The sequence below is a fragment of the Trachypithecus francoisi genome, unplaced genomic scaffold, assembly GCF_009764315.1.
Source record: "Trachypithecus francoisi isolate TF-2019V2 unplaced genomic scaffold, Tfra_2.0 Lachesis_group4, whole genome shotgun sequence".
Classification (NCBI taxonomy): Eukaryota; Metazoa; Chordata; class Mammalia; order Primates; family Cercopithecidae; genus Trachypithecus; species Trachypithecus francoisi.
The window spans coordinates 147,430,797-147,574,975 of NW_022681469.1; the positions used below are offsets into that span (position 1 = coordinate 147,430,797).

General features: G+C 36.2%; 1 long non-coding RNA gene across 3 annotated transcripts; it reads left to right on the plus strand.

Annotated features, from left to right (window-relative positions):
* Positions 1-40,931: 40,931 nt before the first annotated feature.
* LOC117073492 lies at positions 40,932-104,506 on the plus strand. Of its 3 annotated transcripts, XR_004433253.1 has the most exons (6): positions 40,932-41,222; positions 69,377-69,500; positions 99,064-99,153; positions 101,273-101,343; positions 103,407-103,463; positions 104,454-104,506. It is a non-coding gene; the product is annotated as an uncharacterized LOC117073492 (long non-coding RNA). The 3 variants fall into 3 exon arrangements; XR_004433251.1 differs by lacking the exon at positions 69,377-69,500; XR_004433252.1 differs by lacking the exon at positions 69,377-69,500 and having other exon boundaries at positions 104,457-104,506.
* The last annotated feature ends 39,673 nt before the right edge of the window (positions 104,507-144,179 follow it).

The window sequence follows — 144,179 nt, forward strand, 5'->3', positions numbered from 1 at the left end:
TTGTTAATTTTTTGTAGAGATGGAGTCTTGTTACATTGCCTTGACCTTTTGAAGTGCTGGGATTACTGGCGAAGCCACTAGCCTAGTGTTAATCTTTGACAGTACCGATAAAGGAAAGAGACAAAGACACAGAGACCAAAGGAAATGGAGCATTTTTCCAAAACCTACCATGTCCATGACATCTGTTTCTTTCTCCTTTTTCTCTTAAATGCCTCTCTTAGTTGGCTGTGATTTCAGAGGGCAGGGCACCTCCTTTCAAATAAGAGTTCCACTTCTATTTTACTTTATCTAATATTTAATAAAATATTACATACAACTGCATGAATAATACATGTAACATAAAATTATATTAAAACAATTACAAAAAATTGATAAAGTACGACAGAAAACAATGGAGCTTGAAATGTGTGTGTAAATTTATATTATATATACACACATATAAATTATATATGATAAACACAAACACAATTCTTTTACCTGTTACTGTCAACGTTTTGGATAAACTGAACATTTTGCTTAAAAGGAGGTATCACAAAGAAACATATTGTTTTAACTTTTAATATAAAGTTATAGTTATCAAATTTTAAATAAGAGATCCAGGTTTTGTGATGCGAAGGAGTCTGCTAATCAAAGTTCTGCATAACCCATACCCCCCAATATGACACCTTTTAAATCCTAGTTTGATTTATTTTAAAGTGAGACCAGAATTTAAGTATTTACAAAACAATATGAATGCAGATTACTTATAGATATTTTCCCCCAGTGTTTTATAGGTAACTTGCTCACATGTAATTCAGAATTGTTTTTGGCAACTCTACTTAAGTTATCCCAAATTGTTAAACTAATTTAAAGAAACAACAACTCTTTCTGCATTTATATTTTATTCTTCTACAAAATAATTAACTAAAAGTTTTGTCATGGATCAGTTTGATGGAACATTTAACTGAATTTCTGTTAAAAGTGTAATTAAATTGATAGAAGTATAAGAGTAGCTAGATACTAAAGAGAGCCTTTCACAAAGGAGAAATGAGTGTCTAATTAGATACTTTTATTCTCGTATATGTAAATAGATTGTGATCTTGATGCATGTGTGTGTGTATATATATAATACTTTTGAAGTAGAGGTACACTTAGACATGTGTAAACAGAACATGTACCTATTACATATATATGAGGGATCTTCAAAAAATTCATGAAAAATGAATAATTGTGGAAAACTGTGCATGCATTTCAATTTTGTTTTGCACCAAAATGAATGCATACTAACTTATTAGAACATGTCTGTACAAGATCTAGTTTGAAGCACTGAGAAGGATAAAATATCAGTTTTAAAAGAGCCGCTATCAGAGTAACATGAGTTCTGCTATTAATTGAAATAAGTATAAACATCCAATGTACGATGAACCTTTAGTAGAAGAATGGTGAACTCATTAATGCTTTATGAGAAGTTTGTGTGAACAATACCCTGCAAAATGGCAGTTTACAAATGGAGAACTTATCTTAAGAAGGGAGGAGATGATGCTGAAGATGAAGCCCAAAGTGGCAGTTCACCCACATCAGTTTGCAAAGAAAAAATTTGCTTTGTTCATACCCTAATTGAAGAGGACCAGTGATTAACAGCAGAAACAATAGCCAACACTATGGACATCTCAATTGGTTTAGCTTACACAGTTCTGACTGAAAAATTAAAATTGAGCAAACTTTCCACTCAGTGGTGCCGAAACCACTGAGCCCAGATTAGCTGCAGACAAGAGCAGAGCTTTCAATGGAAATTTTAAAACAAGTGGGATCAAGATTCTCAAGTATTTCTTCAAAGAATTGTTACAGGAGATGAAATGTGACTTTACCAATATAGTCCTGAAGACAAAGCACAAACCAGCATGCTGGCTGCCAAGAGATGGAAGTGGTCTTAGTCAAAGCAAAAGTGGACTTATCAAGAGCAAGCTCAGGGCAACGGATTTTGGGAATGCTCAAGGCATTTTCCTTGTTGACTTTCTGGAGGACCAAAGAACAGTAACTGTTGCTTATTATGGAAGTGTTTTCAGAAAGTGAGCCAAAACTTTTAACAGAAAAATGCTCAGGAAAACTTCACCAGGGAGTCCTTCACCATCAGGACAACACTCCTGCTCATGCCTCTTATCACACAAGGGCCATTTTGCAAGTTTCTATGGGAAATTTAGCTTATGGTCCTGATTTGGCTTCTTCTGACTTCATTGTGTTTCCTAATCTTAAAAAGTCTTTAAAGGACGCTCATTTTTCTTCACTTAATAATGTAAAACGATAGCATTGACATAAATTCCCGAAAGTCTCAGTTCTTTAAGGATGAACTAAATCACTGCTATCATCACTTACAAAAGTGTCTTGAACTTGACGAAGCTTATGCTAAAAAATAAAGTCTCCATTTTTTAAAGGTTTTATCTTTTAGTTCCATATTTCCCAGGAACCTTTTGAAGTCTCCTCATATATGTGAATAAGTTAATATAGCAGTATGTATTTACAAACGTACTTACACATACACATAATGTATTATGGATATTAATATAGATTGAAAGCAAGCACATTAGCATAAGAAGAAATTTCAGAATCCTCATGTAATGAATGAGAGTTATATCCACAGAACTAAATAAGTTAGTAAAGGAAAGAGTGAAATTGATGAACAGGGAAAAAAAAAAAAAAAAAAAAAAAAAAACCTTAAAACAAATTAAAGTAGCTAGAATACAGTTCCAGGGATTAATTCATAGCTATTGATAAAAAATAACTAATAGAATTTCTTACAGAAAATGTATTATCACAATTTAAAGTTGTGTTTTGAAGATTACTTGGGGTTTCACGTGTTTGCTAGGACCAAATATTTCTCAGATATGTAATGTTTTAGATATAATTGCAATGAAATCAGCAAAAAGAGCAGAAAGTATCATCTTAATATTTGATTATGCTATTAACTCAAAATTAATTTTATTGGTTATGAGTTTTTTCAAATGCAAGTGAAAGATTTAGTATAATTTTATTGGTATATTCAGTCATTCCACCAGTGACCATAGAGCAAATCTCAATCTTACTTATGAAAAATAGGCACACTTTTGTAGCTGTATTTTAAAAGTGTACTTAAAGTTGTAGTTCTTTTTCCTTTGCAGAATTTTTATATCCAATTTTAGCACTCTCTAGAAAAACAGAAGTTCTAAAAAGTAGCATTATTATATTTTAGAAAAATGTAAAAATGGTTTTTATCAAAAATGATTTCTCTCACATGCTCTTAAAATGTGATATCCTTAGCTAAATGTATGACATTTTCCCATGATGTGAAATAATTCTATTGAACAGCAAAGACAATAAAAATTCTTTAAGTAATCATAATCCTCCATATTTCGTGATTGGGAAAAATAATAATTATGACAACAGGTCACATCACAAACTTGAAATCTTATGCTATAATAATTTAAATATTTTACATTAAACTTTCAAAAAAGAATTATTTGAAGTAATATAGCAAACTGTTGGAAGTGCACTGTTTTTGAACGTAGAACTACATTTAAGTCAATGGTCCTTTGATAGAACATGGCCTTGCTTTCTCGTTTCTATCTTTCCCAATCCACACCAGCAGCAGCAGCCCTGCACTAACATCTGTTGACAAGCGTGAGTAAACAAGGAGAGGGTCCAACCCAGCCTCACCAGAGCGGAGAGCTCAACAATATATTTGTCTTTGCAGTTAGTCTACTCAAAATTCACATAGGGTGTTAAGTGTTCTTGAGACAGAGACATGCAGACAAACAGATGGTCAAATTATAAACTATTTTAAAAAGGGACAAGGAGTGCATGCTCTGAAGGAAAAGGAAGATCATTTAAGATGAGCATTTGTCCCCCAGAATTAGAGCTCAACTCTTCACCAGAAAGACACTATCAGAAACAAACCCTATCCAAGGACATTGCTTTCAAAATGCCTGCTTTTAAATTCTCCTTTCTGTCTCAGGTCTGATCATTTGTTCTTGAGATTTTGAGTCCAGATTGTCCCAAATATTCTCCTGCTGGGCCTAGGTGTTGCTATCTTGCTTCCCGGTCACCGCCCAATCATGGCCCTGACCTCTTCACAAGCAGACTCCGTGCTCACAGCACAGCCTTCTCGTCTTTTCCCCGAGGACTCGTAGATAGTTTTCTACTCTGTTTTTTTTTTTTTTTTTTTGCTATAAAATGTTTTTCCTTTATTTTTTTTTCTTTTTTTTTTTTTTTTTTAATTATACTTTAAGTTCTAGGGTACATGTGCATGACGTTTATATCATGTATAACTCCCCAATGCAATCCCTCCCTCCTCCCCCCTCCCCATGATAGGTCCCAGTGTGTGATGTTCCCCTTCCCGAGTCCAAGTGATCTCATTGTTCAGTTCCCACCTATGAGTGAGAACATGCGGTGTTTGGTTTTCTCTTCTTGTGATAGTTTTCTAAGAATGATGGTTTCCAGCTGCATCCGTGTCCCTACAAAGGACGCAAACTCATCCTTTTTTATGGCTGCAGAGTATTCCATGGTGTATATGTGCCACATTTTCTTAATCCGGTCTGTCACAGATGGACATTTGGGTTGATTCCAAGTCTTTGCTATTGTGAATAGTGCCGCAATAAACATATGTGTGCATGTGTCTTTGTAGTAGAGTAATTTATAATCCTTTGGGTATATACCCAGTAGTGGGATGGCTGGGTCATATGGTACATCTAGTTCTAGATCCTTGAGGAATCGCCATACTGTTTTCCATAATGGTTGAACTAGTTTACAATCCCACCAACAGTGTAAAAGTGTTCCTATTTCTCCACATCCTCTCCAACACCTGTTGTTTCCTGACTTCTTAATGATTGCCATTCTAACTGGTGTGAGATGGTATCTCATTGTGGTTTTGATTTGCATTTCTCTGATGGCCAGTGATGATGAGCATTTTTTCATGTGTCTGTTGGCGGTATGGATGTCTTCTTTTGAGAAATGTCTGTTCATATCCTTTCCCCACTTTTTGATGGGGTTGTTTGTTTTTTTCTTGTATATTTGTTTGAGTTCTTTGTAGATTCTGGATATTAGCCCTTTGTCAGATGAGTAGGTTGCAAAAATTTTCTCCCATTCTGTAGGTTGCCTGTTCACTCTGATGGTAGTTTCTTTAGCTGTGCAAAAGCTCTTTAGTTTAATTAGATCCCATGTGTCAATTTTTGCTTTTGCTGCCGTTGCTTTTGGTGTTTTAGACATGAAGTCCTTGCCCATGCCTATGTCCTGAATGGTACTACCTAGATTTTCTTCTAGGGTTTTTATGGTATTAGGTCTAACATTTAAGTCTCTAATCCATCTTGAATTAATTTTCGTATAAGGGGTAAGGAAAGGATCCAGTTTCAGCTTTCTACTTATGGCTAGCCAATTTTCCCAGCACCAGTTATTAAATAGGGAATCCTTTCCCCATTTCTTGTTTCTCTCAGGTTTGTCAAAGATCAGATGGCTGTAGATGTGTGGTATTATTTCTGAGGACTCTGTTCTGTTCCATTGGTCTATATCTCTGTTGTGGTACCAGTACCATGCTGTTTTGGTTACTGTAGCCTTGTAGTATAGTTTGAAGTCAGGTAGCGTGACGCCTCCAGCTTTGTCCTTTTGACTTAGGATTGTCTTGGCAATGCGGGCTCTTTTTTGGTTCCATATGAACTTTAAAGCAGTTTTTTCCAATTCTGTGAAGAAACTCATTGGTAGCTTGATGGGGATGGCATTGAATCTATAAATCACCTTGGGCAGTATGGCCATTTTCAAGATATTGATTCTTCCTATCCATGAGCATGGTATGTTCTTCCATTTGTTTGTGTCCTCTTTGATTTCACTGAGCAGTGGTTTGTAGTTCTCCTTGAAGAGGTCCTTTACATCCCTTGTAAGCTGGATTCCTAGGTATTTTATTCTCTTTGAAGCAATTGTGAATGGAAGTTCATTCCTGATTTGGCTCTCTGCTTGTCTGTTACTGGTGTATAAGAATGCTTGTGATTTTTGCACATTAATTTTGTATCCTGAGACTTTGCTGAAGTTGCTTATCAGCTTCAGGAGATTTTGGGCTGAGACAATGGGGTTTTCTAAATATACAATCATGTCATCTGCAAACAGGGACAATTTGACTTCTTCTTTTCCTAACTGGATACCCTTGATTTCTTTCTCTTGCCTGATTGCCCTAGCCAGAACTTCCAACACTATGTTGAATAGGAGTGGTGAGAGAGGGCATCCCTGTCTTGTGCCAGTTTTCAAAGGGAATGTTTCCAGTTTTTGCCCATTCAGTATGATATTAGCTGTGGGTTTGTCATAAATAGCTCTTATTATTTTGAGGTATGTTCCATCAATACCGAATTTATTGAGCGTTTTTAGCATAAAGGGCTGTTGAATTTTGTCAAAAGCCTTTTCTGCATCTATTGAGATAATCATGTGCTTCTTGTCTTTGGTTCTGTTTATATGCTGGATTACGTTTATTGATTTGCGAATGTTGAACCAGCCTTGCATCCCAGGGATGGAGCCCACTTGATCATGGTGGATAAGCTTTTTGATGTGCTGCTGAATCCGGTTTGCCAGTATTTTATTGAGGATTTTTGCATAGATGTTCATCAGGGATATTGGTCTAAAATTCTCTTTTTTTGTTGTGTCTCTGCCAGGCTTTGGTATCAGGATGATGGAAGTAAAGCACTCCTCAGCAAATGTACAAGAACAGAAATTATAACAAACTGTCTCTCAGACCACAGTGCAATCAAACTAGAACTCAGGACTAAGAAACTCAATCAAAACCGCTCAACTACATGGAAACTGAACAACCTGCTCCTGAATGACTACTGGGTACCTAACGAAATGAAAGCAGAAATAAAGATGTTCTTTGAAACCAATGAGAACAAAGATACAACATACCAGAACCTCTGGGACACATTTAAAGCAGTGTGTAGAGGGAAATTTATAGCACTAAATGCCCACAAGAGAAAGCAGGAAAGATCTAAAATTGACACTCTAACATCACAATTAAAAGAACTAGAGAGGCAAGAGCAAACACATTCAAAAGCTAGCAGAAGGCAAGAATAACTAAGATCAGAGCAGAACTGAAGGAGATAGAGACACAAAAAACCCTCCAAAAAATCAATGAATCCAGGAGTTGGTTTTTTGAAAAGATCAACAAAATTGACAGACCGCTAGCTAGACTAATAAAGAAGAAAAGAGAGAGGAATCAAATAGACGCAATAAAAAATGATAAAGGGGATATCACCACCGACCCCACAGAAATACAAACAACCATCAGAGAATACTATAAATGCCTCTACACAAATCAACTAGAAAATCTAGAAGAAATGGATAATTTCCTGGACACTTACACTCTCCCAAGACTAAACCAGGAAGAAGTTGAATCCCTGAATAGACCAATAGCAGGCTCTGAAATTGAGGCAACAATTAATAGCCTACCCACCAAAAAAAGTCCAGGACCAGATGGATTCACAGCTGAATTCTACCAGAGGTACAGGGAGGAGCTGGTACCATTCCTTCTGAAACTATTTCAATCAATAGAAAAAGAGGGAATCCTCCCTAACTCTTTTTATGAGGCCTACTCTGTTTTTTTGACGGAGTCTCGCTCTGTCGCCCAGGCTGGAGTGCAGTGGCAGAATCTCAGCTCACTGCCAGCTCCGCCTCCCGGGTTCACGCCATTCTCCTGCCTCAGCCTCCGGAGTGGCTGCGACTACAGGCGCCGCCACCACGCCAGGCTAGTTTTTTGTATTTTTTTAGTAGAGACGGGGTTTCACTGTGTTAGCCAGGATGGTCTCGATCTCCTGACCTCGTGATCCGCCTGTCTCGGCCTCCCAAAGTGCTGGGATTACAGGCTTGAGCCACCGCGCCCGGCCTCTACTCGGTTTTTCTTAGTCCAGTTATGGCAGTCCATAGCTTTGAAACAAAATGATAACTTAATATTTATTAACTTTATATTTTAAAATAATTTTAGGTTTATAGGAGAGTTTCCACATATCTTTTTTTTTTATTTTTTTTTAAGAGGAAGAATAATTTTATTTTTTAGAAATTCAGCAGGACTGTTACCTGACCCTGAGACAGATGGAAACCCAGAAAAGATCACAGAATAGGCGGCAGCTAGGATGTGGCTTCTCAGATGTCTGAGCACTCTGCACAGTGTGGTTAGGGAGAGCTTCTGACAACCTCCTTTGGACAAGCAACAAACCACATGGAAAGGTGACTGGAGCTACCAAGAGTCATATTTTTCAGAGGGTAAATGTTAGAAATTATTTAGTAATATCTGAGTTTTGTGTTTTATCAGTTCTGGGTCTTTCTTTTTGTGTGTGTGTGTGTTGTCTTCTTTCTTTCTTTCTTTCTTTTTTTCCTATTTTTTTATTATACTTTAAGCTCTAGGGTACATGTGCACAACGTGCAGGTTTGTTACATATGTATACATGTGCCATGTTGGTGCGCTGCACCCATTAACTAGTCATTTACATTAGGTATATCTCCTAATGCTATCCCTTCCTCCTCTCCTCTCCACAATAGGACCTGGTGTGTGATGTTACCCTTCCTGTGTCCAAGTGATCTCATTGTTAAATTCTTTTACTCAGTTTCCCCTAATGTCAGCCTTTTCCAGAACCATGGGACATTTATCAAAAGTTAAGAAATTAACCAGCCATACCCTAAAGCGGTAATAACTATAAATGACATCAAGACACCCTTTAGGTGTCACAGAAAAACTACAATGAAGAAAATATTATATGAAAGTGAAAATGTAAAGAAAGCTGAGCAGCAATATTTTCAGAAAATGTCAATTTTAAAATATGAGATAGTTAAATTGATCATAGGCAGATTGGTATAATGAATGAAATTACCATATAACTAAGGTATATTATTATCAACATGTACAGAATATCATAGCATTCAAACAGAGAAACTAGCAATGATTAGCTGGAGAATGTATGCAGAAACATGAAAAAATAATATAAAAAATAAAACATAACCAAATAAAAAGATAAGTAAATAAAAACGATTTAAAAGACTGCAGTAGAAACACTGGAGATGCTTTTTTTCTTCTACTAGATTAATAAAGATGAAAAACTGCTGATCCACAATGTATTTATGGATATGGTGAAATGCATCCTTCCAAGTACTTCAAAGATTTAAAATCTTCCCAGTAGGCAATTTAGCAGTATGCTTCAAATATCTTTAAAAGGTCAATACTTTTAATGTATTCTTTCTAATTCTAGGAAATTATTGTAGGAAAAATAATGGGGATTAAACAACTACAAGAGTATTTTTAATATCCTAATCTCACGACAAATGTATTGGTTTGAATCAAAGATTTAAATGCAAAAATTGAGGCTGGATGGGGTGGTTCAATCCCAGAACTTTGGGAGGCCAAGGGGGATGGAACACTTGAGGTCAGGAGTCTGAAACCAGCCTGGCCAACATGGTGAAACCCCGTCTCTACTAAAAATACAAAATTAGCTGAGAGGGGTGGTGTGTGCCTGTAGTTTCAGCTACTAGGGAGGCTGAGGTGGGAGGATTGTTTGAAGCCCGGGAGGTGGAGGTTGCAATGAGCCTAGATGGCACCACCACACTCCATCCTGGGCGGCAGAGCAGAGCAAGACTCTGTCTCAAAAACTAAACTAAACTAAACTAAACTAAACTAAAACAAAATAAATGAATCTTACTCTCGAAATGCTAGAGAAAGATATAGGAGAAATTTTGCATAATCTTTAATAGTGTATGAAATAAATGAAATGCCTGAAATATCTAATAAAATAAACTTATTTCTCTTAAGCACTTTTCCATTTTCTGTTTTCTTTCCTGGAACTCTGCTTCCCTATCCCTACATAGGTCACTCACACTTAACTCAAGTCTCCACTCAGAGATCAGCTTCCGTGCCCACCTCGTCTGAAACCCTGGCCCCTCCTCTACCCTGCCTTGCTGTACAACCACCCCTCACCTTGCTCTCTTTTTCTTCATAGGGTTTGTCCATGCTTTGGTTTATAATTGATATTTACTTTTGTGTTGCTCTCCCACTAGAAAATAAACCCTGAGAGAAGGGATATTTTTATTCATGATTATGTCCCCAGAGTCCAGAACAGACACCTGAATATTTGTTGAATGCATGCGTGAATCAAATAATGAAACACAGTATTAAATAGTGATCAAAAATGAGAATGTGGTTACACATTTATAGGCAAAGCACAATATATAAAATGCATTGCAATTAGAAAATATAGAAAATTGTTACAATAAAATAAAACTTTACACATAAGAGATATAAACTCATTCTCATAAAGCCAACATTTATTTTATTTATATATAAGAAACTCCAAAAAGTAATTGTGACTTAATCGTAAGAAAACAAACAACTTGATTAAAAATGGGCCTTCATCAGAGAAATGCAAATCTAAACTACAGTGAAATATCATCTCACCCCAGTTAAAATGGCTTTTAACCAAAATGTAGGCAATAACAATTGTTGGCAAAGACGTGGAGAAAAGGGAACCCTCATACACTGTTGATGGGAATGTAAATTAGTACAACCTCTATGGAAAAGAGTTTGGAGCTCCTTATAAAACTAAAAATAGAACTAACATGTAATCTAGCAATCCCACTGCTGAGTATATACCTAAAAGAAAGGAAATCAGTATATGGAAGAAATATCTGCACTCCTATGCTTTTTTCAGCAGTATTCACAATAGCAAAGATTTGGAAGCAGCCTAATTCATCCATCAATAGACGAATACATAAAGAAAATGTGGTACATACACAAAGTGGAATACTCTTCAGCCATAGGAAGAATGAGATCCTGTTGTTTGCAACAACATGAGTGGAACTGGACGTCATTATATTAAGTGAAATAAGCCAGGCACAGAAAGAGAAGTATATTTTCACTCATTTGTGGGAACTAAAAATTAAAACAATTGAAGTCATGGAAACGGAGACTAGAGTAATGGTTACCAGAGGCTGCGAATGGTAGTGGGGGTTAGAGGGTTGGTTAATGGGTACAAAAATATAGTTACATAGAATGAATAAGACACAGTATTTGATAGCGTAACAGGGTGGCTATAGTGAGCAATAATTTATTGTACATTTTAAAACAACCTTAAGAGTATAATTGGATTGTTTGTAATGTAAAGAAAGGATAAATACTTGAGGTAATGGATACTTCATTTCCAGGATGTGATTATTATGCATTGCATACCTGTATCAAAATATCTCATGTACCCCATAAATGTATACACCTATTATGTTCCCACAAAAATTAAAAATTAAAAAAAGTGCCAAAATCTTAACAGACTGCTCACCAAAGAAGATACGCAGGTAGTAAACAAGCATATGAAACAATGCTCCACATCATATGACATCAGAAAAATGCAAATTAAAATAATGATGAGCTATTACTACACATGCATAAGCATGACTGTAATCCAGTACTGTCAGTACCAAATGCTGGCAAAGATGTGGTTCAAAAGGAACTTTTATCATTGCTGGTGGGAATGCAATAGGGTACAGCTATTTAGGAAGGCAGTTTGTCAGTTTCATAGAAAATGAAACATAGTTTTATCACAATCCAACAATGATATTCCTTGTAATTCCTTTCCTTTCCATATTCCTTTCCCAAATGTCAAATTTATCCTCAAAAAGCGTGAAAATCTATGTCTGCACAAAAACTGCACAAATATGTTTATTTGTAATTGTCAAAATTTTGAAGCAACCAAATTCTCCTTTAGCAGGTGAATCGATAAACCTTGGTGCATCCAGACAATGGAACGTTCTTCAGCATTAAGAAGAAATTATCTGTCAAGTCATAAAGAGACATGGAGGAAACCTAAATGCATATTTCTAAATGAAAGAAACCAATCTGAAAAGGTTACATACTGTATAATTCCAACTGACATTCTGGAAAAGCCAAAACTATGTGGACAGTTAAAACATTAGTGGTTGCCAAGGGATGGAGAAAAGGACAGATGAATACACAGAGCACAGAGGATTTTTAGGGCAGTGAAAATACTCTGTATGATACCATAATGGTGTATACATGTCATTATACCTTTGTCCAAACCCATAGAATCCCTACCACCAAGAGTGAACACTAATGTAAGCTGTGGACTTGGGCTGATGGCGATATGTCAGTGCAGGCCCATCAACTGTAATCGATGGAGCACTCTGGTGGGAAATGTTGACAATGGGGGAGGCTGTGTTTACAGAGGAGCAGGGGACTGTAATCCAGTACTGTCAGTACCAAATGCTGGCAAGGATGTGGTTCAAAAAGAACTTTTATCATTGCTGGTGGGAATGCAATAGGGTACAGCCATTTAAGAAGGCAGTTGGCCAGTTTCACAGAAAATGGGATATCCCCGTATTACACAAATCTCTGTACAATATTTCGCTCAATTTCCCAGAGAACCTAAACTGCTCTAACAAAATAAAAGTCTTAAACAGTTTAAAAAAAAAGAAAAAGTAATATGGGTACAGTATTGTAACCTAAGCTACAGATTTGATTTGGATTTTTTTCCTTTTATTTTCTTTCTTTTTTTTTTTTTTTTTTTTTTTTTTTTTTTTTTGAGACGGAGTCTCGCTCTGTCGCCCGGGCTGGAGTGCAGTGGCCAGATCTCAGCTCACTGCAAGCTTCGCCTCCCGGGTTTACGCCATTCTCCTGCCTCAGCCTCCCGAGTAGCTGGGACTCTTTTTCTTGAGATGGAGTCTCGTTCTGTCATCCAGGCTGGAGTGCAGTGGGGCGATCTTGGCTCACTGCAAACTCCGCCTCCCAGGTTCAGGCCATTCTCCTGTCTCAGCCTCCCAAGTAGCTGGGACTGCAGGCGCCCGCCACTATGACCGGCTAATTTTTTGTATTTTTAGTAGAGACGGGGTTTCTCCGTGTTAGCCAGGATGGTCTCCCGCCTCAGCCTCCCAAAGTACTGGGATTACAGGCGTGAGCCACTGCGCCCAGCCTTGATTTGGATTTTACCAATTTTTGCCTTAATATCTTTTCCTTCTTCAGCATTCAACTCAATATTCCGTTGTTGCATTAAATCATCACCTCTCTTTACACTCCTGCAAGCTGCGACAGTTTCTCAGTTTTATCCTGTTTTTCACGACCTTTCGCACTTTTGTAAAATGTCTCTGTATTTGGGTAAAACAACGTTTAAAAAATTTAAAATGAATGAAATATATCTTGGAGGCGGACGATTATATAAAAGGTCGTTCATTGTTTAAAGTTTTTGGTTAAGGTACACTTTTAAAAATTATAGCCACATCTATATGAGTGGTTTTGTTATGCATATTAAGTGTGGCTCTATTTCAGTGAGAATGCAACCCCACTTCATGAGGGATGCTGCTAAATGAGAAGGGAAGCGGAAGGAGTGAGAACAATGCATTACCATTGACAGCACAGCACAAAAGCTGGCTAGGATAGCATTGTATTGAGTCCAGTAAAGGAATTGAAATTTAATTAGGTTGAAAGAGAATTTAAGTATCTGGGCAATTGTATCACTCCGATCTCTGTCAGTATCACATTCATTTAACATTCCTAAAGTAATTTTTTGAGAGTCTATATTGACCCAAGTATTTTGCTAGACACCAGGGATATGATGGTGACAGAGACACCAAGGAAATTAAAGATTAGTGGGAAGATAGCTAAAAGAAGAGAATTCAACACAATTAGATAAATTCTGTTGTAAGGGCTAAAACAAATTTCTATGTGAATATATAAAAGGCATGAAAAAGTTTTTTGCTGTAGATGATTTAGTAAAATAAACCCTGAAACTTTTAAGAAAAGTAAAAGTTAACTGGAGAGGAAAAGAGGGGAACAGAAAGAAGCTAATTTTGGAAGACACTATGTTTAAATGGCTGTGGCACAGGATTGGGCAGTGCTGGGCTTCGGAAGTACAGGTCTAGAAATCTGAGCACAGAGCAGTTTAACATGTGATGGCTTGTCTGGAACAGTCTCAGTTGGCCTTCCTCGTGCCTAGCTGATCTGTGCCCATTTTCCTTCAAGTGTCTTGATATAAATGAGAGACTGCACAACCCTCTGGAAAGAATACAGGTTATTCCTTGTGCATATTAAGGGGATGTGGACTTGATTGGGTGAGCACAACTAGAACTACAAGGAGGTACAGGAGTCTCCTGACATCTTCATTTTGGTTGGTTGAGCTGGAGGCTCTTATGAGACATTCATGCAGAAATAACCACTGGGTAATTCAATATAGGACAATACTGAGAAATATGTGGATGTGTGTGTATATATGTATGGAGAAAGAGACAGGTAGAATTTATCAAAAGTAGGGTGCATTCCAGAGAACACTGTGATATATAATGATTTAGCAAACATATTTCTATTCTGTTTAATTGCATCTCTAGTTCCTCATCTATAACTAGGGCTAATATTACTCACTTCTCAGTGTTATGAAGATGAAATAAAATAGTATATAGTATATAAGCACCTATATCCAGCAATCAATGTCCATATAGAGAGAGATATATAGCTATTACAATTTATTCATATTTATGTATTTTTTGCTAAATATACATGGCTACCATTCATTTTCCTGTGTTACTGTAGTAGAAGAAAAAGGGAAGCTCTCATAAGAACACTTTACTTGAGGGCTATATTATGACATCAGGTAACGAGGTATTTGAAGTGATGGACTTCTTCCTTTTAAATTCCCATAGGATAGTTTAGGGCAGGCCAGTTTGCCTGAAAGCAGAATGACAAGAGGAGAATAATAGACCCATGAAATTGTGTTTTCCTTTTTATTTGTGAGAAGTTAGAATTCTGCCTTTGATTATGCCCTATCTATGTGGCTGGCCTTCAGGGATCTTGAAGATTCTGGGTCTTCATAGTGGCTGTAACACCTTGTGCTAGCTAAACCTGTCATAGGATGCTTAATAAGGCTTAAAAAGAATGACCTGAATTCCTCAAACAAAACAGCTCTATTCAGAGGTGGTATATGGATTTTTCTTTCAAAAGATAAGCCAAGAAGAAATAGATGATTAAAGGCAAAATAGATCCACAGGTCACTAATGGTGTAGAGACATACAGAATTACAAAAAGCAAGAACTAGTTAACAGAATTTATATCTAAAGGAAATAAAACAGGGACACATAGCCACACAAAGGTTGAGCAAAAAGAGCCCCTGTCTTCTTTTGGTTGCTCACTAACAAGGGAGCCTGGTGTTGGATGCTGATTCAGCAACTGCAGAACTTGGGGAAATTGGGTCAGGTGTGCTCCCTAGCAGCTATAATGATTCCACAAAAATTAAACTTGAAGAAGTCGAATTAAGAATTCAGACATTTCTATAGGTAACCTTGAGCATTCTTTCTAACAGTAATTTGCTAAGAAGTAATGTATTTAACCCTAGGAATTTGTTAGTCTCATTTTGGGACCAAATATCTTTTCTGTGGAAACTTCACGATGAGCATCTTCTCACTGGTGCCTCTCCCTAGAGAATGAGGGCTGGGAGCTGTGAGGCAGGGAAGCTAGATCAAAACAGTCAGTGTTCCTTGGAGGAATGCTCCAAATTTATCCTTTCCAAATTTATTTATCTACTTCATTTACAGCTAGGAAGAGTAACAAGTGCGCAAAGGTTGGGAAACTTTCAGCCAAGTCTGTCTCTCTGCCTGTGTTTATAAAACAATAAAGAAATAAAAGAAGTGTTATTGGGACAAAGCCCTGCACATTGATTACACATTTTCTATCGATGTTGTGATGCTGCTGGCATGGGGGAACTGACCTCGCACCCTCTACTGCCTGAAGTGTTCACTTTCTGTTTCTTTACAGAAGTCTGAGGATCCTCAAACTACACCAACTGGTTTATTAAAAAAGATATGTGGGCCAGGAAGGCAACGCAGCTTATTTCAGCTTCATCAAAATGAAGATGTCAGGAGACTCGTGTACCTTCTTCTACTTCTAGTTGTGCTCGCCCAATCAAGTCCATATCCCCTTAATATGCACAAAGAATAACCTGTATTCTCTCAAGAGTATTGTGCAATCTCTCATTCACACCAGGACACTTGACGGGAAATGGGTACGGATCAGCCAGGCACGAGGAAGGCCAACTGAGACTGTCCCAGACAAGCCATCACATGCTAAAAGTTTAGGAAAATGAATGACAGAAGGACTGGGTAATCAAAAGCCAAATGACTATTTTTTTCTTATGACCAGGAGACCCTTCCATGAGGAAAACATGGGGGAGGAAATTCATTCTTAACTTTAAAATGTTAAACTAATTTTAAACTAATTTATGCAAACTTGTGTAGCATAAAAATCAAAAGATAAAAAGGTCCTACACTAAATTATTCTTCTGAGTCTGTCCCCCAGCTCCCCAGAGACATTCGGAGTTGTATGTTATTTATGTTTCTTCCAGAGTTAATGTACGGCATGCCACACACACACACACACACACACACACACACTCATATGCAATTATATATGCATACATCTGAAAACAAACACATTTTAGGCTACTTGATATTTTGCTGTAATAAAGTCCAATTTTCACTGTCCCATAATGATGTATTTTTAGATTTTTCTAATATATTTATTTTACAAAAAATGATGAATGGGGTATTTTTGTTCATATAACATTCTGCTCATATGTGAGTGTAGCTGTAGGATAAATTTCTAGAAGTGGAATTGCTGAGGCAAAGGGCATGGCATTTGCATTTATAATTTAGAGATATTACCACATTGCCTGCAAGTTTTCCACAATTCAAGCTCTCACCCACTCTGTAGGAGAGTGGATATTTCCCTGCACACTCACCAACACGGCATTTCACCACAGATGTGAATGCCAGCATGAACGATGAGCAGAGACCCCTTTCCTGCTGCTGCGAAGGCAGTGTGCCTCCATCTTCCGTGCTTTTATCTATCATAGGAAAAAAACAGGATTTAAATGTAAAAGTTGGACAAAATCACCCATCACAGACTATTTTAACCCAGTTTAGGAGGTTGTTAAAATTAGTATGGACAGAATGTCTGGATGGAAAGAAATTTTGAATAAAATTTTAAAAACCCTGAAGAAATAGTCCTTGAAAAGTGTAAATGTGCCCTGAAACGTATCTGGGTTATAATAAATGATAAAGCATCTAAGAGAATGTAGAAGGTACATTTTTATTGAATGTCTGTGTTTTAGTATGATTATATTTGCAATCCTGATATCATCAGGGTTTGAACAGTAAAATAGAGGCCACTCTTTGTGTACAAGGAATGAATGATTTTAAAGAAGGGACTTAAAAATTTGTACAACAACTGGAAGGGCTGCAGAACTGCAGGTCAGGAGGTCATCACCAAAGTAGGTGACTCTGCAGAGCTGGCCTTAAACCACCCTGGACAGTTCACCAGCTCAGGCCAAAGCACTCATACATAGCATTGTCAAGAAACTCAGCTGGGCTGCTTTAAGATTTAGGCCTGTCCCATCTTCTTGCAAGTGTCTCTGTAAAATGAGTCTCTTCTTCTCCATCTTCCACATTGGGTGTAAGAGCTTCTCATTGGACATACCAACCTTAACCCATATGGCGAGTGGAATTCAGGAACTGTTGTTCTCAACTTTGGGGTAATATGATTTTTGAACCATACTGCGAAACTGATTTTTTTTTCTCTTAACATTGTATCATGAACATCTCCCATAGCTTTTAATATATCATAAATATTTTATAAACACATGATTTTTATAGGCTCTTTTATCCTATGGAATATTGTCAGACTTTTTTCTCTACTATAAATAGTTTTGCAAAGTATATTCTGATATATGAAGTTTTTATATCCCTGATGATGTCCTTCTTGGCTATTCCTAAAATTGAAATTAAGGAATTAATTAATTTTTTAGGGGGAAAATAATTCAAAGATTTGGATCAGAATAATTTATAATTCCCTAACGTGTATCTGTAAATGACTGTTATCCTTTTAGAAACACTATATATTTTCATCAAAATAATTTAAAACACATACATATAAACACACAAGAAATGCTGCCAACTTGATAGAGAAATAATGGCATCCCATGTTGATTTAAATGTTTATTAATGAAGTTGAGCAAATTTCTTATACATGTTGCTTCCACTCTGCTCCAATATCTTAAAAGTGTTCTGCCTTCGAGGAACCTCCATCCCAATTTGTGTAATGACTTTACTAATTTATATTCCCACCAACGGTGTATAAAATTTCCCTTTTACTCATATCCTCATCAACATTTGTTACTTTTTGTCTTTTTGGTAATAATTATTCTAACAAATGTGAGGTTGTTTTTCACTGTGATTTTGAATTCCATTTATCTGATGATTAGTAACGTTGAATATGCCTCATATACATGTGGCCGTTTGTCTTTTTTGAAACGTCTATTTAGGTATTTTGTTCATTTTAAATCTGATTTTTGAAGTTGTTGCTTTATTTTTGAGTTATTTGTGTTTCTGTATATTCTGGATAGTAACCCGTGCAAATGCATAGTTTGCAAATGCTTTCTCTCATTCCATAGGTTGTCTCTTCATTTCATTCCTTGTATTGATTGTTTTCGTTTCTGTGCAGAAGCTTTCTGGTTTGATATAAAGCTTTTTCTTTGTTTAGTTTTTTTTTTTTTTTTATTTTGTTGACTGTGCTTCTGAGATCCTACTCAAAAATCTTTGCCCTGTCCAATTTCATGAAGCATTCCCCTGTTTTCTTTTAGTAGTTTCAAAATTTCTGACCTTACAGATATGTCTTTAATCATTTAGGTTAATTTTTGTATATGATGAGAGCTAGGGGCCTAGTTAAATTCTTCTACATATGTATATTCAGTTTTTCTTACATCATTTTTTTTTGAGACTGAGTCTCACTCTGTTGCCTAGGCTGGAGTGCAATGGGGCGATCTTGGCTTACTGCAACCTCCGTCTCCCAGGTACAAGTGAATCCCTTTCATCAGCATCCCAAGTAGCTGGGATTACAGGCACCTGCCACCATGCCTGGTAATATTTTTTAATTTTTATCTTTTAGTAGATATGGGGTTTTACCATGTTGGCAAGGCTGGTCTTGAACTCCTGATGTCAGGTGATCAGCCCACCTCGGCCTCCCAGAGTGCTGGGATTACAGGCATGAGCCACCGTGCCTGGCCCTCTACATATTTTTTCTTTTAAAAAAGATTGCCCTTTTCATAACGTTAGTTCTTTGAGCCTTTGTAGCAATCCCATTACTGGTTATATATCCATAGGAAAAGAAATCAGTGTGTCAAAGAGATACCTGTACACTCATGTTTATTACAGTGCTATTTACAGTAGTCAAGATATGGAATCAAGCTAAATGCCTATCTACAGATAAATGAATAAAAAAATTATACACACACACACACACATACACACACCACACACACACACACACACACACTAGAATACTATCCAGCCATAAAACAGGAGGGAATCCTGTCATTACAACAACATGAATGAACCTTGAGGGCAACTATGTTAAGCGAAATAAACCAGGCACAGACAAATACCACGTGATCTTAGTTATATGTGAAATCTAAAAAAATGTTGATTTCATAGAAATAGTAGCATGGTGGTTACCATAGGCTGGGGATGGGAGGCTGGGGGAACTGGGAGAAGTTGGTTAATGGATACACAGTTACAGTTAGACAGGAAAAATAAATTCTGGTATTCTATTACAAGGTAAGGTGACCATAGCAAATAACAATGAATAATGCATATTTCAAAATGGCTAGAAGAGAAGATTTTGAATGTTGTAACCACAAAGAAGTAATAAATGTTTAAAGCGACGAAGGTGGTAATCATCTTGACTTCATCATTATACTAAGTATACCTTTGAAACATCACATCATAGCCCACCAATATCCAGAATTGTTTCCTGTCAAAAAATAAACATAAAACATGCTGTACTATAAATATTATCATGAAGTGTTGGGATAATTGATAATGAAATTGGATTTTTAAATGTCTGTTTCTATTTTTTTGTGAAATGTTTTTCTTGCACACGATTCTCAGGCTATTCCTTCTACTGAAAGTGATAGTGACAAGGGCATAATCCCATTTCATCACTGATGCTGGAGAAACATGGCAGTTATTCTCAATGTGTGTGTGGAACTACAGTAGTGAGGAAAAATATCTGTCCTCCCCCAAGAGAATCTGGGGTACCTTTCAAGGGAGTGTACACCCTCAGAGTTACATAGCATAGCTCCATAGCTTTGTATAGTAGCAGGTGTGCCTTGCAGGCTGTGTGCCTAGGAGTGCGAGCATGTGTTCCCACTACCATAAACAAAAATAAGATGTATATTTTATATGGCTCCACCTTCTTTTTGAGGCATGATAGCTTTGTACATTTACTTATGTATATTCATTCAGTTGTTATTCATTCATTAGATCCAATATGATAAGATTCAGTTGTTGAGTAATTACCAGGAACATTTTTCAATATAGTTCAGTTAAAGCTGTAAAATTCTTTGAGCTCAGAAACGTGTCTATTAATATAATATTCTTATTCTTGTAAGGAAATTTGGGATAAGCCAAAAACATTACTGGGTGTCTCCAGTGGAAAATCATACATTGTTTAGAACACACACTTTCACGTTGCCCTTTAACACCTTTGAACTATTATACTTTTGTAAGTTGTAAATAATTGCTAGCAGTGAGAAAGAATTCTTGCCCATAGATCTGCAAATTAATTCTGTTTTCTGGAGGTCCATTAACTTCCCATTCAGGTATCCTGCCACCTCATCCTCCCTTACTCCTATGCCAAAAAAGGCAGTTGTGAGTCTACCTAAAATTGCATTTCCTCATTTCTCCTCTCTCTGTCTCTCTCTCTCTCTATATATAGATACATATATATACATACATATATACATATACATATATACACATACACATATATTTATATACATATACACATAGCTGTATGTATACATACATGTATGTACATACATATGTATATATATGTATATGTATATAGAGAGAGAGACACAGAAACAGAGAGAGGAGAGATGAGGAAATGCAATATATATATGTACCTATATATGGCTATATTTATATATACATATGGCTATATTTACATATATAAAGACTTCTTCTTTGAACCTATTATAACATTTTTCTGATTCCTTCCTTAATATAGAGTTAAAATCTCTCTGCTTTGTGTGTGTATATATGTGTGTGTGTGTGCATGTGTGTATATGTATATGTATGTGTGTGTGTATATATATTTAAGAGTCATAATTTATCACTTTTGCAAATTGTATTTTAGAATTCTATTTTATTATTTTTATTTTTCTGGTCTTGTGATAAAGTTGTGAGTATGGTCATATGTCAGGAAATGATTCAAATCTGTCTTTTGGGAAAGAGTTTCTTATTAACATTATCTATGCCACAGGTTATTATTAAGGTAAATGCAAATCAATAATTACAAAACAATTAAAATTATCACATAAGCCAGTGTGGTGACACGTGTCAGTAGTCCCACCTATTCAGGAGACTGAAGCAGGAGGACTGCTTGAGCCCAGGAGTTCAACTGGAGCTGGAGCTCCATAGGTGAAGCAACATAGGTGACACCTTGACTGTAAAAAAAGAAAAGAAAAACCCACAATGAAGATTTATCTAGGATCTCCCTCTGTACTGTTTCCAAACTATATTCGTGTATAATCAAAAACTAGATACTATTTTATGGACTCTCCCAAAATTGCCCCAAAAGTTACCATTTTCTATAGACTCCTACAAGAGTCGTGGACAAGTATTTCCTAAAGTGAATTAAACAAGTGAGTTCACAGAATATAGATATTTTAAGACATTGAGGTAGAACCAAAGAACAAAAGAGAGTACACATACTCTTTAAGAGAGGGATATATACAGAAAGATCTCCATAAATAAGAACTATGTGGGAGATGCTCCATTCAGGAGGGGGATGGTTGAAGGGAACTTCACCAACAGGGACTAGCCTCTTACGGTGGAAGGACAAGAAGACTGCCAAGGGTGCACGGTCAAAGGCAGGCCTTTTGTTAGAACTATTATACAGGAAGGAGAGGCTTTGGGTCCCATACCTATTAATAATAGCTGACACTTCATTATGTAAACAATTAAAAGAAGCAAATTTAAAATAACCTGTTGGTGAGACAACAGACTGGCAAAATGATTGAGGAAACCAAGACAAGAGCAAAAAGAAAAAAATTACTTAGGAGAATTTGTAGAAAGATGCACAGACAAATCGGGAAGATTTGGGGGTAAAAATATAATCAGATTAGGTGAGAGAGAGTGACATTTGGCATGGAATTTGAAATTGGTCAATTTTATTTAGAGAGGGAGAAAGCCCAGAGTCCTCTGGCAGAGTCTTGTTTCTTTAGGCCAAAGGCCAAGGCCTCAAGCAGCTGCAAGTCCCAACTCCACTACCTGGGGCTGACCCTGTCCAGGCTCCTCATCAGACCCTATGCAGCACACTGATTCCCCTTGGCCAACCTCTCCAGGGATAGGCAGGGCTGGTGCTTCATTTTCATGTAGCTCAGAAAACTGCAAGACAGTATCCTCACCATGAAGGTAGACAATGCTGTCCTCTGTCCTCTGAGAGCTTTCTCTCTCTCTCACTCTGTCTCTCTCTCCCCCACTCCCTTCCTCCCTCTTTCTCTCTGCCTCTCTGTCTCTCCCTCCACCCTCTCTCTTTCTGCTTTTACTTTTCAGATAAAGTGACAAACCAAGGTTAATTCAAATCCCTCATTATGCAAATGTGTTAAGAACAACACCTTGCTTGTTTGTTGTTTAGCTCACCTTTTGTTTTGATAGGACTTCCAGGACATATTCATTTGATCTTTCAGTAACACTAACTTATGAGGCAACATTTAGATGCATTCAGGTCTTGAACAAGATTATCATTTTCTGCCAGGTGCGGTGGCTCATGCCTGTAATCCCAGCACTTTGGGAGGCGGAGGTGGGCGGGTCATGAGGTCAGGAGATGGAGACCATTCTGGCTAACACGGTGAAACCCTGTCTCATACAAAAAATTAGCCGGGCATGGTGGCGGGCACCTGTAGTCCCAGCTACTCGGGAGGCTGAGGCAGGAGAATGGCGTGAACCTGGGAGGCGGAGCTTGCAGTGAGCGGAGATGGCACCACTACACGCTAGCCTGGGCAACAGAGTGAGATTCTGTCTAAAAAAAAAAAAAAAAAAAAGAAAATTGCCATTTTTTCTGCCTCTCTCAATAATCAGAAAACAGGGATATTTTGGAGATTATTTTTTTCTACTTCTGAACACGTCAGCATTTCCAATGAAAATAAATTGGAAATACTTTCTTAAAAGATGCAATTGTTCTTAAATTTATCCATTAACATAAAAATAGTTATTCAGCATATATTTTGTGTTGGCAGCCCAACACACTGTAAGTAAATTAAGCAAAATAGACATTGTTTCTCAAGAAATTTGTATTCTTAATGATGCAAAAATAATGAAGTAGTTACACAAATTAAAAACATAATTATAAGATGCTCTCAGAGTTAGTAAGCATTTGAAGTGGGAGAGGCATAACGATACCACATAGCTTAAAACAGTTTCTGTGTTATGTAACAAATTTCTTGGGAGACTTCCAGATAGGACAGGAACTCCATTTCTAACCCAAGCTAATTTCTGCATGGCTGTATGGAAAAATGAGTACAAACAGCAATAGGGAAAAATCAGCTCATTACAAAAGAATTTTATAAGTATATTCGGAGGGGAAGAGTAGTTGATAAAGATAACTGTATTCGTCCATTCTCACACTGCTGTGAAGACACACCCAATATTGAGTAATTTAAAAACAAAAGAGGTTTAATTGGCTCATGGTTCTGCAGCCTGTATAGGCTTCTACTTCTGTGGAGGCCTCAGGAAACTTACAATCATAGCAGAAAGCGAAGGGGAAGCAAGCACGTCTTACATGGCCTGGCTGGTAGTTGGAAGAGAGAGAGCAGGGAGGTGACACACACTTTCAAACAGCCATATCTCCTGATAACTCTGTCAGAGAACAGCAAGGGGTAAGTCCGCCCCCAGGATTCAGTCACCTCCCACCAGGTCCCTCCTCCAACATTGAACATTACAATTGGACAAGAAATTGGGTGGGGGGGGACACATGCCAAACCATGTCAATAATCATGCATTTAGATGTGACCTGTATGTGAACATTATTTGAATTGTGTGCAGTGGGGTAGGAGGAACAGCAGGGTGGGTGACATATTTAATTCTCCTGGGCAGTCTCAGATTGAGAGTTTAAAGAATATTAGTCCAATCTGCCAGTGGATAGCTTTGCTCAACATTGTGAATAACATGGTATTTATCTTCTTCCTGGATTATCTTCTTTTGGAAAATGTCAGCTGTGAGAGAAGGCAGGTTGGGGAAAAGCACTAAGGCCTGTTCTCATCTACAAGGAAGGTTTCTGCCTCTGCCTTTTCCTTACTGAGCAAATTTACCAAGTCATGGAGAGGAAGCAAACAGCTGTGAAGGTGACAAATACCACATTTGCCCCTCGGCTTCTGGTGATCCCCAGGCTGTCAGCAAAGCCGGAGTAAACCTGTGTGCTGGCTTCGGGGAGGCATTTGGCATGTAATGGATGCAGCCAGCTGTGAAATATTACAGGTCATTACAGGTCATTGCTATCTACATATTGTATTTTACATCTGGTTTAGGTAAACGTCCTATTCTTCATTTTAGGTTTACCAACTAAAGGAGCTGAACCATGGATTACAATTGCCTTCCGAATTTATTTGTGGGCAGCAACTAGACCTGTGTAAGTGTGTGTGTGTGTGTGTGTGTGTGTGCTTGCTAAGAAAACATATTCCTGAATTCTTCCTAAATTACAGGAGACTGTCTTTTCTGAAAGCAAAAGCATTAAATTCTAGGCCATCCTTTTTCATGCAAATGAGACAGTTTTGGGAATATATTGTGGTATAGTTTGTACACATTTTGCTCTTCTTCAACAATGTGAAGATAACATCCAGAGGCTCTGGGTTTATGTAATGGCTAAGTCAGATGTGATGAAAGAAATATATTAAGAATGTTGAAAAATAGTGTAAATATTTAGTTACAGAAGGAACAAGATTTATATACCTTCTATTATAAAATTCCACTGACTAATTTCAGCTCTAAGATCCTAGCCCCTCGTTCACTCTAGAATGCACATCTCAGTTTGATTCTGAAATATGAAGGCATTTTCATTTAGCAGGTATTCATTCACCATATTATCTTCCAGGTACTGTGCTAGTTCTTGTAGATACCAAAGATGTTAAGAGAGACACAACCCTCTGTAATGGCATTTGTAGCCTAGAGAGAAAACAAAATTAAATAAGCAATTCCTTTAAAAAGTGATGTACTAAGTTTCTTGTATGGAAGGTGAAGTCGATTATGTGAACCCGTAGTAAAGGTTGTTAACTCAGAGGAGAAAGCTTCTGGAAAGCTTTGCATCAGAAGTATTTTCTTAGATGGAATTTGGAAGAGCACCAAAGAAGATTTGGAAAAGGCATTTTTTTAGGCCAGTGTGATGGCATGGATGTTCAAAGAAAAACAAAATTGAATAAAACAGAATTTAAAGTCAGCGTTGTAAGATAAGGTTGGAGAGTCATGTTAAGCAATTTGCAAGTAGTTTTAAAGGTAAAGGAAGGCCACTGTCAGGTGTCCTGTGCTTATGTCACAATGCTCAGGATCCATGAGATTAGGAATGAGTTCTGCAAGAGCAACCTGCAGAGGGCGTGAAGAACAAGTGGTCAGAGACCAGCCAGAAAAGCACAACAGAAAGATATCCTCAGGAGCTCCAAGTGGGGGAAAGAACTTCCAGAGGTCAAGGGTAAATGAGCAGTTCTATGGGAAGGTCTAGCAAAATAAAAAAGCTACAATTTTTCTGCTGGAATAATTGTTCCAAAGAATCAAAAGTCATCTCAGAAAGACGGTTTCACTGAAGTGGCACGATTATGTGACTAAGCCAAAGAGAAGAAGTCAGACACATACTGAAGTGGAATGCAGGCACACAGGGATTAATGTGGGGTATAACCAAACACACAGACCCAGAGAAGCCAGGTGGGGTCAATTCCAAAGCACAGGGAAGGGAAAACTCTTCCATTGAGGAAGGCATATCTGAAATGAGATTGGTTCCAAAGCACATGTATGTCTGTTACTGGGGATATGAAATGGGAACTCCATGTAGGTGACTCCTCTTGTCTGTCAATAGAAAATCAGATGATATCCTAAGGATAACTGTGGATATAAGTTGGAATGGAGAATTGAAGATATTGCAATTGAAATATATTTGTGGAGAAAAGGAAGGAGGTCAAAGTGAGAAAATTATATCTAAAATACATATTCAGTCAAAATAAAAACAACTTCATTTATATACAGGTGCCTTTATCTTTTATGTAATAATTAATAATGCTTCTCCAACTATCAATGAGGAAATAATTTTTTTGATCCAACATAGAAAGGTAACTTTGTAAAAAGAATAAATGTATCTCAGCAATGTCAAGTTGCTGTAAGCATTTCTAAATGTTACTCTCACTTGCTTACTAATCCACCATGGACAGACCCCACTTGTCTGCAGATTATGTCAGGCATGCATAGCTAGGTGGAAACAATCCTGAAGGTGGATGGTACCTCTGCTCTACCAGTTCCTGCAAAGAGCCAAGTTTTTTCTCTCTTGGGGCACTCCATCTCATAGACACACTGACTCATGAAGAAAGCCAAGTCTTGTGGTTTTTAGTGATAGTTCACCTTAAGTGAGAATAATCTCTCACTCTGAGAGGGAAGATATTTAAGGACAAATGCAAGCTCTGGCCCAGAAACACAATAGGCTCGTAAACCAGTGTGCAGTATCTTCTCATGCTGGTGCCCATGAGTTTACGGTGGCTGTATTTTCATGAGCATGAAATTTTCATCAGCTTTGCTCAGCATTCCAGGTACCAGCATGTAGTTCACTGACCACTGGAATCCTCCAGGGCATGAATATTGACAGATGTGTCAGAAAGGCAATGAGACAGGAAAGGCTGAGATAGTGGCAAGACAGGATTAAATTTCTGAATTTGGAGCTGTAAGTAGATATGGCAGGAGATGGCTATATAAGGTTAAATGGAGGGTTGATAGACTGGTACTCACAAAACTTAAAAAGCTAGTATGTTGGGAATAAATTATCAAGTGATCTGGAATAGAGGAGGTTGTGAACAGAGAGTGGATTGTATGGATTTACTATTTTGGGGGATGGCAAGAACAAGAGAGTAGGAGGTCGTAGTGTGGGTATATTGGAGAGGTTATAGAAATTGAGTAAAATAGATTACTGGAGTTATCTCTGGTAACAAAATTAAAGTTTCTGAAGATGGTGAATGGGTCATGAATGTGGGTCTTAAATTGTTTAGGATGATAGAAAATGTGTAAGTACAACAGAGAAGAAGTCTAAGAGACACCTGCCAATTTCGCAGCAACTGAAAAAAAAAAAAAAAAAAAAACCAGCCAAGAATGCAACAGAGAACAGTAGCAAAGAGGAGCACAGAGTGGTAAATACAAAATACAAAAATTCAGAATATTTATTTATATACTTTTTGCTTGTTTGTTTAAGAGAATGATAGAGAAGTCAGAGTCTGACACAGGCAGCAATGAGCAACAGGCAGTCTCACTCCAGGGAAAGGCCAAAGGCAGAATATAATTCTTGGCACTTTTGTGTAATTGAGCTGTGGTAGAAAATGTCAAATTAGGGTTTTCTCTCCTTTCTTGGACTGACAAAACAATGATTCTTTCATTGGGTGATAACATTGAGACAGAGAGTTTCTTTTTTTTTTTTTTAGTTTGGTATCTATTAAATGCAGTGACTAAGCAATGTCCAGCTATTACCTGTGCTAGGAGTATACACTAAGAGATTTTAGTCCTGGAGCCAACATTGTTCTTTCTGTGAATGTGGTTGAAGAACAAGAGTTTTGGTAATCTACACTGATGATCATATAGGGATTGCTCATATCTCTTAACAGTAAATGAAAGTGTTTTTCCTGATATCCTTATTGTTCTTAGCAGAGCTAAATCCAGTTAGTAAATTGAATTATATTTGTGGCATAAATAAACAAGCTACATACATGCAAAAAACCACACACACACACACAGGCACACACACAGACACACACACACAGACACACACACACACACACACACACACACACACAGAAATTCACAGAATCTATTCGAATGGGAATTCTCCCTTGTCACAGGCAATAAAAGTTTTTAGTAAATGTTAGTGTTAGTAAATGTTTAACAACTGGTTCTCTAGAAAAAAACGAGTGTGTGTGTGTGTGTGTGTATACCCACACTAGTGTGTTAAAAAAAATGTTTACTGATATTAAGAATGCATAGCACTGAATTTACAAATTACTCTAAAATGTATCATACCTTTTACTGTAAATTCTTACAGCCAATTTATTTTAAATGAAAGCTTTCATTGATTTTGGCTAAACTCTTGCCTATGTAACCAATCTGTGGTAAAATTGTATCATTATTTGTTAAAATCAGACTACAAATAAAGACTTGATTACTATCTGATTCAGCAAATAAGTCACTAGTGTCGTCAATGAATGAGTGCAAGTCTGCCATGAAGGTTTTCCTTATGCTAAAGAGTATGGTGAAGGTGCAACAAGGCAGATGGATGTCAAAAGTTCCCTCCCTTGTCAAAGATGTGAACAACTTCTTTGTCGAATCAGATAATAATTTTCAACACTGAAATAATATTTTCTCACATTTTTGAGCTATCTGCAGTGTAATGGCTAAAGACATGACACAATTTATTAGTATTTATCAATAATTACTAATATTTTCTCTTTCACTTTTTAAAGTCCGGACAATCTACAAAACAATCTACAGAGCAATAAATGAAGCCCTTGTTTTTAACCTTTGCATCTGGTAAAATACTCCAGTCATGACTGCTTTAAGTGACCCACGAAGCTACGCCACATGTAGAGGTGAGAAAAGGCTCCTATGAGTACACTATTTGGTAGGATTTCCATCCTACAGAGGCCACAGGCGTAAGCAGTCTCCAATCTCAAGAGCATACCTGCTAATGTATGCCCAATGATTAGAAAGTAATGTCTTGAGTATTCATGACCTTTGATTTTAGTATAATTTATTTAATTTTATGTTTCTGTAATTGACTTTTTAATAATGCAAAATGTTTTCAAAATTCTTGACAATTTATCAATAGTCCCTCTGAGCTGGTGTGAACTAGCTCTATCCCATCACTATTTTAAGAAAGAGTTTAAGAACACTGGTTGATCTTACTTAAAATGTTTATAATCTAATAAGTGTTCCAGTTGACAAAAGAGGAAAATGGCGATAAGATGGTATACAGTGCTCCAGGTCTGTGTTGTCCCAGGAATTCCCCAACATAAACATATCGCTAACATAAAGGGTGAGTGGGGAAGAATGGCTGAACATGAGGTAGAGGGATCCTGATCTAAGTTAAGGACTACCCTTTATGGCATTAGGAATCATAGAGAAATAGTTAGTTTTTAAGAATGCAAACTCTGGACTCCTGGCTCCACCACTTGCCGGCCAACTTAGGGTCTTGTTCAACTATTCAACTTCTGTCTCTATTTTCTCATCTATTAAATTGGAGTATTGATAGTGCAAATTTATAGGGTCTTGTTAAAGTTATATATGTAAAGTGTTAGAATAGTGCCTGGAAGATACTATGTGCTAGCTGCTACCGTGAAATTTTTTTTAAATTTAAATTTTAATTTTGAGATGGAGTCTGGCTGTGTTGCCCAGGGTGGAGTGCAGTGGCATGCTCTTGGCTCACTGCAACCTCTACCTCCCAGGTTTAAGGGATTCTCATGCCTCAGCTTCCTGGGTAGCTGGGACTACATGTGCACACCACCATGCCTGGCAACTTTTATCTATTTTTAATAGAGACTGGGTTTCCCCATGTTGGCCAGGCTGGTCTTAAACTCCTGACCTCAAGAGATCTACCTGCCTCAGCCTCCCAAAGTTCTGGGACTACAAGTGTGAGCCACCACACCCAACCTGCCATGAAATCTTTAGATCAGTAAAACACCTAAACTTTCCTCAAGTTCTATGTGCGTTTCTCTTCTTCCTCCCTGATTCTGGCATTCAACAATTATTTTTACAAGGAATGCAGTTTGAGTATGGAATCATTGTATATATAATCCATGCTAATGATGAAGTTAATTTGACCAAGAAATAGGCTTTAAAGAAAATCTCCTGAGAGTAGACAAATATTGTAAATAAATTCCTCATAGAACATTGCATGGAGCAGTGCAAATATGATAGTGTAGGGATTTAGAGTAAACCATGTTGAATCATGTCACTGATGCATAGTTGTTTGATTTTAAAAGTTTTGCCTTTTCTCTCTAAGCTTTAGTTTTCTTACTTGTAACATATAAAGATTTTATCTGTAAATACATTAGTATTTATCTCTAAAGTTGATAAATTCTTTTTTTAAAAAAGATATGTAACAAAGATACCATTATCATATATAAAAAGAAAATTATTGATGACCTCATAATGAAAATTTCATAGGATTCCTCAGGGGATTGGAGGTAATACGTGCAATGTCACTCCACACCATTAACCTCTGGAGAGTTTACTAATACAATTATTGTTGTTATTAGGAAAAACTGTTTTACTTGTGCTATGATCTGAATGTTTGTGTACCTCCCAAAGTCCTATGTTGAAATCCTAAAACCTGAGACATTAATATTAGGAAATGGGGCCTTCAGGGTGATCAGCTCCTGAGGGTGGAGCCCTTATGAATGAGATTAGTGCCCTTGTAAAAGGCCTGACAGATTTTTTCATTCTGCCATGTCGAGACACAGAGAAAAGAGAGCTGCCAATGAACCAGAAAATCAGCTCTCAGCAGACACTGATCTGCAGATGCCTTCATCTTGAACTTCCCTGCTTTCAGAACTGTGAAAAATTAATGTTTGCTGTTTCAAGCCACCCAGTTAATGGTATTTCATTATAGCAGGCTGAATGACCTAAGACAATCCCTTTGTGTCTAGAGTATAGTGACAAGTGAGTCTACACTTACTTTACTTAGGTGAAATGATAGTTAACAAGCGTAATATACTTGAAATTTCCCTTTTATTTTTCAATGGATTATGTTTCATTATAGATATCATTAAGTTAGTACTAGAATTTTAGGTAAAGATTGTAAATAGTACCAAAATTTCCTAAAACAAAAAACTCTCATACACTTATGTTTAAGTTATGTTTAAGTTAATTGCTGTCCCTGACAAATTTTATCCATGCAAAATGTATGAATTGCTTACCTATGTTTTTATATGACATTTAAGACAATCAAAAAGGATGTTCCTGAGTGTTTTATTTGCTATACTAGGAGACCATATAGTTTAATTACTTTATTAACTACTATAAGACTCATTGAATTTTTCTTCCCATGAACAAGTTTACGTTTACTCCCCAAACAGCATGAAACGTCTAATGATTTGAACCTGTTCCCAATTTGGTTTCTATGTCCCTTATAAACTGCCTTCCACTCTTGACATTGGTATTCAGTAGTTTAATTTGCCCAGTATTATCAAAACCAGAAGACAGCATTTGCATCCTTAATTATAGCCTATGATGTTGTAACAATTCGTCCAACTGTTTCATGATGAAGTTAATGTAGCAAATGGAACATGTGCTATGGTCATGACTCTTGATTGAGGCTACTTATTGTTGCTGATGAAAGGAACAGAAATGATTACATTACTTCATATTTATAATTGTAGCTATCTTTGACTTACTTGATGCCGACATTAAGAGCTTATTAGATTTGACCAATAAAGACTCAAAATTTGTCAGTCTCACAGATTTTCCCTGAAAATTTATCCCCTTATGGCCATGAGTGCCATATACAAAGTAACATAGGTAAAGATGGACAATATAAATGTTGTTCATTGTTTTTGTTTTCATCTGTTTTGCTTTACACTTCCTTGTGAAGAGGTAGAACAAGAGCAAGATATGGGGGAGCAAGGGACAGGGAAGAAGAAGAGAGAGAGAGGGAAAGAGAAAGAAATAAGAATAGGAAGAAAGAGAGGGGGAGGAGTAGGAGAGAGAGAAAGAAAGGGGAGAGAGAGAGGAGAGAGAGAGAGAGAGAGAGAGAGAGAGAGAGAGAGAGAGAGAGAGACTCTGACTATTTTTTCTTCACAACTTAAGTTATCTGGTAAATTTCCAAGGCTTTTCCAGGCTACCCAAGATATCAAAACAGTTCAAACAGTTCTAAAACAGGGTTGTAAAACCTTGAATTGGTAAAAATGTGTTTCAGAACATAGTTTTGTAAAGATCGCTATCTCTTAAATGTGATTTTTTTCCCATAGGGATTTCTACTACCATTCATAATTAAACATTTCTGCCTCCTAGCCAGCCATCAAAAATTCATAATTAATTTAATGACTGATTTATCTACTTATTCCAATAACTGGGTCAACTATTCACTCCCTTCTTTATGCACTATTTATAATGGAGCACATTTGATTTCACTTGATAACCAAACTAATGATGTACAGTCTCATTAGTAAAGTTAGTCAGCTACTATTGTAGGTATGTACTATTGTTTCCAAATATCTGTGAATCAAAAAAAAAAATGGCTGTTATATTCAACAACTATTATTTACTGCTCAGATCAACCCTTTGGAAAAAAGGGTGAAGATGGAAAAAAATACTTCACCCATATAAGGCATGAAAATCCAGTCCACTGACACGTACTTTTTCTACTTCTAAGAGTAAAGCACTCACTGAAATTGTGGATAAATTCAGATGCCCAAATCAACCAGCTCCTATTTGTAAGTGGTCTTTATACACACTGAATATAAATGGCTGGGTTCAGACACACAACACAACCTGTGTTGTTTTTCTCAGCCTCACTCCGTACCATGTGCGTCACGTCTTTTCCTAACCACACAATCACGTGGCCAGCTTCATGACTTGGAGGGTTTCCAGCCCCCTGAACTGCAGTCATTGGCTGGATTCACAGATATATCTCTCCCTATCACTTAGGAGTCTGCTATGCACAAAACCTAGGAACAAGCACAATCCTGAAAACACAGGTAGCAAAACAAGTGAAAGCGAAAAATCCAGTCTTGGGGACTTCGTTTCAACACAAACCTATTCGTGTGACATCAGCTTAGGTTGGCATCTGCATGAGTTAATCTCATGCTTGTGCACCAGGGCACAGGGAACAGAAAGTAAAAAAATATCTCATATCTCTTATAGAAAAACAGCGATTGAAAGGAGAAATGAAACTAATGCCATTTGCTTTCTAGTAAGAAAAATGGCTCAGGTTATTTTTATTTGTGTGAGCACAAAAATCAACTGAGTCTTAGCACATATTTTAAGACAGTCATTATTCCTCTTCATTGGCATGATGCTCTTGATTTTTCTGTTACTTTATATGTGAATAAATTTCTCTTCTGTCCATGGTTCTCATTTTTTAGATTAATTTCTTTTTCAATTTAGAGTCACCTGTAAAAAATCCAATAATTTCTCTAGGACAAATCTGGCCTATGGCATAGATTGAGTAAACACATATGGAGTCTGGAAACCCCACAGCAGGTGCACATGTGTATTGCTTACTGCACTCTTAGCTACTCCCTTATAACATAATGGCTCAGTACTAACGTGTCATGGAGAGAGTCCATATAAATAATTATAATACAGTCTCAGCTCCAACATTCATTATCTGTGACATTTTAGCTCCATCTTGGTAATGTTTGGTAGCTATCATTTATCAATTATGTGTTTGCTCCTGGGATCTCAAAACATTACAGCACACATCATTTCTAATTACTCTGACATCAGCCTTTGGCATTTGCTTCCAATGTATTGATTAAATGTTGACCACTAATAATTCATAAGTTTAAGTAAAAAAGTCAAGACAAGTTCCTGACCTGTGGTAAATAAGTCAAGAAGTATAAATAAGTGTAATATTTGTTTTACATTTCTTGTTTTTCTGGAAATGATAATATTAATGATACTTCTTTCTGATCCTAAAATCCTCCTTGAAAATATGAGTGAAACCAGTTATCAGTTATAATATATATTAAGTAATTTTGCCTGAAAATTATATAATTATGTGGTAATTCCCTAATTGTTTGGGGGTCAAGCACATTTTTCTAATTATGGGATTTTTAAATTTTCTTTTCATGGTGTATAGGTTGGGCGAGATTGATTTTAAATTAGAGAAGTACTCACATTTGATACAATTATGTGAAAATACTCTAGAAGTTTAGGCTAATAGCTGATGGCACTAGGTAGCATTTTAGTTTATGTTATGGACATTTTCTTTCCCCAAATATTGAAGACAAAAATAATCATCCATGTAAAATATTTAATAACAGCAAAATTATTGTTCTTAAATTATAGTTAAATGTGAACTCTCTATAATCTTCTCTGCAAAAGGAATAATCTTTGGGGAATATGCTGCAGTTATAATCATGCTTGCTCTGGGATGGTTGTGTGATTGAATTCTTTTTGGAGTACTGAACTCTTGTTGTCAAGGTTGACTTTCTTTTAGTTCTTTGGTCAGCCACTGTACTTGGCTGAAGAGTGGCCTCCCAGAGATGTTAGGCTCAAATCCCTGCATACAAATCCCTGCATACAAATTACTTTATAAGGAAATAGGATCTTTGCAAATGACACTAAGTTAAAGGTCTTGAGATATGGAGATTATCTTGAATTATCCAGGTAGGCTTTAAATCCAATCACGAGTGTCCTTATAATAAAGAGGCAAAGGAGATTTGACACAGAAAGAGGAAGAAAAGGCGAGTATCCATGGAGACAGAGATTGAAGTGAATAAGTCCCAAGATAAAGGATGCCAGCGGCTAGCAGAGGCTGTACCCATGAGGAAAGCTTCTTCTGGTACCCCCCAAGGAACGCGGGCCCTGCCAACTCCTCAGTCTCTACCCAGAGACACCGAATTCAGGCACTGGCCCTCGAAGCTGTGAGCAAATAGATTTTCTGTTTCAAACCACTGAGTTTGATGTGGTTTGTTGTAGTCACCATCTGGAAATTGTGCTCCATTGTGAATGAACAGGCCAAAAACTGTTAAGTGCTATCCTGTGAATAAGGAAGAATGGAAAAATCACATGATCATACCATGCCACTACCCTTCTTAATTAGATGGAAACAAATACCTGGAAAACTAAATAAAATAAACAGAAAAACTGTTTATGAGTCATTTTATGTTACTTGTTAGGAAATACTTTTTATCTAAATGCAAAAATATGTGCACTTTTAAGATTGTATGTTCTCTAAATTTCAAAAATGTGAGCCAGTCTTTAATGATAAAAATAATATATGCTGAAAATATGCTTATATGAAACAAATAAGAATGTGAAATTAGGATGAAATTGTCACCATCTCTATCACATCCCCATTCCACTCACCCAACCTCTGTTATTATTGATCGTGACAGTCAACAGCTAAGTGTGTTTATGTGTGTGTGTGTATATTTTCTGGAAATTTAAATTCATGCACTTCTATCTATATGTATATATATAGAGAGAGAGGTTTCTGTTCTTTAAGTAAAAGCATCAAAACTTTACCTTACCTAAGTTAGAATAATGTGTGTGTGTGTGTGTATATATATAGTTAAATGTGTATATATATATACACACACATACATATATACACACACATATACATATATATACACACACATATATATTTGTTTCATCTCTGGATAATTAGGTCTTCTTCCTGAGTCTTCACTGCTAGGTTAGTGTGCTTGTTTAGATTAGCATGTTTTAATAATATAAATATTTCTTCAAGTAACACTAGGTGTCTCCTCGTGAAAAATCTAAACAAAAAGCAAACAGAAACATTCTCGGTCTCTCTTGCTGATTACCCACCTCCATGTCTCTCCTAAAGGCACATGAGTTTGGAAATGAAGAAGGTTATGTGTTTTTCTTGACCTTCTGGTAAAGGAAATGACTAAGTTCCTTGGTCTCATGTGGTCACTAAATGTCCTTTTTGGTTCCTGCAACAAAGGTTAACATTCCTGATAACAGTCTCAACTGAGCTCAAAACAAGACACAGACAAGACCTCTGTGCAAACAGCCACAGTGACTAAGCAACCACTTGCATCTTTTCTTCTATCTTCTGTCTTTCCCGGAGTGGTTATTGACACTGTGCCAATGACAACTCTCAGCCCTGCATTAATACTTCTGTCTCCCAGAAAAAAAAAAAATTATAAAGACCCTCAATCCCAGGACTGTCCTGAATCTTGACAGTATCCAACTCAGTACTGACTTCTATTTCCTAATCCCTCCTCTGAATCATATAAGCCAAACAAATTGCTCCTCCCAAATTGTCAAACTAAAAATGAAATGCAAAAAAAGAACCCTACTCTCTTTTCCTACAGGTAAGTCATGGGTGGCATTTACTGAGGTTTGCCACCTGCAAACCTGAAGTCTATAACTAATGAAATTTCCATCTGTTCTTTTGGATTAGGCAATATACATCCTCTGTCCCACTGATGGTAAAGTAGACTTTCTTCCTTTTTTCTGTCTTTGTTTTTGCTTTATATCAGGAAACTGGCCAACTCTCTTAGGCAGATGCTATGTCTTTCTTTAGACAATTGGAAAACTCTAGTTACTATGGTACAGGTCCCTAGTATGGAAGGTGCTACTGAAAGCGTCTAGCAAGCCCTTCTGTGGTGCCTGGCACTCCAGCTGGCTTCCTGGCTGCATGGTTGCATTCACATTATAGAAGCTCTGCATTGCTCAGTCCTTCTTCAGCACTCTTCCAGTCTTCCTAAGTCTCCAATGCTTCATGCCCACACCTTACCAAATTACACAGTCTGTGTGGATGGACAGTTCAAGACAATTATTTTGTTACACATACCATTCCACATTCACAAACAGAGTTTGTTAATCTGTTTGTTTTCACACCGTGGGACGTCTCTCAAAAATATTTTCTTGGCCAGGCGTGGTGGCTCACGCCTATAATCCCAGGTAGAGGTTGCAGTGAGCCACTGCACTCCAGCCTGGGCAACAGAGAGAGATTCCCTCTCAAAAAAAATGCATATGTGTGTGTGTGTGTGTGTGTGTATGTGTGTGTGTGTGTATATATATATGTGGGGGGTAAATATACATATATGATACATACATATGCATGATAAAATAAAGTATGATATGCATATAAAACACATTATAAAACCAATGAAAATAATGGAAAGATTTTCTAGCAAAATGGAAAAGAATTATACTAAAAATTAAATTTAGAAAGCAGGTTAAAAAATTAAATATATGCCATCCTAGCTATGTAAAATATGAAGCTTAATATTATTGCAACCAAACATGATGTAAAGTTAACAATACCTATGTCTAGGTGTGTGATTATATAGTTTTGTTCCTTTTGTGGCATTTTTAATGTTCAAACGTATTTTTTTAAAAATACTTTAAATAATTAGAAAACAAGTAAAACAAAGAGAAATATGTACTCTTGATACATCCTACCTAGAGACCTAAAAATGACAATAAGCCAAGTTTATACTCTTTTAATCAGGAAAATTGTTTCTGTTTGAAAAAATAATTGAAAAACTGTTTTCACATGTGGAAATTAAGCCAAGAGATACATGTACAAATACAAATCAAAGTGAGATATGATGTAAAATAGGTTATTAAATAACTAACACATTCTTTTTAAAGTAGCGTACTTCACAGTGTCAACAATTATGATGCAGTTCTACTTGTGCTGATGCCATGAAGATAGGTCTACTGGCTATATAGTAGGGCTTAGTGTGATTTCTACTACAGATTTAGGAACTGGCTTTACTGGGAGAAGGAGGAATCTTACCAGGCCCAGACCAGTCAAAGAAGAGGAAACACAGGTTCCCCAGCCTCCTGTAACTCTAGAGAGGCAAGGGGGTTGTTTGGAGAAGGCTAGGTTCTGCAGGATCACCATTCAACATCATTGCTTACCAGGAACAACACTGTCTCTATACTTTTTATAAGGTAGTGGAGAGAAAATGACCTTCTCAGTGGAAGCATGATTAGGCTTCTTTGAGGACATTCCATTCAGGTTAGGGTGACCACTACTCATTAAAGCCTCATCCCAGTAGCTGTAAATCATGAAGTGCACTGGAATCACCTTGCCTTCTGAGGGATAGGAAGCCACTGGAGCCCTGGGAGGCTAAGTTTGGCGGCACTGCTACTAATCAAATGGATGAATAGGGCTCTGATCTCCCTTGGCTTTTAGTCCTGGTGACATGGTGTGGGCTTCCAGTTCATTTCACCTTAGCTTACAAGAATTTTTTTTTTATTTTTTTATTTTTATTTATTTATTTATTTATTTATTTATTTATTTTTGAGGCGGAGTCTCGCTCTGTCGCCGGGACTGGAGTGCAGTGGCCAGATCTCAGCTCACTGCAAGCTCCGCCTCCCGGGTTTACGCCATTCTCCTGCCTCAGCCTCCCGAGTAGCTGGGACTACAGGCGCCCGCCATCTCGCCCGGCTAGTTTTTGTATTTTTAGTAGAGACGGGATTTCACCGTGTTAGCCAGGATCGTCTCGATCTCCTGACCTTGTGATCCGCCCGTCTCGGCCTCCCAAAGTGCTGGGATTACAGGCTTGAGCCACCGCGCCCGGCCTTTTTTTTTTTATTTTTAAGATGGAGTTTCTCTCTTATTGCCCAGGCTGGAGTGCAATGACACAATCTTGGCTCACTGCAAACTCCACCCCCTGGGTTCAAGCAATTCTCCTGCCTCAGCCTCCTTAGTAGCTGGGATTACACCAGGCTATTTTTTTTTTTTTTTTTTTTTTTTTTTTTTAGTAGTGATGGGGTTTCACTATGTTGGCCAGGCTGGTCTTGAACTCTTGACCTCAGGTGATCCACTCGCCTCGGCCTCCCAAAGTGCTGGGATTACAGGGGTGAGCCACAGTGCCCGGCTGCAGGCTTTTATTTTTAGACATTTTCCATTTTCATGCTTTTAACATTTCTACTATAAATTGTGGCATAAAGAATACGTTAACGCAGAAAATATTTTCTACATTTTAGATAGCTTTCAAGATATATTTTACTGATATATTCAAACTAATATATTCATTTTGAATATACAGTAAAAATATATTTACTGTATATTCAAAATGATTGGAAATAATTTTGCCCTAATTTCCACTTCCATTTTCTGTTTATGTTAATTGTTTCATTTGTCCATTGCCAGCAATGTGTCTCTGTTCACACATGCAGACCCACACACACAGGTCACATACATACAGCACAGGAAAGAATACATTGAAACCACGTTACACATTTGCTAAGTTGGTAAGCCACATCATAACTTGTTTTGATTTTTATTTCTTTTGTTTGGCAATGATTATGAACAAAATTAAAAGTAAGGAGATGAATAATAAAATCAAGAAAAAATAGATGTAATTAGTAAAACTATGGAATGGAAATTAATTTATTAGCAGTAATTATGCACTTCACAGGTGTCCTGCAGGGCACAAATGGGACAAGGCTTGCAAAATGCTCATCAAGATTGGCACGTATTAAACACTTGACAAATCTCAGCATCACTGGTCCAGATGACATCCTTTGAAATAAGACAGAATAAATTCGGACCCATTTCTGCATGAGCATTATTGAGCTATGGGAAAGCAGGTGTCCTGTATCCCTTTGCTCATTTTTATATTTCTTCAAATCTCTCTCATAAAATGAATTTTCTGGTTATTCTTTTGATCAATGTCTCATAAATACTTTCTACCCAATATGCTCATGCCTACACTATTCTATACATTTTTCAATTCGCTCTAAAATGGTTTTATTTCTAGTATTATTAACACACCCCAGTCATAGATATAAGCTGGCAAAAATTTAAACCAATTTGCTTATGTTTATCAGGATTTAAACCTAAACTCACTTCCTAAATAAGCTAAATCAACTGCTCCAAATGTGATTGGAAACTACAAAAGTTATACTGAAACTATTTAAGTTACCTGTCTTTATCAAGTATGGTTCTGATAGTACAGTGTGAACTTGAAATATTATTAAATGAAGGACAGAAAACAGAGACTATGGCTCTTCACTAAAGGCCTCTCTGAAGATTGATACTGATTCACTTCCAGACAAAATCTTTAGAGAATTTGGCTACCTTAAAACTACTATATGCATTAAAATATGTAATATGTGTATCATTCTGTTCATTCACCACTGGGATCAAAGAGAAATGAATTTATTCTGACATGACATTTAAAAACATAGTATGAACTTCAAAGATCATGTTGTTCTATCATTTCCATCATATAAAAAATGTGAATAAATTTGTGATTATACATTTAAAAATTTTATTTATTTCAAATTCCGACTTGGGTATGCATTCTATGAAGTATGTTCATATTCTTCTTGATAATTACCATATTAAGTTAGCCAGTGATTTGTATGTAAATCTATAATATTTACCATTGTATTAAATTGTAATATGACTGTAGGCATATGTTTTCTGTTAAAAATTGTCCATTTAGTTACTGGATACAAGGATCATATTTAATTCAAAGATATCTTATTAATTTGGTCCTCAGACAATGGGTTCCACCTGAAGAAATGTAAAAATAAGATTTAAGATAAGTAACATAAAAGTATTCAAGGAAGAAAGTAATGTGCTACTTATAAATATTAGTAAAAAATAAAATATTAGCAAGAAAATCCACCACTTCATTTTGAAAGTAGTACAAGATGATCAACTGGTATTTATAAAATGAGTGAAGGAATGGTTCAATATAAGAGAATGTATTAATATAATTCACTATATTAATCGATATAAGAAAATTCATGTTGTGCTCATGGGTGCATGAAAGGACGTTTTCAAAATTGAATTCCAATTTCTGATTAAACCAGTCAATAAAATAGAAATTAATAGAATTAATAGATTGTTTCTCTCATATGTATAGGACCTGTGCTTTGTGTTTAGTAAAGAGATTATGGCTAAGGTAAAGTCTTCTTACAGGTGCATTTAAGGTTCCAAATCAGTTACCTTTCAGTTAGTCAAAGGAAGTTTATCCTGGGTAGGCTTGATTAATTAGGTGAAAGACTGAAAAACATACTTTCCTGCTGACATTGAAGACGTAAACTGCTCTGCTAGGAGAAGGCCATGTGACTAAGACTGTGCGTGATTTCCAGGATCTTAGAGCAACCTTTGGTTGACAGGCAACATGAAAGGAGACCTCCAGCCTATGACCAAAAAGAACTTCATTCTGCCAAGAATGGGTTTGAACCAGGACCCCAAGCTCCCTGTGAGAGCGTGGACCAGACAACATGCTGATTTAAGCCAGGTGAGGCCCTAAGCAGAGAACCCAGCTATCCATACCAGACTTTATACCTAGAAAAGCTGTGAAATAATTAATGAGTGTTGTTTTAAGCTGCTAAGTGTGTGGTAATTTGTTAGAGAGCAACATAAATCTAATGAAACTCGTGGAAATGTTATGCAACTATTCCAGGCTGTAAGAAAATAGATTTTCCAGATTTTTTTTTAAATACGTGATTCTGAGTGGATGCTTTCCTTAAAATCATATTATTTGGAGAACTAGTAAAACCTGAATGGTCTGCAAAGAATAGATGGTGTATCAATAATTGTTTCCACAGAGGATCAGGGAGACTATGAAGAATTTAGATTTGGGGATTCACTATAGAGATTAGAACATTTGCATCTGTGGGAAGTGGTTACAGTATATGTAAGGTCATCTGTCTCTGGTCTGGGGCTGGGCTGGGGGTTAGCTGGGCTGGCTGTTGGTCATGGAAGATGGATATGAACAGCTGAGAGTAAAGATGAACTGCAAACCAGGAGTTATGGCTGAAAGTGCATCTCACATTCATCCCTTACAATCTCAAAAATGCAAGTGACCTGAAGGATAAGGCTGTGGCTTTTGACTATGAACTAGTAAATGCTCCAGACCAGGGTTTAGAGAGGACAATGGGTGAAATCCAGTGAGAGATGAAGAAAACATGGGTTTTGTTGTTTACCAATGCCAAGAGGGAGAGCCAACAGATCAGTTACACGTGTAAGCTGCCAAAGCACCAGCCTTGAACTGATTCAGAGCATAAAAATGGCTACTTTTTAAATTACTAATTTAGGGTTTCGTGTAAGTTGATCTAGTGGCCAATCTTAATTAGTAGCCACATAAATAAAAGAAATTTGGGAAAGTACAATCCGGGCACAAAGATGCCACAGATCCCAACAGGGCAGGAAGGTTAACTTCCTGATCTAGAAAATTATAATGTGGTTAAGTAGAAGAAAGTGTTCACATATAGGAAATGCACCCTCAAGATTTCAGGGCTCTTGATGCACCTTCTTGGCAACTTATTCTCAAATGGTTAAAAATAATAATATTATTACTATTATACTTTCAACTTATTCAAGTTTTGATTCTAAATAAAATTAATAATCTAAAAATGAATTTTGGAATTCTGGAATAAGGAACAAAAGAAATCTTATTCCTAAAAATCAAATACCAGAAAAAAATGTCAAATTAAACATTGCAGGAGAGACTGGAGGAGAGTCAGGTTATATCTACATCCTTAGCTGAACATAAGACTGCTGCCCTCTGTCCCCACCAACACATGAGAAGCACAAGAAGCCCTGGTAGAAAGTAGAAGATGAAGAAAGCCTGTACCAACCACTGGGTCAGTAAGGAGAATCTCAATCCAGAGCTGCTATATTATTCTAAATATCCAGTTTTAAGTAAGAAATATGAGATACATAACACAAAGAAAGTGTGAACCATACCAGGAAAACAAAACTAAACTAAATAAAAAAAGTCAATATACTTTTTTGTGTTTACCCCTGATTATTTGGAATTAAACTTAGCAAAGAATTCAAATTTTCAAATAATTCAAATTCAGCAATTATAAATTGTTTCAAAGTGCTAATATATTTCAGATTTAAAGAATTAAAGAAGTGTATGGTGACAGTTACTCATCAGAGAATGTTGATTAAGAGGTAAAATAATTAAAAGGAACTAAATGGAAATTATGGAATTGACAAGTATAAAAGACACAAGAAAAATTTTACTCAAGGGGTTTTACAGCAGATTTGAAATGACAAAAAAAGTGAATACTTTTATACACAAAGCACAAATGAAGGGAGAGAAGATGGGCTTTGATGAAGACAAAAGTTTATGTTTTAGCAGAGTAATGTTAGTTTTAATTTGAAGTAGATTTTGGGAAGTTAAAATATATACTGAAATTCAGAGATCAAATTCTAAGAATATAAAAATGTAGTAAAATGTCATACAAAGGAATTAAAATGATGCACAAGAATATAGCTAAAATAAAAATTGAAGTACAAGTGGAACAGAGAAACAAAAACTGACATATATGAAAAATAGCAAAATAGCAACAAATAAAAATTCAAACATTGAAAAAATTAGAACTGAAAAAAAGGTAATCACTACTGACCTTTCAGAAATTAAAAGGATCATAAGGTGATACTATGAACAATTATTTGCCAATAAGCTATACAACTTCTAAAAATTCCTAGGAAGCAGCAATTACCAAAAGTTTTTCAAGAAGAAACAGAAAATCTGTATAGACTTGTGCCAAATAAAACAATAATTATTACCTTCCTACAAAAATCCTCATCCCTGATGGCCTCCCTGAGGGGATTCTATCAAGAGATTTAAAGAAGAAATTGTATCTATCTGTCATAAACTTCTAGAAAATAGAGGAGAAGGGGGATATTTCCCTATTCAATCTGTGAAAACAGTACTACTCTAAATCTAAAGTAGCGAGATTAGCAAAACTGAAAACTACCAATCATTACCCCACATTTATATAGACACACAAATATAGACACACAAATCCTCAAAAAATTAGAAAAACAAATTCAACATACAGAAAAGGATTTTACAGCATGATTAGGTGAATTTTATGCCAAGAGTGGAAAGTTGTTTTAACATCAGGAAGTCAGTAAATTAACATCGAAACATACATGATCATTTCAATAGATGGACTTTAAAAACCAACAAATTCCAACTGTTCAGAATGAAAACTCCCAACAACTAGGAGTAAAAGGAAACTTTAACAAACTGATTAAGGGCATCTACAGGAATCTAGACATGCTTTCACCCTTAATGATGAAGGACTAGATGTTTCCCCCCTAAATCGGGAGTAAGTAAAGAATGGTGTCTCTGGTAACTTCAAACAAACAGTGCATTAGAAATTCTAGGCAGTAGGATAAATCAAAGAACAAAAATAAGCACACTACAACAGCAACAACAAACTAGGGATTCTAAAATAAAACTTACAATAATTTATAAGTAAGTGAAGCATATTTGCAGAATTCAAGAGCAATATAAAAATCAATTGTATTTTTATATATTAGTAATGCATTGTCAAAATGAAGTCAAGATAACAATTCCATTTATAATATCAAGAAGATAAAAAAATTTAACAAAAGAAGTGTAGAATATATAATGAAAACTGTAAAATATAGCAAAACGTAAAGACCTACATAATTGGAGATACATTCAATACTCATAGATTGGAAGACTATTTTTTACATGGCAAATCTTCACTTGGTGATATATAAACTCAATACAACTCCTGTCAAATCGTAACAGGGGATGTGTGTGTGTATGTGTGTGTGTGTATATGTGTGTGTGTGTGTAAGTGTATGTTGCCCCAGAAATTGATGAGCTAACTCCACATTTTAAATGGAAAAGCAAAAGAGATGGAATAACCAAATAATCTGAAAAGGAAGAAATGCATTCCTGGGTCCAAAATTTGAAAAAATATACTAATAAACATACTTCAGTATTATGACAAATAGAGACCTGAAGAACAAAGAAAAGGATTTGAGATTACAATTAAAGTCAACTAATTTTCAACAAATGTGCCAAGGAAATTTAATGAATAAAATATAATCTTTTCAGCATTTCTTACTAGGAGAATTATCTATATCTGTGCAAAAAGATGCATTTATATACCTTACCTTACATTATACTCAAAAATTAATTCATCATAAATCATGCTAAATGTAAATAATAAAAGTAAAAATATATATTACATGTATGCTCATATATATGTATATGAAAACATAGGAGAAAAATACCCACAAACTGAACACTGTATAAATATTAAAACATCACTATATAATTATTATATGTCAATTTTTAAAAACTTAAAAACATTAGGAAAATTTTTCAATAGAACTATCAAAACATGATTTATTCATGAAAAAGTTAGCATTGAGAATCACATCAAGATTAAAAACTTTGTGCTTCAAAAGAGCATTATGAAATGGAAAAAAATACGTATTCATAGAAAATATCTGCAAATTATATTTTTGGTAGAGGTTTTGTATGAGATTATATAAGTAATCTTAAACTCAATTATAAGAAGCTAAATAAAATTTAAAATTGTGAAACATGCATAGAAATGAATAAAAGTAGAAATGAAACATTTGTGGGATCCAGATCAAGAAAATCGAGGAGAGGGGAATTTGTATACTAAATGCTTGTGCTAAGAGAGTGGGAAAGTTTGAAATCAGTTGTGGAAGTTTTCTCCTCAAGAATCTAGAAAAAAAAAAAAAAAAGGAAAATAAACCCAAAGCAAGCAGAATGAAAGAAATGATAAAATAAAAGTAGAATTCACTGAAATTGAAAACAACAGATAAGATCAAAACAAATATGTGGTTCTTTGAAACAGTAAATAGGATGAATAAATGTCAACCAATATTGACAAAGGTTGAAAGGGAAAAGACACAATTTATTGACATTAGGAATGAAAGAGGGAATATTACCACAGATTTCCTAGTCATTAAAAAGATAATAGTGAAATACTATGAACATTGTAAACAATTCTACAACACATATTTGAAAACTTAGATGAAATGGTCCAATTCCCAACAAAAAAAAGAATATAAAAAATTTCACTCACTATGAAGCAATCTGAATAATTATATACCTATTGAGGAAACATAATTCTATGTAACTGTTAAAAGAAAATTAGTACCAATTCTACAGTCTCTTCTAGAATACATAAGTGGAAAGAATAATTCCAAACTCATATTATGAAGCTAGTAAGTATCCTGCTACTCGCAAGCAGAAAATTTCTTTGTGCACACACACACACACACAGAAAAAACATTACGACCAATATATTTCAAAAACTTAGACACAATTTATGAATAAAGAGAATTCACTAATTCATAATAGAATTATACCTAAAATTGATTTGATTGTATCCCGTGTTTGTAAGCCAGGTTCAGTATTTGGAATCAATCAATATAATCCTTTATGCCAAAAAACTAAAGAAAACAAACCACATGATTAGTCATATCAATGGATGCAGAAAAAGCATCAATTCAACACTGATTCATGATAAAAACTGTCAGCAATCTCAAAATAGAGGTCAATCTCCTCAACTTGATAAAGAACATCTGCAAAAACAGCCAATATAACAGTTAGTGGTGAATGCTGAATGTCTGTTCCTACCACTCTTATTCAACATAATACTGAAACCAAGGCAACAGGGCAAGAAAAGCAAATAAATTGTATACACATTAAAAAGGAAGTCATAAAACCATCCTCATTAACAGATGGCATGTTTATGTGTCTAGAAAAGCCCAAGAAATTTATTTTAAAAATAAAGAAAATTTATGTTCACACAAAAACCTGTCCACATACATTCATAGTAGCTTGTACCCAAATAGTCCCAAACTGAACACAACCCAAATATCCTTCAAGAAGCAAGGAGATTTTTAAAAATATGGTACATGTGTATGGTGGGATACTGCTCAGAAATGAAATGAAACAATTAATCCATACAACAACTTAGATGGGTATTATGCATAATGTTAGAAAACCAGTCTCAAAAAGTTACATTCAATATATTTCATTCATATAATATTTTTTAAATGACAAAATGATAGAGACAGGTAGTGCAATTCTCAGTAGAATACCATTGCTTGCTAAGGTACACAGACAGGAGTGAAAGCAATTGTAAGGGAGTCAATGAGAGAATTCCACTCATGCATTGTGATGGACAGTACCAGGAGCTGGTTTTTGCTGCGTTTCCACAAATCTATGCATGTAATCACATGCAGAACTACATATTTAGAAATGTTTGCATGATAAATGTGGTGCAAGATGAATAAAGTGTGTGATCTTGTTAACGCTGTTGTACCAATATCAATTCTCTGATTTTGATACGTTTGATACGTCTCTGATATAAGATGTTTCCATTTGGAGGAAGTTGGATGGAGTTTTCACAGGACTGTATATTTTTGCAACCTCCTGTAAATTTATTGTGGTTATGCAGGAGAGCATCTTTATTCTTAGACTGTATATCCTAAAGTATGCAGAAATCAAGTGTCATATGAGAAAAAAGAAAAGAGAAAAAAAGTAGTTAGTGAATGTAGTTGAAGGATAAATACATGTTCGCTACAGTAATTTTGGTGACTTCTCAATATTTAAACTTACAGAAATTAAATTAAAAATCTAGGAAAGTAAATATTTGGGGCAAAAGTGGTAATCAATGTTTAATGTTAAAAAGCCAATCTCATAGTTTTAAATGGTTTAACAATTATATAGTTTAAAAACTACGTATTTATCATATTATTCCCCTGTTAAACCTTATCATTTGGCATTAAAATTAAAAAATATATATCTTGTATAAAAGTCCTTTCCATAAATATAGCCACGGCTGCTTTCCCTAGACCAAAAATTGATAAACTGCTGTTCCATGGAGCTAATTTTGGTTTACTACCTGATTTCATAAATAAAGTTTTATTCAATTTTATTTGTTTGTTTATTAGAATGTGTTTATTTTGTAAATCAAGTTTTCTTAGAACACAACCACATCCATTATTTTAGGTAAGATCCTCAGTTTGTCTCATGCTATAATAAAATGGCCAACCTGAACAACCTGAATGGCCCACAAAGCCTAAAATATTCACTATGCTTTACCTATAAAAAAGAAATCTAGTAAATATTTTCTACATTGTGGGCCGTATGGTCAGTGTTACAACTGCTCAAATCCGCCATTGTAGTGAGAAAGCAGTCATACACTAAACATAAACAAATGGGTGTGGCTGTGTGACAACAGCACATTATGTATAAAAACCAGTAACGAGCCTACCAGTTGTGGTTTCCAGGTGGACACAAAACAGAAAAAAGGTTTTCATCTTTTTTCTGACCGACTATCCAGACTATGTGAGGCACCAAAACACACTTTGAGCACATCCCTCAACTGATAGAACGTAACACACAATTTCAGATTTCTTCAGCTTTCTCCTTTTGCTTTTAAATTTGGTGAGAACAAAACTGACTTCTTATTTACCACTCTATTGTCAGTACCGAGACTGAATTTGAACTATAGGAGGTGTTAAAATCTGAGAGAATGGTTAAAATAATCAATGATCAACTCTAATAATATTCCTGGTTAAGCTGGACATGAAAGTCAATGACTACAATCTTGTTTTTCAAGTCTGCAGTATACCAAAATACATATGAAAAAATAAGCCCTGAACTTTGGTGTAATGATGGTAGTGATATAATGTTTGAAGAACCCAACCTTTTGTTACTTACTATTACTTAATATGTAGACATGCTGAAGACTAGAGATAGTCTATTTAGTTAAATCTATTTAATGCAATAACGAGAATAGCATCGCACCAGATGCTTCATCCTCTTCAAAACTTGCACTTTTTGTTATGTAATGATAAGTTTAAATGGATTGTATGCATAATTTTACATAAGAGAAATAAGAAGAAAAAAAGAACAGATGCTAGAAACATTTATTGTAATTAGTTTTATGAGTTGATGTTGCTAGCAATTTTTTACAGCTTTCAGTGGTCTGCCAGACTGAAGGACAATTAATGTTTCAAATAGGTACTTCATTTGGGAGAATTATGAAATGTCTATCCTTAAAGATATAAAATATAAAGATCCCCAAGTGGTTCATCATTTTTAATATTATGTTTCATTGGACATATTTTTAAAATATACTTGCAAGGTAAATTGTACACATTTTAAAACTAAAGCTAATTTTGTTCGATTCCCTTTTATGATGTCCCTTTTGTGTTTTTATTATATTCAGAAGTAATAAAATAGTGATTTGATTTAATGTCAATTACTAAAATAATACACTAGAACTCTAAATAGACTGAGACATATCAGAGGGAGTTGCTAAGATTTAGCTTGGGAAAGATGACCTAAAGTGTTCATAACATCTATTAATTTATACTCCTTCATGCTACATGAGTTGTGGAAACAAGAATAAGTTGAAAAAATAAAAATTATTTCTTATGATCTAAATGGGAGTGTTTAGCTGCCTTTTTGCCTATCATCCAACTCCTCAAGTCATTAGCTAGAGATCATTAACACAGGTGCAATATATATGTTTCTACAGCTTGACTTCACTTAATTTTTAATTTCAGTATTTCTTTTTCCATGTGTAAATGAAAACTTACAATTCTCCACATGTAAATTACAGGCGCCGTGGCTCATACCTCTAATCCCAGCACTTTGGGAGGCAGAGGTGGGTGGATTACAAGATCAGGAGTTCGAGACCAGCCTGACCAACATGGTGAAACCTTGACTCTATTAAAAATACAAAAATTAGACAGGCATGGTGGTGTGCACCTATAATCACAGCTACTCGGGAGGTTGGGGCAGGGGAATCACTTGAACCCGGGAGCTGGAGGTTGCAGTGAGCCGAGATTGTGCCATTGCACTCCAGCCTGGGTGACACAGTAAGACTTTGTCTCAAAAAAAAAAAAAAAAAGATAAAGAAAAAGAAAATGAAAGCATAGGGCTAGGCGTGGTGGCTCATGCCTGCAATCCCAGCACTTTGGGAGGCTGAGGCAGGTGGATCACCTGAGGTCGGGAGTCGAGACCAGACTAGCCAAGATGGAGAAACCCCATCCCTACTAAAAATACAAAAAATTAGCCGGGCGTGGTGGTACATGCCCGTAATCCCAACTACTCAGGAGGCTGAGGCAGGAGAAGCGCTTGAACTCGGGAGGCGAAGGTTGCGGTGAGCTGAGATTGCGCCACTGCACTCCAGCCAGAGCAACAAGAGTGAAACTCAGTCTCAGAAAAAAAAAAAAAAAGAAAGAAAGAAAATGAAAATATGTCTTCTACTTGCTGTGCAACACTCCCCAGTGTTCTGCACGGAGTCTCCTCTGAGAAACCAGATATACTCCTTTACACAGTCTCTTCTGCTAACTGACATCTTTCAAGCCTATTATTAAAAAAAATAAAATAAAATCAACTCTGCTGCTCATTTCAGTTTTTGGGAGTATGTATTTTGAAGACAGCATGCTATGGTTTAGTTGAATAAAAACGGATTTTATTTGGAAGAACTGAATTCAAACCCATGGTATATCATTCACGAAACAGAGGGCCACGAGCGAGGTGCTAAATAGCTTTGAGCCTGGGGTCTAGAACCTGCAATACAGGAAGTGTTTCCCTACCTCCTTTGTAGGGTTGTTGCAATACTTACATGAGAAAATGATATCAAATAGCTTTGTAAATGGTAATACATTAAGAACACATTATTTTTGGATTACTGAATGCAGTAGGGATCCAGGTTTCACTGGAGATGTTTTCTCCCTGAATTTCGGCCTGGCTGAACCTCACAGGAGAGTGGCGAATCCAAATAAGTGCGAGATTGACTGGGCGTGTCCTTTCCATGAACACTTTTGGCCCAAACTTTTCCAAAGGGAAGAAAATGCTAAAGGCATATATAAATTTTAGAGGAAAACAAAACAAAACAAAATAAACAACAACAACAACGATAACAAACAGCGGCCACAGGATGGTTCAAAACATACAGCTCTTTATTTGTATCCTGCAAATAGATTGGCGTCGGCACCCGCCTGAAGTCCTTGACGTCTAAGGGTGAGGAAGGCGGTGGATGAAAGTCAATAAAAACAGATTATTCAGAGCATTTCCCTGAACTGGCATAGTACGTTGGGAAGAAAGGCTTTCGCAAGCATTCACATCAACCACTTTGAGGATGACAGGAGGAGACGTCCTGGGACTGGGCTTCAGTTGTACCTCAGGCCAGGTAGGCGCGCATCGCTCATCCGCTCTCTTATCTGTGCAGCCACGTGAGCAGGTGCGTAATCAACATTAGCCAGACGCGGAGCCAGGATCCACCCTCATCATTGCCGGTCAGGATGTTGCAGGCGGGAGGCCAGGAAAGACCTGGGGGCTCCTGGTGTCCCATTAATCTCCTGGGAACAATACCAGGGAGGGGCAGGTGACTTAAGGCAGACGGCTGGGGTGCAAAGAACTGAGCCAGAGCGGAGTGATGAGCCTCTGTCAATCCCTGGAGGGCGCCTCCAAATGCAGGTGCCTGGGCTGGGAATGCGAAGACTCAGCACAGAAGGTCTGCTCGAGGCCTGGGCTGAGGGTGCCTGGGTTGAGAAAGTGGAGACTTAGCACCGAGGCCTCAACTGCGCGCCCCTCATCCGCTGACATGCACGCCTGTGAGATGGGTATCAGCTCGCCCCATGAAAACTGCCTGGCAGTCTTGTCGCTGCCCATGTGCGCACATGACGTCTCCCTGGGCCCACGGAATGATCCAGTTCATGCAAAGCTTGAATCGCATATTTGACGTCATGCTCAAACCCATGGGGCTGGGGGGCCAACGTGGGTGTACTTACCTGCTCTGCTGGTTAGGATCTGCGCAAGCTACATTCTAAAAGTAGAGATGCTAGCCACTCATAAGGGTTAAAATAACACTTCATGAGCTCAGAAGTGAAGAGCAAATCAAGACAGTTTCAGACAAAAGAAAACGAAGACAATCTGATTCCAGCGGAACTACCCTGAATAGATCTTTGTGTAAAGTGTGCACCCCCGTCTGGGTGTCATAAAGACTCCGTGCATTTCACACATTAGACTGTGACCCCATGTTCTCCCCAAGATATGCAATCTCAGAAAAAATGTATCTTTCACAATTGTATATATTTTCTTGATTTCTTTCAAAAAGTCTGTGCTTAAAATATTTGATCCTCTAGTGCATATTCCTAAGACTAACTTGTGGCAAAAATAAAGCCTTCTCCATTGTCAAATTCTTCGATTTTCAATAAATCAAAAGTTTAAAATAGATATTTTCCATTTTTCCTGCCAAAGCATATTCTATGATTCCATTAAATTACATTGCATTTTAAAGAGATTTTCCATTTCTTTTTTGAATGTTTAATCGCTCACATCTTGTAACAACCAGGTGACAACCATTTATTTAGCACGTTTGTATGCATATTTACAGCCATGTATACTGTAGGTGGAAGGGTGTAAGAGATGGGAAAAAAAGGAAAAGAGAAAGTAATGAAGTAAAGCTGTATTTTTATGCTTGTACTCAACCCGGGAGACCAAGATTTCATTAGACAATAAGGGTGTGTAGTTACCGATGCTACAGCTGATTTTGTGAAAATAGAAATGTGTAATTGGAAAGATTAAAGAGCATTCCCTTTAAGAGTGTGAGAGAATGAAGATCAGAGTGGAGAGGAGCCAATCATTTAATAAATATAACTGTACATTCTCCGTGTACTTTTCACTCATCTAGGTTAATTGGAAACTAGAAGAACCTTATAATGCAGGAAAGAACGAAGATAATGCCATATAAACCTTGAAGTGAGTTGCATCAATATGTAAAAGAGGCAGACAACATAGAAGTGGTCGGGGCATATGGAGAGTGTAGACATAATTTGGAGAGATTTTTGTTTTGTTTTAATTTTGTTTTTCTTTTTGTTTAGAGTGGGTGTGGCTCGAAGTGCAGATGAAGGAAAATCTGAGATAAAAATGGTCTCTGCTACCTTCCTCAATTTGTTTATAAAATCATGATCATAATAATATGTAACTTAAATATTATTGTGATAATTTAATGATCAAACCAATATAAAATGCCAATCATAAATAGCAGGCAATCAGTTAAAATCACCTTTACTTTCCTGGCTCTTAAACATTTTTTCTAACTTTACTGAGGTTCACCGACAAATATTGTGTGTGTGTGTGTAATATATATATATATATGGTATACAATGTGGTGTTTTGATGTTCACTTTTAAGGGGGTTCAAGGAATCTTTCCACCTCGACCTCCCAAGTGGCTGGGGCTACAGTTGTGCACCACTGTGCCTGGCAAATTTTTTGTATTGTTTCATAGAGACAGGGTTTCTCCGTGTTGCCCAGGCTGGTCTCGAACTAGTGGGCTCAAGAAATCCACAGGCCTCGGCCTCCCAAAGTGCTGGGAGTACAAGCATGAGCCACCATGCCCAGCCTTGATATACAATTTTAAGTCAATCATAGATAACATTTTTAGGAGGAGTTTCTCAAACTTTTATTCCCCTGCTTTTCTCACTCACTTTTCTTTCTACTATATATGTTGATCTCTAATAAATAGGCATGTTTGTCCTGTATATTAATTCTAAAGAAATAATACCTGTAGCTGTTACACATAACTCAATGGTGTTGGAAAGTCCTTTAATCTCATACAATACACCTTCGGGTTGTAATTAAAATCTGAGTAGGAAATCTTCCAAGTCATTAGTTAAAGGGACATGTGTCAGAACCCTGCCTAAGATTACTTTTTTCTTTTGCTAGTTTTTTTCTTTCTTCTTGTTGTTTTGTTTATTGTTTGTAGCAAAACCTAATGGTGGAAATTTTAAATTTTGAAGTCAAAGTTGGTTAATGTGCTGGACTGGCTCTAACCAGTTTGTGAGAGCTGATTTTGTGCAGTTCTACTTTATCCCGCACTCCATGATGTCACTCTGGAAGTTTACAATTGGCAATAGTGGGAACTGACACACGGGCATTGACAAATCCCACAAATAATGTCTATATTTTGGAGAGTTCTTTGTTAGTAATTTGCCATCATACCAGTAAATTAGACAGATTTGTAGTTAAATCCTCCCTAGCCACACACAAGATGAGTGACCTCTCAGCAAATTGCTTAACCCTCTGTGAGCCTTGGTTTCTACATTGTAGCACAAGAGGAAATAAAGTTATCCCAGAGGACTGCTTCAGTAAATGAGATGATATGTGTAAAGTGTATGATCCATTGCAAATTCTTAAATGGTAGCTATAAAGACCTTTATTCATATTAAAATATCTTAATTCCCGGGATATAGTTAGAAGTCAGATGTGTCTAGTTTCTTCCTGCTGCCAAATAATTGACTCCACTGCTTAGACAAGCAAATAATGGAGCTGACTGAATGTGGTCTTCATTTCCATCAAAGGTAGTTAAGGCAAGAGTTGCCATTTATAATGACTGTTAATACCAATTTCTGGTTGCTTCTGATCTGCTTTAACATGGGATCACCTGGTATTGCATGAATAATTAATTTATGGAACAAAAACAATGAACTGTGGGTGAGTCTCAGCATTTTCGTTTATATATTGAAGAGTTCCAAATGGTTTTCATCGTGTGCCTGTGCTCCATTTCACCTGTAAAATTTTAAACACTTATGTAGTACATTTAAATGTGTGTTGTACATAGTTATATTTTTATTTTTTAAAAGGCTGAGACTTGCACGCATTGTGCGATCATCGTTTCACTTATAAATTGAAATCTTACGTGGAGATATCATCTTTAAAACTTAATACAAAGATTCTTGTTGTTTTATTTGGTCCTGGTGTGAGTTTCCATAATCCATGATCACGAGTATGTACACAAAGCTTACTGGCACATGAAAATGCAGGACAAAACATTTGCGAATGTTTTCTGGAATGATTTATCTTTTGGTATGTCATGAAAGTAAATTATGTGGTAACCTTCAGATTGCACGATGTTGATTCCTATGTAGCTTATACATACCTACTCATTGTCTCTGCAGGTTTTAACCCACTTTTTGGAGACTAGAAATGTTCCCTTTTCTCCAAGGAGAGGGCTTCAAGAAGTATGAGAGGTGAACAAAATTAATGAAAGCAGAAATTTTGCTTACAGTCCTATGTAAGTTAGAGCAAGACTCACTCCAAGGAAATGTGAAATGGCATACAAGGGTAGTTCTTTTATTTCTATTCTCAGAAGACCCATATTCTCTGTGGCAGATGGGAGTATTGAACTCATTCCCTTAAACATGGAAATGTAACTGAATTATAACACATGGCATTTGAATGCAATATAATGGCAAATACATCTGAGCACAAGATTTGATAAGCTTCATCAGCCTATCAGCCCATAGTTGCATTATATCAGCTACAATGACTTAGCTCTACCCTTCAAGGGAAGGTGAAATATCCCATTAATGTTCCTCCATAATTGCACCACTGGTGGCAGGATGTTTCTCCCTATGACAATCAGCTAAAGTTCTCAAGCATGAGATTTGATTACCATTGTTTTGGTATGGAAAGCTAAAACATAATTGTTATAAAATTACCAGCATGTCTTGTTTAATGTTCAATAGTAATCACATTTTCATATCACCAGTAACAGAAGGTACTTTATTGAATATTGACATCAAATTCACAGCAATATAAGAATCTAAAATGAAAAAAAAATTCTTCATAACCATCTTTCTGCTTTTTGGAAAATGGGGATTTAACTTTGGTCTTTTAATGTAACTGTGTACATATATAAATTGTGTTTTTCAAATTAAGGTAGAGAAGCTACATGTAAGAGATGCAAAATAAGCCTACCACTTCCTCTGCTTTTGTCAATTTTTGAAAATATAAGAGGCAAATATTACACATGATAATTGAATCCTCAAGACATATTACATGATATCCTTTCTAATGGAGTTTATCATAAAGTTTATTTCTGCTCTGTTGAATGCACTGATATTCAGCCTGGCGATCAAGAAGTGCAAGAATTTAAAAGAGGCTCCAGAACAGAGAAGGGAATATCCTTGACTTGGGTCTGGGATGATGAAAGGTTTAACTGCACATGATAGAGAGACAAAAGTATGATGAAAGGCACATGGCCAAAATACAGCATGCCCTGTGGCTTCCAGCATCATGCCTCAAACTTCTCTTAACACTCCTTGTCCAGAATAAAGACATGCAGATCTTTTCTAAAACTCAAAATAGAAACTCCAGAATGTATTTCAGCTCCAACATTGTTTTGTTTTGCACACTTAAGTAGTCACAAGGTGCTTTCACCTCTACTTCAGAATTGATTCTCAACGTTTATTTTCTTTTTAAATCCCCATACTTACAACCACCGTTAGCCCTTATTCACTTGTGGCCTCCAGTCTTTTCGTTTTCTCATCCATTTTCCTGTAACTGTGATAAATCTTCCTCTAAAACACAACATTGAAACTGTTACTGTCCTGCTATAAAATATCTGATATTTTCCAATTTTTAAACTATTGAGTCTTCATTCTTGAATATTGCATTGAAAGTTCTTCAGATTCTTGTCAAAATCACATTTAAGCCAGGTATACAAATATAACTTAGAAATAATAGACTATATTCTATTTCCAAACCCATCCTAAAATTCCAGCCTCTGCATTCTTTTACATTTTCTTTCCCTCTTCAACAAAACTAACATCTCTGAAGGTCTTCATTAGGTATTCCTTCTTCCACGGGCACATTATTTCCTAATCAAGTGGAATCCACATATCTCTAAGCTGCTATTAGATTAATTTTATAACTTTTACCTATAAATCCCTAGAGTATGTGCTTGTGACCTGAGACAGCAAAATAGGTGCCCCAATATCAACTAAGGCAGACACTAAGCTTAAGGATGCAGTTACCTATATGTCAAGCTATATGTCAAGGGCTCAGAACCTGCCTGGGAAGGCAATTGCCTAAATTCCTAGTTACAACAAAAACTACACTTGGTAACGCCCTAACAATAAGAGCTACCAGATGCCTCCTAACTCTGATTTACAACCCAGACCACTACAATTCTGGTTGAACATAGGACCGGCCTCATACACATTCTTTTTTGGTAAACAGTGGCAGAACTTAAGCCGTTTTCAGCCAGCTTATAGAGAGTGTGCATAAACTGTCTTTCTGTTCTGTAACTCACCTTTCCCATAAAAGCTAAATTCTACCCCATTTTAATGCTAAAACCCCACTCCAAAGTGAACATGGATGTATATTACATGCATGTTTGCCTATTGCACAGGCACTTGATGCCCTTCATAAGTACGCAAAACTTTTCCCCCAAATTTGCTGGATTTGTATAATACAGGCCCTGTAAGTTATAAAACCCAATTTGTTCTCCTTTTTGTAGAAAGGGGAACTTTGGTCCATGTTGAAGACTTTATCTTCCCAACTTGCAAAGCAATATCACAAGTAAAGCTCACCTTTCTACCTTTAGTCATTCCAGTAGTCTTTTGGATGACACAGGAATTTACAAATCACACAATATCTGTCTAGATGACTAGATCATCAGTCCCTCTTCTTTGTCTTTTTTTTTTTCAGTGTACCACACAGTGCCTTGTTTATAGCATGTGCTGAGAAAGAAAGAATACAAAATAAACAATTGATCAGAAAGAAAATGAAAAAGTTTCTTTGTGGATACATTCCATAAAGAGACCACATATGAATGTCTAGAGCAACACGTTTCAAATTTTGTTTTTGAATTCCTGACTTAGAATTACTTGGGGGTGGCCGGGCGCGGTGGCTCAAGCCTGTAATCCCAGCACTTTGGGAGGCCGAGACGGGCGGATCACAAGGTCAGGAGATCGAGACCATCCTGGCTAACACTGTGAAACCCCGTCTCTACTAAAAAATATACAAAAAATTAGCCGGGCGAGATGGCGGGCGCCTGTAGTCCCAGCTACTCGGGAGGCTGAGGCGAGAGAATGGCATAAACCCGGGAGGCGGAGCTTGCAATGAGCTGAGATCCGGCCACTGCACTCCAGCCTGGGTGACAGAGCGAGACTCCGTCTCAAAAAAAAAAAAAAAAAAAAGAATTACTTGGGGGCCCTGCTACAATTGCAGGTTTCAGTGTCTTCTTCTGGATTTACTAACTCAGAATCTCTGAGAATGAAGCCAAAAAAATAACATTTGAGTATGCTCCCTTGTTGATTTTCACACACACCAAAGCTGGAGGATCGCTTATGCTACTGAGAATGTTTCAGAGATTTATTTTACATAAGTAATTAAGATATTCACAGAGACAATGTATCTATAGGATATTATCACCAGCCCCTTTGACATTCTAATCTACAGTTCTTGCACCTATTCTAATTTGCACATGTGAAATGTGAAGATAATACTGTGTTATGAATGTGCACCACAGGTAAGGGTTTTCCAACGATATTTTATTAGCTTACTGAGATAAGCATATTTAAATGCTAGTGAAATCCAAAATATCATTATATTAAGCATTGGGACTTAAAAATAAGGCTCTCTTCTGTAATTTAGATAGTATTTGTGTGTGTGTGTATTAACTTATATAAATTGAATTGTCAAATTCCAAAGTTTCATCCTTCGGATAATTTAAAACCATAAAATAAATTTATTTCTGCATACCATTTAAATTTTCCCTAAATAGCTAACATTATTCAATTTTCCACATTTCCACCTTAGGTTTTCCATGTTTTCCAGTCCTCCATTTGAGCCATATATAGTAAACAGAGGCAGGTTTTAGTCCCGAGCATATGGTCCAGGGGCCCCAGTTCTCTGTGAGGCTGTGGAATGTTTGATTGACAAGAGTGCCTGCCCTGCCAGTGCCTGTGCCTCAGCATCCTGTGGGTCTCTGAACTGATGTGGTGAGCGCTCTCCTCATCAGGCCAGCGGATTCTCATCCTGACTCCACCCTTTGCTTATACTTGTTACATGTTCCCTTAATCTTTAAGTAATTCCTTGATTAGGATTAGCTGATTAGGACTAGCCTGGAAGATGGAAGATTAGAAATTTATAATCTTTAAAATGTTTATTTAATAATTAATGGATTGATCCAAACATTGGTAGATTTCCCCACTCAAATATCACCCAGATACAGTGCGGTCTCTAGCATATGAAAAATGGCTAACCAGGATGATGATTAAAGTTTGCATAATTTGTACAATTTTTCTTCAGCAGCTTTTACTTGAAGTAGGTACTTGCCACTCTAAAAAGCCTCCTGGCCTTTGAGAAACCTTCTTCCGAGATTTTGTTCCATGCTTTTGGGCTCATAATCCTCTAAGTTCTTATATTTATCTCAGGCATGGTCAAATGTGATACCAGGTTCAGGCAAGGATTCTTAAGAGTGGTTAGGAAAGAGTTTCTCTCCAAAGATAACAGGAATGGTGTAATCAATGAAGGTCAGGAAACCTCAAGTGCCATGCTTCAAGTCGGGGAGGAGAGGGGAGTCTGGCCATTCTCACAGGCACTTTGAGGATCCCACATGATGAGTAAAGACAAGAACAATGCCTAGTGACTGTCCAAACTTAAGGCATTAGAAGACTTGTTATGTTACATTATTTCAATTCATCCTATACGCGTGCTTTACATATTACACCAACTCCATATAAATGCTATCTGTGAAATTAGCTCAATCAGAGGAAAGATTTTTATGTCCTGTGACTGCAATGATCATGTGATCTAAAGATCATACATTTTATGCTCAGTGGTATTTTTATACCGATTTTCTTTACTAAACTTTTTATTCTGTCTTAATTTTATTTCTTTCTTTGATAAATGGAAATAGGTATAATGTTTTTATTATGAAACTAATAATTTTTGTTATAATTCTAATAGTACATAAGTGTATACAGAAGAAATTTTTTCAAACACCCATAATTCCATCATGAAGAACTAACATTTTGATGAATATCTTTCCAGTCTCTGGCACTATATGTGTATATACAAATTATCTAAACATACTTACATTTTTTAACAATTATAAACACCAAAACATAATAATTTATAAGCTATCTCTTTCATCTTTCAAAATACTGCTGACATATTTCCTATCAGTTAGAATAGCTACATGTAATCATATTTTGTTCCTGTTTACTATTTCATTTTATCCAATGACCATTCTTTATTTAGAAATTTCAGACACATACTTGTATGATTATATCATTATTTACTTAAGATGTGCTCCTAGACCCAGATGTAAAAGGTCAAAGTTTTTCCTTGTTTTTCCAGCAAAGTTCCTCATATAATTCCCCAAATTGAGATTATTCAGGATAAGATGTAAATAATTTGTCTACACTCAAGCATACACTGATGATAGGAGTGACCTCTCAGTGGCCAGGGGATGTGATGTCTTTGTTTAAGTTTGTTATCAGTGGAAATCTGAGACATGGCAAGTAAGTCAGTGACACGAATTTCATGAATCAAAGGAGGCATGAAACAGTTGTTCCTTTCCTGAATGAATTTTCCTTATACAAAACACTACACCTTAAAAATTCTCTTATTAGTCTTATTTTCATGTTTCCTTTATGATTAACCTTTCAAGCACATTTATGAAAGGATCTCGATAACCATATATAGGAAATTAAGGAGAGGTGGGTGTAGCTTATGTTATCCAATAACTCCCTTCCTTGGAAGAAATTATTTCTGGACACTCTCAGCATTGGGAGATAAATTTGCATTAAGAATTGGACATGATTGTTCGAACCTGTGATGCAGAAAGAATGGAATTTGACTTGTGAAAATAAGCCCTTACTGTACTGTTGTTAGCTGCAAAACTGTGCTGGAAACCAATGAATATTCTCCAGGAATGCCATAAAATTGAGACTCTGGACATCTGTGTTGATGTGTAGGGGGCAACCTCTAAATTATCTGTAAGGCCCCATCAGAATTGTCCCTACCTGCTTTCCTGGATGCAGGCTTTATGTTTTGAAGTCCAGGAACAGTTCCAAATGCTCAGCTCCTCTGAATAAAACAGACAAACAAAAATATCTAAAAACCAGAGACAAACCAATTGTAATGAATTGTAAAAACTAAGACTTGTTATTGGAGGCTCCTTCACTCCTTAATCTTTAGAAGGTCTTTGTTCATAAGATTCCTCCCTTCTCAATTTGATAAAACAATAATTATGTAATCATCTTATATGTGACCTTTTTAGGACTTTTGTGCACATTTCCTAGATACTGGACATTTCAATGCATGAGTCATGTGCCAATATCAACATACAACATATCAGGCTTTAGTGGCACTACCTTAAAGCCTGGGCTGACACAGAAGGTAACCCATGTACAAGTTAATAATAAAAGACACCAACACAGGACCTATAATGCTATCAGGGAAGCAGGTCTAGGACATGAGCATTTTCTCAGCTCATTACATTTACATGCACGCACACACACATGTGCGCACACACATGCACACACTAAAAGAGAGAACCATGTTTTCAAATCAAAGAGGACAAATTTTAATTCAAGACAAATTTGATGGGAACCCATGGTTTTTCTCAATGTTTAAGTTAATCTTACTTAGGATGAATTATAAAGGAAACCATCAGTATTATTCAGTGTTTTCATCATATGGAAGAAGATTAGTTTAACAAGAAAAATAAATATCTTCTAAAAACAGTGTTATTGACTCCACAGTTATGGTCATTAAACAACAACAATGTTATTTTTTTTTTTTAGAGAATTTTTTTAAGAATCATACACCTTAACAGATGGAGTGCAATATCTTATGTTTTGTTCATACAATTCTGTGAATAAAGCAGCATAATACAATTTTCTTCTGATCTGACATATTTTCGAGTTAAATCTTAGAGCATCTTGGAAAATGAGGAGATGAAGATATCACTTTTTTCAAATACCTGTGTCAAATACTATGTGAGAGGTAGCGTAGGGAAGTGCTCAAAGTGCTGACAGGTCTGAAACTCAAAGCCAACAACTGTCTCCAATAAATAATTTTCTGACTGCTGGAGAGTTACTTAAACTATTTAACTATAAAATCGGGGAGATACTGTGCTAATCTCATAAGATATGATTAATGCTTGGCCTCATACCTGGCATAGCAATCAATCAATATTATTATAGTAAGCCTTCCATTATTAGCTACTATTCACAAGTTATTTAATATAATACTTAAATGATTATTTTAACTTATCTTTTGTTCTTTTCTAGTGAACAAACTGAGTCATGTTGACATTTAGATAGCCAGTGGTCAGAGCTAGGATCCAAACTTGTCAGGATAAATTTAAATGCTTGCCATTTCAGTTGTGTCTGACACTCTTGGCCTAGATCAAAATGCCTTTGGGGGAAAGAAGTCTGAAATCTATAAATACTGAAATGGACTTTAAGTTGAAGGAAAGATGGAGTGGGAATTTTAAAATTGTTTTTAATTTATCTTCCCATCTTCAAGTTCAGGGAGCTCAGAGCTAAATCTAAATTAATGTCTTCCAATGACATTGACACCAATACTGTCCTTATTTTCTCCCTGAGTTGGTTACATGAGTTTTCTTGCAGTATGTCCTCATCTTTTAGCAAAGTTAGCATATCATAAAAATAATATAGATTGTATAAATACAGTTTAGAGTTTGAAAAAACGCTCATGTGATTCAGTGCCTTGGCAACATTTAATAACCAATTCCTACCATTTAAAAATTATAACCAAGGACATAATTTCATACTTTATGTAACACATGTATCTTTTGGGTTTCACATAGCATTTTCAATTAGACAAATATCCTCACTTTAGAATAAAACAATCAAAAATACCTAAAACCCAGAAACTAAGCCATTGTAAAAGGAGTCTCTAAGTGGCAGCAATATCAATGTAATCAGCTTAGAAATGGGAAGTAAAATAGCTAGAATCCACTGTCTTTCTACAGGAAAATTACACATTGATACCAGAGTTTTTACTTATTTAGCAAGTTTACTCATTCACTCATTCCAAACTTATTCCCTGCTTGAAACTATCAGCCTCCTTTTCCACACCACATCTGCTACTCTGACACACAGTTTGATGTTCTTTCTAAAGTAATGTATCACCTCGAGTTTGCCAAATATGTGAAGGGTGTTCCCAAGCCAAGACCCTCAGAGCCTGAATACTAGAGGGTGTTTTGGGTGGGTTCCTGGGGCAGTGTGCCTGTGTTGGAGTAATTTTACGGAGAAGTCCAAATTTTCTTTACAGCAGACAGGACCCACTGCAAAACAACACATTTGGAGATCTATTACTGCCTTAGGTAAATGTATCCAAGGTTTGCAGGATGAACTGAAAGAGGTGCTGATAAAGGCCCATCGGCTGCCATTCTTCCATAGCAAGCTTTATGTACACTGTCCCTTCATCTCCCAAGTGAACCTGTTATTAAAATGCCAGGAGTGCAGTCTATGTCACAATGCTCGCTGCACAGAAGCCAAGCATGAGAGGAGTATTGCCAGAGAGGAAGGTTTTATTCAGGTGCTGCAGCTGAGAAAAGGAAAGATCAGTCTTAAATCCAGTTCCCTGACCAACTAAAATTGGAAAATGCAAAACAGGAATTAGGGAGTGGTAAGGAAGCAGTTAGGAAGAACAAGGGGTCTGGATGCCATGATCTGTTGAGTCTCAGCTTTTTACCTGAAGGTTGGTTTCCTAAGAGAGGAACTCAGATGAGACACATGTATGTTTCAAGCTTTAAGATCCAGAGATCCAATTTCTAGGTTTATTCAAAAAAATGTAAGTATCATTTCTGTGGGACAACTGGGACAATTTCAAACCAACCAACAATCAAGGTTCTAAAATTTGCCTAATTTCTGCCCATAGTGTTTACAGATTTCCCTGTTTTTTATGCTCATTGTGATCTGCTGCTTGGGTATCGTTGCCTGAAAGAATTCTGAACCTTCTTTCCACCCAGGAAAACTCTTCACACTAATGGTTACACTGAGACAAATCTGAGTCTGGCTGCCAGATTGGCAGTAAAGTCCTCCCATCAGGAGGACAGTACACAACACCCAGGACAAAGTGAAGACAGCTGTCTTTAAAGCTATTTCCCTGTGTGTGGCCACCACCGTTTCCATATTCTTTCTTAGTAAGAGGCAGTAGGTGGAAGATCATTTATATCTGAGTTTAAGCACACAATTTGGTTACCATGTTTGCTACTGATTTTCATGGACTTCCATCAAATCCTGTTAATAAGTCCACAATATGCTCATCCTTCCTTTTCCAGAAAGCCACGCCTCTGTCGGTGCCTCAGCTTCAACCCTAACAGTGTCAGAAATTATATGGGGTCTGAACTTTTACTGCATTTTCAAATTAAGAAATTATTCTGCATTGTTTCACTGGTGCTTGCAGGAAACACAAGACTTCTGGGTAGGAGAAAAAATACCTTATCATAGCAATAGTGATAGCCAGAATTTGGGCAATAAAATGGACAAAATGCTCACTATGCTAGACTTTGGAGGCTAGATTTTACAAAGCACAGAAACAGCTATTTTGGGCATGTTTTGTTTTTCATGCAATTTTGAGATCTAGTATGTGCTTGCAACTCCACATCCATCCTCCACCTTTTTCTCTCACCTCTGACCCAGGAAGCTGAACTTTATGGACTGTACTGACTGGTCGCCTTGATCTCTGGTTCCTGGTTTAGTTCAACCAATGGGACTTACTAGCTATAGATGAAAGGCCTGTAGGAGAGACGTCTGAGTGAGCATTTATTTCTCTGGTTTCCTCCCTGATGTGTCACAGTCTGGTAGTAGTTGTGAATTATCAAAGCCCATAATTCCTGTCTGGCTGCCTCTTTGTACAGCTATCAGTGGTTTTAATAATTACTCTATGCCTAGCCCTTCATGTTTAGAAATTGAAAAGGCTTTCTGAATTTGTTGTTCCTTAGCTGTTCATACATACCTTTTAAAAAAATAAATCACTGATGTTCATTATTTTCCCAAGTGAGTAAGCCATCATTTCCCTTCCAGCAATCTTCCTATGATATACAGATAGTAGCAGACAGAAAATGTTAACACAATCAAATGAAGTCCTACTTTTTATAGCCCCCTATTGTATCACCAATTCCTGAGGTTCTACTGTGTAAATAGTTTAGTTTCTTAAGTTTTATCATTCTTTATTTGGGGATTCTGGTTTACTGGTCCTAATAAAACTGTTATTGCATATACATCAGATTTCCTGTGGTCATAAATGCATTATGATTATTTTCTTTAAAGTTCTACCAGTTCTTGTGGGCACAGGGCTTTCTAAAAATATTATTTTACATGAGTATTATGAGCAAAATGGCAGAGTAGGCAGTTCTAAGCTCTCATTCTCCATAGAAACATAAAAAAGTAGAATATAAACAAAAAAACAGAAGTTTTCTAAACTAGATTTGCAGGATCTCTGGGAACAGTCAAAGGGTTACAACTAAAGAGATAATCAAGAAAATGACATCTTAAAAATGCCATAAAAATCTTTCTTAAATCACTCTTGCCTCACTCCTTTCTTCAGCATAGTAGGTGTATGAGCATTGAATAGGTTGCAGTCTACTTCCTAGGCACCCCCTGGAACTAGGGGAAGTAACCCATATTTGCAAAGTGTTTTGTACATCTGTTCTAATATGCCTGGATGTTATTTGAAGGATTAATACAAACACTTACTTTGCATTACTCAGAATGCAGGTGGCAAAACTGGCAAGCATGATTTGAAAAAGCTACAAGAAGTCAAACCTACAGATACCTGGGCCAAAAGATTATGAGTGGAGATATACAATAGATAAACTAAGGTCTGAAGGAAAAGTTGAGGTGAAAATCATTGGAAATTAGGTTATTGAAAAGCAGCATGTGTATAGGGGGTATGGTTTAGCAAGCTGCTCATATACTCAGGTAAGATGTGTGCTCAGAGTCCCAAGAACTTCCTCTTTCAACTCGGGCCGATTTCAGTGCCCAGACTAGGCCTAGATAAGTAGTGAAAAAGTTCCCTGGCACAGAACTATTCTGCAAAGACTGACAGAGGTGGTTGTTCTCTTCTTTCTTCCTTTTTTTAATTTTTTATTGATATTTTGTATTCTGCTTTTTTTTTCCAGCCCTTGTCATTCAAGGAAATCTCTGTCAAGGTATTAAATACGCAGGAGTGATAAGAAGAGAGATTTCAATGATCATACATGCCAAAAAATAGTGTGTGCAGAAATGGCTTAGAAAATGTTCAAATAGATTACTGCAGCCTTAAATAATTTTTAAAAAAATCAAAAACTAGGAAAGGGGAAGAATTTTATTTCCAGAGTTACCACATTAAACCGAATGCCCCATTTTCAACAGCAACAAAATTACAAGTCATACATAGAAGCAGGAAAATGTAGCTCATTCAAAGGATGAAAATAAATTAAGAAAAACCAATCCAAAGGAAGGCCAGATATCAAACTTAATAGACAAAGATTTCAAAGCAAATGTCTTAGCTATGCTCAAAGAATTAAGGAAATAATTGAACACAAACCAAAAGAAGTCAGGAAAACAATATGCAAATAAAGTGAGAATATTAGCAAATAGATTGAAATTATCACAAGGAGTCAAATAGAAATTCTAGAGGTGAAAATTATAATAACTTACATTTAAAAATTCATCAGCGGGATTCAACAGCAGATTGAAGAGAAGAATCTGTAGCTTGAAAATAGGACAGTTAATATTATCCTGCCTGAGGAGCAGAAAGAAAAAATAATTACAAAAAATAAATAGAGCCTAAGAGACACCATCAAGTGGACCAACATATGCATAAGTGTACTCACAAATGAGAAATAAGAACAAAAGAGGCAGAAAGATTATTTAAAGAAAAAAGCATGGTCAGGCATGGTGGCTCATACCTGTAATCCCAGCACTTTCGGAGGCCGAGGAGGGCAGATCACTTGAGGTCGGGAGTTTGAGACCAGCCTGGCCAACATGGAAAAACCCTATCTCTATTAAGAATGCAGAATTAGCCAGGCATGGTAGTGCATGCCTGTAATCCCAACTACTCAGGCAGCTGAGGCAGGGGAATTGCTTGAACCTGGGAAGCAGAGGTTCCGGAGAGTCAAGATTGTACCATAGAATTCCAGCCTGAGCAATAAGAGTGAAACTCCCATCTCAAAAAAAAAAAGAAAAAGAAAAAGAAAAAAATATGCTGAAATATTTCCAAATTTGAGAAAAAGAAAATGCTGCATCTATAAATACAAGAAGCTCAACAAACTCCAAGTAGAAAAACTGGGCCAGGCATGGTGGCTCATGGCTGTAATCCCAGCACTTTGGGAGGCCAAGGCAAGCAGACCACCTGAGGTCAGGTGTTGGAGAACAGCCTGGCCAAGATGGTGAAACCCTATCTCTGCTAAAAATACAAAAAATTATCCGGGTATGGTTGGGGGGTGCCTGTAATCCCAGCTACTCAGGAGGCTGAGGCAGAAGAATCGCTTGAATCTGGGAGGTAGAGGTTGTAGTGAGCTGAAATTGTGAGATCGTGCCATTGCAATCCAGCCTGGGCAACAAGAGTGAAACTTTATCTAAAAAAAAAGATAAAAAAAGGAAGGAAAGAAGGAAGGAAGGAAGGAAGGAAGGAAGAAGGAAGGAAGGAAGGGAAAGAGGGAGGGAGGGAAGGAGGGAGGAAGGAAGGAAGGAAGGAAGGAACGAAAGGGAAGGGAAGGGAAGGAAGGAAGGAAGGAAGAAAGAAGGAAGAAAGAAGGAAGGAAGGAGGAAGGAAGGAAGGAAGGAAGGAAGGAAGGAAGGAAGGAAGGAAGGAAAGAAGGAAGGCAGACTCCAAGGAGGCTCCCACCAAGGCACATTGTAATTAAACTGTCAAATGTCAAAGACAAAGAGACAATCTTGAAAGCAACATGATAAGGATGATTTACAGTGAACAAAGAAAAAGAAACTATCAACATAATTCTATACTAGCAAACCTGTTCTTTAAAAATGAATGATAATCCTGATAAAAACAAACTTAGGGAGGGAATTCCACTAGACCTACCCATCAAGAAATGCTAAAGAGCAATCTTTGTGTTAAAATGAAAGTCTGTGACTCCAAGTTGTGTGAAGATATAAAGATCTCCAGAAAAGCTAAATACATGGGAAGCATAAGAACCAGTGTTATTGTAATTTTTGTTTGTAACTTTTTTTCTACAGAATTTCAAAAAAAAGATAAAAAATAATTATAAATCTATGTAACTGGACGTGCAGGACAAAAAGATGTAATTTGTGACATCAGTAACGTAAGGGAGAAACAGAGCTGCATAGGAGAAAAACGTTGTGTAAGTTAGTATCAATTCAAATCAGACTGTAATAGCTGAGAGATTCTATGTCATTTATTTGGTAACACATAGAAAATAGTTATGTAATATACACAAAAGGAATTATGAAGGGAATTTAAATATTCTCTTTAGTTTAATTACCAAAACTAACCATGGAAGAAGGCAGGAATGGTGGAAATCAGGGAGGAAGGAGTTACATACAGAAAACACATGTCAAAATGGCAGAAATAAACTCTTCCTTCTTACTAATTTTTTCAAATGTCAATGGATTAAACTCTAAGAAAAAAGCAGAGATTAGCAAAATGGATTAAAACAAAATTTTTTTGCAAGCCAACTATATATTGTCTAAAAAGGGTCATTTTAAAATATATATATATTTTTTATTTCAATAGGTTTTGGGGAGCAGATGGTGCTTGCTTACATGAATAAGTTCTTTAGTGGTGATTTCTGAGTTTTTGGTGCACCTATCACCAGAGCAGGGTATACCGTGTCCAATGTGTGGTGATAAAGACTCAATTTCTATGCAAAGACACAGGCAGGCTGAAAGCCAAAGAACAGAAAAAAGACATTCCATGCAAATAGTAATCATAAGAGAGCTGAGATAGCTATACTAATATCAGACAATGTAAACTTTAAGTTAAGAACTATTATCAAGAACTTGAGAATTTTATGCTGTTAGCTTGGACTGAAAAGGATTCAGAGAAGAGAAAATGAAAGAGGGCTCTCAGACTTCCCAAATTCTACAGTAATGAAACAACCTGAAAAAGATGGCTCAGCTGCAAACACATGTTAACTTTCACAGAAAGCAAAAGAACAAAGAAAGAAAGAAAAAAAGAATGACACCAAGGTCAGAGCTGTGAGCCCAGATGGTGGAGCCACAAATCAGACAATTTTTACATGACCCTGATACCTAAAGCTGTTTACTTAACTGAGTTGTAAAATTTCTTAAGACTAGTGACTCCAGTATTTCTTCAATTTTCTCCCTCTTTGAATTAGGATGTTTATAACCAATATCTTTTCCCCGTTCCATGATGCATTTTGAGTACAAGTAGCTTGCTTCTTGCGTTTCACGGACTGATAGAGAGAAATCATACCTGAGGGTAGATTGGATTCAGAATCTCACCAATACTTGATTTAGATCATATAAGTGGTAGGATTTTGGACCTTTGAGCTGAGACAATTAAAGTTTTGGACTTCGAGTTGATACTGGAATGGGTTGAGCCTTTACAGGATGTTGGGATGAAGTGAATATATTTGGTATATAAGACAAACGTGAATCTCTGGGGGGCAAGAGTGTGGACTCTGTTAAGATAAATAATGCTCCCCCCGCCAAAAAATGTCATGGCCTAATCCCCATAATCTGTAAATACGTAACCGTACATCAGAACATACTTTCCAGATCTGCTTAAGGCAGCCACTTTGACAGTGGAAGATTGTTCTGTGTTCTGTGTATTGGCCCCACAGGAGTCTTTAGAGGAGGGAGAGAGGGGTGTCCACATCAGAGAAGAAGAGATGAGGAAGGAAGCAGAGGCCAGAGGATTGTGTTTCTGAGCCAAGCAATGAGAAAATCCTCTAGAAGCTGGAAGAGGTGAGGAACGTTTTAAACCATGAAATTTACGATAATTTAAAATATCATCATTAGAAAAAGTGTAAACTATGTATAAATTTAGAATTATCTCTAAAAGATAGAAAATAATTAAATAGATGCATATGATTCAGTCATTGTACTATTTGATAATTACCCAAAATAAATGGAAATATATGCCCATGCAAGGACTTACACATGAATGTTTATAGCACCTATATTTAGATTCCTTTAATAATATCTAAATAACCCAAAATTCAACAAGTTACACCTAAAGTATCTGATGGATTAGAATTGCAATTGGAAAGGAAACCATAGAAAGAAAATTTAAAAAGTCAAATTTGCATTGTATAATGTTAAATTAAGTTGAATTGAATATTTTCTGTCATGAATTTTTTTTTAACATTGAGACCCATAGATAAATAAATCACAATTCAGGGCAGAAATGTTCATGTTTATTAATTTAGTCATTCAAGAAATGGTCACTCTGTACTTTCTACATAGCAAGTAATTCTGAAAGCTGGATGTTCAGTAGTAAACAAAATAAGCAAAAACTAATATCTGCATTAATCCTATATTTTATTGGCATAAGGTAGACAATAAAATTGAACAGGATGCTTCATGTATAAAGTAGTAGAATAAGAAAGAATTTTCCCTTTTGTCTTCTTAAATATTACACAAAGGCAAAATTTATAGTGGGAAAATAATTTGCAAGCTCAATTTTCAGCCAAAGTGAGCAGTCCTAATTCAAATAAAAATGTATGAAAGAATTGACAAAACCTGTAATAATGACAAAAGCTGAAAAGCAGAACGTTGTCTTGTCTGTGAGAAAAAAGGAATAAATCATTTTCAAGTAACAGATCTCCAAAAACTCTAGAAAGCCCGGGAGGCGGAGGTTTCAGTGAGCCAAGATCGCACCATTGCCCTCCAGCCTGGGAAACAGAGAGATACTCCATCTCAAAACAAACAAACAAACAAACAACAAAAAACCGAAAAAAAAAAAAAAACTCTTGAAAGAACAGTCTTCCTGTTCTTGAGGATTTCTCTCAAAATAACAAATATTTTTGCCAAATTATTTTGGTGAAAGAAAGAGCAAGCAAGAGAAGAAAAGATGTTATCTAAAAAATAAAGAACTTAGTATATGATAATAAAGGTACAATAATCAAGTCAGTTACTCAAATAAAAATAAAAACCCTGTTAAATACAGATGGACAATATGTACAACCCCATGGCAAACCTATCTCAGAGACAGAAAACAAACATGTAAGCAGGAAGATAAAATAGTGAAATACAGCCATTTTAATACATGAAAGTGCACTAAACCACCTATTAAAAAATTAGAAATTTCTGCCTGTTTAACAATGTAAAATTCAAATCTGTGCTCTCTATGAGATATTAAAACAAAATATTTAGAAAGAAATAGTATACAAAGTATTAACACAATTTAAAAAGCAAAATATTGGGCATTAATAACAGAAAACTTAAAGGAAAGCAAAGGTTATCTTAAAAACAGAATGGTGGACTTTAGGCTCAAAATAAATTAAGTGCATTTTTAAAGAGCACTTTATAATGAAAAGATTTCAGAACACAATAATATCATAATAATTATAAGTTTCTATGCAACATACAAAACTGTTACTCTTATAAGGCAGAATTATAGGAATTAAGAGAAAGTGAAAGAAGCCTATTTAGTAGAAGATACTAATTTATCTTTTATCACTCATAGCACAAAAACAAACAAGAAAAACATTTTTTGGGGTTGTTACCTTAATAACTAAACATAAAATTTACACCTCGTATTTTGTAATCAGGGACTATTCCCGCTTTTAAAAGTCGACAGAACATTTCAAAATTCAAACATTTGAAACAGGAAAAAGAAGTCTTAACAGCAAAAGCATTCGCAATACTATAGAATTACAAACAGAACTTTTAAATCAGTCAGAAAAAGAAAAAGGTCTTTCTTCTGAAATGTGAGCACAGGTTCCTTTGAAACATTCTTAAGTCAAAGAATTAATAACAAATTGCTAACAAAAAACCTAGAAAAATAAAGTTTTGCATATCCAATAATGTAAGCCACAGCTAAAAGGTTTGGAGAAAAAGTTATTGCCTTAATATCTTTCAACTAATAATAATTAATAAAAATGAAATAGGAATACAAATCAAAGAGCTAGAAAATTAACAATATAATGAAGAAAAATCACAAAAGTATTTACAGTAGTAGAAAAATGCAAGGTTAAATTATGAGAAATAAATATTTACTGAAGCTTTAAGATAATAAAATATGTAAACCGCAATCTAAAATTAAGAAAGAAAGGAAAAAATTATGTGGAAAAATAACAATCGAGGGTCAAATATTCAAAAATGAGTATGTTACTTACAAATAAATTTGGAAATCCAGATAAAGCCACGGACTTTCACAAAAAATAATTTGTCAAAACAAACACCAGGTAACTGAGAACATCTAAATTAGTATCAGTAGAATATACATATATATAAATTCATAAGACAATTCAACTAACATGAGAACTTTGGTCTCACAAAATGAGTAGCAGGACCAAATTATTTTAGAAAAGAATTCTAACAAACCATTAAAAAGCAAACAACTTCAACAGATTTAAATTTTATTTTTCTCTACTATTTAGAATGTCTCAAAATATAAAATTTTGTATAAAATAATTATAAATATTGATACTACAACCTTATATACATTGGGGAAAAAAAAGATGAAACAAGAAAGCATTATGACAAATGTTCGTAATTAACATAATTTCAAAGTTACCAAAAATGGAATAGAAAGTAACCATGAGCAAGGGTTGTCCTTCCCAGAATGAGTGGATGTTTCAGTGTTAAGAGAGCTGTTATAATGCACTTAAAATCAAATATAATTAAAGATGCTCCAAAGATCTGTTGCCGTGTGTGGTGGTTCAAGCCTGTAATCCCAGCACTTTGGGAGGCCTAGGCAGGCAGATCACTTGAGGTTAGGAGTTTGAGACCAGCCTGGACAACATGGTGAAACCCCATCTCTACTAAAAATACAAAAATTACACAGGGGCGGAGCAAGATGGCCGAATAGGAACAGCTCCAGTCTCCAACTCCCAGCGCGAGCGACACAGAAGACCGGTGATTTCTGCATTTTCAACTGAGGTACTGGGGTCATCTCACTAGGGAGTGCCGGACAATCGGTGCTGGTCAGCTGCTGCAGCCTGACCAGCGAGAGCTGAAGCAGGGCGAGGCATCGCCTCCTGGAAGCTCAAGGGGGAAGGGAATCCTTTCCTAGCCAGGGGAACTGAGACACACAACACCTGGAAAATCGGGTGGTAACTCCCACCCCAATACTGCACTTTAAGGAAACAGGCACACCAGGAGAATATATCCCACACCTGGCGGGAGGGTCCCACCCCACGGAGCCTCCCTCACTGCTAACTCAGCAGTCTGCCGCGATCTGTCCGCAAGGCAGAAGTCAGGCGGGGGGGAGGGGCGCCGCCATTGCTGAGGCTTAAGTAGGTAAACAAAGCCCTGGGAAGCTCGAACTGGGTGGAGCTCACAGCAGCTCAAGGAAGCCTGCCTGTCTCTGTAGACTCCACCTCTGGGGAGAGCCCACAGCTGAAGTCCAATAGGGAAAGCAGCGGGGGCCGGTGCAGACGCGATGACTGTCTGACAGCTTTGGGGAGAGCCGTGGATCTCCCAACGCGGAGGTTGAGATCGAGAACGGACAGACTGCCTGCTCAGGTGGGTCCCTGACCCCTGAGTAGCCTAGCTGGGAGACATCCCCCACTAGGGGCAGTCTGACACCCCACACCTCACAGGGTGGAGTGTCACCCCTGAGAGGAAACTTCCAAGGGAGAATCAGACAGGTACACTCGCTGTTCAGCAATATTATATCTTCGGCAACCTCTGCTGCTGATACCCAGGCAAACAGGGTCTGGAGTGGACCTCAAGCAATCTCCAACAGACCAACAGACAGTTCTTCTGACTGTCAGATGGAAAACTAGCAAACAGGAAGGACACCTATACCAAAACCCCATCAGTACGTCACCATCATCAAAGACCAGAGACAGATAAAAACACAAAGATGGGGAAGAAGCAGGGCAGAAAAGCTGGAAATTCAAAAAATAAGAGCGCATCTCCCCCTGCAAAGGAGCACAGCCCATCGCCAGCAACGGATCAAAGCTGGTCAGAGAATGACTTTGACGAGATGAGAGAAGAAGGCTTCAGTCCATCAAACTTCTCAGAGCTAAAGGAGGAATACGTACCCAGCGCAAAGAAACTAAAAATCTTGAAAAAAGAGTGGAAGAATTGACAGCTAGACTAATTAATGCAGAGAAGATCATAAATGAAATGACAGAGATGAAAACCATGACACGAGAAATACGTGACAAATGCACAAGCTTCAGTAACCGACTCGATCAACTGGAAGAAAGAGTATCAGCGATTGAGGATCAAATGAATGAAATGAAGAAGAGAAGAGAAACCAAAAGAAAAAAGAAGAAAAAGAAATGAACAAAGCCTCCAAGAAGTATGGGATTATGTAAAAAGACCAAATCTACGTCTGATTGGGGTGCCTGAAAGTGAGGGGGAAAATGGAACCAAGTTGGAAAACACTCTTCAGGATATCATCCAGGAGAACTTCCCCAACCTAGTAGGGCAGGCCAACATTCAAATTCAGGAAATACAGAGAATGCCACAAAGATACTCCTCCAGAAGAGCAACTCCAAGACACATAATTGCCAGATTCACCAAAGTTGAAATGAAGGAAAAAATCTTAAGGGCAGCCAGAGAGAAAGGTCGGGTTACCCACAAAGGGAAGCCCATCAGACTAACAGCAGATCTCTCGGCAGAAACTCTACAAGCCAGAAGAGAGTGGGGGCCAATATTCAACATTCTTAAAGAAAAGAATTTTCAACCAGAATTTCATATCCAGCCAAACTAAGTTTCATCAGTGAAGGAGAAATAAAATCCTTTACAGATAAGCAAATGCTTAGAGATTTTGTCACCACCAGGCCTGCCTTACAAGAGACCCTGAAGGAAGCCCTAAACATGGAAAGGAACACCGGTACCAGCCATTGCAAAAACATGCCAAAATGTAAAGACCATCGAGGCTAGGAAGAAACTGCATCAACTAACGAGCAAAATAACCAGTTAATATCATAATGACAGGATCAAGTTCACACATAACAATATTAACCTTAAATGTAATGGACTAAATGCTCCAATAAAAGACACAGACTGGCAAACTGGATAAAGAGTCAAGACCCATCAGTCTGCTGTATTCAGGAGACCCATCTCACATGCAGAGACATACATAGGCTCAAAATAAAGGGATGGAGGAAGATCTACCAAGCAAATGGAGAACAAAAAAAAGCAGGGGTTGCAATCCTAGTCTCTGATAAAACAGACTTTAAACCATCAAAGATCAAAAGAGACAAAGAAGGCCATTACATAATGGTAAAGGGATCAATTCAACAGGAAGAGCTAACTATCCTAAATATATATGCACCCAATACAGGAGCACCCAGATTCATAAAGCAAGTCCTTAGAGACTACAAAGAGACTTAGACTCCCATACAATAAAATGGGAGACTTCAACACTCCACTGTCAACATTAGACAGATCAACGAGACAGAAAGTTAACAAGGATATCCAGGAATTGAACTCATCTCTGCACCAAGCGGACCTAATAGACATCTATAGAACTCTCCACCCCAAATCAACAGAATATACATTCTTCTCAGCACCACATCGCACTTATTCCAAAATTGACCACATAATTGGAAGTAAAGCACTCCTCAGCAAATGTCAAAGAACAGAAATTATAACAACTGTCTCTCAGACCACAGTGCAATCAAACTAGAACTCAGGACTAAGAAACTCAATCAAAACCACTCAACTACATGGAAACTGAACAACCTGCTCCTGAATGACTACTGGGTACATAACGAAATGAAAGCAGAAATAAAGATGTTCTTTGAAACCAATGAGAACAAAGATACAACATACCAGAATCTCTGGGACACATTTAAAGCAGTGTGTAGAGGGAAATTTATAGCACTAAATGCCCACAAGAGAAAGCAGGAAAGATCTAAAATGACACTCTAACATCACAATTAAAAGAACTAGAGAGGCAAGAGCAAACACATTCAAAAGCTAGCAGAAGGCAAGAAATAACTAAGATCAGAGCAGAACTGAAGGAGATAGAGACACAAAAAACCTCCAAAAAATCATGAATCCAGGAGTTGGTTTTTTGAAAAGATCAACAAAATTGACAGACCGCTAGCAAGACTAATAAAGAAGAAAAGAGAGAGGAATCAAATAACGCAATAAAAAATGATAAAGGGGATATCACCACCGACCCCACAGAAATACAAACTACCATCAGAGAATACTATAAATGCCTCTATGCAAATCAACTAGAAAATCTAGAAGAAATGGATAATTTCCTGGACACTTACACTCTCCCAAGACTAAACCAGGAAGAAGTGAATCCCTGAATAGACCAATAGCAGGCTCTGAAATTGAGGCAACAATTAATAGCCTACCCCCAAAAAAAGTCCAGGACCAGATGGATTCACAGCTGAATTCTACCAGAGGTACAAGGAGGAGCTGGTACCATTCCTTCTGAAACTATTCCAATCAATAGAAAAAGAGGGAATCCTCCCTAACTCATTTTATGAGGCCAACATCATCCTGATACCAAAGCCTGGCAGAGACACAACAAAAGAGAATTTTAGACCAATATCCCTGATGAACATCGATGCAAAAATTCTCAATAAAATACTGGCAAACCGGATTCAGCAGCACATCAAAAAGCTTATCCACCATGATCAAGTGGGCTTCATCCCTGGGATGCAAGGCTGGTTCAACATTGCATCAATAAACGTAATCCAGCATATAAACAGAACCAAAGACAAGAACCACATGATTATCTCATAGATGCAGAAAAGGCTTTTGACAAAATTCAACAGCCCTTCATGCTAAAAACGCTCAATAAATTCGGTATTGATGGAACGTACCTCAAAATAATAAGAGCTATTTATGACAAACCACAGCTAATATCATACTGAATGGGCAAAAACTGGAAACATTCCCTTTGAAAACTGGCACAAGACAGGGATGCCCTCTCTCACCACTCCTATTCAACATAGTGTTGGAAGTTCTGGCTAGGGCAATCAGGCAGAGAAAGAAATCAAGGGTATCCAGTTAGGAAAAGAAGAAGTCAAATTGTCCCTGTTTGCAGATGACATGATTGTATATTTAGAAAACCCCATCGTCTCAGCCCAAAATCTCCTTAAGCTGATAAGCAACTTCAGCAAAGTCTCAGGATACAAAATTAATGTGCAAAAATCACAAGCATTCTTATACACCAGTAACAGACAAGCAGAGAGCCAAATCAGAATGAACTTCCATTCACAATTGCTTCAAAGAGAATAAAATACCTAGGAATCCAGCTTACAAGGGATGTAAAGGACCTCTTCAAGGAGAACTACAAACCACTGCTCAGTGAAATCAAAGAGGACACAAACAAATGGAAGAACATACCATGCTCATGGATAGGAAGAATCAATATCGTGAAAATGGCCATACTGCCCAAGGTATTTATAGATTCAATGCCATCCCCATCAAGCTACCAATGACTTTCTTCACAGAATTGGAAAAAACTGCTTTAAAGTTCATATGGAACCAAAAAAGAGCCCGCATTGCCAAGACAATCCTAAGTCAAAAGGACAAAGCTGGAGGCGTCACGCTACCTGACTTCAAACTATACTACAAGGCTACAGTAACCAAAACAGCATGGTACTGGTACCACAACAGAGATATAGACCAATGGAACAGAACAGAGTCCTCAGAAAAAACCCACACATCTACAGCCATCTGATCTTTGACAAACCTGAGAGAAACAAGAAATGGGGAAAGGATTCCCTATTTAATAAATGGTGCTGGGAAAATTGGCTAGCCATAAGTAGAAAGCTGAAACTGGATCCTTTCCTTACCCCTTATACGAAAATTAATTCAAGATGGATTAGAGACTTAAATGTTAGACCTAATACCATAAAAACCCTAGAAGAAAACTAGGTAGTACCATTCAGGACATAGGCATGGGCAAGGACTTCATGTCTAAAACACCAAAAGCAACGGCAGCAAAAGCCAAAATTGACAAATGGGATCTCATTAAACTAAAGAGCTTCTGCACAGCAAAAGAAACTACCATCAGAGTGAACAGGCAACCTACAGAATGGGAGAAAATTTTTGCAATCTACTCATCTGACAAAGGGCTAATATCCAGAATCTACAAAGAACTCAAACAAATATACAAGAAAAAAACAAACAACCCCATCAAAAAGTGGGCAAAGGATATGAACAGACATTTCTCAAAAGAAGACATCCATACAGCCAACAGACACATGAAAAAATGCTCATCATCACTCGCCATCAGAGAAATGCAAATCAAAACCACAATGAGATACCATCTCACACCAGTTAGAATGGCAATCATTAAGAAGTCAGGAAACAACAGGTTGGGAGAGGATGTGGAGAAATAGGAACACTTTTACACTGTTGGTGGGATTGTAAACTAGTTCAACATTATGGAAAACAGTATGGCGATTCCTCAAGGATCTAGAACTAGATGTACCATATGACCCAGCCATCCCACTACTGGGTATATACCCAAAGGATTATAAATTACTCTACTACAAAGACACATGCACACGTATGTTTATTGCGGCACTATTCACAATAGCAAAGACTTGGAATCAACCCAAATGTCCATCTGTGACAGACTGGATAAGAAAATGTGGCACATATACACCATGGAATACTATGCAGCCATCAAAAAGGATGAGTTTGCTCCTTTGTAGGGACATGGATGCAGCTGGAAACCATCATTCTTAGCAAACTATCACAAGAAGAGAAAACCAAACACTGCATGTTCTCACTCATAGGTGGGAACTGAACAATGAGATCACTTGGACTCGGGAAGGGGAACATCACACACTGGGGCCTATCTGGGGAGGGGGGAGGAGGGAGGGATTGCATGGGGAGTTATAATGATGAATTGATGGGTGCTGACGAGTTGATGGGTGCAGCACACCAACATGGCATAAGTATACATATGTAACAAACCTGCACGTTATGCACATGTACCCTAGAACTTAAAGTATAATTAAAAAAAAAAAAATACAAAAATTAGCTTAGCCGGGCATGGTAGCACGTGGCTGTAATCCCAACTACTTGAGAGGCTGAGGCAGAAGAATTGCTTGAACCTGGGAGTCAGAGGTTGCAGTGAGCCAGATTGCACCATTGCACTCCAGCCTGGGCGACAGAACAAGACTCCATCTCAAATAATAATAATAATAAAGGTCTGTTACAAGTGTCCTTGATTTCCTTGATTTTAAGAAAAAGAAAAAAATTACGATAAATTGGCTTGTCCTTGAACATGATTAAATATGTGTGTCTCAGCCCAGAAGGCATAGGAGATGCAGTCCCTACAGAATCCGAGCTGACCACTGTTGTTTAATGTTCACTGAACACTTTAGACAAAACAACTAGAAAAGCAAAGGAAATCTGACATTTGTAATTGGAGATGAGTTAAGCTATTATATATTTTTATTTAATAAAAAATTTAATTATTTAATGTTAAAAAAGTAAAAAACAGGATACAAAAATAATGTGTTTAAATCAATAGCTTTTTCAAGTAATAATGCAAGATGAAAAACAAATAATTTAATGAAATAATTAGAAAACTGCTGACACACAAAAAAATGAAAATTTATGTTCTTGCATAAAATAGTCAAATTATAAAGCTAACCTATATATTCAGTAAAATTTCAATATAGATAACAAAGGCATTTTCAAATTGAACTTAGAAGATCTAATCCTAAAATTTATATGGAAAGGTACACAAACAAATATAAGCGGGAGTTGTGAAAAAGCAGATGAATAAGTGAAACATACCGTACCAGGTTTAAGGATATATTGGCAAATTTACACTATTGAAAGTGTGTAGTATTGATGTATGAAGAGAGACAAAGAGGAACCAAGTATAGTAGAAGCTCCAGAATTAGACACAGTTGTGTACAGGAATTTAGGGTATGGTTGTACTGACAGACAAGAATATAATTCAAGATGTGATGTAAGGATGACTGGATAACCATTTAAAAAATAAAGCAAAATTACATTTGTATATCATACACTGTAACAAAATAAATTCTGAGTGGATCAGCAATCTAAATATAAATAATAAAACTCCAAACCAAGAAAAAAAAACTTGGGAGAAATTCTTTATAATCTTTATAATCTTCTTTATAATCTTTTTAATCACCTTTATTACATATACTCTAACACAAAACTCCAGAAGGCAAAAAAGAAAATAATTACCTAAATAACATAGATAATATTTAAAAATAACAACAATAACAATAAAACAACTGTGTGTCTGAATAATAGGCAAGGTCTCTAACAAAAAATGATGTGTATTTGGGAATGAGCATTGCAATGGCAGTACACAGGCCATCATAAACTGTGTGTCCATGCACATACTCAGGGAGGTAAGGGGATACAAAGATTTCTAATGAAGAAAGAAAGAGGATTAAATCATTGTTTTGAAATAAGTATCTTTGGCTACAAGAATCCATAACAAGGGTGGCAGCAGTCTGAGAGTGGACAGGCAATTCCTGGGCAGAAGTCCTAGAAGAAGCATTTTGCTTGTTTTATAAGTTGGAGAGGGCTTTGTGCAAGGCTCTGGCTTTTGAACAGTCTTTTGTGACAGTTCTTGTTATAAGGCATTCGTACATGAGACCCACTCCTTCAAGGCCTTCCTCGGCTCCATTTGTCAGGGATTTTAACATAAGTGACTTCATTTTGATTCTGACAACTTTCACACAACTTTCTACCATTAAAAACACATTTTAGTAAGGTCACTTCTTGTAACAGAAGTTGAAAAAAATCCATCAGGAAGTGACAGGTTAATAAATTATGCCTCAACCTTAATGTAGAATGAGAGATAGGAATGATAAAACAAGATTATGGAGACTGAATTTGTAACCTATATATATGTATATGTGAGAGAGAGAGAGAGAGAGAGAGAGAGAGAGAGAGAGAGAGAATTTAAGATAAACTAAGTGATACTAAGTGTTCAAAACTTGTAACATAAGAAACAAATAATAGACATTATTTGGGGGAAGGCAAGGGCAGAAGGGGTATACTATTGTTAGAGGAATTTTGTTTTCTACCTTTCCTAGTGAATTTGGACTTTGAACCATGTGACCATGTTACCTATTCAGCAATTACAATGTAAAAATATACATTAGTTAATATATGACAAAGTACCTAAAAAGACTAGGGAAAAATGAGAAAAGCATACAATATTTGAGTATCATGAGTATCATGTAGAAAATAAAGTGGAGAAAAAAGAAGAGAAAGAGTATGGCTATTTGACATAAAATGAGAAGTAATAAAGGAAAGAGTAACTGACAGTATAAGATGTGAGTAGCGGAAAAAATGGGGGAGGTGAAGAAGAAAACCCTGAAGTTACTAGAAGTGAACATTCTAAGAAGAAGAAGCAAAGTGCAAAGGCCCAGATTTTGTGTGAATGGACCATTTGAGAAAGAGGAAGATGGTCCACCTGGCTGAAGCACAGAGAGAAAGATGGAGGACGGCCAGAGAGGTGGTCAGGGGAATTTGTGGAACATGATACCTTGAAAATAATTTTAAGTCACTGTAAGGAGTTAGGACTTTACTCTGAGTGCGATGGGAAATGTTAAAGCATTTTGAACAAAATAGTGGAATAATGTGCCTATTATTTTAAAGTTTCACTCTTTAAAATAATTGTTGAAAATAAAAGAGGGTGAGCTGAAGGAAAGGAAAAGAGGATTTTCCCAGAAAACCAAGGAATACTCAATGATGGCTGAAGCTAGCTGGTCCTAGGGTATAAAATAAAGAAAAAATGTCAAGTATGACTCCTAGATTTTTTTTCCAAGAAATTGAAAAAATGAAAGTGTTTTTTGTTGAGGCGGAAAAGATTGAAAGAGGAGAGATTGAGAATTGAAATTTGATGGCTTTAAAGTTGGATGACTGATAGAGACATTCCTGGGAAGGTATCTGGCAGGTAAGTGGATAGTAAAGAATTCTAACCTGGACACAGGCACAGGTTTTTGGAAATCCCTGGTGTATGGAGGGTGTTGTAAACATCAGAGATAGGGTTATAGTTCACTGAGGGAGGGGGTTGAATTGAAAAAGGGCCAGTTCTGAGTGGTGAGTCTCAGATTTCTACAAGCTGTATTTGGGGATATGAAAAAATAAAAAAAACAGCAAACATGATTCAGAAGCAGCTACTGATGTGAAAAAAGGACCAGAATAATGTGGTACTATGGAAGCTATGTGAAGAAGGAGTTTCAGGGAATAGGGAGGAATCCACTTGGACTGCGAATTGATTACTGGGTTTAGCATTGTGGAAGTCTTGGGGGATACAGAGTAAGTCCACCTAACTTCAGTGATAGATTCTTTACATGAAATGACATAATAACAAAATCAGGTTTACCGTTCATAGGAGAAGATGAAGACTCCACACAGACAGGGGCCTGGGCTAGGTATCATATGTTTTCATCAGTGTTTTAACTAAACAATGTTGAACAAAACAACATTATTTGAGGACCTGTTATAATCATAAGCAGGTTCAGCTGGTTATGCAAAAATCTAAACTGGAGTGGCTTCAAGAGAAAATGAGAAGCTGCTTAGAAAATTCCTCTGACGTGACAGGATTTAGAGGGAAGCAAAGAATGAGGTGGGAGCTGGAGACTGAAGTGTGGTCAATACAGAGATTTTTATTTTTAAAAAAGGATATTCATTGCAAAATGTTTGTATACTGATAGAAATGAATCAATAGAAAAAATAAAATTATGGTGCAAGAGAGAAAACTATCGACTTTGGGGAAATGCCCCTGAGTTGGGGAGATAGAATGTGACCTTGCAGGTGCAATGCAGAGGCTGGATCTGGATGGGACTGTAAGTAGTATCTACAGACAAGCAGGAGGGCAGGAGGAGGCACCCAGCAGGTACACCTGAACACCTGCAGAGGGAAGGGTGGGATGCTGTGAAGATCCTCCTGTCATTGCTTCTGTTTTCTCAATGAAATAAAAAGCAAATTTAGCATCTCAGAGGGGGAAATGGAGGAGGGATCTTATTATTATTTATTATTATTATTATCATTATCATTATTTGGGACAGAGTCTCACTCTGTCACCCAGGCTGGAGTGCAGTGGCACCATCTTGGCTCACTGCAACCTCTGCTGCTGGTTTCAAATGATTCTTGTGCCTCAGCCTCCTGAGTAGCTGGAACTACAAGCATGCACCACCAAACCTGGATAATTTTTTGGTATTTTAAGTAGAGACGGGGTTTCACCACGTTGGGTAGGCTGGTCTCGAACTCCTGTCCTCAAGTGATCTGCCCATCTCAACCACTGAAAGGGCTGGGACTACAGGCATGAGCCACCGTGTCCAGTCTATTAGCACTATCCTTAATTAGCTTAGCTTTATTTTAATTACGATAGCACTATTATTTTCTTTCTATATTGATTTATGGCTGATAAATATACTTAATTTGTAATACAATGAAAAAAATAATATGAACATTTTCAATGTGAGAACTGCATGGTAAAATAACATCCTGGTATTTATTTTCACTAACTCTTCTAATTACCTCTTTCCCTAATACAGTATTTATTTTAAAATAAGTGACATCCGCCAATATAATTCTTTCAATATAATTCTATTTGAATTAATATTCCACCAATCTTGTTTAGCTTTTACATTAATTGAAGCTTTTACATTAAAAAAGCTTCAATTTATCTTTTCTAATTATTTTTATTGTGCCTACTACAACTGGCAATGCACCATCTTCTGTTCTTTCTATACGGCAGCTCCTCAGTAGCAGCCTCTCTCCCTTTCTTCTACTCTTCTCTCCCTCTCTTCTATTCTTGCCCATTTCTCCCTTTTCTCTACTTATTTAAGCCTCTGTTTAGCATTTCCTAATCTTTGAGCAAACTTATTCTTCTCCAACCAGCCCAGACTCTTAACTTAGAGCTGTATCTTGAATAGTATGTTTCACAGAAGACAAACAAACTCTCTAGACCATATTGCATAATAAGAATTATGTAATTCTTATGATGGTGTCATGTGTAGAACATCTTAATGAAACAGTTTCCCATCAAGAATACATCATGCATCATGTGGCCTGCGTGGACTCCAGAAAGGCAGAAAGAAACATCGACAGTGTAAAGCATAATGCGTGTAAAATATGATGGATGGAAAGCTGAAAAGGAAAGGTAGAACAAAGTATAGTTTAGTTACAGTTTAGCCAGCTTGACTAAAGAACTAAGTCGGGGCAAAAATAAAGCTCAATGTAGAAAATAATTGCATCTGAGCACAAGACATTTATTTAGAGTATTTAACTATTATTCTATGTAACACTGAAATTAAATATGAGTGTTTCTGAGAATAAGGTCTCTGATTGAGAATATTATCTATTTTTTTATAAGTCCTTTACTATTATTTTGGTTCAAAATTTAGATTATGTTATTTTGTCTAAGTAGGTTCAATAATCACTTAGGATTGCTTCCTGTTTTCCTCCAGTATTACCCTAACAAAAATTTTAAAAGTGAGAAAGTTGTAAGTGATACCCTGAGAACATATATTTAGACATGATACGTCTAACTATAGAAAGAATATGTCTGTGCAGAGATGCGACCAACACACATTGCATATGGGGGTGGTCATAGCCTGTGTTTAGTTACGTGACCTGGCAGAGATCTAGGTGCTTTCTAGTTGATAAGCTCAGGGGTCTTTGACTTTAAAAAAAACTGAGAAAGTACATTTAATCCATGCAGAAACAGCTATTGTTTGTATTTACATAAAGACGTGCCTCACGCTCCATCTCTTCCCAGGACTCCTCCAAAAATTCATCCCATCAATAGATTCATTCTCACCAATCGGGAAGTAGAGGCCTTGAGGGGCTGGACATTTGGGGCAACACCCTGCTTGCAGTTGAATGGGTGCCCACACTTTCTTCTTGCTAATCCTGTCTGTTTGCTTGCACTAGAGCAATTACAGGAAATTGTTAAAAAGAATTCAGAGCAATAAAAATATACCTGTCAAGTGACCACAGGGAAAATAATTAAAGAAGAGTAGCTGAAAATGGCCTCTGAACTGGGTGGTGGTCACATCCAGTGCATGAGTCCAAAGCGTAGGTTAAGTCAGCTGCCTTGAATTTCTGTTTCCTCTTGAGCAAGTTTCTTAACGTGTCTCTGAATCACTTTCCTATTCTATAAAATGAGGAAGATAATAAATACTGGTTCTGAGTTTTAAATAACTTAGCTTGTAAAAAGATTAGTACAGATGCTGGCAAAAAAAGCTCTGCATAAAATATTGATTGGCTTTACAAATTCCAGATTAGTCCTTGTGCATGAGGTAAATCTGATTATGCAGGCAGAGTCCCTGACATCGATAAACTTTCTATTACACAGAAACAATATTGGCAAAAACCACGCAAAGGCATATGTGTCAACTAGAATGAAAACTCCATGAGAAGAGAGATCGGCTCATGCTGTGTCTCCAGCACGTGCAGTCATCACAAGCGCATATAAGGGTCACAATAAATATGGGTGGTATACATAGAAAAATTGGCCTATGTGAAGGATCTCAGCCAATTTGTTTTGGCACATAGCTGTGCTGGAGCAAAGGGTTTTCAGAGACAAATTAAGCACATGCTTACATTTGGCATTAAGAACTCTGCCAAGACATGGGCTGACCAAATCCACAGGGATGACAGACTGGAGAGCTGTAGAGATTATGTGCTGTGGAAAGAACTTGCATCTACATCCCTAAAGAGAATAGGGCCAGCTGTCATTCTTGGCTGCAACAAGAAATACCAGTGCATTCTATTCTACATGACAAATCTGGCAACAACACATTCCTCTGCTTCTGTCTCCCTCCCTCCCTCCCTCCTCTCTCTCTCTCTCTCTCTCTCTCTCTCTCTCTCTCTGTTTCTCTCCCTTTCCTTTATCCCTCTTCCCCTTGGTCTCCTTTCTTTCTCCCCTTGTGCCCTTCATTCTTCCTTTCTTCCTTCCTTTCCCCCTCTTCCTCCTGCTCTCTTTCTTTCTATATCTTACCAACCCTCCAAATGAAAGCAAATTATTAGTGAGCTAGTTGAGAAATATTTACGGCTGGTATCACTGACCTAGAGAATAAAAGATGCATCAGTATAATACAGATATATTTCTCTTGGAAAGAATTTCAGAATCTTGAAAGATGACACTAAGCTACCCAGGAGGGCCACCCCATCTTTGAGTCCCAGGTACTCCTAACATCCCGCTACCTATAAGGAGAAATGTGATGTGAACTAACTTCATGTTCACCACCTGGGCTACCTGAGACGGGACATGGAAGCATCACAACATCGATTTTGAGATGACATTTACTTGCTCAGTTCTCTGGCAGGAAACTGAATGGAATGGGCTAAAGAATTCTGTCTTATAGGTAATTTTAAAGAGTTTAGACACAACTTTTAAAATGTGTGTTTTGATAGTTGCAAAGCCTGTTAGCTTCTCTACCTCAAAAATAAATCTTTGTGCTGTGGAAATTAAGTACAAATGACATTTTCCAGAATTATTAGTTGCTTGGGAGGCGATGAGGGCAGGGCTGCTGCCATGGCTTGGTGTCATTGAAACCAAGGCACAGAAGGCGAAGAAGACCCTAAGCATAGTCCTGGAATAAGGTTTCCCACCTACAGCAGTGAAATTCATATGAGTTGTCCTAACTTACCTACTCGTGACAAGCAGATCCCTGTCATATAGGGGAATCTTTCACAACCACATGCGGGAAAAAGCCAAGCAAAGGAATCCACAAGGAGAGCCAGTTCCTATGCAGGCAAAACGCAGAGAGGCATCACTGTCACACGGAATCAGAACTCAAGACAAATAGCTCTATTTTGCAGCATTCTGAGTATAAGGGAAGGTATTCTTATGTTGTGTTTAATTAAAACAAATATACAAATTTATATGCCTCTCATATGATTTCATTCCTATTACATTTTTATAATAAATAATAAATAGAAAGAAGACTATTCCAAGACTTATGTAATCATATATATTCTCCCTTAACTATTAAGTTTTAAGTTTCTCTATATGATATGCACATGTAGTTTCTGATGGAGGAAGGTTTCTACGTAATATTTTTAGGTGCCTTAAAAGAATTGTTTCTCACATTTTACAAATGTGTGTGTATGTCATGCCATTTATTTTTAAATACAGATTTTATGATCAAATATTTTTGACCCAAAGATTTTGGATAAAAACTTGAACCCAGAATGTCTCTTGATTTAACCATCAACAATTCTCTCGCAAGTCAAAATCCAGCAAAACAGATTGAACAGTGTTTTCTACATTTCACTTTACAAGTCATTAAAATTCAGTCATGTCACTTACTTTAATGTGTGTCAGCAATTTGATAGCTGTGTTTCACAGACTTGTAATTGTCCATCATTTAATGCAAAACCTCCCATTTTCATCCTCATATTCAGGTTTCATCTGTTTGATATAATCACATTAACATTAGAAGTATATTACAACTTCAAGATACTTTACTTATGAAAAGCTAATTCGTTTGTGCTACAGAATAAATAATTGATTATGCAGATAATGAAGCAAACATCTAAAGATAAAAAACAGCATGTAATTGACATTTCCCTTGGCAAACTCACTAGAGATTGACAAGAGCTCACTTTTGTTTGAGTATCAGTTATATATTTTTTGTTAATGTCATAATATTTTCAAAGAAAAAGATGAAGAGATTTTTGTTGTTCATAATTATGGATTTTTGGAGCTTTTTCTATATATTGCATTAATTTAATTTGTCTAAATGAATAGACTAAATAATACAGTCTACTACAAATTGTTTTCTTAACTTGAGGGCCTATATCTGAAACATCATTTAGACAAAACTAATGAAATAATTCTTATCTGAATCCTTTAAAGAAGATAAGGAAGTAAATGTCAATTCTGCTATTTCTACAAGGCAACAAGTCACAGTACTCAACACATAATCAAAGGAAGCATTTAAAATAATTTATTTGATCTAATTAAAAGTACAATTAAGAAAACTTTAATGATTATCACTGATGAACTTCCATAAAAGTCACATTTTAATATATAAACTTTTGCTTTGGAAAGAAAGAAAGAGTAATAAAGCATTCCATTTTCAGTAGTAAAGCATTCCATTTTCAATAGATGTCCACTTGCTGTTGAAGTGCTTTTGACAGCAGTGACAACGGTTGACAGCAGTGAGCCGGCTATGAATCTTGTGTGGAGGGAAGCCCGATGCTGACTTATTCTGTAGAATTGTAATTCTCCTTCTGCCCCCCAACTCCACTGTGTCCTAGAAAAGGCAATCTGATCTAGGGACACAGTGGATTCCTGGTGCTCTCTGGCATTACTAAAAACAAAAATTAAAAACAAAATATTTTCTCCTGCCAATGGCTTTACAGACAGGTAATATATTTCCATAAGTGCCATCTTATCTGATTTTCATATTATTTTTAAGAGTTATAGAAGACAGCTGTTATTGCTGTTAATATGCAAATGAACACAAATATCATCACCAAAATATGAGCAAGAATCGCAGCCCGGGAAGGTGAAGGGATTTGACCTAACTCTCAAAGTAAATCATGAACAAGACAAGACCAGGGGCTTCCAGTGACTTACTTGTTCAGTGCGCTTTCCACTACATCAACTGCCTCTCCATAAGAGCAGCCAAAACTCTGCTTCCTAAGAGGCTGTTAAAGCTTTGAGAGATATTTACAAAACCCCATTAACTGGTGCCTGAAATAACAGTCAAATCTATAACTTGTGTAATTTTTCTACTGGCTTTCTTGCCTTTGAAGCATCCTGAAATTATGCATCTCTCCAGAAGGGATAAGTGGACCTGCATGGAATCCCTGATCCTGCTGGAAGGGCAGGAGATCAATGCCAAGGTTGAAGGAGAAAAGAAGTGCCCCTTTGTTCCAAGACTTTGTATACTCACAGGCCACCAAAGCTGAAGGAGGAACTGATAAGGTCATTGACATAAACGTGTAGGAATTTACAGTTTACACAGCAAAGTTACCTATCTATCACATTTAATTGTCAAAGTGAACACGGGTGGTAAATGTGATTGTCCTCAGTTTACAGATGAGAATCCTGAGCTCAGATAAGTGTAGTTAACTTACCCAAGGTCAGATGGCTAGAACGGGGCAAGCCAGGATTCAGCTCCAACTCTACTCACTCCCATGTATAGATGGCTGCACACAGCTGCAGGGTATATGTAAGCAGTCCCACAAGAGTGTGCACATGTACACATGTGTGCAAATGCTGATTTACCCCCACCTTTCAAAAGTCCTCACCATTATTTGACTTTTGTTATTTTGAAAAGAAGTTTGGCTTTACCTACTTTTTCTAAAATGAAATAGACAAATTTTGTTTGTTTCTTCCTTCCTCTCTCCCATGGCTCTACTACTGTGCACCTTCCACATACACATCTTCCTTCTGAGACTAATGAAACTGGCTCCTGCCTTCAGTTGGGGAAGCACAGGGAGAGGAACAGAGAAGGGAAGTTCAGGCAGCTTCGCGCTGCCACAGTGCGGTAGCTTCCTGCCCAAGTGGTTCCTGAGCGACTGCAAGGTGGACTACGTAGTGTGGCAGGACAGATTTTTAAAATTTTTAATTAGGTTGAATTTTAAAACTAACATGTAATTTAGTTATGGGGAAACTTCTAACTCTATCTGGGACAAGTTGTGTATGTGGGTCTACTTTTCACCTGCAAATTTTATGTAATGTATATAGAGATCAAGTGTTTAGATATGCTGTAGTATAAAATATGTAAAATTCTTAAGACTTTTATGTAATTGCATGTTGAAATTATTCTATTTTGTATATATGGGGGTAAAGTTTTAAAAAATATACCAAAAGTTGATTTCTCCTGTTTCTTTGTACATTTAGAAATGTTCTTACTAGAAATTCAAAGTTACATTCATAGGTCACATATTTTCATTGTATAGTACTGGGCTAAAGAGGAAAGAAATACATATATTTAAGAATTATCACTAATAGATATTTAATGATCTTGGCCCCGAATCTATTTTATTTTCCAACCTTTATTTCACCTTTACTGTAAATTCCTCTGCTGTATTTTCATTGTGAAAGGTTTGGAAACAGAAACAAGTAACTAGCTGTCCTGTGGACTGCCAGGCAGGGGCTCAGCCTCATCTGATTCAATATATGGTTTTGAATGTTTATTATCACATCAATTAAATACTTGTCAGGGTAATTTCTTCTCTAACACCCATGACCCTTAGTCAATTGCTCACATGTCGTCTGACAATTCAGATTGTAATAAACACACTGCCATATCCTAATAATAATATTAACAATAAAAATAATAATAACTGTTGGATACCTTTTATATAAAACCATCTTTAAGATTCCCAGTAGGGTTCCTGAAAAATCACAAAGTTTTATTCTTTCACAACATAAAATAAAGATAATAGAAATACTAAGTGTTGTTTTTTGATATATTACTACTGTAAGAGGTAAATGGGCTGAGACGATGGGGTTTTCTAAATATACAATCATGTCATCTGCAAACAGGGACAATTTGACTTCTTCTTTTCCTAACTGGATACCCTTGATTTCTTTCTCTTGCCTGATTGCCCTAGCCAGAACTTCCAACACTATGTTGAATAGGAGTGGTGATAGAGGGCATCCCTGTCTTGTGCCAGTTTTCAAAGGGGATTTTTCCAGTTTTTGCCCATTCAGTATGATATTAGCTGTGGGTTTGTCATAAATAGCTCTTATTATTTTGAGGTACGTTCCATCAATACCGAATTTATTGAGCGTTTTTAGCATAAAGGGCTGTTGAATTTTGTCAAAAGCCTTTTCTGCATCTATTGAGATAATCATGTGGTTCTTGTCTTTGGTTCTGTTTATATGCTGGATTACGTTTATTGATTTGCGAAAGTTGAACCAGCCTTGCATCCCAGGGATGAAGCCCACTTGATCATGGTGGATAAGCTTTTTGATGTGCTGCTGAATCCGGTTTGCCAGTATTTTATTGAGAGTTTTTGCATCGATGTTCATCAGGGATATTGGTCTAAAATTCTCTTTTTTTGTTGTGTCTCTGCCAGGCTTTGGTATCAGGATGATGTTGGCCTCATAAAATGAGTTAGGGAGGATTCCCTCTTTTTCTATTGATTGGAATAGTTTCAGAAGGAATGGTACCAGCTCCTCCTTGTACCTCTGGTAGAATTCAGCTGTGAATCCATCTGGTCCTGGACTTTTTTTGGTGGGTAGGCTATTAATTGTTGCCTCAATTTCAGAGCCTACTATTGGTCTATTCAGGGATTCAACTTCTGATAAGCAACTTCAGCAAAATCTCAGGATACAAAATTAATGTGCAAAAATCACAAGCATTCTTATACATCAGTAACAGACAAGCAGAGAGCCAAATCAGGAATGAACTTCCATTCACAATTGCTTCAAAGAGAATCAAATACCTAGGAATCCAACTTACAAGGGATGTAAAGGACCTCTTCAAGGAGAACTACAAACCACTGCTCAGTGAAATCAAAGAGGACACAAACAAATGGAAGAACATACCATGCTCATGGATAGGAAGAATCAATATCGTGAAAATGGCCATACTGCCCAAGGTGATTTATAGATTCAATGCCATCCCCATCAAGCTACCAATGACTTTCTTCACAGAATTGGAAGAAACTGCTTTAAAGTTCATATGGAACCAAAAAACAGCCCACATTGCCAAGACAATCCTAAATCAAAAGGACAAAGCTGGAGGCGTCACGCTACCTGATTTCAAACTATACTACAAGGCTACAGTAACCAAAACAGCATGGTACTGGTACCAAAACAGAGACATAGACCAATGGAACAGAACAGAGTCCTCAGAAATAATACCACACATCTACAGCCATCTGATCTTTGACAAACCTGAGAGAAACAAGAAATGGGGAAAAGATTCCCTATTTAATAAATGGTGCTGGGAAAATTGGCTAGCCGTAAGTAGAAAGCTGAAACTGGATCCTTTCCTTACCCCTTATACGAAGATTAATTCAAGATGGATCAGAGACTTAAATGTTAGACCTAATACCATAAAAACCCTAGAAGAAAATCTAGGTAGTACCATTCAGGACATAGGCATGGGCAAGGACTTCATGTCTAAAACACCAAAAGCAACGGCAGCAAAAGCAAAAATTGACAAATGGGATCTCATTAAACTAAAGAGCTTCTGCACAGCAAAAGAAACTACCATCAGAGTGAACAGGCAACCTACAGAATGGGAGAAAATTTTTGCAACCTACTCATCTGACAAGGGGCTAATATCCAGAATCTACAAAGAACTCAAACAAATATACAAGAAAAAAACAAACAACCCCATCAAAAAGTGGGCAAAGGATATGAACAGACATTTCTCAAAAGAAGACATCCATACAGCCAACAGACACATGAAAAAATGCTCATCATCACTCGCCATCAGAGAAATGCAAATCAAAACCACAATGAGATACCATCTCACACCAGTTAGAATGGCAATCATTAAGAATTCAGGGAACAACAGGTGTTGGAGAGGATGTGGAGAAATAGGAACACTTTTACACTGTTGGTGGGATTGTAAACTAGTTCAACCATTATGGAAAACAGTATGGCAACTCCTCAAGGATCTAGAACTAGATGTACCTTATGACCCAGCCATCCCACTACTGGGTATATACCCAAAGGATTATAAATTATTCTACTACAAAGACACATGCACACGTATGTTTATTGCGGCACTATTCACAATAGCAAAGACTTGGAATCAACCCAAATGTCCATCTGTGACAGACTGGATTAAGAAAATGTGGCACATATACACCATGGAATACTATGCAGCCATCAAAAAGGATGAGTTTGCGTCCTTTGTAGGGACACGGATGCAGCTGGAAACCATCATTCTTAGCAAACTATCACAAGAAGAGAAAACCAAACACCGCATGTTCTCACTCATAGGTGGGAACTGAACAATGAGATCACCTGGACTCGGGAAGGGGAATATCACACACTGGGGCCTATCACGGGGAGAGGGGAGCGGGGAGGGATTGCATTGGGGAGTTATACATGATATAAATAATGAATTGATGGGTGCTGACGAGTTGATGGGTGCAGCACACCAACATGGCACAAATATACATATGTAACAAACCTGCACGTTATGCACATGTACCCTAGAACTTAAAGTATAATAAAATAAATAAATAAATAAATAAATAAATAAAGAGGTAAATGAAAATTATCTATTTGAAGAGATGCTCAGCCCTCCCTAATCATCTGTAGGCAACATTTTGTTAGCATGAATATTTCGGAAATTGTTTTGTGGGAAGTCTCTAGAGAATTCCCCAAATCCTCACCACTGATAACATGTTCTGCCCTAAGGGAAACACTGCTCAAAACTCTCAAGAAATGGTTATATTCTGTAGCCCAATAGAATATTGTGCTTGCCTTCACTTTACTATTGTAAGTTATTAAATTAATCACCTCCATTAAGATGCTGGCAGAATAAAATAGTCTTGCTTTGTTTTGTCTGTGCTTTTTACCCCCCTTTCTCGAATGCTTGCTGGAATGCTCTCCTGTAAGGTGGAGGTCAGATGTTGTGTCTTAGTAAAAAATTACCATGCCAGAGTTCCAGGAAAAAAAATATAGTGCCAGCTACTTTAAATTACTAGCCTTTCAAAGAATAAGCTGGGCACAGTGGCTCATGTGTGTACTCCCAGCACTTTCGGAGGCCGAGGAGGGCAGATCACTTGAGGTCGAGTTCAAGACCAGCCTAGCCAGCATGATGAAACTCCATCTCTACTAAAAATACAAAAATTAGCCAGGCAGTAGTGGCGTGTACCTGTAATACCAGCTACTCGGGAAGCTGAGGCAGGAGAATAGCTTGAGTTTGGGAGGCAGAGGTTGCGGTCACACGAGATCGCACTACTGTACTCCAGCCTGGGTGACAGAGCGAGACTCTGTTTCCAAAAAAAAATGAATAGATGAATCATTTGAAGCTGATGTGCTTAGAAAATTTCACATTATAGCAGTGGACTGAGTCCAGATAAACAGGACTGTTTTTTAATAGACAGCAACCCAGGGTCCAGTGAACTAAGAACTCATTACACAGATCTGTAAGAAGTAATGAGGGAAATAAATTTTAGTACAGTTATTTGTTTGTAAGGTTGTTTATGTTGTCTTCGTAGTCTATTTTCTGAGTATATGAAAAAGCTCCTTCTCTTTTTTCTTAATAGATAATCCCCAGCAATTTAGTAGATGATACTTTTGTGAAATAAAATGAGATTTAAAAATGAGTCTTGTTCCTCACTCATGCCTCGGAATTCAGAAACTTTTACTAAGTCTCTGCTTTTTACGGCAAAGTGATTATTTGCACGGGTCTAATAAGAATATTTTCTTTTTACGGGATGTATGGACAATCAATTATGCATCGTAGGGTCTCCCCTACGGTGTCATCTTTGACAATGGTGCTCATTTAATCAGATAGAACCAGCCACTTCTGAGGGACAAGGATTGATTGATGTTACATATGGAACTGTTGCCTACAAAGAACTTCCAGAAAAACAAGTCTGGTTCTTAGCCTCACAGGTATAAAAAAGGTCAGGCCATGAGCTTTAGGAAAATTGGGGTCCTCAAGAAATGAAGACTTCTCCCAAATTTATGATGACCATAGATTAATTATGATGAAGAACATTTCTGGGGCTTGCATTTTACTTTTGACATACCAAATATCAAAAGCATTTAAACGTCCAATATTTCCTTATAAAAACTTCTAGGTGGAAGATAGGCCTGTAGCATCAGTAGTGGCTCAACATTGCACAGTTCTAGACTTGCAAAGGAAACTCAAGGTGGCCTACATGATTATTACTTGTCCCTTTGTAAATAACAGGTCATGCCTAGTGAGATCAGCTCTCCATGTGATTTTGAATATTTCTTTCTTTGAGAATATTAAAATCACAACAGGTGGGAGACTTTCAGGAAGGATTGCTTTGAAATAGCCAACAAGAAACACAGTGTCCTAGGGAATGCCAGGTTTGTTGGTGGAAACTACAGCCTGCAGGCCAGATAGGCCTGCTTTTGTAAAGAGTTTTATTGGAACACAGCCACACACTTTTTTTTTTTTTTTTTTTTTTTTGCATATTGCCTACGGCTACCTTAGCTCTTCAACAGCACAGCTGAGTCATTACAATAGAGACCTTCTGGACTACAAAGCCTAACATACTATCTGGACATTTTAGAAAAAGCTTGCCAATTCTTGTTCAGGTACAGCCTTCCAAGTTATCTGTTTCTAAAGCAGTATGCAACTTTGATTGTGTGGAGCTATTTTACAGATATCTATGTATGTTTGAATTTATTTCAGCATCCTCAATTATCTACATGTGTTTTCTTTTTAATTGTGGAAATTTATACATAACATAAAATACATAAAATGTTCCATCCTGACCTTTTTTTATTTTTGAGATGGCGTCTCGCTCTGTCGCCCAGGGTGGAATGCAGTAGCACAATGTCGGTTCACTGCAAGCTCCACCTCCCGGGTTCACACAATCCTCCTGCTTCAGTCTCCCCAGTAGCTGGGACTACAGGCACCCGCCACCATGCCCGGATAATTTTTTGCATTTTTAGTAGAGACGGAGTTTCACCGTGTTAGCTAGGATGGTCTCGATCTCCTGATCTCGTGATCCACCGCCTTGGCCTCCCAAAGTGCTGGGATTACAGGCGTGAGCCACCGCACCTGGCCCATTTTGACCACTTTTAAGTCTGTAGTTCAGTAACCTGAGGTATGTTCACCTTGTTTTGTCATGCAACCAATCTCCAGAACTCTTTTTGTCTTGCAAAACTGAAGTTCCATAACTATGAAACATACCAACCCATTTTCCTCTCCTGCAGCCCTCAGCACCACCATTCTACTTTCTGTCTCTATGAATGTCGCTACTCTATGTACCTCATGTAACTGGGATTATACAGCATTTGTTTCTTTGTGACTGGCTTGTTTCATTTAGCATACTTTCCTTAGGTTCATCTCTGTTGTTATTTATGTGTGTGTTTTGAATTCCCTTTTGCCACATTAATATCTTACTGGTTCTCTCATTAAAATGAAACTGCTAAAATATATTTACATATATTTATTATACATTCCTACAAGAAGTATGATTTTATCATTTTAAAAACATTATCCTCTGACACTACATGTTATCATTTTTTTCCCTTAAAATCCTCAAATCTCTGAAAGGAAGAGGTGTATAAATGCTCTTATTATGAGATCTTCAAGTAGAGAACTGACTGCTGGTAGCAATTCATTATTTTGGAATTTGAGAATATATAGTAGGAAGTTTATAAAATAAGCACAAATGAATGGGCTTCGTGGCTCGCGCCTGTAATCCCAGCACTTTGGGAGGCCAAGGCGAGTGGATCATTTGAGTAAGGAGTTTGAGACCAACCTGGCCAATATGGTGAAACCCCATCGCTACTTAAAAAAAAAAAAAAAAAATTAGCCAGGTGGTAGCGTGTGCTACTGGGGAGGCTGAGGCAGGAGAATTGTTTGAACTTGGGAGGCAGAGGTTGCAGTGAGCCAAGATCATGCCAGTGCACACCAGTCTGGGCAACAGAGCAAGACTCCACCTCAAAAATAAAATAAAATAAAATAAAATAAAATAAAATAAAATAAAATAACACAAACAAGAGGGAAAATGCTTGGTTCATTTGGAAAAAAGTATGTGGTTGGTGTGTGTTCAAGATTGGATTGTAATTACTCTGAAAAGAGAGATATCATAAGACCGTCTTAGCCACTAACCTTCCCCCTACTCTCACCCAGACACCCTCATGTGATATTGTCAGGCAGGCAAAGGAAAAACGAATGTTCCATAGCCAAGGGTGCAGTCAAGTGCGTTAGCTTTGTGCCCTCTGCCTTCTGGATTCCTAGACTAGCCCCAGTCCTGTTGGAAAGACTCTAATTGTTCACATTCTAATTGTTCACATTGCCCTGTTTACTGTGGGGCAATGAACTGTCCATGGCTTGACAGCAAGTAATCAAAGGTCTCCAGAGAAGGAGAGCTGAGCTTAACTTTGACAAACAATGGGGAGTAATGCAGGACCTCTCTTCTGACAGATGCACCTCTAGCCATGCTGGTGTACATGCCCAAGTAACCATTATTTTAGAGGTGGCAGCATAACCACCTTATGAGACTTTTTTGGGTGTTGAGCTATACTTTATTCCTTATCAGTGAGTGTTGCACTCTGAGGTGACAAAGTGAACCAGTATTTACCCTTTAGAACACCTCTCTCTCAACAGATGAACAGTGGCTTTATATTTTGTCCCAGGAGAGTGTGAGGTTGAAACCTAAATTGAATGTGGAAATGGTGTTAGAAATAGAGTGTACAGATCCTGAAATATCAGGCCAAGAGATTTGGACTTTTTTGTAAAACATTACTAGAAGAATGACAGATGATGAAAAAGAAAACTAAAATATTATATTAAAAGTAATCTTGGCCAGGCGCAGTGGCTCACACCTGTAATCTCAGCACTTTGGGAGGCCGAGGCAGGCAGATCATGAGGTCAAGAGATAGAGACCATCCTGGTTAACATGGTGAAACCCTATCTCTACTAAAAATACAAAAATTAGTTTGGCATGGTGGCATGCACTTGTAGTCTCAGCTACTTGGGAGGCTGAGGCAGGAGAATCTCTTGAAGCCAGGAGGTGAGGGTTGCAGTGAGCTGAGATCACGCCACTTCACTCCAACCTGGTGACAGAGCGAGACTGTCTCAAAAACCAACAAACAAAAAAACAAACAAAAGTAATCTTATATATGAGTTTCATTCATGAGAAAGCAAAACACAAGTTTTTAACTATTCCTACCAATTCCCAACTTAAATAAAATAGACTTAGATAAAATGGACTCTTTTTAAATATTGCTGGCAAACCAACTTCTTTATTTTGAAATTCTGATTCTTTAGCATAGTGTTGTTCCAGTCTTGTTCTAACTGGAATGGTTGCTCATGCTACTCTTCCCTTTATGACAATGTCTATATTCAGTATATGTATTGTCTATCCAAGACCAATTCACTTTTCTTTTCAATTGATAATGAGGTTTATATTCAGATGTTCATATAGTAACACTTTTATACAAATGGAACTTAAACACAAGGAACATCAAATGAAATAACGAAGATACAATACTATGATATTTAAAGAACAAGAAATGTATCTAAACATAAAATAAGTATATACTTGTATATGTAAAGCTTTGGGTCAACAGGAGTATAATAATATGTTCCTATCAGGGAGCAATACCTTCAATACTCTAGCAATTAATTGTTTATGCTTAAATAGAAAACAATAATATATTATTTAGAGCCAACATGTCTGGTTTAAATGATAAGCATAGGGCTTGTGACAACAAAACCAAGTTTAGTCTCAAATTACAAACACATAGAAACAATTGATAATATTCAAAACAACAAGAAATAGATAACAGCAGAAATTAAAAATCAACTTTCTTAGTAATTTATAGCTCAAACTTAAAATTAGCAAGGTTATTAAAAATTTGAAATTTAGTCTAAATATATCACCATTAAAAATCTTCTGTCTAAAATTACAAAATTCATTATGTATTTGAATCATTAAAATAGAATGGAATTGCCATAAAAATAGACAAGTAAACTAATGGAATTTTTATTTTTCTAACCAGATGTTGCAACATACAACACTGGTAAAGATAGGCAATTACTTTATCCCTAAATGTATTTTAATTTTTTTGAGAAAATTTAATCAGTCCAGGAAAAATCAAGTTAATCCTTACTTCACACAGCTAAGAAATTATAAACTAATTAATGATATAAGTATATGACCAAACAAGAAAAACAATTCATAAAAAAAATGAGAACATGATATTACATGACAGGGTAATTTATAAGAAAGAGAACCAAATGGCCAATTGACATATGAGAAGATGCTCAAATTTAATAGTAATGAGAAAATGCAAACTTATGCAAAATGTAAAGCAGTTTTATGTTTATAACTTGGGAGATATGCAGAGATATAGAAATTCACATGCATTTTGGAGAGGGCTATAAATTAGTAGGGCCATTTTGAAGATCCATGTGGCAAGAATTTTAAGATGAATATATCTATGACCTTGAAATTCCAATTCTAGCTGCAAATTTAACAAAATTCTAAATGTTTATTATTAAAATATCGCACACAGTATATTAGTATAAAATTACAAACTAGATCTACCTGTGTTTCTCAGTTGTAATTCTTGAAAGCATAATGATCATTTAAAAATATCTCAGAGTTATATGTGTACTGTCGCATCATTTAAGGAAATTTAATAATCACACAGCATAGTGCTATATGTGTTTTGGTTATATATCACGTTTTGTATAAATATAACAGTATTTATGTTATATAGCCTCATAACACTGTATTTCTGAATATCTAGGAGGTAAAATCAATGATCTCATAATAAAGTTTACCACAGTGGACTGAAATTAAGAATGAAGAAGAATACAGAAAGGCATTACACATAACTGTAATCTCTTATTTCCTTACAATTTATTGGAATTTAAAAATGTCACAATTTGACATCTGTAATTCTGTTTATTGGCTACGTTGGTGTTTATTATATAATTGTGTGTGTGTATAATATTATATTTACTATATATTGTATATATAGTGTTACATAGAGTGTATGCATATATGTATATACAACACTATAAATAGTATTAATGGTGTTCTATAACTATGTATATATAAAATATTACATATATGTAAGAATAATATAATTGTGTATGTATACATAATATAAATATTAGGGGAATTAATACACACTTTCTCAGATTGGGGAGCTCAATGCATACTTTTGAAATTCATGATTTTTATGGATTTATTGAAATAACCTCTAAAGATTAGTAGATTCAGAAGGATGTGTATAAATAGATGAGAGCATTTGAGACAAGAAACTGCACAAATAAAGAAAAAGGAATCAAAATCATATATAATGTGCTTGAGAAACAAATAGAAGATTGACTGATTATAACTTAAATTTCATGATAGACATCATTCCTCAAATCAATAAACAACATTCTAAAATAAATGTGTTCTTTGAAAGGCTTAGAGCTTCTGGAAAAAAGAGATGAAGAAACATTGGATGTGTTTAAATTAGTGTTCCTGGTGTGGTAATAGTAGTGAGATTTTATATCATAAAAGTATGTCATAGCAGGGCACACATTTATTTTTTCTTTAAGACTTTATTAATATTTTGAATATATCAGCAGCCCAAAAAAGAGTAGCAGAGAGGAGCATGGGTAGAACTAGGTGGAAATTATGCTTGTATCTGAAAGTTGGGAGAGAGGAGGGAATGTGGGAAAAAAATTCTTTCCTTCCTGTAAAACTAGTAATGTAACAGTAGGAACAGATTAAGACTTTTTTTTTAAATACGCATTTTAGCCACTTTTACTTTCTGTGACTTCTTACTAGTCATTTCAACCCTAGGGTTCTCAGTTTAACCATAAGTGGGTTCTATCCCAAAAGACTGTTGTGAAGATAAAATGGGATCATTTTGCTAAAACACATTATCACCAAACAGTGATCAGTGTCAGTGTCCATTTCTAATGTTTCAAGAAAAGCATTCTACCAACTAAATAACCATTTCCTATCTAAGTACAGAGACTTAGGCTCAAATGAGCAAAACTAACAACTCTTGATATGTGGAGAAAGTGAGGATAATTAATTATATTATTAAAAAGACATAATGTCATTTATATTTCTGACGGTAAATAATTTATTTTTTAAGCTCGCTCCTCAATCTGCAAGTAATAACACAAGGATTTGAAAATAAACCTCCATTACCAGCATTGTTGACAATATAAATCTTGTTGAATAATGGGGACATCAAATGAAAGTATTTGATTGTATGATATCAAGAGACTGTCAGAACTCTAGAAGTGCAAGAAAATCTGTGTGCCTGTGTGTGTGCATTTAGTGAAATGCCTGTCTGATAAGGTGACAACTGAGAAGGGACCTAAAGAAAGTGAGGCAGTGAAGCGTGAATTCCTGAGAGGAATAATATTACAGTCAAACAGAAAAGCAAATGCAAAAGTCTCGAGGCAGTCGTGTGTGTCAGCTGTTTTGGAAATGTTGAGGCCAATGTAGCCAAAGCCAGTGAGTGAGAGGGAGATTGATGGGGTGGAGTCAGGAAGGTAATAGACACGCAGATTTTTAAAAGAATCTTGAAGTTCATGTAAAGTCTTTGGTTTTCATTCTAAATGAGAAGATAACACATTGGAAGGTAACGCAGAGAAGTGATACAATTAGGTACATGTTTTAAAAGAGTCACTCTGGCTGCCATGGAGAGGACTGTGTGTGTGTGTGTGTGCATGTGCATGCATGCATGTGTGTCAACTGGATACGGGAAGAAATGGGGGAATAGGTAGGTGCCTGTTACAATCGTTTCTGTAGTTGATGATGGTGACATGGTCTAGGATGGTAATAACAGAAATGGGGTAGCTACCCCAGTGTTTATAGACGCACATGTAAATATGTTTATCCAAAGTTTTAGGTTGTAAAATATAATAACGCATTCCCAAATACTATTGCCTTGTCAGAATTCCTTTTTATTGTTTATTCCCAATTATTTGGATTATGCATAGACACTCGGGCTACACATGTACTCCCAGAGAAACACAGCCATGATCATGGCCTAAAGAGGGAAGAAAACAAGGTAAGACCCTCCTTACAGAATGATTTTAGGTTTATTTGTTTGTCATGTAGTCCAAAAGGAGAGTTTACAACTATACTGCTTTAAGCAATCAAAATACTTCTATGTGATTTTGTTTCCTCCCTGCATGTTATTTCCTGCTCCAGGATGTGTAAAAAAGAAAGGTTACACACACGTTGAAAACGAATACATCAACAATTACAGCCCTGAATAGTCTCATGCACTAATGATGGGATCCTAAATTAGTTTAATATTTGGGGATGGCAATCAACATTTAACAGAAGGTTAATAAGATATATGCTGTTTGACGAAGTCTTCTCGCTTCTAGAAATTTACCTTAATAAAATAGTAAAGGACATTTGAAAAAAATTAGATGCAAGACATATTCGTAAAATATTGGAAGTAAAGTAAACTTCCATGGATGTGGAATTGAATTAAAATATTCCACTTGTTAAAATTGATAATGAAATATTCAGTACTTGATAAAATTTATACAAAAATTTATACAAAAATATTGCTAAGCATGCTAAATACAGTAAAAATCGTTTTTATAAAAATTTATACAAAATTATAGGTAGAAAACTGAATAGAAAATCATATTACATTGTATTAATGTCCCCCAAAATGTATGTATTGAAACTTAATTGCCAGTTTGGTATTATTAAGAAGTGAGGCATTTAGGAGGTGATCAAATCATGAGGGTACAGTTTCATGCATGAAATTAGCAACCTTATAAAAAGGGTTGGATGGGGTGAGTTCCCAACTTTCATCCCTTCCACCATGTGAATTTATAGCTTCTGTCCCCTCTGGAGGATGTAGTAACAAGGTGCCATCTTGGAAGTAGAGGTTAGGCCCTCCAGAGACACTAAACCTGTTGGCTCCTTGACCTAAGACGTTTCAGCCTTCAGAACTCAGGCAAATACATTTCTGCTGTTTAGTCTGTGAAATTTTGTTATAGCAGCACAAATGGACTAACCCACACACATATATGCATGCACACACACATACATATATGTTTGTGTGTATATATATGTATGCACAAACACAGGCACATTTTTTATTTTTGATATTTTATTTCAACAAGCAACATATTTTGCTGTTAAAATCGAATTATAGGATTTTTAGACAAAATATATAGTAGCTTAGTTAAAATTTTGTTCTTGATTGCCTTTCACTTAAATTTTAAAAAATCTGTCTTCTCTGACTTAGAAATAGCATTTAACTCAAAAATCATAAAACAAAACAAAAATTTATTTTAGCTGCTCTTTCTGTGATTTTAGTTTTTTTCTTAAATTACACTTTTTGATAAACATTATCACTCTGTTCTGCCTTTCTTAGTTGTAGAACTTAATTGCCACTACTTTTTACTTACCTCTCAGGACATTACACTTTTGTCTGGCTAAGAATAACCCCTTCTTTCCACAATGAATCATTCGCAATGAGTACATTCCAAGGTACTCATTGCTAAGGTTGATCTGAAAGCTTTTCTTGAGAGTTTGTTTATTGAGAGTCAAACTGGCTTTTTCCTGACCCAGACTTCTTTCATTCAACATAAGCTTTGCACCAAGCTATCACTAAGCAAAGGAGAGTCAAGCAGGACCTGGGTCTTAGGGTTGCGGAAGGCTTATGACCCTGTTTCTGCATTAAGTGTATTCTGCATTAAGGAACTGGTTAAAATGAAGGTTTAACTGGCTCTGGCTCAGCGTGATTTATATCACAAACATCCCCTCTTGTGAATAACAGCAATCAGTCCACAAACACATGCTTCTTATGCTTCTCCAACATTTCTTGTCCTTTGTACCCAAGAGAAAAGTAATGCCATTAAAGCTTGTGTGTTGCACCTGTGCCAGCAGAGACAGATGCTGGCAAGAACTGTTCAACAAGCAATAATGAACAAACCTCATATACATCAGGTTTATTGAAGTGGGCAGAATGAGAAATTTGAGAAGGTTTGAGTGATAGGTGTGTTTAGTTAATAGAAAAGATGCATGACTTAACTTGTTAAATTTTTTTTATAAATCATATAAATGCAATCAAATCTTATATATTAAATTCTCTTTTCTCAGTAGTGTACAGCATCCATCTTCATGGCCGTCCACCTTTTCCAAACTGTGGGTGTTAAGGTACTGAGAAGTTAGTGTGCTCATTGTAGCAGTAACACATGGTATCTGAAGACTAGTTTGGAATACTGTACAACTTCTGTCATCATTAAATTTGCATAGATTTAGTTCTGCATGTAACATGCTTGAAGCATCCTATCGATTGCTCACACAGGTCTCCACACTGACATTAAATGTGAACATTATTGTTTTTATGAAACATTTAATTAGATATACTCAAAGTATAAAAAATTACACAATTTAGCTCTAATCACATTTTAAATATTTGTTAGTTGTGATTCACCTTTGCCTTTTTATTATAAGAAGCCATTTTTAATATTATAATAAAAATAACTTTGAAAGCTTATATAGAAGGTTTTGTGTTTAATAACTGTATTTAAAAAAATTTAGACTGGGCATGATGGCTCACGCCTGTAATCCCAGCACTTTGGGAGCCGAGGCAGGCGGTCACGAGGTCAGGAGATCGAGACCATCCTGGCTAACATGGTGAAACCCCGTATCTATGAAAAAATACAAAAAATTAGTTGGGCGTAGTGGTGGACGCCTGTAGTCCCAGCTACTTAGGAGGCTGAGGCAGGAGAATGGCATGAACTTGGGAGGCGGAGCTTGTAGTGAGCCTAGATCGTGCCACTGCACTCCAGCCTGGGCAACAAAGTGAAACTCTGTCAAAAAAAAAAAAATTCAAATTTTGTGCATTTTGAATATATCTATATTTTTAATCAGTTTGACCACTACTTTCAATAGAACATATTATGTAAACACCTCGATAAAAATTATGTAATTCGTAATGTTATTACAGTGGAAGTAGAAGAAACAAATTATACATAGGAAACATATATAAATGTATGAATTATCTGTTTATTTTATTAATCAAATAATTATGTGGTTACATTAATAATATATTTTAACCATATTTTATTAACCAAATACATTATGTAAGTTTATTTTATTAACCAAGTTTATTTTATTCATCCAAACCTCTCCTGCCCATAGCAGAACACCCAATGGCAATAACAGCCATTGATATTTCAGCAATTGCAGGTCACGTAAGTACAGCTTTGCATCTAGTTTTCAATTTGTTAATATACAGCTATTTTTTTGCCATTTTAGTAGGGCAAAACACTTTTTATTTAGCCGTTTTTCAACTTGATCAATCTTTCTAAATATTTCAGTTACATGGTATATGAGTCTTCCTGTGTCTGTTTGCTGTGGACACTGGAAATGTGAAAGTTTGTCTGGCTGAAGAGGGCCCTGGTGACACAGCAGCCTCTCCCCCAAACACTGGAGCTGGATCATTAGAGCTGGCTAAGAGCCAGTCAGGGGGATTAAAGTGTGCATGGTATTTCAGAGTCAAATCTCAGCAGACAGAAAATAGTGGAAACGGGGTAGAAAGCCCGCACAGCTTGGCACTGCTGGAGTGTGATGTGGAAGGAAAAGTGCAGCAGAAGACAAAAAATAAAAAAAAAAAGATGTAAGCAGGCTTGACTCAGTGCAGCTAAGAACCCAGATGTTATCTTGAGGGTGTTAACTAATAAGCAGTTTAAATCAGGATGTCAGATTCTGATTTGTTTTTCATACGTTCACATTTGGCAGGCATAGATACTGTTTGAAGAGAAGAAAGTCAGTAGATAGAGGTAACAAACTTAGATATGTGCCAAGTCTAGAAACAAGAGACTAGGGGGATAACAACCTTTCGAAATAAAATGTAATATTTGAAAACTGATTGGCTGGGGGATGAGGAGAATGCAGGTCTTTAAGGTCAATCCCTGTTTTGCTTTAGGTTGTTAGGGAAATGCAGGTGTTTAAGGTCAAAGCCTCTTTTGCTTTAGTTGTTAGGGGGAGGCTTTATTCCGTGTTGTAGAATATGTCATTTCAGTTTTGAACATCTTGAGTTAAATTGTCCTAACATATCTTGTGAATTTGATTTTCTTCCCCGGGAAGCTACTATTTCAAACAGTTAAAGAGTATAGATTTCCAACTTGTATCCAATTTATAAAATTATCCCCAGACTGCTGATTTTAGGAAGAGGCTCATGAATATTTTATTTGCAGACAATATATCAGGGAGCTAACAACAGCTTCAATATTTGTGAGACAACCAGTTAACTAAGCCACCTCTTAGTATATTTAGATGGAAAATCTTAGCTGAAGATATTACATAATGAACCAACAGTGACTAAAAAATTGAATATTTAAGTGTATTCCATCATAATTAATTTGAATTTAAGTAGACATATACAGCTCATATTTACCACATTGAACAATGCAAATTAGAGGAAAACATTAATAACCATATCTAATACCACAGGCCAAAATCCTCATAAATTTATTCTAGCTAAAGGAGTTCTTCAGAAGTAGCAATTGAAAGCACCAACTAAACCGGCTTGTATTAATTCACTATCATTCTCTCAGAACCATTTCTTCACTGAACAAAACAAGTAGAAGAGTTAATTGTGAATCTGCATTTTCCTTGCCCATTTTAAGGTTTTGATGTTGACACTAATTGGTGAAATCCCTCCTGTGGTGTGATATAAATTTTACTTGCTATTTTGTTAGGAAGAGAGTGCGTCAGCTCTTAATTTAAAATTATGTTTCTCCCTCCTATGTTGAGTGAACTTAGAATGCATTTTCTGACATATCCACATGTTTTTGTTAACATGAATTTAGGGAAAAAAGCATACTTAATTAGCTAAGACTTCTCATTCTAGGCTTGACCCTGTATTTGACATCTTTTGAATTTGTAGTTGCATAGGCTGCTCTCTGACACTGGTTAGTGATCCGGAAGCTATATTTAGGTTAGCGGAGGTGGTGTATGAGAATTAGATGTATCCTTGCAAGGAAGGACTTGTCTTATCTCAATACGTCTTTTTTTTGCACACAACAAAGTCAGTGTTTGAATCTTCTAAAATCTTCCTATTTCCAAGTTGCAGAGTACCATAGATTCCTAAACAAAGATCTAATTTTTGACTCAGAGACGTGGCAAGGTAGTGAATCACCATTGTAATTTAACAATCTTCAAGATAAAATTATCTCTCTGATATTTAAATTTTGCCTAAATATTAACATGTTTGGGTGTTCTGTTAAGAACGGAAGACTCTAGTCTCTTGAGCAGAGACTATAAAGGCCTCAGATGATCATTTATAATTTTATGCTCTTTTCTCAAACATCTTCAACAAGTTGGAAGTAGTCAATGTTCTCCAGAGTTGTTGTGTTTTTAAACCAAATATATGGTTCAATGGTAGAAAACTGGGCTGATCCAAGCTGTTTTCAGTAAACACTTCATTTCAGGTGGCCTATTCCATATTAAATAATCTCTAGATCCTGTTTTCAAAACTAACTAGATCAGATAACCTACCCAAGATTTTCACCTTTTAGGGTCAGTTAGCTGCAGTCACTTTGTGAAAATGATTGCAATGAAAAGATAAGAGTTGCAGATGAGGAAATGTTTTGACAAATTTAAGCATAGTGGTATTTATTAATATGAGAAGTTAAGTTACACAGTTTTTGAAAATTATAATGGAGTCTCTGGACTGAGCTTTAAAAAACGACAGCGTTTAAGCTAAAAAGGGAATTGCTACCTCTCCTAAAATCAAAATGATGTTACAATAATTCTCTGTTCTCTAGAATTATATCGAAGCACTTTTGTGATGATTTAATTTTGCTTTTGTGAGTCTGAGCCTGTGTAGTCATGGGACCATCAATTAGAATGATGGCTTTCTGATCCCAAAGTCGTTCCTTCTGAAAACAATATTTTTCATACATTTGAAAGTGAGAAGTTTTGATCTTGCCATTCCCAAGTAATTCTCCTAATAAGAGGCATCAGCATGCTTCAGTGACAGCTGTCACCTTCCAGTGCTGAGAGTCATCCTTGAGTTCTCCATTTCACTCCCTACACTCCAATTTAGCTGCAGTTCTCTTGGCCAGTCCTATGAAATACATCCATGACGTAATGACTTCTCACCACTCATACCACACATACTAACACCATTCTCATCTAAGTCACTACCTTTTTTCTCTGGGATTACAATAGTCTCCCAATTTGTTTGCCCATGTAACGTATTTATTCTTCACAATGTACCATATATACCGCTTCGAAATGCAAACACAATCATGTTATTCTCTGGTGAAATTATCTCACATATTCCTATCACATTTAAAATTGATTCAGAATAATCCCATGATTATAAAACCCTACATACTCTTGTATAGCATGGTTTAGTTTCAAGATAGCTCTTCAACTTTTTTTTCACTGTACTGAATTGGTGAGTAATAGTCATATTATTGTTTTTGCTCAAAAAGTCTTGATTTATACATTTTTCAGTTTCTCCTTTATCCACAGGTAACTCTTTCCTCATAAGGCTAATTCATTGTTTCCTTGAAGTCTGCTCTCAAAGATCCCTTTCATTTTCTATCTAATATTAATAATTTTAATCATTTATTATTCCATTACTGTGTTCTATAGTGTATACAATTTATGTTCTTTGTCATGTTATTTATTAACTAAATTATTCATTTCAGTAATTTATTCCACAAATATGTACACATAAAAATTAAGTTATTTTTATTGCTATATGCTCAGCTGACCAATAACAGTTTGAGGATTAATATATTTGTTAAATGGACAAATACATTCTTTCACAAATATTAGTTTAAAAATTTTATATTAAACTCCCTATATACTTAAAATATGAATTAGATAATTCAGAATAAACATTCCATTGGAAAAAACTAAATAATTTGTTAAAAAAAATCCTTAAAAGCATCAGAGAGTTAATACAGCAATGAAGAATTACAGGACCAAATTAAGAATGGTATGGAAGTCTGCTTGTGAGCCTAACGCTTGGGTTATCTCTATGCTTAAAGTGACTATAAATCTCAAAAGAGAACTGAAGGGAGAAATAACCATATCTACTAACACGGTAAGGGTATTTAAACATCTCTTAGTAATTGAGAAAATTGAAAGAAAAGAAAAAAGAGAAAGGGAGAGAGAGAGAAACAGAGCAAAAGGGATAATGAAGAAGAGAAAGAAGAAGAGAAAGGAAGAGGAAGAAAAGTAAGAAGGAGGACGAGGGAGAGGGAGGAAGAAAGAAAAGTGAAAAGAAAGAATGGTAAAGTTTTTAACAACATAATTTATCCTTTTAAAATATGAATGTTGGTCTTTTTGATGATGTCCTACAGATTCCTTAGTCTCTGTTCATTTTTTATGTGTTATTCTTTCTGTTTCTCAGAGTCAATGTTTTCCATTTTCTTATCTTCAAGCTCATTACTTCTTCTGTGTGTGCAAATATGCTCTTGAATCCCTCTGGTGATTTTAAAATTTTTATCATTGTTGTTTTCAGTTCTAGAATTACTGTATCTCTTTCTTGATATTCTTACTTTTTCATACTTTTCTAATTACTTTATTTCTTTGTTTATGTTTTCCTTTTGACATTTGAGTATAATTAAGAGAGTTGTCATAAAGTCTTTGTCTAGTAAGTTTGATGTCTGGGTTTCCTTAGAGATATTTTCTGTCAATTTATTTTGTTCCTTTGAATGAGCCATACTTTCCAATTTTTTGTATGCCTTGTAACTTTTTTGAAAACTGGACATTATAATTATAGTAATTATAATTACTATGTGGTTACTCTGTAAATCAGACCCCCCCACAAACACACTAATGTTTTTTGATTTTAAATTTTATTTACTTAATATATTGTTAAGGTTAGTTTATTTAGTGAAATTTTCCAAAGTGATTTTACAAAACTGTTTGCTCTATAAGGTGTGATCACCAAAGTCTTTTTGTTTCTTTAGCTAATGTTAAGCTATTATTTGACAGTGATTTTCTTCTATATCAGGAACTAAGCAAACACAGGCAAACACAGCAAAAACAAAAAGAAAAACAAGTAATCATTAGCCAGCAACATATGTGTCTAAGCCACACAGACTGGCTTTGTGCTGGGCTCTCTGAAGCTGGCAGAAAGTGTGTGTTCACTCTTGCACTGAGTGAAGTTCAAGTTCACTCTTGGACAGAGCTTGTACAGAGGGTAGGGATCAGCCAAGGTAAAAGTGTAGGGTCTTCTTACAACATTTGTCAGCATGTGGCTTAACCTATGCATACATGTGACTTTCTAGACTCTCCTATGTACGTGAATGATTTTGAATGTCTTAATTTTCCAAATACTCTTCTCCAACTTTTCTTCCCGTGCTGAAGGTGATCTACTATGTGTGTAAACTGTAATTTTTGCCCTAAGGATCTGTAGTTTGTTAGGTCTCTTTGCAGAGTTTCTTCATTATGTCCATTCCTTATCTGTTCTGCATTCTAGCAACACAGAAAAAAATGCCTTTCATTAGTCTTTTAGGTATCTCTCAGACCAGTCAGAACAGACATACATAATAATTTGCGGGTAAGATCTTCTCTTGTTCCTTTGGAACCATGGACCAGGGTTCCACACTGGGAACGTGGGCTTCTGACACTTCAAAACTGCCGATTTGCTGGGGCACAGGCAAGTTAAAAATGTCATAAAGTTTTCAAGTTGTCTTTTACTTGAGTCTACTTTCACTTGGTTGTTGTAATCTTTTCACCATTTTCCAGAGTTTTGGTAAAGTTTATTCTGGCAGTTTATTTTAGTTGTTTGATGTTTCTGTGGAGAAATGAAAGATTGCAGCTGTCTCCACTGCCATTTTGCTGATGCTCCTCTTTTGTCATTTTTTGCTTCATGTTATTATACTCTGTTATTAGTTCATGTATCAGCTTTCTAGGGCTGCCTTAACCAAGTACACAAACTGGGTGCCGTGAACAACATAAATTTATTGTCTTATAGTCCTGGAAGCTAAAAGTCTGAGATTGAGGTGTCAGCAGGGATGGTCCCTTCAAGGGCTATGAGAGAAAGTCTGTTCTATGCCTTGTTTCTAGCTTCTGGTGGTTTAGTGGCAGTCTTTGGCATTCCTTGGCTAATCTCTGCCCTCATAATCACATGGTACTCTCCCTGTGTGTATGTCTCCCTCTACTCAAATTTCTTCTTTTTATGAGGACATCAGTCATATTGAATTAAGGCTCATCTGATTTTATCTTAACTTGATCACCTGCAAAGAACCTATTTCCTAATGAGGTCATATTCAGTGGTTAGGATTTCAGCATCTATATAGAGGAAACAATTTAGCTCATATCAGTGCATATATGATTGTAATAGCTATGTCTTCCTGAAGAGTTGACCCCCTTATCACTACAATATAAATTTTTAAAATCCTATTCACATTTTTAATAGCCTGTATTGTGTATTATGAGTATAATGAGTTCAATGTTCTTATGGTTGTTCTTTGTATGATATTTTTTGTCATCTTTTTACTTTCAATCCATTAGCATCCTTGCATCTCAAATGTGCCTTCTCTAGACAGTGTATATTGGGATTACTTGTTTTAAGTGACCATCTCTACCTCTTGATTGGATTATTTAATCTGCTCACATATAATATTATAATTGGTATAATTCTATTTATGTCTGTCATTTTACTGTTTGGTGTATTTCTCAAATATTTTTCTTTATTGCTTTATTTTACAATGAATGAGTATTTTCTGAAGTAGAGAACTTTAGTTTACTAATGAATTATTTTACTATATATTTTTGAGAATTTTTGTTGTCATTGTAAGTTTACCATACAGGTATATGGAAAATTAATTATTCAAATCAAATTCCAATTTGTACTAACTGAATTTTAGTAATACATAGAAACATCAATCTTATACAAATCTCTTTTTTCCTCCATTTTAAAGTATTATCACTTTACACATTACATCTATTAAAGTTACAAAATCAACAATACATTTTAATAATTATTACTTTACCATCTATAGTAATTACCTTATCACAATACATTTTTATTTCAACTACCTCCTCCTTTCCTTCCTCCTTCCTTCCTTCCTTCCTTCCTTCCTTTCTTCTCTTTACTTTATTTTCCTTCCCCCCCTTTTCCATTCTCTCTTCCTCCTTTCCTTCCTCCCTTCCTCTCTTCTTTCTTTCTTTCTGTCTTTCTTTTTTTCTTGCTTTCTGGTGTTCTTGCTTTCTTTTTTTCTCCCTTCCTGCCTTTCTCTTTTCCTCCCTCCTTCCCTTCCTTCCTTCTCTCATTTTCTCCTTCTTTTCTTTCTTCTTTCTTTCTTTTCTTTCATTCTTTCCCACTTTCTTGCTTTCTTTCCTTTTTCCTTTCTCCCTTCCTCCCTCCTTTTCTTCCTTCTTCCCTCCCTTCCTTTCCTCCTTTTTTCCTTCCTTCCTTCCTTTCTTCTCTTTACTTTATTTTCCTTCCCCCCCTTTTCCATTCTCTCTTCCTCCTTTCCTTCCTCCCTTCCTCTCTTCTTGCTTTCTTGCTTTCTGGTGTTCTTGCTTTCTTTTTTTCTCCCTTCCTGCTTTTCTACCTTCCTCCCTCCCTTCCTTCCTTCTCTCACTTTCTCCTTCTTTTCTTTTTTCTTTCCTTCTCTCTTTCTTTCTTTCTTTTTCTTTCTTTCTTTCTTTCTTTCTTTCTTTCTTTCTTTCTTTCTTTCTTTCTTTCTTTCTTTCTTTCTTCTTTCTTCTTTCTTCCTTCTCTTCCTTTCTCTTTACTACAAGCCATATTATTTTAAAATAATTAAGAGAGGGAACCAGAAAAATAAAGAATATTTTAATCTGCAGGTAAATGGATTTTGTCTGCTGTAGGCGAAATAATGGCCTCCCAAAAATGTTCATGTCCTAATTCCCACAGCCTAACATACAAATATGTTAGGTTGCATGGCAGTAGGAAATTAGATTTCAAATGAAATTAAGGTTGCAATAAAATGATGGACAGATTATCTTCAATGGGTGGGCTCAATGTAATCACAAGCTTCCTTATAAGTGAAAGAAGGAGGCAGAAGAAAGATAACCATGGAGGTGGCAGCGTGAGAAATAACTCAACAACGCTGACTTTTAAGATATAAGAATGAGGACCTGGTATGGTGGCTCACACCTAATCCCAGCACTTTGGGAGTCCGGGTGGGTGAATCACGAGGCCAGGAGATTGAAACCATCCTGGCTAACATGGTGAAACCCCGTCTCTACTAAAAATACCAAAAATTAGCCGGGCGTGGTAGCGGGTGCCTGTAGTCCAAGCTACTCAGGAGGCTGAGGCAGGAGAATCACTTGAACCTGGGAGACGGAGGCTGCTATGAGCTGAGATTGTGCCACTGCACTCCAGTCTGGGTGACAGAGTGAGACTCCGTCTCAAAAAAAAAAAAAAAAGAAAAAAAGAAAAGAAGATGTAAGAATGAGGCCATGTTCTAAGGAATGAAGGTAGCCTCTGGATGCTGAAAAAATCAAGTACATAGATTCTGCCACATAGCCCTCAGAAAGACTGCAGCCCTGCTCACAACTTGATGTTAGCCCTGTGAATCTCATTTAAGGCTTCTGAACTCCAGAACTGTAGGATTAACCAGTCACTTTATTCTAAGAGATGAAGTCTGTGGTAATTTGTTGCAGCAGCAAGAGGAAGTTTATGTAGTAACTTTATCATGAAAGTGTGAACCATAATTTACAACTGCTTTTAATATTGCAACCTTCCCGCCTTCTTGCTTGGATATTTGAAATTATGTACATGGATATGATCTCTATGTGTATGAGGGAGGACAGCAAATTGATGCCAAAAATAATGCAAATGCAAATCTTACATTCATTTATATGTAGGTTTAATTTAATCTTTGAAATTGAAATTAAAGGATTATTAAATTTTAATGAAATTAGAGTAAAATGAACAATAACAAAATAACATTCTTTATATGGTCAATAAGGAAGTGATAGTGGAAAAAAGCAAGAACAAATGAAGGTGATGATTTAGGAAGTTGAAAAGATAGCTTAAACTACAAAACTGTATATAACTAGTGAACACTTAGAGACATTGATTGATGAACTTCAGCTTTTGGCATGATGAGAGCATAAAATGAGAACAGCTGAGGTTTGCAAATTTGTAATCTCCTTATGGAAAAACAGGGGAAAAGACATCTCAGCATAGTAAGATTAATCTACTAAGTAGTCAAGACTTGATCCATTTGTCCTTGTAATTCAAAAGCTAATTCAAATACTGATTTGATATATTGTGTTAACAACCATTGCTGATTATCATCGCATACCTGACATTCTCATTTATCTGACATCTAAAATATTTGGTAATTCCTGGACTTTCTCTTTTCAAACCCAGTATGGTTTAATTTCAATCTCAGAACAGTTGTCTTGGAGAAATTCTTCCCTTTAGTGCATCTGTGAATGGGAATAACATGGATACATATATACTGTCACCCCAGAAAACATTTGTTAAATTAAAGCCAAAGTTTCAAGCAACAGCTTTAATTCACTGGTTTTACTAATTTTTCCTCCCCAATAGCCATAACAATATTGATATCCTTACACCTTTTGACATAAAGCTTCATGTGGTCTATTTTTCAGGTGCTGTCATCTATACGATTTCAGCATTTTAAAAATCAGCTTCCAGCCCATATGGTGGCTCATGCCTGTAATACCAGCATTTTAAGAGATTGAAATGAGAGGATTCTTTGAGCCCAGGACTTCAAGAACAACCTGGGCAATATAGCAAGATCCAGTCTCTACCAAAAGTTAAAAAAAAAAAAAAAAAGCTGGGCATGGTGGTGTGCACCTGTTGTTCTAGCTATTTGGGAGGCCAAGGTGGAAGGATTGCTTGAGCTTCGGAGGTTGTGGCTGCAGTGAGCAGTGATTGTACCACTGTACTCCAACCTGGGCACCAAAGCAAGACCCTAACTCAAAAAATACATATAATAAAAATAAAAATCAGCTCTCATTGATTTTTGCATAAATATGCACAGGTGAGGTCAATGTAGGTATAAATAGTAATGTATCTGGCAGTGGGTCCATATGATCTTCAAAATGTAAAATGCCTATCTGTGTAATTGACTGGTTAGTCTCATTAATGAATATAGATTAAATTCTACTTTCTTGTTCTAGATCAAATATATAATCTAGCTTTTCATTTCACTTATTCACTGATAACAACAGGAAGAATGACAAGATATCTATTTGGGAAATTTACTCTGGTAGGAGTATAGATGAAACAGTGATAGAATTGCATGGAAAACTGAGAAAAATACGGTCTTCTGATATTCTATCACATCACATCCTAAACGCTTCATAAAGCTCAGATATTTTATCTAAAAATGTTATTTTCATCTTAGGAATGATCAAAGCGTGAGACTAGAATTGTATTACAATGACTTTCACAGGCACATGTGCTAAAAAGGAGGGAAAAACATCATTACTGATATTTAAAAAGTATATTTTACTTTCCATAAACATGCAATTTCAACTTGATATGACACAGATTGAAGGAAATCACCCACAATTCCATATTAAGAAGGCCTGTGATATTTTATGGGAAAATAAATAGAGAAAATGCTAACAGAAACCCTATTAAGCATTAAGCTTTATGGAGCAAAGACAAATCCAGTGGTGAAAGAAACACCCTCAAGTTCTGTTTGTTGTCTTGGAACAATAGGGTTTAGAGGTGACTGGTGGGTCCAAGAATCATATGTGTCTTTATATTTATTCCAGTCTATATTTACATAACTGAGTAAACATATAGAAATGTAGATACATATAGATATAGTTATAGATAGATACAAATATAGATTTAACATGTTAAATCTGTATCTATCCCATGTAACATATATACATATGTGTGTATATGTGTGTGTGTATATATATGTTTGTGTTATTAAGAGCTCCCTTAAAATTTTTCTTTTGTTTCCTATATATTTTTAGGTTGAGCTTGAATTTTCCTTGTATAAACATGCAAATATTTACACTAGTTTTAATACTGATGTTTAGATGTTCTATTTTATTTTCACAATTATTATAAATATTATCTAATATTAATAATGTAACTGTAAAAATATTTAAAATTTTACCATTGAATTATTTTATTGTTGAATTTAAATTCTTTTAAGTATGATAGTAAATTTGTATTTTATGCTTTCTCTATGTATATGCAAATTAATCTATCCACTTCTCTATCTCTATGTAGTAACATATGAAAATGAGACCTCTTTTCTTCTAATAGATATACACGTTTGCTTATAGAATATTTGACTCTTTATAGCATTTAAAATCTTTAAATACATGAATATTACCTTTTAACAACTATATTTTAGCATGTACTGAGAATCTCCTATTTATTTTTTATTTGGTCTAATGAATATGATTATTAATCTTATTGGATTACCAAATTTGGAATCATACTTTCATCCCCAAGGTAGATATTTGTTTTATTGTTTTGCAGTTTCTTGTCTTATTGTTTCAAATATTGTTGGAGATTATTTTTATTTTATTTGGCATTTTAGTATCAATATTTGTAAGTGAGATACCCTACATATTTTTTCTTCGGTATCTGGTGGGTTTTATAATTACTGCTATATTGGATCTGTAGTAGATATTGACAAAAATTATTTCTCTATGTTTTATAGCTGTATGAAGGAAACCAATATATTTTACCCCAAGATATATTTCCTTGATATATTTCAAATGGCTATTCAGAGGGCTGGAAATGCAAAAAAAGCTGCAAAGCTGTCTCGGGGAGATTCGCACCTGTAGAGAATCTGCCTTGATGCAGCCAGGTTTTCTCTGAGGTCTGCCCCCTTGTCTGGATCTAGGAAAAGTGAACTGAGAGTCTGAGACCTCCAAAGGTCTGAGAGAAACATTTTCTGTCTGTTCTCTCTGAGGGCCACTCCTAGTGAAGTTTCACCTATGTAACAAGACCACTGTTGCTAACCAGGGTCCTTTTCTCTCATAACTTTTTTTTTTTTTTCTGTGATCCAATCCCCCCCATTCTTTCTGTAAACTCAATGTGGTAGATAAGCTTCTGCACCCACCGTGTGGCTGGGTCCTGGGTCTTCATTCTAAGGGCTCCTTTTGCCTTCTGAAGATTCCCTGAAAATCACTAACAGGAGGCAGATAAATAGTAGAAAAGGAGAAACCTGTATGCCTTTTCTACTATTTATCTGCCTCCTGTTAGTGATTTTCAGGGAATCTTCAGAAGGCAAAAGGGACATTCTCCCTTAGCCCATAACCAGGCAAAATCCCCCAACATTTAACTGATTCCTGGTAGCTTAACATCACTTTGAAAAATCTATATATTTATAACCTTTTCTTCCCTCTATGATTTCTGGTCAGCTTGGGTTTTGTTTTTTACTGCATTTACTTCATCCTCAAAAAGATCTATTTTATGTCTATTTATTCTCATTTATTGACAATGAGAAAATAAAATAACTTGTATGTGAGAAACGCGAGTCCTTTTAAATAATCAGGCCCAGAGAGATATTAAAATAAGACAGCAGTTGTGCCCGACTCCTCTTTGAGCTGTGTATTCATCTAGGCTGCTTGCTGTTGCCACAGTAGCTATAAATTAATCAATAATGCCACACCAGACACCATAATCCACACCCAATAATAGCATAACAGTGTATAGCCAGTCACTAATCAATGTTATTTCCATAAGCCAATGAGAATTTGTGACAAACCTCTTTGCATCATCCCACTCCTTGTCCCTTTTTAGCCTTTAAGAAACTGCTTGTTGCAAAACTCCAAATGGAGTTCATATCCAAGAATACTTGGGTCTGTTTCTTCCAGGCAGCTGTCCTTATTTTGGCTCAAGTAAACTCTTTGAATTATGTTTTGTGCTTCAGCCTCTTCCACTTAGATTAACAACATGGATTTGTGTCACCATGTACAGCAATTAAAATATTTACACTTTTCCCCTCAAGGGCATTGATGTGTTTTCCTGAGCACTTCGAGTAGCTACATTGTGTTTACTTTCTAGAATATGGTTTCTCAACCTTGGTGCTATTTACCTTTAGGACCAGAGGATTATTTGTTGTGGGAGGCTGCCCTAGCAATGCTAGATGTTTCATTTGACCTCCAAATTTCACATGCCCACCAGTCTTGACATACCCACAATAACTCTAGACATTGCCAAATGTCTCCTGGGGAAAAATTTCCACCAGCTGAGAGTCCAAGTTCTTGAAATCTTGGAATTGTCAATTGAGTTTTTATGTTATCACAAACAAATACTTTTCTTTGTTTTAAAACTTCTACTTCCATCTACTTATCTACTTATTTTTACTTTTATTTGTAACTTAATTCCATCAAGGACAGTGCATTTTCTGTTATGCTAAATTTTTCAAGAATGTTTTGATTTTTATGACCTAATATATGGATGACAGGTAGATATTACATGTTTGTATTATCAAATTTCAGGGCAATAATAAAATAAATACTTCTACTATTTATATTGTCACTGTATATTAGTTATTTTCTTTTTTGACTACGGAGTTTTTCAACCTGGAGGCAATTTTTCAATTCTAGGTTATCCAGTAGATTTTGAAATGTTATGATTAAATATCTACTTCTCAAGCATTCATCTTTGCAAATGAATCAATCGTAATCTCTTATAGTGCACATCATATAAAGGGCAGATTAGTCAATATATGGTTCAGAAATAATGATGTAATGTTTATAAGAAAATTAAAAATTTAAATCCTTAACTCAGATAACAACAATAATCCAAATTAAAATTTGATTTAATTACATAATTTAAATTGACACCAGAATATTAGTAAAAATGTAGGTAAGTTTATATAATCCTTTTTAGCCGTAGGACTGTATTAGCATACATTCAAATACAGGAGCAGTAAGATTGAAAGCTATAGTAAATGGTTAAAATGTACACATTATATTGGCATAATTAAACTAATTTAAAGCATCCATTGAGAAATATTGCAAAATATACATTTTTACTGTATTAATGGTTAATATTCTTATTTAATCATTAAGTGAGAACATCAATTCTTTGCAGGTAAGGAGTAGCTACACACACACACAAGTGCAATATTGTCAAATAAATACATGATGTTCAGCTACACTAGAAATCACACCTGTTTTTTTCTCCACAGAAGAGTAAAGATTAAAAATCACAATAATAGTTGTTGTACATATGGAGGTAAACAAACTCAAAATATTACCTTAAAATACATTTTTTTTTGAGACAGAGTTTTGCTTTTGTTGCCCAGGCTGGAGTGCAATAGCACAGTCTCAGCTCACTGCAACCTCTGCCTCCCAGAGTCAAGCAATTCTCCTGCCTCAGCCTCCCAAGTAGCTGAGATTACAGGCACGTGCCGCCATACTTGTCTAATTTTTTGTATTTAGTAGAGAAGGGGTTTCATCATGTTAGTCAGGCTGATCTCAAACTCCTGACCTCAGGTGATCCACCTACCTCAACCTCCCAAAGTGCTGGGATTACAGGGGTGCACCACTGCACGGGGCCAACTTTTTGACATATTTCAAGATGGCTACTCGGAACACAGGAAATAGCTTCTTCTACAAGAATAGCTGAAAACCTAGCTTTGTAGGGGAGATTTGCATTTGTAGAGAAAATCTGCATTGATACAGGCTTTCCCTGAGATACTACTCCCTTGTCTGGGTCTAGGAAAGATTAACTTGAGTCTGGCAAGTTTAAAGGTCTAAAAACCATCTCCTATCTATTCTTCCCAACGGGAGGGCTGCTCCCTGTGAAGTTTCATCCACATAACAAGACCACCTCTGCTTGCAGGTTCCTTTTCCTTCCTCATAATCACCTGTCTTCTGCAAAGTCTGATTTACCAACATCCAGCTCTGTGTTTTCTGAAACCTCAAAACAGCATTGACGTGTTAACTACCTTGCCTTTCCTGGAGTTTATATATATAGTATATACTTGTATATATGTTTACAATATACAAATATTTGTATATATTTGCGTATATATATTTATATATATTATGTAAACTCCAAGTGCATACTTGTGCACATATCTGTAAGCCTTTTCTTCTGTGAATTTGTACATTATCAGTTTGTTTTATAGATTCAAATAATTGAAGCTTCAAGGGAAAAATTGAAAGTTTCCTGTAGAGAAAAGACAAATATATATATGACAAATAATACTTAGAGTGTAAGTCGCTGAAAGCTTTTTAAAGGTATATTTGCAATTTGTGTCAAAACATTTAAATATACATTTGTTACTTAAACTATTAAATTTCAAATAATTTAAGCTAAATACACAATATATACAGAAAATTTAGCAACATTTGTATGTAGCACCTTACAGTGCATTACTGTAACCAACTGTCTAATATAAAGAACTAATTAAGGTAGCACCTCCTTTTCAAATATCTCATTTTTTTCACAGGGCTATTAAATAAGACAAATAACATTTTAACTTTATTTTTAAATTTACAGAATAATATTTTTCAGCAGATGGTTTATTTTAGCAAATTCCATCTTCACATTGTGCTATGCCTTTATGAGTTCCAGCTGTTAACGGATAATATTTTACCACTGAATCTATCATGTGTGATATAATTGCTCATTATGTGCCTTAAAACACAAGCAATATAGTTATTTTCAACTTGGAGCAAATTAAAATCTTACCGGCAATTAAAAAAATCTAGAGTTGCCTTCTTCTGGTTAATTATTTTTAAACTCTTGTATTTTTCTCTTTATGTTTTTGTGAGTTGTCTTATCAAGAAGAAGAACTCAAGCTGATTATTCTTTTTTTCCTCTTCCATCCTCCTTGCAGGTATGTTAATAGTTTCATTTCTCAGAAAATATTCTTTCATATCCATCTTACAAGATGAGAGGCCTTTTAACATCTTCCATTCAGATGTGATACCAGTAGTGGAAAATATTCCAGCTTCATGAATATGGTGATGCAAATAGTTATCCATCTAACTTCTTTCAGTGCCAAATGTTTACTTTACTCACTGAATTACTCAGTTGACTGGTAATTTCGTCTGGAGTCACAAACTAGAGGATCAGAAGTTTGGCTGTTTTCCGTACCTCATATGACTCCCAGTGCAGACAATTGTTTCTATGGAGCACAGACAGTCGAAAGGATTGAATTCCTGCCTAGAATAGTTTCTACTGTGCTTCTTATTCTGCTTGTGGAGATTTCAGATGATCTGAATTGCTTTTCTGTCTTAAGAAAAAACTCAACAATTCTCCCACCTGAGAGGAATGTAAACTGTAGTAAGTTAGCTGAAGCAATCTGTAAAGTTCTTACATTGTTTGTTGTAAAATGCAGTGTTGCTGTCTCCATCACTAACCTTTTCTATCCCTCATTGCTCTTTCTTTGACTGCGAAAGGATACCTCTAGACAAATCCGTATTCCCGAGACAGAGTGCCCTGTGCGTTAGCTATAAGTACACTCAGTGGTAGGCTGAAATATTAGTTTTTATCTATGGTGAAATGGAATCATATCAGTGATTTTTTTAAATGGGAATTTAACTCTTGCTATGATTTGAAAGCTTGCCCCTTCCAAATCTCATGCTGAAATTTGATCCCCAGTGTTGCAGGTAGGGCTTACTGGGAAGTGTTGGGTCATGGGAATGGACCCTCATGAACGGATAATACCCATCCCTCAGGCATGAGTGTCCCATTCTTTTTTCAACCATAATTCCCCCACCCACCCTTTTTGAGATACCAGTTACATGTATGTTACACTGCTGCATATTGTCTCATGTATCAGTGAGTTTCTGGCTTTCTTATTTTAGTTCCTCCTTTGTCCTTCAGTTTGTAAAGCTTCTATTTTTGTCTATAAATCTTCTGATGTTAGGGTAAAATCCATTACTTATTGTATCTCATGGAATTTTTATTTCAAATATTTATTTTTCATCTATACATGTCACACTTTTCATTTTATAACTTCTATTTTTCTATGTTCAATTTTCATTTAAGCAATTTGACATATGTATTTATCTATATGTCTTTATAAAATATATATTACTTTAAGGACCTTGAAAATTCCTTCTTCTCTGTCATTTATAAATGACTTATTTTTATCCTGTTAATATATATCTTAATAATATATATCTTCCTGCTTCTTTGCATGTCAGAAATTTTGGGGTATTTTGATGTTATGCTATTCAATATCTGGATTTTATTGGCTACCTTTGAACAGTGTTGTGGCAGGCAGTTCAGTAACTTTGGGATGAGTATTTTCCTGTTGCTGTTTTAAATCTTCTCTTTAAACTTTGTTGAGTTATTCTATAGCCATCTGTAATTTAGAGCTAAATGAGCACTATCACTAGGGCATGAACTTCCAGTGGTCTTTACTGAATATCTTGGATGTTCAAAGGGGATTCCCTTCTCTGGCTGGTCAGAGCTAACATGTCTCCCTGCCATGTGATGCCAAGGAAGTGTTCTTCTTCCAACTCCCTGGTAGAGTCCTTTGCTGAGCTCCTTAGAATTTCATCCTATGTATATTTGGCTTAGGGACTTGGGAGAAACCTTATGCTGATTCCTCATTCATTTTTCTGTATAACGTTCTCTTCTACTACAAATTCCAGCTGCTTAACCTTTTTTGATTTTTATCTGGTTCCTCAATGCAATGACAATGCTCTGCTCTCTCTGGAATACCTCTCTACTGCTGTCACGGTGAACCTGGGAAGAAAGCAGGACTCATTCTGGCTCTTTCTCTTCTCTTGCAGAACACAGTCCTGTGCTGCCTGATGTTCAGTACTTCAAAAAATGTTTCATATATGTTTTCCAGTTTACTATTCTTTAAATCTAAAAGAGTAACTCCAGCCCCAGTTAAAGCATCATGTTCTGTAACTCTACTCCTTGTTTCTTCATTCTGCCACTGTCTCGTATGATCGCCCCTTTCCCTTCTGTAATCAGGTCAAGAGCATAATATATTAACAGTTATAGCTGCACAGCTTGCCTCCTTTGTGTAAAAAAATCCCTGAAACTTAACTGTGTCCAACTTTTTAAATGTGAATATAAGTACAACTAAAGCTATATTTTGGTTAATATTTGCATTGCATGCTTTTCCATTATTTACTTTCAACATATGTGAAATATAAACATAAATTACAAAATCTTTAAGATAGTCCATTTTTAAAAATCTGGTCTGATTATGTTTTAACCGGTTTATTACAATGTGCATTCTTTACTTCAGGGTCTAATATAATTGGTACATTAGTCTATTTGCAAAAAAATAATATCTGACAAGATTTTAAAATTAATTTATCCAACTCACAACTTATTTGCTTCTGCTATTGTATGGAAGAAACATTTTAAACTTTATGAGATAGCATTCTGTTATATAGTCGATTTCCAATTAAATTTCTCTCCATGTTTATTTCTTTCATTAAAAAAAATCGTTCTTCTAACTGCAAACTTTCATCAGGGATCATTACTATTGTACCTGAAGAATAACTTAGTATTTCTTTTCCTGTGGGTCTGCTTGGGAGAAATTCTTCATTGTGTCTTTGCTTTTGATGGGTATGTCCACGAAGTAGACAGTTCTAGGTCGGCACTTATTTTATTTCAGGACTTGAAAATATCAATACCTCACTTGTTGGCTTTCATTGTTTCATTAGAGAAGGTTGTTGTCAGTCAACTCTTTCTCTTTGCAGTTAACCCAATTTTTTCGTCAAGTGCTCTTTACATTTTTCTTTTACTTTTCAGAAGTTTTCCCATTAGGTTTCTAGGTGTGTCCACTGTGTGTGTTTTCCTTTGGCTTTTTAAACCTCCTGGACCTGTGGTTTAATATCATTGGTCAATTTTGATAAAACCTCTAACACTGCCACTTAAAATGCTGTTCAGACCAGCTATTTTCTCCTCCTCAGATTTCAACGTGTTAGATTATTACTGTATCCTTTATATTTTAAAATGATCTTTCTCTACTTTTTATCTCTGTCCTGTAATATTTCTAAATTTTCATTTCTTTTGTACTTCTGTGCACTAAACTGAATGCTTTTTTCTGACTTAAGTTATATTTCACACCTCATTTTCTAGTATGCCTTCGAAGTACATCAGACATTATCTGAATTTTTCACTATTGTAGCTTTCAGTTCTAAAAATCAAATTATTTTCCTTTTTAACATGTAATACTTAAAAAAGTATTTGTTGGAGTTCTCAATCTTTTATTTGCTTGACTATAATAAGAGTTATTAATGTCAGTTTTAATAAATTTGTTATTCATGCAAAGTTACATGTGCTTATAACTAATGTTTATCCCTTTTATTTGTTTCTAGTCATATTGTGTTATCTCTTCTTTTGCCTGGATATTTTCCAAGTGTGCCATCTATTTATTATGAATACTTTTAGATGTAATTTGAGGCTTAGATTGATGTGATTTCCCTCCCGTTTGCTTTTTACCAGACGCCAAGCTTCGGTTCATTGTTCCTCTCCAACGAATCCAGGATTGAGATGATTCAAAGCTAATTTTTTAGCCCTTACAAAAGCTAGGCTATTTACTGCTTACTCTCATAATAGACTAACTAATTAATACAGTGTAAGGCTTGGGGTAACTACCAATGCTTCGTTCTCTTTGGCGGGGCTTTTAATCCTGTCCTCTCCTGCCCATCCCTTTCCCTGACTATACTTTGGCTTAAAGTTCTTCTCAAGGTGTCTGCCCTCTCAAAGCAAACATGTGAAAATGATCCCAGGAAACATTTAGTCCTCAATTCTGACCTCTTCTCTTTGTGATTCTTTTCCCTGTGACCTGAGATTTGTAATTCTTCACGGCCATGTCAGCATTATGTCTTCAAATATATATTTTTAAAAGATCCATATCTCAGATTTTTTCAGCAGGAGGATTCTTCCAAATTGTCTAGTATACCATTTCAGGCAAAAGACTTCATATCAAAAATAAATAGGAAGATGTCCATATGTACTTCATAAGAAATATATCCAAATTCCCTGTGGAAAGTGTTCCACCCAGTCAGAAATAAGGAAATGAAAAACAATATCACCATGAAATGAAATTGCTACTCATTCAACACATAATGGCCAATATTAAAAAAAGTATATATATAATATATATATGACCTCTGATGATGCTATCATGTAACCACCATGCTGTAAGTATATATATATGTGTGTGTGTATATATATATACACTCTTGGTATATACATATTATATATATATTTGACATATATATAATATATATATCTCTCTTAACTCTTGACAAGGATATAAATCAACTGGATCTCTCATATTAAGTATATTGCTGGTAGCAAGGAAAATGTTAAAAACTGATTCAGGAAAGGTGAGCCCCAAAATGGAGCTTAGCCTGTAATGGTTCTTGGCTTTGCCCAGGTAAGAATTCAAGAGCCAGCCAGAGGTAGAAGAAAACAGTTTTATTGAAGTGGCAGTGTTACAGCTCTGTGACTGCTCCTGCCAAGCAGGGCTACCCTGTAGGCTGAAAGTAGCAGTTGAGGGCAGTTTAGCTGTTATATTTATACCCACTTTCAATTGCTTGCAGACTAAGGGGCAGTTCATGCAGAAATGTCTCGGAAAGGGGCAGTAAATTTTGGGTCACTGGGTCATTGCCGTGGAAAGGGACAGTAACGCCTGGGAGTTGCCATGGCAACAGTAAATTGACATGACACACTGGTGGGTGTGTCTGATGGAAAGCTGCTTCTATTCTGACCCTGTTTTAGCTAGTCCTCCATCTGGTCCAGTGTCTGATCCTCACCTCTAGAGTCTAGTCCTGCCTTATACCTCAATACCACTTGGACAAATATTTGGAATAATATACACAAACTAAATGACTGTGTGATGTACACAAACACACACACACACACACACACTGTGTACAAGTCCCCCTCTAACTGGAAATGGCCCCAATATCCATCTCTCTGGTTATCCATCACCGCATAAGTAACCAGTACAAAACTGACTACCTTGCAAGAGTGTCCAAGGGAGAGAATACACTCATGGGGTCTCAGTTTGTGTTTCTGGTTGAGCCAATAAAGCTCCTTCCTCACCCCTCTTTTCCACTTATTGCTAGAGACAGAAACTAAAAACCATGGCTTCAGGCTGCTAAAAGCCTAAAACGAAACAAAACAAAACAACAACAACAACAACAACAAAATAAGGTGGGTTGGGCAAGTTTGCCAAAGCAACAACTGCTTTATCTCAAGATTTTGTGGGTCAGGAATTTAGTATGGGACCAGCTGGGCAATTACTCTGCTCCACACATGTACTGCCACCTGAGGTCATTATGAAATACCCAGCTGGGAGGAAGAAGGGCCATTCTGGGAAAGTTAACATGGCTTCATTGGCGTGTTACATTCGTAGGGATGACTGGAAGGCTGAATCAGCGGGCACTGTTGACCCGCATACCTACACATGACCTCTATAGCATGGTGGTCACCATCATAGCATCATCAGAGGTCTTATATGACAATTCAGGGCCCTCAGATAGAGTGTCTTAAGGAATTGGAAGTGAACGCTGCCTGTCTCAATGTCTAGGACTAAAAGCTTCGCGAAAAAGCCCAGCTTCACTTTTCTGTATTCTATCTATCAAAAAAGCCACAGAGCTCATGCAAATTCAAAGGGAAAGGAAACTGATTATCTTTCCATAAGAGGAGTGCCACAGTGTATGCTCTTTCTTCTCTACAACAGACACTGTTAAGAAAATAAAAGGACAAGTCACAGACTGAAAGAAAATATTTGCAAAACACAGAGGATTGGTATCCAAAATATACACAGAATATTTAAAATTCAATGCCAGGAAAACAACTCATTTGAAAAATTAGCAAAAACATCTGACTAGACACCTCACCAAATAAGATACACAGAGGGAAAATATGCATATAAAAATGTTCAACAGCGTATGTCATTAGGAATTTGCAAATTACACCAGCAATAAATTACAACCACACGTTTATTAAAATGACTGGTGAGGATGTAGAATAACAGGAACTCATTTATTGCTGGTGGGAATGCAAAATGGTACAGCCAGTTTGGAGGACAATTTGGTGGTTTCTTATAAAGATAAACATACTCTTGAGAGGTGAAAATGTCCTAGCAGCCCTCACTCTCAGGGCCTCCTCCTCCTCAGTGTCCACTCTGGGGATGCTTGAGAAGCCCTTCAGCCTGCCACGGCACCATGGGAGCCCCTCTCTGGGCTGGCTGAGGCCTAAGCCGCCTCCCTCTGCTTGCAGGGATGTGTGGAAGGAGAGGCGTGAGAAGGAACCCGGGCTACCCTCGAGGGCCAGTGTGAGCTCCAGTGGGCATGGGCGTGGGTTTGGCGGCCAGCACATGGAGCAGCGGGCAGGCACCACTGGCCCAGGGCAGTAAGAGGCTTAGCACTCGGGCCAGCAGCTGCGGAGGTTGCACCAGGTCCCCCAGCAGTGCTAGGCCCACCAGCGCCACACTCAAATTCTCGCCTGGCTTTAGCTGCCTCTCCTCCGGGTAGGGCTCAGGACCTGCAGCCCACCATGTCTGAGCTCCTCTCCCTGCGGTGGGGTCCCGGGTGGCCTGAGCCTCCCCAATGGCAGGCACTGCCCCCTGCTCCCTGGAGCCCGGTCCTGTTGACAGTTCAAGGGCTGAGGAGTGCAGGCGCGTTTAGGGACTGGCAGGCAGCTCCACCTGCAGCCCTAGTTCAGGATCCACTGGGTGAAGCCAGCTGGGCTCCTGAACTGCATGGGGACTTGAAGAACTTATATCTAGCCGGAAGATCCTATGCGCACCAATCAGCACTCTGTTTCTAGCTCAAGGTTTGTAAATACACCAATTAGTACTCTGTATCTAGCTAACCTAGTGGAGACTAGCACTCTGTGACTCTGTGTCTAACTCAAGGATTGTAAATGCACCAATGGGCACTCTGTGTCTAGCTCAGGATTTGTAAATACACCAATCAGTAGTCTGTGTCTAGCTCAAGGTTTGTAAATACACTAATTGGTACTCTGTATCTGGCTAACTAGCACTCTGTGATTCTGTGTCTAGTTCAAGGATTGTAAACGCACCAATCAGCACTCTGTCAAAATGGACCAATCAGCTCAATGTAAAATGGACCAATCAGCAGGATGTGGGTGGGGCCAGATAAGGGCATAAAAGCAGGCTGCCCCGGCTTGCCAGCGGCCAAGTCGTCTGCTGCCCTTCCCAACTGTGAGTTTTGTTCTTTGCAATAAATGTTGCTGCTGCTGACTCTTTGGGCCCACGCTGCCTTTATGAGTTGTAACACTCATCAGGAAGGTCTGCAGCTTCACTTCTGAAGCCAGCAAAACCATGAACCCACGGGGAAGAATGAACAACTCCAGACATGCTGCCTTTAAGAGCTGTAGCACTCACCACTAAGGTCCGTACCTTCACTGGAGGCAGTGAGACTACGAACCCACCAGAAGGAAGAAGCTCCAGACACATCTGAACGTCTGAAGGAACAAACTCCGGACACACCATCTTTAAGTACTGTAACACTCACCACGAGGTTCCATGACTTAAGAAGTCAGTGAGACCAATAACCCACCAATTTTGCATACACTCTTACCACATTGTCCAGCAGTCATACTCCAAGGCATTTGCTAAAATAACTTAAAAACATGTCTGCAAAACAACCTGCACATGAATATAGACAGCATCTTTCTTTATAATACAAAATTTGGAAATAACCAAGCTTTCTTTGAATAAGTGAGTAAACAAACTGTAGTGTACCCATACAATAGAGTATTATTTAGCAGTAAAAACGAACTCTCACGCCGGCACAGTGGCTCATGCCTGTAATTCCAGCACTGTGAGAGGCCCACGCCTGTAATTCCAGCATTGTGAGAGGCCAAGGCGGGCAGATCACCTGACGTCAGGAGTTTGAGACCAGTGTGGTCAACATGGTGAAACCCCGTCTCTACTAAAAATACAAAAATTAGCCGGGTGTGGTGGTGGGTGCATGTAATGCCAGCTACTTGGGAAGCTGAGGTAGGAAAATTTCTTGCACCTGGGAGGTGGAGGTTGCAGTGAGTGGAGATGATGCCACTGCACTGCAGCCCGGGTGACAGAGCAAGACTCTGTCAAAAAAAAAAAAAAAAAAAAAAAAATTATCAAACCGTAAGAAAACTGTATGATTTCAACTATATGACATTCTTGAAGAAGCAAAGCTCTGGAGATAGTATAACGATCGGGATTAAGGGGAAGCTGGGTGAGTAGGTAGAATATGGGAGATTTTTAGGACACTAAAACTATTCTGTATGATACTGTAATGGTGGACACATATATGCCTTTTTCAAAATCTGTAGAGTGTACAACACAAAGAATGAACTCTAATGTAGACTATGGGCTTTAACTAGTTATAATTCAGTAAGTCATCAGTTGTAATAAATGCACTCTACTAGTATGAGATGTTAATATTAGCAGAAACAGGAAGCCATGTGGGAGTATAGGGAAATTTTTTATACTTTCTGGTGAATTTTTCTTTAAATCTAAAGTGCTTTTAAATTTTTTTTCCTCTTCCATTTTGGTACAAAGTCTTGCTCTGTTGCCAGGCTGGAGTGCAGTGGCGAGATCGCGGCTCACTGCAACCTCTGCTTCCCGGGTTCAAGCGGTTACACTGCTTCAACCTCCCGAGTAGTTGGGATTACAGGAGCGTGCCACAATGCTCAGCTAATTTATTGTATTTTAGTAGAGAAGGGGTTTCATCACATCGAGGATGTTCTCAATCTTCTGACCTCATGATTCATGTGCCTCAGCCTCCCAAGGTGATGGGATTAGAGGCATGAGCCGCAAAGTGCTGAAAAAGTCTATTAATTAAAAAATGTGTATGTAGCCATCTTTAATTTACCATGTCCATTAGCAGATAAATACTATAAGTAAAATAACAACAACAAAATAAACATAGCCTTAGAGTATATACTCTGATTTATTTAATAAAAATTTGAAAATAGACCAAATTCCTCTATGATAAAAAAAAAGAAAGTCTGTTACTATTGAGGATGAGGGTTAGTGTTTGGAAAGGGGCAGGAGAAGTGACACTATTTTTAGTAATGTTCTATTTTCATATGTAGTTATAAGCAAATAAATGTGTTCCTTAATCAAGCTGTGTATATTTAATCATTGTAATTTTCTGGATATATGATATATGTCAATAAAATATCTTAAATTATATACAGCAAAAATAGACATAATCACAAGAAGACATACACAAATGACAAACTGAGAGAGAAATGTGAATATAACTCTCTGAATGACTGGTAGAACAAACAGAAAAATAACCAGGATGTAGAGGTTTGGAACAGCATGATTAGCAAAACTGACATATTTATCTTTTACTATAGGCTGAAATATAGTTAGATTAAAAAAGGACTTCTCTCAGAGTATGATATCCGAAAATAGTGGAATCAAGTTTGAATCCAGTAACTACATATAAATAAATATCTTAAAACTCCTCTTATGTTAGCTAATTAAGAAATATGGTAATAGCTATTAGAAAATATTTTAATAAACGGAGTGGATTTCTCATTCTAAGGGAAATCTTACTTGCATTTGATAGCTCAATTACATACATATATACCTATAGGTAGTTTAAAATATTTCTAATAACCTTATATATTTTTAAAAAGCATTGATATCAGTTTGCACTATCTGGTCTATACAATACATATAGCTCACATGATTATAGCTCACCAGCTATAAACTTCAATTGTCTAATTAATACAAAAATCTAGAATGAGAACAGTTCTTGCATTTTTTTTTTATAGAATAGAATATAGAAAAGATAGCTGCAAATATACCTGACACGCTTATCTGTGAGTATGGTGGTAGCCATGTTTTTTTTTTTTTTTTTTTTTTTGAGACAGGGTCTCACTTTGTCACCCAATATGGAGTGCATTGATGTGACCAGAGCTCACCGCAGCCTTCACATACTGTGCTTAAGCGATTCTCTCACCTCAGTCTCCGGAGTAGCAGGGACTGCAAGTGCATGACACCACACTAGCTGATTTTTGTAGAGATGGGGTTTCACCATGTTGCCCTGGCTGATCTCCAACTCCTGGACTCAAGAGATCTGGCCACTTTGGCCTCCCAAAGTGCTGGGATTATAGTTTTGAGCCAGCGCAATCAGCCCAGCCTTAAAAAAGGCTAACTGGATATCTATCTATCTCTATCTATCTATCTATCTATCTAAATAGATAACCATATATGTTTATATGTGTTTATATATTTTATATAATAGATAATATATAAATATATTATTAATATTACATGATATTAATATTATATAATATATATTAGGAATATATATATTTTAAAGTATAAATATATTTCAAGGTATAAATATATAGAGAGGGTGCATGTAGAGCCTGGGTCATTGTGTAGTGAAGCTCAAGGCCTCTGAGGAAATGCCCCTTGCATCTTTTGTCTGGGCTAGAATCCAGAAAGGGAAAGCAGCAGATGCACTGGTTCCCAGGTTCTTGGCATCCTACAGAGAGAAACATGCTTGAGCTAGGGTAGCGTTAAACACCCTTGTTCTTACTCTCCTGTTTTATGTAGTCAGGAGAGACTAGCTTCATGAGAATAGGCTGTGGCAGTCAAGGCTGTCTGTTATTTTGTGCAGCATTAACTGTGAAATTCTAGCACCTGAAGACCTCTGGGCCATTTGAGGGTAGGTGCAGGGGAGGAAAGGGAAGTTTGAAGCCCTCCTGCTGTGGATAGAACCCGTGAGAAGCACAGATCTTGTCCTGACTGAAGGCAGACCCCCGTGCTAACCAGCTTCTCATCAGCCAACCCTGGATGAGTTTCCATGTGTATTTACTGAATAATCCTTATTGCTTTTCTTCATATGGGCAAAGTATGGTTTACAGGGAATATTGTTCCTTTGAACACCATCATGCAAACCCCTTCCTGTGGTGGGAAACAGGCTTCTATATGTGTCTTATTGGGAAATGCACACTTTCTATATTTTTACTGCCTCTATTTCATGGATATGGGAACTGAATGGTGCCCATCAAAGGAACTCACTTGATATTGGAAATTGGTCTGAGAGCATGGAAGGACAGAATTCTTTCTTTCTTCCTGGGCAGTGGTGGTCAAGGGATCATTTTGTGACAGCTGCAGTAGCAATGATGAAGGCAGAATGGAGAGCTCAGTACCAAGACAAGGAGAGACTTGGCCTCACAATGGCAGCACTACAGGGGTGCGCTCTACAGAGTATTAGCTCACATGGTTTTGGGCATTGTCTCTAACTACATTGCTTCCCCAGTGGGTTGACCCATTCTAAAGAACTCCTTTTCTTCTTAAAAAAGCAAACTTCATTTGTACTACTTGCAACTGTAAATGACACCAATCAGCCAGTTATCATTCAAATTCTCTGTTAACTAATCCTGCCTTTTCCTAAGGTATGCATCTTTCCCCTAAAAATTGGACACTTTGTTGCTTACTCATGGTCTTTACATATTTTTAAATGTTGCTTTATGCCCCCAATCCCTAACTACATTTTCAATGTTTTGCAAGTGGAGTCCATGTGTTCTTGATTTACATGAAGCTCAAAATAATGGTTATAGTAACTAGTACTTCATAATCAAGCAACAAGCTCTTATTGAAAAATGACAGAACTCTACGTAGAGATGACAACATGCAGAGATATTTCCTGAGATTACGAAGTTATGGTATGGCAGAACTAGAGTGTTGAGTAGGGATTCTGTGTTCCCAATCGTTATTTCTACCACCAGCTTTCTATTTTGATGTTAATAATGTTCTTATGTGGAAAACCCTACATATTTGCCAATGCTTAGTTCATTGACAAAGAAATATAAAGAGCTTCAAGAACACCCTAATTTTTAAAAAATAAAATATCTGTGATTGACCATACAAAACAATTGGTACTTGACATATACTAAGATCATTTTATTTTGTGCTAGACAAATGAAGTCACAGAACAGAATGTGCTTTAAATATTATGAATAGTGGTTGCGTGTGTGTGTGTGTGTTTGTGTTTGTGTTTGTGTGTGTCTATGTGTGTCTATAGATGCATATTCGGCCACTGAAAAGTTTTATTATTCTTTTCAGGAGAGACACTGCCAACTTTTGAACCTAATTAGAACAAGTATTTTGCTTCTTCATATTTTTATTAAGACAAAGAGTGTCTAGTTAAAAATAATTCAACTTATCATGAAAATGCTATAAATTGCTGTGAAGTGAGTTGCTGGCTATGGCTTGTCAGAGCAAATATGTTGTACAAATCTTAGGGGAAAATTAGTGCTTATGCATTAAAATCAAATCATCTTGCAGCACACTGAGGAAAAGGTTAGATTTTTAAAATAATTTCAAAGCCATGAAAAGAGCAAATATGCTCAACAAGGAGCCTAGCAACCCTCAATGACCAATTCCCTTTTTGTATAGTTTGGTATCTGAATTAGAATCCTGGAATCTGCAAATTCCTCTGGGTGTGACTGCTGCATTTTGAGGATTTTATAACACTGCCATCACCAAGCTCTCTTTTGATACTTGTTTTAAGGAGATATAATTTATGGGAAACCAGAGAGCATAAACCAAAGTAGATATCTATCTATCTAGATAGATACATCTACATATCATTGACAGGATACCTTCTGGAAGAGTGTGAGTACAACGTATGGTTGTGGTTGGAGAGAACATGTGTTCTACTTGAATGGCAGATCAAGATTGTTCCTTCTCATCTGCTGCAATGGTTCAATGTGTCAAGGAGAGGCGTGAGACAGTAAAACTGCATTCATCCTGTCATACAGACCAAAAGGAGGAATGTCGCCCAGCCCTCTAAACTGACCCAGAACCCAGCTCATATCTCAATTGCTACTTCTTCTACTTAGAAAGAAGTAACTCCGTCAAAGCAAGGTTCTGGACAAATGTATTTTTATTGATAATATACAAATAGATGAAGATGAATTTGGATGGTAAGAAAAATAATACTATACAAAATCAAGAGTACACAGTTGCCTCTAGACTTAAGATTGTGTACATTAGATAATTTAATCCAATGTATCAGGTAAAAACTTGAACAAACCTTTTGGCTTCTTCCATAAAATTCAGGGAAGCTTGCCCTCTACAAAACAGTATCAAAATATAAATAAAAGACTGGCTTAAGATGAAAAGAAACCTTATAAGTGGAGAGAAGCCAGATGAGAGGCACTTAACTAAGAATAAAAAGAAACTGAGTGGACAAAATAATTATGAGAAGAGGAACCTTCAAGTCAAAAAGAGGGCAAAAACCTTATTTGATAATATGGGAACTCAAAAGAGGGTGAACACAAATGTGAAAATTCCAAGAGTACAGAAAAGTAGCATACCTAAATTAAGAGCATAAGAAAATGTATACAATTTTGAGTAATAAGAACAGAAATCAAAAGTTAGAATTGTGTGTTAAATTTTAGTAGAGAAACACTGAAGGAGAATGAAAATGAAATAATATGATTAAATATGAACATATGGAAAATAGAATAATATTTTTAAAATTTTAGTTTCTAAATTTATCTGAGCTTTTAATTTTGGTTTCTTATGTAATACCACAGTTATTAGGAAGGTATTAGCTAATAACACTATTTTCAATGATATTTTATTATAAATATTTGACCTAGAAAAATTTCTATTTTTAAAAAATGTATATTTAAAAATACATTAAATGTGTATATACATCAATCATATGTATCAATTTCTGTTTTTTTAATTGCAAATGAAATTTGTATTTTTGTGTTCCTGGAATAAAATAAACTTGAATGGATTGTAATATATTATTCATACTGTAATTCAGTGCATCTGAATACTTTAAGAATGTTATTTATAGTTAAAAGAGATATTGACCTATACATTTTCTTTCATATAATGATGCTGTGAGACAATCTAAGAATATTTAAAACTGTAAATTCATGTATTCCTACTTTTTTCTCTGTTCTCTAACTCTAATGTATCTTAATTACAGATGGAGGAACAGATAGATGTTAGATAAATAGGTATATAACACAAATCATCTAAAGTTATTATTATTATGATTTTATGTAGTAAGTATTTATCTCTATTTTTCTAAATGCTTATCCTTCCAATTTAGTTCATTACTTCCTGCATCTTTGATATCATATATATAAACAGGAAATAACACATGGTGGCCGAGATGTAGAGAGAGCCAAAGGACTTGTGAATAATATCCACAGGGAAGGATGTGGCTATTGCTTTTGCAGTTTTGGAGGGAATGCCAAACGCTATGTCTCTATGTCTGCTGTGGAAAAGAGTATGGTAGTTCCTCAAAAAACCAAAAAGGTATTGCCATATGATCCAGCAATGCCACATCTCAGGAAAGCGAAAGAATTGAAAGCAGAGTCTTGAAAAGATATTTGCACACCCATGTTTGCAGCAGCATTACTGACAATAGCTAAAATGTAGAAGCAACTGAAGTGTCCAACCACAGATGAATGGACAAGCAAATTATGATATATACATACAATGGAATATTATTCAGCCTTATTCTGACATATGTTACAACTTGGATGAAACTTGATATTATGCAAAGTCAAATAAGTAGTCAGTGAAGGACAAATACAGTGTAATTCCATTTGTATAAGGGACTTAAAGTGGACAGAATCATAGAGAGAGTACAATGATGATTGCCAGAAGCTGAGGGGAGGAAGAAATGGGGAAGTATTGTTTAATGGGTACAGAGTTTCAGTTTTACAATATGAAATCAGTTATGGAGATGGATGGTAGGGATGGCTGCACAATGTTATGACTATATTTAGTACCACTGAACTATATACTTAAAATGGTTAACAGAGTACATTTTATGTTATGTGTATTTTACGACAATAAAAAAATAAAATACCTTAGGAACATTTTCATGAAAGAGTTCACATAAAATTCATTTTAATGCATATGTTTATGCATAGCTTTCTATTTTTCTCTTTTCTAATTTATATTCCAAATTAGAATATAATGCTAATCAAGCAGAGTGGCTGTGTTTCTTGCTTCCTCTAGTCTGCAGGTAGCATAGAAATGTAATAAACTATTTATTAACATTACATCTATTTATTTTCTTCCTTTTACCAAGCTTGTGGAGTTATCTTAAATATAACATTTTTATACTTACCCCATGCAATACCCATTAGCATCGCCTTCCTAAATCAGAGGAAATTGAGCCTCTGTAAGGTGGAGTAACTTACTAAGATACAGAACTCAGCATTAAAGTCTGTATACTTCCATATCCTGCCCTCTTTTCATTTGTCTTTACTGCCTTTTATGTATGTGTTAGACGTTCAATAAATTATCTTTTTCAAACTGAATTTAAGCCGTGGAGCAGTGTTTTGTTGAACAATAAATATGATATAGGACACTCTTCCTACCTTTCATTTATGATTCAGTTCATGAAAATGAGAAATTCTTTCATTGTCCTAGAAGCTTAAAATAATGAAAATACCACTTTATCCATTAAACAGAAAATGAAGGGAATCAAGGTGAATTTTACAAGATACAGAAAACAAGTGAGAAAGAAATCTAATATAATTTGCCCTTTGTGTACCTTTATTATTTAGCATTTGAGTAAATATTTCCCCCAAATATCTTCCCATCTTAATTCATGTCTATGAAGTAGACATTTATGTCTCACCTTGTCAAGAAGGGCAAACTGTAACATAAACATTTCCTAAAAATGCTTCCTGCTAAAACATAAGCTCAGTCTGGCTAGAAATTAAGTTCCCTTCATAAAGATTAATTGGTAGCTAATCTTTGCAAGCTGTTCTCTGAACTTGAGTGAAAGCTGTCCATCAGGCATACAGGGAATGACGGAAAAGGTGACAACAGAAGATGAATGCTATGTCACTAAACTTCAAAGATGACCTTCCTTTTCTTTTAAATTCTTGATATCATAAGACTTAATTAATTCATCTGTCTTTACCCTTGGTTCAACGTTGTTCTATATCAAAACTCATGTAAAACAATGATCTAATGTAATAAAAATGGCATTTTCTTTCATGTAGATGCAAGCTAACTGACATTTTTACAATCAGCATATTTCCTTTGTCAATTTTCATTCTGTATTGGAAGTAATCGATAGGTATTTCTGAAAGGATGAAGATGTGTCTGTGTTCATTGTGATCCAAACATTTTTTTCGAACTAGTGGTGTTTTTAAAACAATTTGTGCCAGCTGACCAAGGACCACTGTGCCAGAAAGCAGCAAACTTGCATAAGATGTCACTACCTCTCAAGCTGGCTTTGAAAACTAGGGGCTTACTCTATATTCTTATGAATCAAAAACATTGACAAATGTAATATAAGATTACAATCATATTTTCCTTTTGACAGTCACATTATAAAGCATGATGTATTGCAATTAATCTCAATTAGCTGATCACAAATAAAATTAATATTATTGCTGATAAACAATCATGACTCTCCTGTTCTGAAACGTGCAAGTAATTCTTGTAATTTTCATACAAATTTGTATATTGTTACTAATTAATTTAATCTCACTGGATTTGGTTTATGGATCCAATTTATTAAAATATTGATAATGGAATAATGATTTGTCTCCCCATTTCATTTACACTAAAAGCCACAATTCTTACAACACTCTGCAAGCCTATCATGATCTGACTCATGCTAACTGCCAAAATTATTTTATATCTTCACCCTTAATCTTACCAGTGGTCCTGGCCACCTCACTGTCCTCTGGACATGCCAACATGCTGCTGCCTTATGACCCAAACTCTTGTTAATTTCTTGGTCTGGAAAGATAGCCCTCCATATATCCCTCGATCAGCTCATTCAACTTTCTCAAGTCTTTACTGAAATCTCACATTCTCAAGGAGAACTATTCAGTATTTCAAACTGCCTCCCAGCTGCAACACTCCACTTACTGTTCTGTGTATTTTTGAAAGGATTTATTGAGATATAATTTACATAGAATAGAGTGCACACATTAATGTGTACAAGTCAATGGCTTTTAGTATATGCACAGATAAGTGGAGCCATCATCACAGTGAATTTTAGAGCATTTTCATCACTTCAAAAAGAAACCCCACCTTCTTTAACTGTTAAACTCCTATGCACCCATTCCCTACTCAATCCTAAGCAACCCCAAATCTGTTTTCCGTTCTCTATAGATTTTCCTATTCTGAATATTTTCATGTAAATAGAATCATATAATAGGTGGCCTTTTGTGCCTAGGTGGCCTTCCTTCAGTTAGCATAATGCTATCAAGGTTCATATATGTATTGGTACTTTATTTCTTTTTATAATTGTATAACATTCGATTTCATGGATACAACATTTTGTTTATCCAATAATATTTTTATTGACGTTGGAGTTGTGTTCAGCCTTTGGCTATTTTAAATACTGCTGCTAAAAATACTTGTGTACAATTTGTGTTTGAACACCTGTTTCCAATAATCTGGGTATATACCGAGGAATACATTTCTAGGTCATATGACAATTCTATGTTTAATATATTGAGAAGCCATCAAACTATTTTCCAAAGTGGCCAGTTCTAGCCATTGATTATCTAATTGTGGTTTTGATTTGTAGTTGCCTGATGAGTAATGCTATTGAGCATTTTTTTATGGGATTATTGACTGTTCATGTATCTTCTTGGGAAACATATCTATTCCTATCGTTTATCAGTTTTAAGTTGGGATATTTGTTACTGAGTTAAAACAATTTTTCTATATTCAAGATGCAGACATATAGATATGTGTTTTTCAAATATCTTCTCACAATGTTTGAGCTGCCTTTTGACTTGTTTGGTTATCCTTTGAAGCACCAATGTCTTTAATTTTTAAGAAATTTTAAATATATAATTTTTATTTTGTTGCTCATGTTTTTGGCGTTATAGCTATTTCTTTGCTAGATCCCAAACCATGATGATTTTCCCACATGCTTTCTTCTAGCTCTTGCATGTATGCCTTTAATTCATTTGAATTAATATTTTTGTATGCTTTGGGGTAAGGGTTCGAATTTATTATTTTGCGAGTGGTGATCCACATGTAGGTTGTTGACCCAAAGTTTGTTCAAAGACTATCTCTTCCTCATTGAATTGCACATGGCACCACTGTAAGAATCCATTGACTATAGATACATAGTTTTATATATGGACTCTCAATTCTCTTCCATCAATCTATATATTTTTCCTTCATCAATATTGTGTTGTCTTGATTATTGATGCTTTGCAGTAAGGTTTGGAGTGTGGGGGTGTGAATTACCCTAATATGTTTTCTTTTTTCAAGATTAATTTGGCTATTTTGAGTCCCTTGACTATTTTGAGTCCCTTGAGTCCATGTGTATTTTAGAATCAGCTTGTCAGTTTCTTTTTTTTTATGTTGTTTTTTTAAATTTTTTTTATTATTATACTTTAAGTTCTAGGGTACATGTGCATAACGTGCAGGTTTGTTACATATGTATACTTGTGCCATGTTGGTGTGCTGCAGCCATCAACTCGTCAGCACCCATCAATTCGTCATTTATATCAGGTATAACTCCCAGTGCAATCCCTCCCCCCTCCCCCCTCCCCATGGTAGGCCCCAGTGTGTGATGTTCCCCTTCCGGAGTCCAAGTGATCTCATTGTTCAGTTCTCACCTATGAGTGAGAACATGCGGTGTTTGGTTTTCTGTTCTTGTGATAGTTTGCTAAGAATGATGGTTTCCAGCTGCATCCATGTCCCTACAAAGGATGCAAACTCATCCTTTTTTATGGCTGCATAGTATTCCATGGTGTATATGTGCCACATTTTCTTAATCCAGTCTGTCACAGATGGACATTTGGGTTGACTCCAAGTCTTTGCTATTGTGAATAGTGCTGCAATAAACATACGTGTGCATGTGTCTTTATAGCAGCATGATTTATAATCCTTTGTGTATATACCCAGTAGTGGGATGGCTGGGTCATATGGTACATCTAGTTCTAGATCCTTGAGGAATTGCCATACTGTTTTCACAGAATCAGCTTGTCAGTTTCTAGACAGAAGTCTGTTAGGATACCTGCAGGGATTTCATCAAATCTGTAGTTCAAATTGTCAAGTACTACCATATTAAATCTTCCAATTAATAGCTGAGAGATGTTTGCTAATTATTTAGACCTTCTTTAAACAATTCTTTTTAATTTTCAGAGTAAAATATTGTATTACATTTTTCCAAATTAATTATTAATTATTTCATTTTTTGGATGCTATTGTAAATTGAAGTGTTTTCTTAATTCCATTTTGGCATTTTCATTGTAGATGTGTGCAATTGATTTTTGTATATTTATTTTGTATGCTGTAATATTGCTGAAATAAATTACTAGTTCTACCACTTATTCAGGGGATTCCTTAACATTTTCTATAAACAAGAATATGCTATTTGCAAATAAAGTTTTATTTCTTTCTGTTCAATATGGACAACTCTTATTTCTTTACTTGCTGATTTGCCCTGCATAAAATCTTTAGTACAATGTTGACTAGAAGGGGTAAAATTGTATATTCTATTCATGTCTCTGACCACAGAGGGAAAGTATCCTTTATTTCACCATTAAGCTGAATGTTTGCTCTTGGCTTTTCACAAGTGCCATGTATCTGGCGTAGGAAGTTCTCTTCTATTCTTGGTTCATTGAGTTTTTATTTTTAATCATTAAGCATTTGGATATTGTTAAATGCTTTTTCTGAATCTTTTGCAATGATCATGCAATTTTTGTTTCTTATTCTATGGATAAGATATGTTACATTTATGGATTTTGGGTTGTTCAACCAACCTGGGATGACTGGTATAAATCTCACTTTGTCATAGTGTATAATTCTTTTATATGTTGCTAGATTTGATTTGCTAGCATTTTTAAAGAAAATTTGCATTTATACTTACAAGATATAGTAGTTTTGTTTTTCTATGATATTTGGACTAATTTTTGTATCAAGGTAATGCTGACCCCACAGAATAAAGTAGGAAGTGAATATTTCTCTTTTTAAAAAAAGTTAGTCAATAATTAATATCAATTATTCAATATTAACAAATATTATTATAAATTATTAATTTCTCTAATTTTCATTGTCTTCTTTATGCTTGCTTTAGGTTTTTGCTAGTTTTTCCAGTACCTTAATGTGGAAAGTCATCTTATTTCAGTCTTTCATTTGTCTTTTCATTTTCTAAATAGTGTCTTCATCAGGAGGGCTCCCCAGGTTGGTAGTACTCCATATTTATTGCTGTACAACAATGACAGGTAATATGTCCTGAAGACAATAAAAACTTAACATTCAAAATCCTCCTAGATTCCACCATTTTTATGATATGTCTCTTCCTTTGATTGGTCCTAATTTTTATCCTTTCTCTGTTTTAAACCATGAGTACAATAGCATTCAATGAGTTCTGTGAGTCTAGTAAATTCTTGAAACTGAGGGTGTTCTGGGGAAACCCCTGAACTGGCAGTTGGTGTCAGAAGTGAGTGTAGTCTTATATGGCCTCTTCTTTTGAACTTTGCTGTTGGACCCAAAGTCTGAACAATTTGGGCCAGAATTCTTGTGCAGAATTTGCAGCCTAAAGTATCTTGTAGTTTGTCTAACCCTCAATAAATTTGCTTTCATCAAATATTGTATTTATTACCCCAAAATTACCATCATGTTTTTTTTTTTTCTCTGAATAACTAACATTGGGAGAAATAGCCAGCTGAATCTGTAACTCAACGGAAACAAGTGATCCATATATCGTTTAAGTGACCATTTCATTTCATCTTCCACCAATCTTAACAACCTCAAGCATTGCCATGAGTCACTGTAGGCCTACCAGCTACAAACAAAAAAGTATCTTTTGAAAACACTTCATACTCCCATTTGATAAATTTCTCAGCAAATAGATGCCTATTTTAACTCTATCCAAGTGGCTCATATTTGGGAAGTCTGGCGATATTATTACCGCAGTGTGAGAAAATCATCCCCGTGATGCCAGCACATTCTCTTTCCCATGATCTACTTAGTTTGCAAACATATTCAGTCCATGTGTGAGAAATTTGTATTTCACAGTACAACAATTTTATGGAGGGCATTGAAACTTAGATTGAGCACTTTAGTAGAGTCACACATCACTGAATGATGGGGATATGTTCTAAGAGCTGCATCCATAGGCAATTTCATCATTTTGCAAACATCAGAGAGAATATTACAAACACCTAGATTGTACAGCCTACCACATGTCTAGGTGATATGGTATAGTCTCCCCCTCCTAGGCTACAAACCTGTGTACTACATTACTGTACTAAATGCTGCAGGCAATTAGAATACAATGGCAAGGGTTTATGTATCTAAACACACTTAACAGAAAAGTATGTAAAACTATGTATTATAATCTCATGGGACCACTTTTGTATATGTATTCCATCTTTGAAATGTTATTATGCACGACATGACTCTATATGACAAAAATAAAATAATAAATAGTAAAAAATGTACACATATGTATCAAACATATTAATATTATAAAAAATAAAAATATTTATTCAGTGTAAGAACTTATAATGATCACAAAATATTCACAGCTTATATTTTAGTAGGGTTTTAAATGCCTAGTTTAATTACTATTTATTTCTATGTGTATTTGAAACACGTATATAATAAATATTTTTTCAGGTTCAACAATATATATCAAACCTACTGGCTTTTATAAATATAACATTGGTTGAAATCAAGTAGTAAATTCATGTATATAGATACACACACGTGTATCAGTGAGTGTGTGCATATATGTGTGCGTAAATGTAATTGTATGTGTGTGTAAATGTAATTGGATGCCTCCTAATATTTACTCTTACCTACAAGATTTCCAAGATTCATTTATTATCTTTTGATGATGTGCATATAAAGATTTACCAAATAAAAACTATAATAGTGGAAAATATCAAGATGTTATTAAATTCATCTTGTGCACATAATTTTGTTTCCTTTAAATTTATGTTTCTTGCAAAACTTGCAGTAATGCTCATGCACAAAATGATTTTCTAAATAGAAAATAAAAACATTTTCTCAGTCATTAATTCTTCGTAGTTCTTATTTCTCCCCAATAACTAATGTGAATTAATTCTTAATTCTTAATTGTAGAATAATGTTGCCCTTCAGAGTTCTGAACCTTTTGCATGTTGTATACATTTTACTAACTAGAACAACTCCTGAAATATTGGCATTAATTAATGTCACTCAGCAATTATTGATTTCAAATAAATTAAATGTCATTCATATTTTGAATCACAAGGGTACTTTGGCATCTAATTTAATCAGACTCTTTATAACTTCATCTACACTTTAATTACCTAACAAACATTTCTCTGTGTGAGAAAGATTGAGCGGGTTATTGTGCTTTTTTAAGAAGCAACTTTTGCTTAATCTAGAGATAGACAATGTTCCTTCTAAGGGACAAAGAGAAAAATGAATGAGCAATAGTGATGTGACCGACATGGAGAAAGACAATACATTTATTAAACAAATACGGCCATAGATTATGATAATAGGGATCAAAAGTTGAGATACTGACTCAGTTTATAACCTCGTTGTATAATAGAACAAATCATTTGTGAATTTTTTTACAAATGGAAACACCTTAATTTAATTAAGATGATACAGTGTTTTAAACAAGGCAGATCATTTAAAACAATATAATGGAATAAAGTGATAAAACCAATGTAAAAATCATAAACATTTTATAAAAAACTTTTTGTCATGTAATTTGATATATTTGTTTATTTAAAATCACCCAAATCAAAATAATTATATCTTAATTAACAAATAATCATCAGAAGTTAACTAATTTTTACTTTGTACTATTAGATTTAAAAATTCTTAACAATATTTTTGATCATATATGCTTATATGTAAAATAGACATAGGATATATATTTATATGTTCACAGTATTATATTGTATTTGTTAATATGGATGTGGTTTTCAATTAAAATTCATAAGTACTTTTAAATATTTTCAATTTAAATGATATATGTGTTTGGTTTTTCTTTGACAAAGCATACATATATTGATAGGTAATAATATGAAAATCTTCTAAAGACATTACAGGAACATGAAAATGTAACTAAATACTCACTTATTTGTAATGTTTTATGTAACAAGAACACATTTAACTGAAAATTACTTTTATATAGTATTCAAACGAGGCTAAAAACATATTAACTAGTGGAATAAGTCTTAAAATTGATAATCTGAACTATATAAGAGGAGAAACTTCAGGCACTAAAATATTTGAAATGCTACAAAAGATTTATGTAAACTATTATTTAACCATTTCTGTTTGTAGAGTGCCATACAGTAATCATTATAGATGACATCTCAAGTCTTTCTATAGCTTTAACCACATTTATCTCCTAATTTTAATTATTAATATGTTGAAGCAGCGCATGCAACTAGATTCTGACCCTCCTATTTAATGAGTAAAAACACGTCCTCTGAAACAGCGTTAAAGAAAGAGCACCTTGTATGAATTCAATGCCAAGAGACAAGATATTCTTGATTCTGAAGTTTTGTTATTTTATACAGCAATGTAATTAATAATAAGAAGAAAGTAGGACATAGGTGTGGAGTCTATTTTAATCAAAATTTTCTATAGATTTTGATGATAAAATTTAAAAATCTACTATATTTAGTTAGTTCCAAATAACTAGGTTGTGGGACCATATTTGGTCAATAAAACACCCCCACTAAATACTGGAGAAAAAAAGTTAGGTACCACCTTTCTTCTCTGCAGATGGCCTGAGATGGGTTAATTTGAAGAATGCTTCCAAACCTGAGGTGACCCCTGAGAACAGCATAGTTCACTGCTGTCTCCTACATTCAGTTTCTCAGTTTGTGCTCTTTTAATTTCAGGGGAAGGGAAGCCAGTCCTTGAAACCGATCTTCAGCATGATGGCAGAGACAAGGAGTGTGGACAGGTGGCACGGTGTGTGACCTTGTTTCAGCAGCCACTTGGGCTTTCTCCGGGTCTTCTCCGCCCTAGG